The 144179-nt window shown below is 42.7% G+C and overlaps 1 protein-coding gene across 3 annotated transcripts; it reads right to left on the minus strand.

Annotated features, from left to right (window-relative positions):
• Positions 1-439: 439 nt before the first annotated feature.
• MLST8 (MTOR associated protein, LST8 homolog) lies at positions 440-115418 on the minus strand. 3 transcript variants are annotated; one of them, XM_069209727.1, is made up of 9 exons: positions 115320-115418; positions 87292-87435; positions 70129-70180; positions 68826-68988; positions 63126-63201; positions 36109-36261; positions 35377-35501; positions 6633-6796; positions 440-1169 (listed from the first exon to the last, which is right to left on the minus strand). In XM_069209727.1, exons 2-9 carry the CDS (start codon positions 87418-87420, stop codon positions 1051-1053), a joined length of 981 nt encoding a protein of 326 aa, XP_069065828.1. In that variant the 5' UTR covers positions 87421-87435; positions 115320-115418; the 3' UTR covers positions 440-1050. The 3 variants fall into 3 exon arrangements, with proteins under 3 accessions (XP_069065828.1, XP_069065826.1, XP_069065827.1); XM_069209725.1 differs by lacking the exon at positions 70129-70180 and adding an exon at positions 73531-73582; XM_069209726.1 differs by lacking the exon at positions 70129-70180 and adding an exon at positions 73531-73582 and having other exon boundaries at positions 115229-115355.
• Between the last annotated feature and the right edge of the window lie 28761 nt (positions 115419-144179).

Here is a 144179-nt window from a genome sequence, read left to right on the forward strand (position 1 = left end):
GACCTTCTCATCAGTGATGCTACTACACTCAACTCTCCTGCACGTGAGTCTGCCTTTACACTGTTCCTGCTAATCCTTTTAAGCTTTTTTCTGCTTGTAGTCTCTCTTCATACTGACAGTTGTGTCTTTGTTCCTTGAATCGTCTCCCAACTCTTTTGTCCATCATTTTTACCTGCCTGGCACACAAATTACTTCCAAACTGTCTTGTTGGAGGTTCACCTCCCAACTTACGGGTATCTTCAGCAGTCTGAGTACATTGTGTATGCATATACATATTTTCCTGACCTTTCAACTTCTTTCCAAGACCTGTTCCTCTGTACTGTTCCAATCGTTTTGAACACTTCTGCTCATCTGTAATCAATCAGGCATGTTATGTTTTCTCTGCTCCTTATAAAAGCACGAAAAAGAGGTGAACCGGAGCCTACTGCAATCAAAACAATGATATACATTCTGATGTTTATTATGTTGAACAAGATGTACAAAGAAACAATGTTCTAGCCAATGTGGTCGGAAATTATTTCTGCTACAAGCTATAGTCACAATCCTCAAAGACACACCAGCCTCTATCACAGTGTGTCAATACCCAGCTTTGAGTTCCACCCAGTACTCCTGAATGTCCAATGTAAATGTGTACTGCTAATCACAAATCAGAATCCAATATATCCAGAAGTTGTAGGGAAGTAGAAGTTCACAGAAAATGCTCATCTTCAGAGAATTTGAAAAAGCCACGTTGTATAGCACAAGATGAAGCTAAACCATTGGAACATGTGCCTTTTGGTGTACAGAGAATACATTGCTGTATATGGCAGATGTGTTACTTGCATTCCGTTCTGTGGAGGTTCACGTCATTGAGTAGAATAGGATATAACATTACATTTGCGGTCTCTTTCTGAGGAAAGTCTTTTTCCCTTCTAAAATACATTATATTCATTTACTGCAGTTTCCAATTATGCACAGTCTAACCAACTGCAGGGCACCAGGAAATACTGCATGACATGACCTGTCAAGATACAGGAGCACCTTCGTTCTTCTGGCTCTGGTGGGGAGGGATCAGCCAAGCACACTGTCATTAAATGCCAAGCAGGCAATGGCCTTCTGATGCCCACTATATTCCCTCTTGATTTCCCCAGTCTCAACACACCATAGCCTAGCCAAGTTGTCAGAAGAGGCTGCAAAAGAGATAGAGAGAAAGATAAAGACATGTAGTCCAAGATTTATCATAGTGCAACATTGCTGTACATGCAAGACATATGAAGAAACACTACAAATCATATGAGGATCGTGGTGGTTCTCCGTGGATGTGAATGCTTGTGCTCTAGACTGAAGCATCTCAGCATGAATGTCCTCACCACATGCAAACTACTTTTCACTGGATCCTCTTACTGGTCTGTCTCTGTAAATTGAGCAGACATTGACGAAGACCTAAATGCAGATGTTCATTTGTAATCCCCGTACATGAAATAAATATCATTTTGCATTAGCATCATATCAGCGCAATCACAGGGCACGTGTAGATTCTGCAGTTTCCTGGTTAACCAATTTTGTTTTGCTCTAGCTGAAAGGAAGCCTTGCCTCGATTTGCTTTTTGTGTTCAATTGGGCGCATAATACTTTTTTATTTTTTCTGTTTCCTTAACAAGATACTTTCACATGTTCATATGCTGCAAATAGGTGCATACATTTCCCATCATTTCTTTCTTACAACTATTGATAAATAACCAAACAAAACCTTGGCATGTCCAATAGTTTTCCAGGGCCTTACTCTTTTCCATTTAGCAGTAATGGCCATAGGTCATGCAATACCACTTACTCTGGCTGTAATGCTGAACCCATGACCCAAATGAAACATATGTCATTAATCATAGGTGCATGCATACGAAATGGAACAGTTACCATCAACTTTACTGATATGCCTTGATTAGTTACTACTTGTGGATATTCTGCCACTTCATTTTGAGACCAGGTATCAATTCCTTAGACAGATGTTTAACCAATGTTGGGCACATTTGGTTCACTAAATGGATGTTCCACCATACCAGATTAGCCTTGAATATGTAAATCACTCCATTTCCCATCCAGTAGCCAGAAGAACAGTACAACTAACTAATGGCCTGAGGAATCAAAGGGAGAAAGGACTAGGCTATCAGGCTGACAACAAACGTAGTTTTCCCCTACTGCTCGCTATTGCTGTCTCCTATTCCCAATGTCTGGACGATTCGAACATCACAGCCAGGACTTAAGCAAACAAGTCCCAGGCCACATCTTGCCCACAAGAGAAGCCTATTCGAAATGAGGTTGTCAGTAAATAATGATTGCAAAAAGAATAAGGCCTAGTCACATAGTTGTGTATCACATTTCAGCAATAGGCATATCTGGAAAAACCTAGGTTCTGATGGGAATGCAGCTAAAAGCTCAATAATGCTCCTCAAAAATGTAATCACACACACAACTGAATTTTTCCACCTATGTTTAGAGCCCTGAAAGGACGGACACTGGACGAAATCGAAGAACTTTGACGTTTACCAAATAATTGTATAGAGACCACTGAACTGTGAAAGTCTCAAAGTATCCTGCCAAAAATGTAAGATATAAATTCTCATACCATAGTAGAAGCAAAATTCTAGTTCACGTTTTAGTCAGGGCTCTTGTGATTGGCTCTTCCTGTGTCAACTTAAAACCAAACACATATTACAGCAATAAACCCTTTAGTTATGCCAGACCGGGCATAAGGAACAGGGGTGTGGAATTTATTAAAATATCTACTTGTCCAGGGGACAGGTTGCTTCTCAAATCTACTTGTCCTGTAAAAAGATCTACTTGTCCCTTTGGTGCCATGTAGTGTGGCGACAAATTATGGCAGCAATTAATAGCCTCTCTGATTATGCCAGGGCTACTACCATAGTAGGGCTTGAATACTTGGAGTTTCAATCCCTACTGTAGAAATTTCCTTATTTTGCCACCTTTCTGCAGATCTGCATACTGGGGCTGGAGGAAGCAGTAAGCAATAGTTCCAGGGCTGGAATGCCTTTGAGTCTGCAAACCTACTAACCTGCATGTTTTAAAGAGTTTTACCAGCTTCTCTCTAATATTTTCCCATAATAAGAAAGGTTGGACATTTACTCCTGACAATGGCAGAATTAGAACTTCTTCCAGGGTTGGGAAGAAAGTGGCTGGAGGGAAAATGAACTTGCAAATGCTCAATAGATTTTCACATGAGCAAATCTACACATCGTATTTACCCACGCTAAAATACAGTTCACAAATATTTTATAGGGGTACGACATATACCATGGGTGCACTTTTGTGACTTTCTTTAAGAATTTGGGGCCACAAGTAGGTAGGTTCAGATTTGTGACCTGCAAATTGCGAGTCGCAAATCCGAATGTAGGATGGTGTCCTTGACACCATCTGTGATTCGCAAGGGCTTCGCAAATGCCCACATCATGAATAATCATGAGGTGGGTCGCAATTTGCGACCCCCTCACGAATGGTGGCCTGCTGGAGACAGCAGACCACCATGTCTGTGACTGCTTTTCAATAAAGCAGTTTTTTTTGTAATGCAGCCCGTTTTCCTTAAAGGAAAACGAGATGCATAACAAAAACGAAAAATGAAACGTTTTCGTTTCATTTTTTCAGAGCAGGCAGTGGTCCACAGGACACTGCTTGCTCTGAATTTTTTTTTACAGTGACATTCACAATGGGAAAGGGGTTCCATGGGGATCCCTTCCCTTTTGCGAAAGTGTTAGCACCCATTTGAAATGGGTGCAAACTGCGATTGGTTTGCGCCCGCGTTCGGGGTCACAAAACAATCCTACATTGCACTGCGAGTTGCAATTAGGAAGGGAACACCTCTTACTAATTGCGAGTCGCAAACCCGTTTTGTGATTCGGTAACCAGGTTACTGAATCGCAAAACTGGGTTTGTGCATCGCAATGTGCTTTTTGCACGTCGCAAACAGCGAAAGTCGCTGTTTGCGACATGCAAAAAGCTACCTACATGTGGGTCTTGGTCCCTAATTAGGTCTGGTGTTAGCAAAGACATTTTGTTTTTATTAAACTTCTATTTCTCTCTCTTTTGGCTGGCTTTACTGTGAGTGATCGCATTCTGCTCTTCCACAAGGAGCATATTGCCACACAAAGTAGTTTTGTTCAGTGTCAGGAACTACAGTGGCAATCAGTGACGTAACGAAACTGGAGGGTGCCCCTTTGCAAAGAACATGGAGGAGCACCCTCTCCAGACTCACTCAGGGCAGGTGCTGTGCTGACGGGGCCCCCTGGAGGGCAGCTGCGGGGCCTTTGTTATGCCGCTGGTGGCAACGTGTGCTTTAAGAGTTCAAAAACTTTTTGGGGGGGTTTTGCCAATGTTTGTTACAATGTTGAGGGCCTGGTAGCTGCCACAACAATAAAGTGTTACAAAAGCCATGTCAAAACAAGACACGCATTGATAAAACTAAAAGACTTATAAAAATATGTCAGATCAGTTGGCTTTGTCAGTGTTTGTTTATGTTCATGCTTCCCATAATAGTGTTGAAAATGGTTACACTGATTTTCCATTAGAAATATTTTTGGGAAATACTAGCATGCATCAACACATTTTACTAAATGACACTTCATTTGCATATAATCAGAGAGCATTCTGGGAGCATTATACTTAGCCTCTTAGCCTAAACTTTTCAAACGTGTGTACACGTTTTATTTTTTTGTACTGGAACCAACGTCAGTAGTGAAGTGTGACCTTAAAACATTTATTTACAGCACGCACCCTAATAATGAAGGCTTTCAAATAATGAACCATAAATACAAGTTCGAACAGCATTATCCTTTGGAAACACATTATCTCAACTGCAGAGAGTTCAACTCTCTGTAAACAGGCAGCCAAAGGGTGAAAAGAGAGAATCACATCCCTAATCCACAAGTGGCTTCTTCACAAAGTGAACTATGTGTGAATTAAACAGCTCAGACTTTAAGGATAACAAACATATCAGCATTTCCCGGCTATCCTTCCAGTAAAGAAATCCATGACTGCCTTGAAGCAATGCTAGATCCAAAAAGTGAAGTCTTATTAGGAAGACCACTGCGCCTCTTGAACTTATGCTTGAACCAAAGTCTAACTTCATCATACATTAGGGCAGGCTCTAAGAACATGAAAAAAAATATATATCCCAGTGCTATGAAAACAATTTATTATCCTAACAACAAAAGGAGTTATGTTCCACCTGAAGCCAAAAGAGCATGTTCTGGTTCCTTTGAGCATTACCCAAATAGCCACCTACTGTAATTTTCAATGCTGAGGTTCAAGCTCTCACATAGCCAACGCAACTGGTCCAATATTCTCTATAAACACCTCTTACCAAAACGTCCCTCCCCTGTTGCTGAATTCGTCAGATGCCTAGTTATCCTTGCACAAACGTACTTCAGCGTAGTATAGTGATGACACTGCCAGTCCATCCTCAAATGCTGAAATACTGCATGCTACGTAGCCTGTCCACACTACCTACAATTTAAAATTGTGCTTCAGGCCAAGCATGTATACATGCACCTGGGCAAAGGACACCCATGAAGTTTGAGGGAAATTTAAAATGCCTTTCACACAAAAACACTATGAGAACCCAAATGCATTCTTGCAGGGAGACAGCACGTTTTCCATGTCCGGCAGTGTGCACTCGGTCAAACCCTGACTAAGCACCAAGAAAGGAATGCATCCCACACCTAAGGTAAAACCAAATATGTGCTAGTGAAGAGGCAGAGTGAGGCCAATATTTTCTCCCTCTATGACTGTAAGGAAACACTTTCTTGATTATAAAAGATTCTCAACATATTGATTGCTTTTGGACAATGGTAAGAACCAAAGGTCACGTGAAAAAGCCATTTAGAAAGAAAGTTCTGTTATTTAAAGTGGACTCAGAAGCAACCAGTTGTGGCTTCAGAGACCAATACTATGGTACCTGGGGTTGGCGCAACGACTGCATTCTGAGGAATGGATATTTGTACCCTACAATACTATTGCATCATCTGGCAGTTTCATTACAACAGTACAGAACTGGCCATTTATCTTTAAATTGAGAACATTAATTGCAATATGAATAAAGTTAAATATTTCAGTGTTAAAGCATACTAGAGTCCTAGAAGCCCAGATTATCTGCCACTTTATTACTAGTCTGAGAAGCAGTGTTGGTTTTATAATTCTAGCCGGGGTTAATGTTTGCATTAGAAAATAATGTTAGGGTACCTTCCAGGAGCCTTGGGTTGTGGCTAATCACTGAGGATCAGAAATTGCTGAAAGGAGGTTAGGTGACAAATAAAGGGCAATTTCCACACCGCCATAACTGAATATTGTAGAGTTGTATTCGCAAACATTAATTTTGATTACAAATGCCCTCCCTCCCCCCGGCCTTTTCCAAATACACTTTAACGAATCCCACAATCATGATACTTGGCAAGGGTGTTTCCTGAAAAAAAAAGTAGTTTCCCCATAGAAGAAATCACTGTGCAATCTTGAAAAATCCAGCATTTTCTGCTACACAATTCCAACAAAAATTGGTGAAATCCCCCCTAAAGAAACAAAAGCCTTCTTGGTCATATTTCTGCATTTTCATCTTTTGGTCAACATACTCTGAATATAGGGGACTCTTACCAGTGACAATATACTGGGAATCTCCTGAGAAGGCGCAGTCCCACATCCAGCCCCGTGATGTCTCTCCAGGATTGTTACTTTTGATGCTCAGCTCTGTCATAAGCGAGAAGTTAGATGTCCTCCAGATTTTACAGGTCTGGTCCGCGGAGCATGTTGCCAGGAGCCTGCAAAATAAACAACCCAATAGCCAGATGCAACAGAACTGGACACAAAGTTAAACAGATGAGCCAATAACTAGTCTTCAAAATTATTTCTCAAAAGGCCATGTTTCTGTGTTTATGGGAAAACCACGGTTCCCATGATTTATACCTGGCCAACAATAGTTGACTATGGTTTAAACTTAGCTCTGATTGCCTGTTTAACTGAAGTACAGGACGCAGAGACCCCGAAAAGGCAAACTGGCCGATCCCAAACCAATAATTATCTGTAAAAATAAGAATATGGCAGTTACTTACCTATGGCCCTAGTTTTTCAGTGTAGTGACGGAATTCTTTATATTCGTAATCTTTAAATGGATCTTCTCTAATGTCATGGAGACACAGATCGCCAAGCAGCATGGAATGTTTCTAAAGTTTAAGATTACTAAAAAATACGAAGAGCAGAGCCAAGTGGTCCACTGAATAAGAGCACATGTTGGAGAGCTCTGCTCTTCCCTTTGGCAAAACCCTCATCAGGCAGTTACATGAGGTGAGTTGTGCTAAGGCAGCCGGGGTCAGTGAGACGGCAGACACTGCCAGAATAAATAGAGGCTCAAAAACACAGGCATAGTGAAGGAGGTGACACCCAAGCACTCTGAAGAGCAAGGCAGACAGTTCTGCATGGCAGAGGCTGTCAGTGGCAGAGTAGTTGGTCAGAAGGTTGAAATCAAACCCAGGCATCCTTTGGGTGGGGTGGGGCTAACCTTGCAGGATTTTCCAGGCCGGAGTGGCTGCAGTACAGGCTTAAACACTTCTAGGCAGCTGAGTGACAGGTTCCAAAGGTGCAGATGAGGTTCATAATGATATCGGAGCACTCTAAAGGAGTCAAACAGGATGACTTCTAGCCTGATGCATGAAGGGAGGAAGAAAATTAAGAAGCGATGAATGCTGAACCCCTGAGAATCATGGTATCTCTCCTTTGACTCATCGCACACCTTGTATTATTACGATGATATCCTTAATCCCTTTCTACAGACTCTTCCCTCCTCAATCTCTCCTTTTACTCATCCCAAACCTCGTCTTACTACTATGATTTCTCAAATAACACTTTTTAGAGTCTTCCCTCTTCTATTCCATACTTTATTCAATTTAACTAACATACTCACATGTCCACTGCTCAAATTAACTCATATTTCCATATAGTAATCTGCCACTAATCCATTTGGGTTCCGAAGTAGTGTGCTAGTCGCCGAAAAGTGCTGCTACACCTCGAGTTAGGAGATCTCCTGGAGACTAATGAAACATCTGGAGTGGTGGATACCTGTGGAATTCCATCTGGGACGTGTGGAGACTAAAGTTCCAGGAGTAAAGGAGATGAGGGTTTACGAGTAACCGCCATCTTATCTGACCTGCCTGGGGTGGAATAGTTTAAAAACATATGACTTTGCAATGTACGCCTTTACCACACATGCATTCACCACCCCTTTTTTTAATTTACTCCTAACCTTCCTTTTCCACTAACCCCCACCTTATAACCTTGAAATTAACCTTCCTATCCTTTACCACTACCCACCCCATAACCCTAACATTACGCTTATTACACCCCTAGATCCCAAAAGTACCCTTGCCATCCTTTACTACTACCTTCCCCTAAACCCTAAATGTCTCTGTTTTAGACTTAAATTGAGTGCATTTCTTCTTCCTTGTGTGGATCAAATAGAGTCGAACCCAAAATCAGAAGACTCATATTTTTTTGGTGTGCAGCTGTCTTCCAAATCAATGCAGTGGTAAACACCATAGATCTGCAGCTCTCCAAGAAATCTTCCCATTCTTCTGTACTAACCACTGGCTGGAGCCAACAAGAGCCTTGCTGACTTCTCCACTGAACTCCAGCAATATTGTTTTTTCTACAAAGAAGCTCCATGCTAGGAGGCTGAAAAGAGTATAAACAAGCAGCCAAATTAGGTCTGAAAATGCAGGCTGATGAGCACATAAAAAAGCTTCACCGGCTCCCACTGGATGCAAAGACTGTCTTAAGTCCTCAGCATGATCTACAAATCCTACTATGGTAACAGATCTGCCCAACTACAAACCCTAGTGTTATACTTTTCTCCTAACCATCTCATTACGTAATGAACCTTTAAACAACTGAAACAAAGATGATGTTCTAGGTGTCCAGGACTCTGGGCTGTGGAAAGTGCCAAATCCACCACTCAATGCTGACGGAAATTGCATCTGTTACAAACAAAAAGCCTACAGACTGACGTTTATTGGATCACCTACAACTGAAATCTCATTTGCAGGAAGTGACTGAAGAATGTCATACATGGCCTCTCCTTTACCAAATTGGACCAACTTCTACAATCAAAAAAGGGGCAAAGTAGAAATGCTGCAGAAAGAATATCTCACCTTCCAATCATATGTTAAAATAAACAAGACAACACCTTCTATCAGTCTCCAATTTCCCCTAGAACTGGCCTGTAGAGTCACTTTGTTTTTCAAACGGACACGGACTCACCATAGTCTCTGGAGGAATGCTTCATCATGGAGTCCTAAATACTATGTGTATCTGGATGGGCTCAACCTTGAAAAACAAGAGGGCTTTTTCTGTGTGGGATGGGATTTAAAGGTTAGAAATGCCTAGTGTGTACCCAGATTGTTGTCCTGTGTTAAGAGGTCTCCTGGCAGGAATAAAAGCAAAATGTGATGTATATGGAGATATTTAGTGGTAAGTTCAACAGCAGCAAAAACTGCTGGCTTTTGATCATGCAATAGCTGGTAAGACAACTGTTATAAATAAAATTGTCAAAATTAATACACACATACATCAATAAATAAACCATCTTGGCCAAGAAGATTTAATTAACACAATGCTGCAGAATAATCATGATCACCCAGGTGCACGTAGTCGACACATGCACAAATTACTTAGTTGGGTGGAGCTGACCCTAGTTAATACCGTCCTGGAAATTCTGGTATCTGACTCTTTGAGGTGGTCTTCTGAGAACTTCTGATCAGATCCAAGACGGTTACGTCTTAACATCCAAGAGGTGGGACAGCACTGGCTGCTTTAGAAGTAGTCCTAACTGCATACTTTTTCCAACTGCAATGAACTGCTTTCTATTGAAAAGATAAGGATGTTTAGTCTAACAGCAGACACTAAAATGGAACCAGGGCACGGCTTACCCCTCAAGAAGACAAGATCGTGCTCAAAAAGTCTAAACTTTTTGAGAAGTCTCAGAGTAGCCACCTTAATTGCAGCTAGAATCAGGAATGTTTCTATTGCTGATTTAAGGAAACCCAGTAAAGCGTGCAGGAGAAATATTAATAGGACCAGTGGGTACAATGTTTTAAAGATGACCAAAGTTGAGGCTTAAAGATTATCCAAGGGAATGTTACGTTTCATAATCGCTCTAGCCAGTACATCATTAATTTTCTTTTGCCCACAAGAGAAATTCCAGACAGCGAACGTAGAGGAGAAGAGAGCGGACAGGAAGTTGCATTTCTATCAGATGAGCCTGTGTATGGCTTGTACATCCTCTGTGGAAATGGTGACTTCAAAAGGATACATTTGTTTTTCCTTTAAGAGTCTGTTTTCCAGAGGAATAAATCCCCTTCACACGTGGTTGTGGAGATCTGACATTTAATAAGAATCTCAGTGGTGTAAATCCATTTGGTTACACCTTGGTTAAGGAGCGGAGTCCAACTGCAGAATGAAATGACATGGGCTATGCTCCAGCAAAATTATTAGCCAAGCTGCAGATTCTGTACTGTTAGGTCACCATTTCTAGGGAAGATATTCCTTCTGCTCCAGAACATTTCACTTGTAGAGTGTAAACTCTGCTAAAAGCATCAACTAGACCTTATATCCACAGTGTCAATTAAATTATTAGCACAACTGTAGAGGTTGTTCTGCCATGGTTTAACTCTAATACAGGGATTATTCTGCTATAAAAACACAGGTGCCTGATCACAGTGTAAGATCTCGTAAAGTGACATGTCCATCAGCCCATTCTGTCCCACGGAGGCACCAGTTCTATTAAAGAATAACCCCCTAATTTACCAGGGGGTCGCCTACAAGAAAATAGATTACCTTAACTATAGAGCTGCAGAACAAACTGGGAGCTAGCTCTAGCAGAATTATTAGCCAGCTTCAAAGAAAATACTTGATTAGATGAAATAACACTTCCTGCATCAGGATATAAGACCCTTTTCTGCCAGCTCAGCTAAAGAGATGAACTTAGCTCCTATATGTGTGACGGGGTAGTAAAGTAATGGATCCTGCCACCAAATCCCTTGTTCTGCCAAGGTTTGAGCTCTAACAAAGAGAACCTCCAAGCAGTTCTGTGACATTTCACTGAAGGAAGGTAAAAAAAAAGCATATACTCTGCTTTTGAAAAAATTCCTGTGGTGCATTTCGCATGTTTTTCCCAATCCTGCATTCTCCAAACCAAGTACAGCATATTTTTTGTTTCCAAAGTTGTTGCTCCGCTAATCTCTCCTAGGAGTCGGTGATGTGCAGCAGGCTCCTTTCACAGTAGGTGTATAAGGGCTGTGGCTTGGAAACAGAGACCTGGGGTCTCTATGGCCTGTCTTCACAGTGCTAGCTGCCTCTTTCTCTGGTCCCTTGCGTTAGAGAGCCTGCTCTACTAAATATTCTTGCTGTAGGTCTCTCCTGGCAGTCCATGGCCGCAATTAAATACAATGGTCATAGAGGCTTCAAGAAGAACCCCGACGCAAGTGAGTTTTGCTAGATTACCTTATGCCTTAGCAAGGCTACTAGCGTCAATATTATGGTGAGCGAAGTTGCAGATCACGCTGTGCCGGCCTCAGAGCCATGTCTTGCACAAGAACAGCCCCACAACAAAGAGCTCTACCCTGGAGACGGTGCCAGCAATCGAATCCCAGAGGCAACAAGTCACAGATCTGCATTCTCCAGGTAACTTTCTGCTCCAGCACAGATGGAATGCAAACCCCAGAGACTTCCAACACACAGATCAGAACACACTGCCCTTGGGGAAACCAGTGAGAAGACCTTTTGTTCTAATTTAGTTCCGGGATGCGGACTGAAAAGGAAACACTTCACAACAGAACAAAAAACAAGAGATAGCTAATAAGCTGCTATAAAGACAAAAACAAAGAGAATAGTGCAGAACTATGCTTTTTGGTCTTTGGCCCTGAATGTGGCATAAAACTCCTGTAGGCAGAAACACACAGTCTTCAGCTCTCCCTCAAAGGCAGAGAGCACATGTCGAGTTCCAGGGAGCTCATTATCTACCACCAAGGACACTGGGAAATACACAGACAGTCTAGCTTTACGGGCACAGGGGATTTTGCCCTTGCAGAACAGGCATGTGATGATGTGCACTTTTATTCCACAAAATATAGTGATATAAAACACATACTTCCACAGAGAATGCAAAATGTGAAAATATTTCATGGGGCCCTGCGAAACATGGCTTTCATAATAATGAGAGCCCCAAACCACTCTGCCGAGCTTTACTTCTGTTACAGGCAGCACAGGACGCCCAAATTACGTGGCATGATCACCTAAATTATGCAGCAAAAAATGCAAATTATGCAGCACAGTCTCTCGTAATATTGGCTGATCAATTTGAGAAGAAAACTTTTTTTTCAAAATCTGTACATCAGATGGAAAGTGCGGCAAACCATAAATATGCAGTAAAGGCAGCAGCCACAGAATTTCATAATTTCACTGTTCCTGACCACTCTTCATTGTTTTATCAACAATCTACGCATGAAAAGTGAACAAAACCTACGCATGTAAAATTACAGATGGGGAACAGTGAATGAAGATGTTTCTAATGAGTGTTTTTGTCACATCAAATAGACAACAATAGCGAACCTCGAGTTGTCTGTGATGTCACTCAGAGCCTAAGGTTAATAAAGTCTCCATTATTCACTGCTAAATATCTAGAATGTTTTGCTCTGTGTGGCTCCTACTTTAAACAGCTAAGTAGGGGTAAGGAAAACGTTGATTCATACACAACATGGCCTAACCTGTTTCAGCCCCCTCCCACGTGCTACATCTGGTGTCATATCACCCACCATCCTCTTCTGGACATCACATGCCACCCCCTCCACAAACAAGCCCTTTACTGTACCCAAGTGTCTCGCAAGTAAGGCGCATGCACTCGCAGACCGACCCTAAAAAATAATACTTGTCATCCTATCTACACCACCCTCAGCACTACTCCCAAGTGTTAAAAATGCATACTCAGTGTGCTGCCAAACACACTCTGAAGTTACCAAACCTTCTCCACCAAATTCTTCACCCACACCATCTTCTCTTCAATCCTCCCCTCTTCTGTGCAAGTATTGAATATGTCTCCTGCTACTGGCCACTCTTTGTGCGTTCCCTCCCACTCCCCACCGCGCCAGCGCTGCACTGACACACTGGATGTCCTTAATGAAGTAGCAACAACTGAAAACAGCGCCTGCTTCCACTGCTGGTGTGTCACAGCAGTAAATAAACAGATCCAGAATCGGGTAGTAACACTCGAGGCTCTCAATGAGAGCCACACTTAGCTATTTTCAATCCGTGACCATTATTGCTCTTCGTAGAAATCAGTTTCAATAGCATCTCCTTCTTACAGAGACAATTACTTGTTAACAGTCTTATCCTAAAACTCTACATTCTTAATTACAAAAATCAATTGTTGATTTCTTGACACTGCAAACCAAAAATCCCAGTATTTCACTTGTTTTCAATAAACATTTCACTGGTTGAAACGTATTTTTCAAGTTAACTACCTTAAAATAAACAGGTGATATAAAACCACATAATGGGTAACCTGTAACATGGCGCTATATTGATAATTCAGGGTTCAGTTGACATTTACAAACCTCTAAGCTTTATATCGTCACCGGAACCTCTCAATGACAATACTGGATATAGAGATTATATATACATATCTATATGTCCATCTATAATCCACTGGCGGTCACCAGTAGGTAGTTATAGTTAGGACCTGGTTTCCATAGGGAAAACGTTTTTCATTTTGTCAATAACTTTGGTGCTGTTTGACAAATCTTCACAAAATGAGTTCAACAGTCAGTTCAGCTGCTGTCTTGAAAGTTTTGGGGATATTTGTCTAGAAAAAGCGGGGTGGTCTCAAAATATGTTTTCCCCATGCAAATTCCAATAGGGATTTTAAACAGGACTACAGCCTGAACTGTTGGATGGAATTACGCCAAATATGGCAGAAAGCAATCTTCTGGTCAATAAAGTGTGCTTTTTGTGCTTTGATGTAAATGCATTCAGTAGTTTTAGTAGTATTAGAATGAAAAAAAAATATAGACATAACTTGCACCCTTACCATGTACTGCTAATTACCCCACTTATTACATCGCTCGTAACATCTTCTATGACATAACTGAAACTATGACTGCATTATCTGGAGTAAAATTGATTATGAGAAATCTGTGCAAGGCAAGGACATGAGTTATAGTTTACCTTGCGGCATAGTTATAGTTACTTGAGCTAACCAAAGCTATAAGTGCTGAATTTCTATGGTTTTGTGTCAAACTAGCGCTCAAGGAGACAGGACCCAGCACCCGGTTGGGTGGAGCATAAAGCCAGCACATGCACAAACAAATGAAGAAGTAAAAAGGAGTTCACTCATGAAACCGTGAAGACAATGTAGAAATTTACTTCAACATCTGAGTGAGCATCTTTTTACTTCTTTATTTGTTTGCTTTTATATATATCCGGTCCAATGTACTTACAAGTACTTGTCTTATAAGTACATTGGACCAGAGTGCCCATCATTTTCTGGGGAGCTGTGTGCAATGTTAATCTAGACGGAGCTTAAAGATTTTAGCGGGACGTCTTGCCCGGATGTGCACCGCCACCGGGTTTTTATATATATATATGTGTGTATATATATATATATATATATATATATCCTAAGTTCAACTGGCACCACTATGATGGCAGTGCAAGTAATGCTTAGGTCAGTTACATATGGTGAATATAAGTGTTTCTTAACATTCGTTTTTTAGTATTAATAGACCGCCACATAACTTCACTCTAATCTTTGTTTTTTCAGTGAATGTCGAAGGTTTTGGAAAAGTAAGTTAAAATCTTACTATCTTACACGCACACATACTGTGTAATATGGACCTATACTGCTAAGGATGGGTTCAAATGGCTTTTGCAAACCACAAGGCCAAAGATTAAGTGGTTTATAACCCAAGACGGCAATATAGGAACATTTTAGACATTACTCGCCATGTATATTTTGTTACATGATTTTAGTACTTCTTCAAAATATTTAAAACAGTTCAATGCCATTAAACTGATATACATTGTTTGCATTCAACTGCATGTGTGTCTGTCAATGTTTTGATAAATGTGTGTTTTTGTGGAGGCTGAAGCTCTAATACTTAAAATGTGTTTCATGCAATAATGTGTATTATTAGGCAGTATGACATTACAGAAGCCCTAAACATGCAATGTAAATATATACGAGTAAATACACACACATATATATATATATATATATATATATATATATATATGTTCAATGGCATGTGTAAATGCAGATACATATGCTGTGAATATCTCACCATCTAGTGTTGGGCTCGGAGTGTTACAAGTTGTTTTTCTTCGAAGAAGTCTTTTTTTGAGTCACAGGATCGAGTGACTCCTCCTCTCAGTAATAGTGCGCATGGGCATCGACTCCTTTGTTAGATTGTTTTCTTTCCACTGTCGGGTTTGGATGTGTTCCCTCTTGCTCCGGAACTTTCAATTGGGAAAATCTATATTCTCTCAAACTTTTCTCATACCGTTGCTATTGTTCAGGACGCTGTTTCTTCTGCACTCAATCCAGTAGTACCGTCGGGATCAAGGAAACTTCCTTTCGGCGCTTGCGCCCTCCTTGGGCCTGTTCGGGCCTACTGCGTTATACCCTGATGGATCGGACTCCATTCCGATTCTGTCCGCGGTCCCACGCAAAATATCCTTATACCAACCAGCACTTGGTCTGTAATCTCTGTCTTTTACCGGAACATCAAGAGGAAAGCTGTGAGGCATGTCTGTCTTTCCGATCGAAGAGAACATTACGCGATCGAAGGGCACAAAGACTAGAGATGGCGTCCAAGCACACGGAGTCCACCACCGTCACCCTTGAAGACGAGCAGGCACAAATGGCAGTTTTGATCCCAGACCCCAAATCCGAGCAGGGTCCAGACGATGACAGCCAACCAATGGCTGCAGCGCAGTACGTGAGTACACCTGCTCCAACACCAGCTTTTAAAAGATCAGGCAAGGCCTTGGGTGCATCACTGCTGTCAAGCCACGGTTCCACCTGGAAAAAATTAATCGTCAACCGACCCTTGGGTTCTGCGCCGAAAAAGACCAAAACCCTCCATCAACAGGTTACTACACCTGTTTCGGTGTCGGGGTCGAGCCGAAAATTACAAGCCTCAACCTCCAAACCAAGCCAATGCCCAACATCATCGGATCCGAAAAGAGCACGCTCTGCTTCGGAGCCGAAACCTCGCCCAACAGCTTCAGACCCAAAACATCTTGGTCCGACTTCGGAGCCGAAACATCATCCTATTTAGAGGAGACAGGGCTTTTGGCTCAGATGAGGCAGGTGCCCAAAACATTCACTGAACATTCCTCTAAGGCCACAAAACATACCTCTGAACATCAAATGGAGGAATTGGACATTCAATCTATTTAAGAGGTTATGGACAGCAAGCAGAGAAGAATCCAAATCAAGAAAGAGACTGGAAAAAGTATTACTTCTCCGCCTCCACAGACTAAAAGAAAGTCAGCATTTAAAGAGATTATTGATACTGCCCTACCACCCGCAAAAATTTACAAGAAGAAGGAAAACCCAAAACCTCTTTGACTTTCTCCATCACATTCACCGCAACTTTCTTTTTCACCATAACCTCTCACTCCACCACCACCACCTTCACCATCACACTCTCACACTTCTTCACAAGAAGAATAAAGCAGTGATTCCAGTTACACTGTAGACCCATGGGACATGCATGATTCGGATCCTATACCATCTAATGATCCAGATCTCTACCCTACTAGACCATCCCCACAAGGTGATAGTACAGCTTATAACCAAGTAATATCCAGGGCAGCTGCATACCATGGAGTACGAATGCATGCCGGACCTTTAGAAGAGGATTTCCTTTTTAATACACTATCCGCAACTCATAAGCAATACCAGCGTTTACCAATGCTTCCTGGTATGCTTAAGCATGCAGAAGAAATATTTAAAGAACCAGTTAAAGCTAGGGTTCTAACACTGAGGACTGACAAAAAATATAGGCCTGCACCAATAGACCCAATTTACATCACAAAACAATTACCACCAGATTCTATTGTGGTCAGTGCAGCCAGGAAGTGTGCCAATAGTCAGTCTTCTGGGGATACCCCACCACCTGACAAAGAAAGCAGAAAATTTGATGCTGCGGGGGAAAAGGGTGGCAACACAAGCAGCCAACCAATGGCGTATTGCCAATTCCCAGGCCCTATTAGCAAGATATGACAGGGCACATTGGGATGAGATGCAAGAATTCGTGCAAACCCTACCCAAGGAGCACCAAAAGCGGGCTCAGCAAATTGTGGAAGAGGGTCAGGCCATAACAAATAATCAGATTAGGTCTGCTCTAGATGCAGCTGACACTGCAGCTAGAGGAATTAATACCAGCATCACAATTAGACGACATGCATGGTTGAGGTCCTCAGGTTTCAAACCGGAGTTACAACAGGCGGTCCTTAATATGCTGTTTAACAAACAGCAACGTTTTGGAGCACAGGTGGACACAACCATAGAGAAACTCAAAAAAGACTCTGACGCTGCAAAAGCTATGGGAGCCCTTTATACCATACCATTTTGGGGATTCTTTCAGAAACCACAATTTATGGGAGGTTTTAAAACCCAGACTACAGAGGCTTCTACCTCCCATCCAAAGCAAGGACAGTAGTACTACCCGAGGGGGTCATTTAGAGGCTCTTAAAGAGGACATAATTTCAGGGCCAGAGGAAAAATTGCAGCCTCAGAGTACTTCCACACCCACTAAGCACTGACTTCCCAAATATCCCACAATCCCATATGTCTCCTCTGGGAGTAAGACTGCAACAATTCCATCCTCACTGGCAAAACATCACCACAGATCAATGGGTACTCTCAATTATCCGCAATGGTTACTGCCTTGAGCTCAACTCCACTCCACCAAGTATTCCACCTCGTTCTCACAGACTCTCTCCAGAACACAATATTCTACAAAAACAAGAGGTACAATCTCTATTACTCAAGGAGGCAATAGAAATAGTTCCCATCTCACAGCAAGGAACAGGAGTATACTCCCTATACTTCTTTATACCAAAGAAGGATGGTACTCTCAGACCCATTCTTGATCTCAGACCTCTAAATCTATATATCACTTTCACATGGTCACTCTACAGGATGTCATTCCCCTACTACAAAAGCAAGATTACATGACAGCGCTAAATCTATAAGACGCTTACTTCCACATTCCCATACATCCAGCTCACCTAAAGTATTCAAGGTTCGTAATTTCAGGCAAGCACTACCAATTCAAGGTACTACCCTTTGGAATAACAACAGCACCAAGAGTGCTCATAAAATGTCTAGCTGTAGTAGCAGCAGCGTACCTCAGGAGACACCAGATACATGTCTTCACTTATCTAGACGATTGGTTAATAAAATCCAGAAATGCCAACAACACAAACAATACACAATAGATACCCTACACATGAGGGTTCACAATCAATTACCAGAAATCTCATCTTCAGCCGGCACAAATCCAACCTTATCTAGGTGCTATTCTGAATACTCAATCAGCATTAGCCTACCCAAATACACAACAGATACAAGCCTTCCACTACCTCATATCACAAATCCAGGTCAATCAAACATACACAGTAAGATTTGTCATGAAACTATTAGGAATGATGGCATCATGCACAGCAATAGTACCAAATGCACGACTAAACATGAGACCATTGCAACAGTGTCTCTACTGCAAGAGCTCTCCACACAGAACAAAGGACTTTAGGAAAACTAAACAAATTTTTGTTGCTTTCCAACAACCTCATAAAGGTAATCCCATTTCAAAACAAGGATTAGCTAGATGGATTGTAAAATGCATTCAAGCATGCTACCTCAAAGCAAAAAGCAGCTATTAATATCTCAAAAAGCACATTCCCCAAGGAAAAACTGTGCCTCCTTGGCATTCTTAAGAAATATACCAATACCAGATATATGCAAAGCAGCCACATGGTCCACACCACATACATTCAGCAAGCATTACTGTGTGGATGTGTTATATAGGCAACAAGCCAATGTTGGACAAGCTGTGCTAAAAAAAGTATTTCAAACAACTTCAACTCCTACAGGCTAACCACTGCTTACTTGAGAGGAGCACTGTTTTTTGTCTATGCACAGCATGTGTATCTGCAGCTACACATGCTATCAAATGGAAAATGTCACTTACCCAGTGTACATCTGTTTGTGCTATGTAGTGCTGCAGATTCACATGCGCCCTCCCTCCTCCCCGGGAGCCTGTAGTCGTTGCAGTACTTATTTGCACATATGTATATACATTTGCATGGACATCTTATTTACTTTTTATATATCTATAGTTGTACATACACAATTCTTCACTCCTTACTTCACCCTCCTTCGGGAAAACAATCAAACAAAGGAGTCAATGCCCATGTGTACTATCACTGAGAGGAGGAGTCACTCGATCCTGTGACTCGAAAAAAGACTTCTTCGAAGAAAAACAACTTGTAACACTCCGAGCGGGAGAAAAAAAAAGGGGGGTCCCAAAACAGGTCTTCCTCATTCATTTTTCCATGGGGATTATTAACAGTGCAAAAACTACTGGACGGAATTACACCAAATTTAGGCAGGATGGTAGTAGGTCCTGGTCCAGAAAGAGTGCTCTTTTGTTCTGGTGTAATTCAGTTTGATAGTTTTTGCGAAATTGAGGAGAAAACAAAGCAAAGGATTCGCGACCTCTAATAATCTCAAGCTGAAATCTGATTGGCTGATAACACTTTTTACAACAGAAGCAATTGAACTGTTGTCAGCCATCTTGGTACTCTGCTTCAAACGAGTCCCAAAATACAAGTGGAAAAAAAAAAAGGGGGCCAGGGTCTGATACCCTGACCCCTTACCTCTGGTAGCGCTAAAAAGCATTCTTTTTTTATTTTATGAGCGGAGACGCGGTGGATCCACGAATCTGCTCGTAATTTTTTTTTTTTTAAAAGATGAAGCACGGGCTCCTATGCTTCATTCGTGTAATGTCCCCGGGCGGGCCAAGTCCCGGGGCCTTTTAAAAAAAAATTTAAAAAATTAGGGGATCTCCTCCTGGCCCCCTCCTACTGCCCCAGGGACCACCACTCCCCCGCCGGGCCCTTTTTTTTTTTTTTGGGATGCAGGGAGGCCTGTGGCGGGGGACCACCACCTCTGCGGGACGATCTTGTAATTAATGCGGTGGGGGGGCCCTGGCCCCCCACTGCCCTGGGGACCACCACCTCCCCAGGGCAAATGTTTAAAAAATAAAATAAAAGGGGTCCCTATGGGACTCCAGTACCCTGAGGACGACCACCCCCCAGGTCCGGCTCCTGCAATGTCCCGGGGTGCCCACCTCCAGGACATAGCTGTTTGCTGTGGCTTGGCTGCAGCCAAGCCAAGCCACAGCAAACACTTTGGGTTTTGACAGCAGGACCTTTAAAGCAGGTCCCACTGTCAAAATCCGAAGTTTCATCTCTGTGCTTTGCACGGATGCAGAAGACAGAGATGAAACGCTGCAGCAAACAGGGAGCTGCTGTCAAAGCAGTGCCATGTAGCCCGTAAGGGCTTTGTTTTTTAAGATTTTTTTTAATAAAATGTAGGGACCACAGGGGGGAGCACATGAGGGCTCCCTCACTATCCCACGTAGCCCGTAAAGGGCTTTATTATTTATGTTTTTAAATAAATAAATAAAAAATTAAAAAATAGGGACCGCGTGAGGGCCCTTGAGGACTCCCCACAAGTTCCCTATTTTTTTTTATATATAGATTTTTAATACAAAGCCCAGAAAGGGCAAAAAAAAAAAAAACCTGAAAAAGAGCTATGGGGGTTCGAGTCCAGCTGGACTCATTTCTCTATATTTTTTTTTATTGTACTTTTTTAAATATATTAAATATTTTTGTTTGTTAAATCTAACAAAAATATCTCATTCTAAGTTTATGAGATATTAAAGTAAAAAAAAAAAAACACTTTCTCTCTCTTTAACTTTCTTTCTCTTTCAGTCTCTCTTTCAATCAATTGCGCCCACTCACACACCTAATTAGACACTTACGCACCCACTCACAGACCCACTCAGACACTCATTCACCCACTCACAGACCCACTGACACCCTCATGCAGCCACTCACAAACCTGCGCACAAACTGACGCACCAACTAAAACACTGATGTTTGCACTTTCACACCCAGACAATCTTACAGCCACTCTCACCCCTACATACAGCCTCTCACACCTATTCTCACACCCAGAGAGGCTGCGGCTAACTCCTGCCGCGCACGCACAACTGGCGCCCCAGTAATGCACTGCTAATTACCTCGCATGTTACATTACTCATGACATGGTCAGTGACATGACTGATTACATCTCATATGACATCACTGATGACATCATCCACACAGTCATACATCCACTCATAAGCTGACAAAAACACTTGTATACCCACACACAAACATACCTACTCACATACTTATTCAGAGATGCATAAAATAAGTGATATACATTCAAACAGCCACTGACACAACCACTCACTCATCCATACACTACTGAGGTGTTCATAGACTCATACACTTACTTACACACCCACTCACACACCAACTCATACTCAAACAGCCCGTTAATAGATCACTATTCTAGTGACACATCCAGTTAATCAGCTGTAGAAACACTGACACACCCACACACTCACCCATACAGTCACTGGCTCATTATTACAGTAACTTACACACGCAATCAACTATACAACTATTCACACACCAACTCACTCACATGAACAGGCACTTACATACCCACTCAGTCACCCATACAGACATTCACAGTCACTCACTGACCAACACAAGTCCTAACACATCCACTCACTATCCTATATAAAAACTGACTCACCCACTCAATTTAAGATTCAGATACTCATACACTCACTGACTCTCGTATACAGTCACTGGCACAGCCACTCAGTTATACTTAAAGCCATACAGTAAGTGACTCACCAAGTCACTCACCAATACAGTGACACCCATTCTCTTACCCAGACAACCACTCTGACACCCACTCACTCACACATGCAGCCACCCACAGACCCACTCACTAAATGAAATGCAGCTTCTCACAGAGTCACTTACTCACCTATACAGCAATGTACACATCCATTCAGTCTCCCATACAGCAAATGATTCAACCACTCATTCACTCAGACACACACATCAATACAACCACTTACACTCACTGGATGATGTCATCAGTAAAGTCAGTGACTACATCATGAGTGATGTAATATGTGAGGTCATATGCAGTGGATTACTGGAGCGCCAGTTATAGTTATAGCTCAGGTAACTATAACTGCTGAATTTCTACGGTTTTGTACGAGTAAATTCAGAATCTAACTATAACATCCCAGTAACCTTTGTTTTTTTCAGTGAATGAATGAATATATATATATATATATGTATGGAAAATGTCACTTACCCAGTGTACATCTGTTCGTGGCATGAGTCGCTGCAGATTCACATGCTGTGCACAGTCCGCCGTCTGGTGTTGGGCTCGGAGTGTTACAAGTTGTTTTTCTTCGAAGAAGTCTTTAAGTCACGAGACCGAGGGACTCCTCCCACTTCGATTCCATTGCGCATGGGCGTCGACTCCATCTTAGATTGTTTTGCCCGCAGAGGGTGAGGTAGGAGTTGTGTAGTAATAGTGCCCATGCAATGGAATGAATACGTATGTACATAATAAAGGTTAAAGTAATATATTTACAAATGTACAAATGTTGAAGATCTACTTCTAAACGGCTACAGGCTACCGGGGAGGCGGGTGGGCGCATGTGAATCTGCAGCGACTCATGCCACGAACAGATGTACACTGGGTAAGTGACATTTTCCGTTCGATGGCATATGCAGCTGCAGATACACATGCTGTGCACCGACTAGTAAGCAGTTATCTCCCCAAAAGCGGTGGTTCAGCCTGTAGGAGTTGAAGTAGTTTGAAATAATGTTCTTAGTACAGCCTGACCTACTGTGGCTTGTTGTGCAGTTAACACATCTACACAGTAGTGCTTGGTAAATGTATGAGGCGTAGACCATGTTGCTGCCTTACATATTTCGTTCACTGGAATATTTCCTAGAAAGGCCATGGTAGCCCCTTTCTTTCTGGTTGAGTGTGCCTTTGGTGTAATAGGCAGCTCTCTCTTTGCTTTAAGATAGCAGGTTTGAATACACTTAACTATCCACCTAGCAATGCCTTGTTTTGAAATTGGATTTCCTGTATGAGGTTTTTGAAAGGCAATAAATAGTTGTTTTGTTTTTCTAATTAGTTTTGTTCTGTCAATGTAGTACATTAGTGCTCTTTTGATGTCTAATGTATGTAGTGCTCTTTCAGCTACAGAATCTGGTTGTGGGAAGAACACTGGTAATTCCACTGTTTGATTTAAGTGGAACGGTGAGATAACCTTTGGTAAAAATGTAGGATTTGTTCTTTGAACTACTTTATTTTATGTATCTGAATAAATGGTTCTTGTATGGTAAATGCTTGAATCTCGCTCACTCTTCTTAAAGATGTGATGGCAATCAAAAATGCAACTTTCCACGTTAAGTATTGCATTTCACAAGAAGGCATGGGCTCGAAAGGTGGACCCATGAGTCTTGTTAAGACAATGTTGAGGTTCCATGAAGGAACAGGTGGTGTTCTTGGTGGTATGATTCTCTTTAAGCCTTCCATAAACGCTTTAATGACTGGTATTCTAAATAGTGAAGTTGAATGAGTAATTTGTAGGTAAGCTGATATTGCGGTGAGATGTATTTTTATGGAAGAGAAAGCTAGATTTGATTTTTGCAAATGTAGTAAATATCCTACTATATCCTTTGGAGATGCGTGTAATGGCTGAATTTGATTATTGTGGCAGTAATACACGAATCTTTTCCACTTGTTTGCGTAGCAGTGTCTAGTGGTAGGTTTTCTAGCTTGTTTTATGACCTCCATACATTCTTGTGTGAGGTGCAAGTGTCCGAATTCTAGGATTTCAGGAGCCAAATTGCTAGATTCAAAGATGCTGGATTTGGATGTCTGATCTGTTGTTTGTGTTGTGTTAACAGATCTGGTTTGTTGGGTAGTTTGATATGAGGTACTACTGACAGGTCTAGTAGTGTCGTGTACCAAGGTTGCCTCGCCCATGTTGGTGCTATTAGTATGAGTTTGAGTTTGTTTTGACTCAACCTGTTTACTACATATGGAATGAGAGGGAGAGGGGGAAAAGCGTATGCAAAGATCCCTGACCAGTTCATCCATAGAGCATTGCCTTGGGATTGATCTTGTGGGTACCTGGATGCGAAGTTTTGGCAGTTTGAGTTTTCCTTTGTTGCAAATAGATCTATTTGAGGCGTTCCCCAAATTTGAAAGTAATTGTTTAGTATTTGGGGGTGAATTTCCCATTCGTGGGTTTGTTGGTGCTCTCGAGAGAGATTGTCTGCCAACTGGTTCTGAATCCCTGGAATAAATTGTGCTATTAGGCGAATGTGGTTGTGAATCGCCCAATGCCATATTTTCTGTGTTAGGAGGCACAACTGTGTTGAGTGTGTCCCTCCTTGTTTGTTTAGATAATACATTGTTGTCATGTTGTCTGTTTTGACAAGAATGTATTTTTGTGTTATTATGGGTTGAAATGCTTTCAGCGCTAGAAATACTGCTAACATTTCCAAGTGATTTATGTGAAACTGTCTCTGATGTATGTCCCATTGTCCTTGGATGCTGTGTTGATTGAGGTGTGCTCCCCACCCTGTCATGGAAGCATCTGTTGTTATGACGTATTGTGGCACTGGGTCTTGGAAAGGCCGCCCTCGGTTTAAATTTGTACTGTTCCACCATAGAAGCGAGATGTATGTTTGGCGGTCTATCAACACCAGATCTAGAAGTTGACCCTGTGCTTGTGACCATTGTGATGCTAGGCACTGTTGTAAGGGTCGCATGTGCAATCTTGCGTTTGGGACAATGGCTATGCATGAAGACATCATGCCTAGTAGTTTCATTACCATTCTGACTTGTATCTTTTGTGTTGGATACATGGCCTGTATTACTTTGTGAAATGTTTGAACCCGTTGTTGACTTGGAGTGGCAATCCCTTTTGTTGTGTTGATTGTCGCTCCTAAGTATTGCTGCGTTTGACACAGCAAAAGGTGTGACTTCGCGTAGTTGATGGAGAAACCTAGCCTGTGAAGGGTTTGTATGACATATTTTGTGTGCTGTGAACACTGTTTTAGCGTGTTGGTTTTGATTAACCAGTCGTCTAAGTACGGGAACACATGTATTTGCTGCCTTCTGATATGTGCAGCTACTACTGCCAGGCATTTTGTAAAAACTCTTGGCGCAGTTGTTATTCCGAATGGCAACACTTTGAATTGGTAATGTATTCCTTGGAATACGAACCTTAGGTATTTCCTGTGTGAAGGATGTATTGGTATATGGAAATACGCATCTTTTAGATCTAATGTTGTCATGTAGTCTTGCTGTTTGAGCAGTGGGATTACGTCTTGTAATGTGACCATGTGAAAGTGGTCTGATTTTATGTAGGTATTTAGTGTTCTGAGATCTAGTATTGGTCTCAGAGTTTTGTCCTTTTTGGGTATTAGAAAGTACAGTGAGTAAACTCCTGTGTTTTTTTGTTGAATTGGTACTAATTCTATTGCGTCCTTTTGTAGCAATGCTTGAACTTCTAGTCCTAGAAGATCTATATGTTGTTTTGACATATTGTGTGTTTTCGGTGGGACGTTTGGAGGGAATTGGCGAAATTCTATGCAATAACCATGCTGGATAATTGCTAAGACCCAAGTGTCTGTTGTTATTTCCTCCCAAAATTTGTAAAATTGGCTTAGTCTTCCCCCCACAGGTGTTATGTGATGGGGTTGTGTGACTTGTGAGTCACTGCTTATTTTGAGGGGTTTTGAGGCCTTGGAATTTTCCTCTATTTTTTTGGGAATTGGCCTCCTCTAAATTGCCCCCGAAAACCTCCCCTCTGATATTGACCCTGGTAGGTAGGCCTTGTTTGTGAGGTTGTGGTTTCTGTGGGTTGACCTCGAAACCCTCCCCTAAAAGGTGTTTTCCGAAATGTGCCTCTGCTCTGCGGGGAGTAGAGTGTGCCCATGGCTTTGGCTGTATCGGTGTCCTTTTTGAGTTTTTCGATGGCAGTGTCTACCTCCGGCCCAAACAATTGCTGTTCATTAAACAGCATATTGAGCACAGCCTGCTGGATTTCCGGTTTGAACCCAGAAGTGCGCAGCCATGCGTGCCTTCGTATTGTGACTGCGGTGTTTATTGTCCTTGCAGCTGTATCTGCTGCATCCATGGAAGACCATATCTGATTATTTGAGATACTTTGTCCCTCTTCCACCACCTGTTGCGCTCTTTTTTGGAACTCCTTGGGTAAGTGTTCGATGAAATGTTGCATTTCATCCCAATGAGCCCTGTCGTATCTTGCCAAAAGTGCTTGTGAATTGGCAATACGCCACTGATTTGCTGCTTGTGCTGCAACTCTTTTGCCCGCAGCATCAAATTTGCGGCTCTCCTTGTCTGGAGGTGGTGCGTCGCCTGAGGTATGAGAGTTGGCTCTCTTACGAGCTGCCCCCACAACTACTGAGTCTGGTGTTAGTTGTGTTGTAATATATATTGGATCTGTGGGCGGTGGCTTATATTTTTTCTCCACCCTCGGAGTTATGGCTCTGCCTTTAACTGGATCCTGAAAAATTTGTTTTGAATGTCTTAGCATTCCTGGGAGCATGGGAAGGCATTGATACTGGCTATGGGTGGAGGATAGGGTGTTAAAGAGAAAGTCATCCTCAATTGGTTCTGAATGCAAGGAGACATTGTGAAACTCGGCTGCCCTTGCGACCACCTGTGTATAGGATGTACTGTCCTCAGGTGGTGACGGTTTTGTAGGATAAGAGTCTGGGCTATTGTCAGACACCGGAGCATCGTAGAGGTCCCATGCATTGTGGTATGAGCTGGTGAATGCATCAGTGGTGGAGTTGTTGCTGGTGATGCATGTATTGATGGTGGTGGAGACGGTGGTGGGGTTGTTTTCCTTGCCACCTTTGCCTGTGGTTCCTTGTCCTTTTGTTGAAAGGCAAGTTTCCTCTTTATTTTGATTGGGGGAAGAGTGGTTATCTTCCCTGTGTCCTCATGAATATGAAGCCTTCTTTGTGTGTAGTCAGGCTCTACAGCTTGAAGCTCCTCTCCAAATCTATGTAATTGGGAGGTTAATCCTTGTTCCTCTGTATAGGAACTACTTTTCGGCTCCGAGGCTGGCTGTTTCGGAACCGAAACCTTTTCGGAAGTCTTTTTAGGCTCAGAAGAAACCTTCTTTGTTTTCGGCGTGGTGTCTCGGTGCCGAAATTCTTCGGTGCCGCTGTCTCTGTGCCGAAGTTTCTCGGAGCCGCTGTCTCGGCTCCGAGGTTGCTGTGTGGCGGTATCTCGACCGGAGTCGGATGAGTTCGACACCAGCATGCCCTTTTTCGGTGCCTTGGATGGGTCACCTATTTTTCGGGTTAAGCCATGGCCTGTTGGCGGTGGCGTCCCCTGGGCTTTTGTAGACTTCTCGTGAGTCTTGATTTTCGACGTCTTACTCACGGTTTTGGTTGTTTCTTCGGCATCGAGTTCTTCCGAATCCGACTCGCGGACGGAGAAAGCTTCTTCTTCCTCCACGAAACGATCTTGACCTGTCGGCATGGACGCCATTTGTAGTCTCCTGGCTCTTCGGTCTCTCAGCGTCTTCCTCGACCGAAACGCTCGACAGGCTTCACAAGTATCCTCCTTGTGCTCGGGGGACAAGCACAAGTTACAGACCAGATGGTGATCCGTATACGGATACTTGTGATGGCATTTTGGGCAGAAACGGAATGGGGTCCGTTCCATGAGCCTTGAAGTCGCACGTGGCCGGGCCGACCAGGCCCCGACGGGGGATCGAAAAAACCCCGAAGGGCCACCGGAGCTCTTCAAAATTCGGTGTTGATTTGTTCTAACTAACCCGATACCGAACGCAAACAATACCGACGTTTTTTTCCGAGATTCTAACTAACTTTCCGACCCGAAACACGGTGCGAAAAGGAACACGTCCGAACCCGATGGCGGAAAAAAAACAATCTAAGATGGAGTCGACGCCCATGCGCAATGGAATCGAAGTGGGAGGAGTCCCTCGGTCTCGTGACTCGAAAAGACTTCTTCGAAGAAAAACAACTTGTAACACTCCGAGCCCAACACCAGACGGCGGACTGTGCACAGCATGTGTATCTGCAGCTACACATGCCAAACATATATATATATATATATGGAAAATGTCACTTACCCAGTGTACATCTGTTCGTGGCATGAGATGCTGCAGATTCACATGCTGTGCATATCCCGCCATCTAGTGTTGGGCTTGGAGTGTTACAAGTTGTTTTTCTTCCAAGAAGTCTTTTCGAGTCACGAGATCGAGGGACTCCTCCCCTTTCGGCTCCATTGCGCATGGGCGTCGAGTCCATCTTAGATTGTTTTCCCCGCAGAGGGTGAGGTAGGAGTTGTGTATATAGTAATAGTGCCCATGCAATGGAAAAAGTATGTATGTACATAATGTGATTAAAAGTGCTATATTTACAAGTTTACAAATGTACAAGTTTATTTTTATAAAATTATAATGGCTACAGGCTCCCGGGGAGGTGGGAAGGCGCATGTGAATCTGCAGCGTCTCATGCCACGAACAGATTTACACTGGGTAAGTGACATTTTCCGTTCGATGGCATGTGTAGCTGCAGATACACATGCTGTGCATAGACTAGTAAGCAGTTACCTCCCCAAAAGCGGTGGTTTAGCCTGTAGGAGTTGAAGTTGTTTGAAATAATGTTCTTAATACTGCTTGTCCTACTGTGGCTTGTTGTGTTGTTAACACATCCACGCAGTAATGTTTAGTAAATGTATGAGACGTAGACCATGTGGCTGCCTTACAGATTTCTGTCATTGGTATGTTTCCTAGAAATGCCACGGTGGCACCTTTCTTTCTACTGGAGTGTGCCTTTGGTGTAATAGGCAGTTCTCTTTTTGCTTTCATATAACAGGTTTGAATACATTTAACTATCCATCTGGCAATGCCTTGTTTGGATATTGGATTCCCTGTATGAGGTTTTTGGAAAGCTACAAACAATTGTTTTGTTTTACGAATTTGTTTGATTCTATCAATGTAGTACATTAGTGCTCTTTTTATGTCTAATGTATGTAATGCTCTCTCAGCTACAGAATCTGGTTCTGGGAAGAACACTGGGAGTTCCACTGTTTGATTTAAGTGGAACGGTGATATGACTTTTGGCAAGAATTTTGGATTTGTGCGTAGAACTACTTTATGTTTGTGTATTTGTATAAAGGGTTCTTGTATGGTAAAGGCTTGTATTTCACTTACTCTTCTGAGAGATGTGATAGCTATTAGGAAGGCTACTTTCCATGTTAAGTACTGTATCTCACAAGAGTGCATGGGTTCAAATGGTGGACCCATGATTCGTGTTAATACGATATTGAGGTTACACGAAGGAACTGGTGGTGTTCTTGGTGGAATAATCCTTTTCAGACCCTCCATAAATAGAATGTGTAATTTGCAGATAAGCCGAAATTGCTGTGAGATGTATTTTAATGGATGAAAAAGCTAACTTGGACTTTTGTAAGTGTAGTAGGTAGCTTACAATGTTTTTTGCAGATGCGTGTAATGGTTGGATTTGATTATTATGGCAGTAATAAACAAATCTTTTCCACTTATTTGCGTAGCAATGTCTTGTAGTAGGTTTTCTAGCCTGTTTGATGACCTCCATGCATTCTTGTGTAAGGTCTAGATGTCTGAATTCTAAGATTTCAGGAGCCAAATTGCTAGATTGAGCGATGCTGGATTCGGGTGTCTGATCTGTTGTTTGTGTTGAGTTAACAGATCTGGTCTGTTTGGCAGTTTGATATGAGGCACTACTGACAGGTCTAGTAGTGTTGTGTACCAAGGTTGTTGTGCCCAAGTTGGTGCTATTAGTATTAGTTTGAGTTTGTTTTGACTCAATTTGTTTACCAAATACAGAAGGAGTGGGAGAGGGGGAAAAGCGTATGCAAATATCCCTGACCAACTCATCCATAACGCATTGCCTTGGGAGTGAGGCTGTGGGTACCTGGATGCAAAGTTTTGGCATTTTGCGTTTTCTTTTGTTGCAAATAGGTCTATTTGCGGTGTTCCCCATCTTTGGAAGTAAGTTTGTAGTATCTGGGGATGAATTTCCCATTCGTGGAACTGTTGGTGATCCCGACTGAGATTGTCGGCTAACTGGTTTTGAATTCCTGGTATGTATTGCGCTATTAGGCGAATGTGGTTGTGAATCGCCCAATGCCAAATCTTTTGTGCTAAGAGTCACAATTTTGTCGAGTGTGTCCCTCCCTGTTTGTTCAGATAATACATTGTTGTCATGTTGTCTGTTTTGACAAGAATGTGTTTGTGGGCTATTAGTGGTTGAAATGCTTTCAACGCTAGAAACACTGCTAGTAGTTCTAACTGATTTATATGAAGTTGTTTCTGTTGAGTGTCCCATTGTCCCTGGATGCTGTGTTGGTTGAGGTGTGCTCCCCACCCTACCATGGAAGCATCTGTTGTGATCACGTATTGAGGCACTGGGTCTTGGAAAGGCCGCCCTTGGTTTAAATTCATAGTATTCCACCATTGAAGCGAGGTGTATGTTTGGCGGTCTATCAACACTAGATCCTGAAGTTGACCCTGTGCTTGTGACCATTGTGTTGCTAGGCACTGTTGTAAGGGCTGCATGTGTAATCTTGCGTTTGGGACAATGGCTATGCATGAGGACATCATGCCTAGTAGTTTCATCACTAATTTATCACCTGTATTACATTTTGGAATGCTTGTACCCTTTGTGGACTTGGAGTGGCAATCCCTTTTTTTGTGTTGATTGTTGCTCCCAAGTACTGTTGTATTTGACACAGCTGTAAGTGTGAGTTTTGGTAGTTCAGTGAGAACCCTAGTTTGTGAAGGGTTTCTATAACGTATTTTGTATGTTGAGAACACCGTTCTTGCGTATTGGTTTTGATTAACCAATTGTCCAGATACGGGAATACCTGTATGTGCTGTCTTCTGATATGGGCTGCCACTACGGCAAGGCATTTTGTAAAGACTCTTGGCGCTGTTGTTATCCCGAATGGCAACACTTTGAATTGGTAATGTACCCCTTGTATTACAAACCTTAAGTATTTTCTGTGGGAAGGATGTATGGGTATATGGAAATACGCATCCTTGAGGTCTAATGTCGTCATGTAGTCTTGTTGTTTGAGCAAGGGGATTACGTCCTGAAGTGTCACCATGTGAAAGTGATCTGATTTGATGTAAAGATTTAGTGTTCTGAGATCTAAGATGGGTCTTAGAGTTTTGTCCTTTTTGGGTATGAGAAAGTACAGGGAGTAAACACCTGTTCCTTTCTGATGATTGGGTACTAGTTCTATTGCATCTTTTTTGCAACAACGCTTGGACCTCTAGCTGTAATAGATCCATGTGTTGTTTGGACATGTTGTGTGTTCTTGGAGGCACATTTGGTGGAAATTGTAGGAATTCTATGCAATAACCATGTTGGATAATGGCTAGGACCCACGTGTCTGTTGTTATTTCCTCCCAGTTTTGGTAAAAATCTGTTAGTCTCCCCCCACTGGTGTTATGTGTTGGGGATTTGTGACACTGAAGTCACTGTTTAATTTGAGGGGACTTTGGAACTTTCCTCTAGTTTTAGGGAACTGTCCACCTCTGTATTGTCCCCGAAAACCTCCTCTCTGATACTGGCTCTGGTATGTGGGTCTGGTTTGTGAGGTTGAGGGTTCTGTGATTTGGCCCCGAAACCCCCCTCTAAATTGTGTTTTCCGAAATGTGCCTCTGCTCTGTGGGGAGTAGAGCGCACCCATGGCCTTGGCCGTATCTGTGACCTTTTTTAGCTTCTCGATAGCAGTGTCCACTTCCGGCCCAAACAACTGCTGTCCGTTAAAAGGCATATTAAGCACCGCCTGTTGAATTTCGGGCTTGAATCCTGAGGTGCATAGCCATGCGTGTCTCCGTATAGTGACCGCTGTATTTACAGTTCTTGCAGCTGTGTCTGCTGCATCCATTGCCGACCGTATCTGGTTATTAGAGATACTTTGGCCCTCTTCCACCACTTGTTGTGCACACTTTTGGAACTGTTTGGGTAGATGTTCTATGAAGTGTTGCATTTCGGCCCAATGAGCTCTATCATATCTCGATAGCAAAGCCTGTGAATTGGCAATGCACCATTGATTGACTGCTTGTGCTGCAACTCTTTTCCCTGCTGCGTCGAACTTGCGACTTTCCTTGTCGGGTGGTGGTGCATCTCCAGAGGTGTGTGAATTCGCCCTTTTGCGAGCTGCGCCTCCTACCACTGAGTCAGGTGTCAATTGCTGCGTGATGTACATAGGGTCTGTTGGGGGAGGCTTGTACTTTTTCTCCATCCTAGGAGTGATGGCCCTGCCTTTCACAGGCTCTTGAAATACTTGTTTTGCGTGTTTCAACATTCCTGGTAACATGGGAAGACTCTGGTACTGACTATGTGTTGACGACAGAGTATTAAACAAAAAGTCATCTTCAATCGGTTCAGCGTGCAGGGTGACATTGTGAAAAGCAGCTGCTCTGGACACCACCTGTGTGTAAGCAGTACTGTCTTCAGGTGGTGATGGTCTTGCTGGATAACAGTCGGGACTATTGTCTGATACAGGCGCATCATAAAGATCCCATGCATCTGGGTCATTTTGGCTCATCCCTGTGTGCGTTGGAGACTGCATCATAGGTGGGGTAGCCATTGGTGATGGTTGTGGTGAGCGTTGTGGTGATGGTGGCTGAGTTACTTGTTTTGCCACCTTTGCCTGTGGTTGTTTATCTTTATCTTGGAAAGCAAGTTTCCTTTTCATTCTGATAGGAGGGAGAGTTCTTATTTTAACTGTCTCCTTTTGAATGTGGAGCCTTCTCTGTGTGTAATCTGGCTCCCCTGCTTCTAGCTCTTGTCCGAATTTGTGTCCTTGCATTTGTGAGGACAGGCCTTGTTCCTCAGTGTAGGAACTTGATTTCGGCTCCGAAGCCGGATGTTTCGGTATCGAAACCTTTTCAACCGTCTTTTTCGGCTCCGAAGCCACTTTTTTTTGTTTCGGTGTTCCGATATCTCGGTGCCGACTCATCTCGGTGCCGGTATCTCGATGTCGAGATTGCTCTGAACCAGTGTCTCGGTGCCGAGTCTGTTCTGTGCCGGTATCTCGACCGGAGTCGGATGACTTCGACACATGTGTGCCCTTTTTCGGTGCCGATGGACGGTCACCTAATTTTCGGGTTAAGCCATGGCCTGTTGGCGGTGGCGTCCCCTGGGCTTTCATGCTTTTTCCGTGAGTTTTGGCCAGGGCTGTTTTACTCACGGTTTTCGGCGTCTGTTTGGTTTCGGCCTCGTCCGAGTCAGCAATGGAGAAGGTTTCTTCTTCCTCCAAGTCTTGGTGTCCTGACGGCACCGACGCCATTTGAAGCCTTCTTGCTCTCCGGTCCTTCAGCGTTTTCCTCGACCGAAACGCTCGACAGGCCTCGCAGGTATCCTCTTTGTGTTCGGGAGACAAACAGAAATTACAGACCAAATGCAGATCTGTGTAAGGATACTTGTTGTGGCATTCGGGGCAGAAGCGGAATGGGGTCCGTTCCATTAGCCTTGAAGATGCACGTGGTCGGGCCGACCAGGCCCCGCCGGGGAATCGATACCCCGAAGGGCCACCGGAGCTTTTCAAAATTCGGTGTCGATCTGCGTTAATTAACCCGATACCGAACGCAAACAATACCGTCGAATTTTCCGAGATTTAACTAACTTTCCGAACCGAAACACGGAGCGAAGAGGAACACGTCCGAACCCGATGGCGGAAAGAAAACAATCTAAGATGGAGTCGACGCCCATGCGCAATGGAGCCGAAAGGGGAGGAGTCCATCGATCTCGTGACTCGAAAAGACTTCTTCGAAGAAAAACAACTTGTAACACTCCGAGCCCAACACTAGATGGCGGGATATGCACAGCATGTGCATCTGCAGCTACACATGCCATCGAACATATATATATATATATATATATATATATATATATATATATTACTTTCTTTTTTTGGAGAATGCCCCCCAAATCCCTGATTTTTTTAAACAATTTACTCCTAACCTTTTACCACTGCCCACCCCGAAACCATAAAATGACACTTACTTCCCCTTTAGCACTGCCGACCCCTAAACCATAAAAATGACCCTTCCGTCCCTTTACTACTGTCAACCCCTAAATCCTTAAGTTACCCTTTACCACTAACCGCACCTAAACCCTTCAACCCGTAAATCCTAAAATTACCCTTTGCAACTTACAGCACCTAAACTCTTTTTTAAAATAAAGTAATAATTATGCTTTAAAAAAATACTTACCTGCAAGGTAGAGGTTGCATGCTAAAAGGTATTGTGTAGTAAAGGCAATCTCTATTATTATAAATCAATTTTTAATGCAAAGTCCTGGTAAGGAAATTAAAATCATGCATTCTAAGATGTGCTTTATTTTTATAATACATTAACTAGGTCTAGGAAGACAAAGAAAGTAAGTGTAATGTGAGACCTTAACTTTTTTTCTGAAAGGGTTCTGCGTATACTTTCACACATTGGGGAGGATTTATTGGTAGATGCTTGAATCAAGGATGGGTCTGCAAGGGTGAGTTTGTCAAGGATGATTGTCTACGGTCATCACTGTCATTGTAAAAGTGTTTTTTCCAACTCAAACTAAAAGACGAAAACCTATGTTAACGGTACTTTTAACTTAATTTGTTTAGGGAAAATACGTATGCTGCAAACGAATTCAGCACTGAGAATTTTCGGAACTAATTCACCATTAGACCTCTCTTTTGCGAAATATGAGCTTTGAAACTGCAAGCAAATTTTCAATAGGACAGTTTACACATTATATTATCAATAAATATGTATATGCACACGCACACACACACACACACACACACACACCCGTCGTAACTGTCTTGGGGTGCGGTATATAAATACCACATAATATTTTTTTGTTTCAGAGCAAAAGAAAAAATATGTTTTGTATTTTATACCACCAGACCCCTTCAATGGCAATATCATTCCATATTGCATGGTTACCTTATTATTCTTTATGTATTCTTTCTCAATATTTTTCTATACACATACATACATACACACACATTTATATAATGTGTACAGAATACATACACCTTTAACACTGTACTCACGTAGAGTCTGGACTGAACCTGCACTGCAAAGCGTAACGCTTATGGGCTGGAATTTTGGTCTTCGGGATGAGTTGCGTGACTTCCTCTCCAATGCCTCCAGTTAAGTTCCACACATAGCAATTTCCCTTGAAAACATAAATAAGAGATAAGAAGGATAATCCAACAAATGAATTTCCAGAACCAATCTATGAACCTTTATCTGCTAAATGGAACAGAAATATAATGGCCAATCCAGAACGAGGTGAATAAGTATGAAGGGGAAAGGAGGAAAAAACAGTCAATCGGTGTTCGGTGAGTGTATCAATAGGGAGAGCATTTTGGCATAAGGAAAAAGTCTGTCCATAGAAGGGGCAGCATTAGGGGAACAAAGCTTAGATCAAGGGGTGCGACCAGAGGAAAGATGTCGCATGGAATGACTATTACTGAGAAGGGAACAGATTGAGGGAGATGTTCCTAGCATGTACACCAGCATTAAGAAGTGATTACTTGGACTGGAGGAGTATAATCATGTAGATCACAATGTACTCAGCAGGAAGTGGTAGAAATAGAGCTGGAAGAATGAAAAAGATATGCCAATGGAGTGGCCACACCACTAAGGAGAAAGGTTCTTGTTAAATGATGTTTCCGTGATCCAAAATCATGTCTTACCATCAGCATGAAAGATCTTGGCAGTCAGAATTAGGTGGTAGGTACAAAGGGTGAAGACAGAGGCTTGTGTCTATTGCTACTCACCGAGCTATTGACAGCTGCCATATAACTGGCATCGGGGTCAATATGAACAGAGTTGATGGACACCTCGGGCTCTGGAATCAGTTGCTCATTGTGATCGGTTTTCAGGTCCCAAATATGTATGGCTCCACTCTGATCACCCACAATCAGCTCCGCCTAGAAGACAGACAGAGGCAAGGCTCGTCAAAATGGAGCACAAACGCAGCTCCTTATCCTACTAAATAACAAACCCATCTCTGAAGAAAAAGGCATTATCAGAGCGGGAAAACCACCGACTTTGCCATCATTGGGCAAAGTTCTCATATGATCAGCAATGGATAGAAACTTAAGAGTGTCTGTTTTCATAGACTGTATCCTCTCCCAACTGATCTCTTTAACAAGATTTTCAGACTGGTGAAATTCAGAGAAATGGACAACACTCTAGGAAGCACAATCTGCTACAGGAAAAAGTAAGATTCATTGTTTCCAGGTCAAACCATCAGTTATTGGAGACAATCACACCAATTACGCCCAATATTTGAACATGTCGTACAGCTCCTACTGACTATCCTGCCACGTTTTCCAGAGACGTGGGTTTTAGGCTTCAAACAGTTCCATCTGCAATACGACACTGGCCCCTCTTCCACACCTCAGCCTGAGAGTAACAAGTGGATTGCAAAGGCTAAGCTTTTTCAAGGTGTGAGACTGAGACTGAGGCAGTTTTACAACATGCTAATTTTTTTAAGCAGAAGAATCTACAGGTTGGCTCCTTATTTCAATAATATGGAAGAGACATACTGGGCTGGTTTGCCTTTAAGAAAAAGTGGATTGAAGGTTTTGTTGGAGCCTTAATAAAATGCTTAACAAATACTAGTCCAATATTCTAGCATTGTAACAGATACAATATACTGGACAATCACTTTATCATTTCTAATTTATTGATAATGAACAGTAATATTTGAATATGATTTGAATTTGTTCACCTAAACGGTTTCAAACAATACTGACCATGCTATATCTAATGTTTTCTTAAAGGTGTTGGGTTTAGAAGAAAACTATATTCCATTTTTAGGTCTCACCTGACACCACCATTGTCTCCAGATCATATGTGCCTGATAGAAACGCTTTCAGAACTAAATACTGAAAGATGGGCGTAGACTTTGCCCACCAGGTGGTTCCTTTGAGTACAGCATTTCATTGGTGCGGGGAGGTGTGCTTCCACTGGGACAGAGTAATTGTATTGCACTTTTTGGCTTCTGGGAAAGCTTACGCTTAATACAGACAAACTAAGTTGGTTATGGTGGAAAATCATGCATGAAGGCTACAGCATATGCCTGGGTATGTTCATTATGAAAACTTACAATAAAGGTTGTAGGCCTGATATCTATTGTGAAAAGCATATGTTAAAATCAATAAGCATTTAAATATGGATTACTCTGTTAACATAGTAGGCAAAGGTTTTGAAATGTTGTCACAAAGTTAGTATGCCTAACTAGTTATTGTGTAAGGCAAGTGTTAACGGCAATACGATTTTAAAGGTGGGTTGATATTACACTGTGTTAAAGCCTGTAGACGGTTTTTTCATAACACAGAATTTCACAGATTACCACTGTGGGCAAGATTTTAGTGTTGTTGATCCACTCAATCACCCCTTGGGGATAGAAGATTTCCACTAATAGTGATCAGGCCCTATAAGATGGGAATTTATATTGTTCTGACGGCTATGATATTGTCCATAGTTGTAACTTTATTATGGTACACCTGATGCTTGTCTTGTGCTGAAGCGATTGCTCAATACAGTCAGTGTGAGTTGGTTCTGGTGAAAAGCTTGTACTAAAGGTTATGGGCTTGACTGGGTCATTGAGAAAAGTTATTTGTGATGTTTAATATGAAAAGTCATAAAAAAGGCCGGATTTAATTATTGTGAAATACATGTCAAAGCCAATATGTCTTTAAGGGTGGATTGTTTTTTCACTGTGTTAAAGTCTACAGCTATGAATTTTGTTACATTAAATCACACAGATTACCTTTATAAGCAAAGATTTTGGTGCTGATTAACCACTTTGAAAACCAGTAGGAGTAAAATATTTGCTCTGTGCTAATTCTTGCGACAATTCCATCTCTTCCAAGTGCCTGACAGGCTAGGCTGCTTGCCAGGATCTTGTTATTTGAAAATAAAATCACTAAATATATAATATATGCAAACACACTGTGCGCTTTGCACGAGCGTGTACACACACACACACACAAACACAAGTGTCCTTTGCAGCTGCTTGTCATCACGACTGCTATTCATGAGAGCACACAGCATGGGACAGTGTTTCCGCAAATTACTCTTGCCCTGTAGATAGCGGCTGATCACATGTGCACATCCATCTGAGAATGATTATGCTCCAGTGTCGGGGCTGGTATGCAAGGAGTTTGTTTTCAATTTTCTTTTTCTATTGGACAACTTTTATTTATTTTCTTTTTTTCATTTTCTAGAGCACACTACAGCTCTCCAGTTAGTGCTTGCATGTTGCTTGCTTGGCACCAATTTAATTTGAAGTGCACCACATCCTACCTATCCCACTGTAGCTAAACAAGGCTACTGTTTTTGCAGTGGTATTTTCCATGGTGCATCATTGTTTTATCATTCAAAGATGGCCAACACGTTAGTTGTAAACATGGCAGCAATGCGTGAACTTTCAAACAACAATCCAGTGTGTACAATACCACTGTAAGGCAGCCACCCTCTGCTATAACCAATTGTATTTGTTATTGCAAGTACATGCCCACCACGTTTATGCAGCAGAATCTTTACCTTTTCTACTTTTATTCTTTTTATTTATTTTGCACTTTATATTGCCTGAGTTTTATTCTGATTGTGAAAGTGGGTGAAAGTGAAGGTGAGTCATTGGAAGGATGAATCAATGCAGGAGTGCAAAGTAAAGAGACCACATGACCTCTTGAGTGTCTAAACAAATCAATAACAGAAATTGCCCTTAATCCTGATATATTGCCATCCTCAATGCTTGTTTCTACATTCTATCCACCAGTAAATTGAAATGGCGTGGCACACAGAAAAATGTACATACAAATAGAGCAGCAGACCTTTTAGTCGTGGCCACAGAAAATTCAAACCAATACCTGCATTTATTTATGTGGCATGTTTATTATGTGAAACTAGCCAAATGCAGCAAAAGCACTGTACAGGGCCAAAGACAAGCATGGAGTCAATAACTGATTTGTGGATTGTTAGTGCATTGTACTGTATTCTTCTTTAAAGACATGCATCTTCAACTTTTTCTGAAACTGGAGCAGCGTTGGGGCAGTCCTGAGGGATGAGGGTGTGATGTTGAAGGTTCTTGGTGCATGATTAAAATGGCGTGCTTCCTTGTGTTCTTTTGCACTTCTTAGGCTGCAGTCTGTGACGTGGCTTTGGGAATGCTGAGAACCACCAGAAAGGGTGAGCTCATCAATGAGCTAGGCAGAGGTGCAGGTTTGGGTAGATTTGTAATTGATGTTACGTGAGAAACAGAAGGAGAGAGAGGCGGGGGAGAGAGAGTTAAAGTACTGTCCGAAATGAATATATGCCCAAAACATGGCTGGAAAAAAAGTGATAAAATTCACAAATTGGAACATTAGGCTAAGCGGGCATGTTTTGAAGATTAACAGCAAAGCAAGACATTTGAAGGCATGTTAAACCTTTTGTCTACTATCAAATTGCAATAGAACTTATTTTTTACAATTATCTGACATTGTTGTACTTTGTGTTTAATTTCTTTTTTTTTCTTTTTTTTACTGTTCTATTTTTATGACATGTACATTGCATTGCAGATTGACTGTACTCCATGATAAATGTGATTTTTAGTTTCTATTTTGTAGACCGGGGAGAGATGACTTTAAAAAAAAATGTTTTCTATTAACTAAAGCTATAAAAAAAAAAATAAGACTTAACACAAGCCCAATTTTTGTGCATACGAAAATAAGAGCTAGAGGGAAAGCGGGAGATATGTAGGCATGGATGGAGGAGTTTAAGGGATGCGTGACCTACATATTTTGTGCAGGAATGTGACTTGTAATTCTCTCTCATCTGTGGTGCAACTGCTCTCTGGTTAAATTTAGGACGTTACATTTCAGCACTCTCAGGCATGCGACTCTGGAAACCTGCCTCACCAGAGGCAAGGCAGCACTAACAATGAAGGGCTCAAAACATACCGGTGTCTGCAGGACAGATGAAGGGTGAAGACAAACTAATCCGAGATGAAACAAAGAGCTCCTGTGTGAAGAAGAGAAGCATTACTTTCACTCTTCTGAAGCGAACTGAAGACTTGGGCTAATCAGTAATGAATTTCCAGTACAGATAAAGTCAACTTAGGAATGAGGCTGAGGACTCTCCAGTGTGCTTCAATAGAAAGCATGCACTTCAGACACTGGATCACACGCATCTACGCACTGTGTCAAGAATAGCTAGATAGCCTGATGCTATGGAATGAAGTTTAATTCCCTGTGGTATGAATGTCCTCTGAAGAGGAAATTCGACCTAAACTCAGAGGCTACAGTGACTAGCCCCGCCAAGTTTCCCTGGTCCATAAGTGACGTGCTACTCCAGTCCAGGTTTTTTCCTTTGAATTCTGTGACTTGCAGTTTAGTTTATTCTATTACAAAATAGGACTACAAGCCCCTGAATTCAGAGGTAAAAACCTGGACTGGAGCAGCACATCACGCACGGATCTGGGTAACTTGACAGCTATGAGTGACAGACAAAAAGGGGGATACTTAATGAGTGACCGACGGCCAGAGACACCAAGTGAAGAAAAATGAGGATCTCAGAGCTACTGCCCCCGAGGGACACAGAGAAAGAGTGGACGTTTGATGAACACAGACTCAGTGAGAACAATTGAGAGCGTGAGGACCAGGCACAAGATGGACACAGCAGACATAGTGAGTGTTCAAAGGTGATCTCGTCAGATATCAAGTGAGAAAATGATGGTGCAAAGGCCATAGCACCAGATGGGCAGAGAGATACAGTGAATGTTTAAGGGTGGCCTCAATATACAGACATGGAACACAAGGTGAAGGTGCCAGAGACACAATACTACAGACACAGGTATACAGTGAGCATTCGAGGGTGATCTCTTCAGGCAAAAAGAGAGAAGAAAATGAGTATGTAAGGGCCACAGCACAGAGGACGCAGGGACACTGGGATGCTAAGGGCAACATTATCAGATATACAGAGACAGCAAGCTGATGGACACCGTGAATATTCAAGGATAACATCATCAGACATACAGTAAGAACAACTGAGGGTCCAAGGGCCACAGCATCAAAAGTACACAGAGGGGGAGTTGTGGTGAGGGCCCAAGGGCCAGAAACATGCAGTGAGAACAATTAAGGATCCAAGAGCCACAGCACCAGACACACAGAAAGGCGCTGTCTGGGTCAACATCTTCAGAGATGAAGCGGGGAAAACAAGCTGACGGTGCAAGGTAGAAGCAAGTATAAAGAGAGAGAGAGAACGTATGAATGTTCAAAGCCCATCGAGCACAACTGCTCGTTCTTCTCACAATGTTTCTCATGGAGAGAGAGGCACTGAAAACTGAAGGAGCTGCATCTATCTACCGCAGCAGGGAGCCACATGCAGTTTGCATTTTTCTTGGCCTATGAAAGCCGACATTAGCTATTTGTGTAATTTACGCCTGCTTGCAAAATGTGAGGTTAAAAGTGGGTAATCCATGGGGGATACCATAAAGTTGTTTGTGTAGTCTGTTTGAGGATTTTTCAAACAAACATTGTTGAAATTGTAAGAGGGGAAAAAAGAAAAAATTGTGTCAACGTTTTCACCTGTATTTTTTGCACAGAAGACATTTGCCAGAGTCTGCAATCAAGCTGTGGCTACAACATTTTTTCACTGTGTACCACCTATGTATCACTTGGTAATGAGAAATCTTCTGAACAGCTACTGGGGATGAACACAAGCCAGTTAAATTTCAATTCACCTAAGATTTTGAGTTTGAAATTTGAAGTGGTATACATGTCCCCTATCCCAGATTACCCATAATGCCAGTGATTGAGGACTTTTTTAAAAATTGTGTGTAGAAGGCATTGACTTACAATAGAAAGTCCAAAATTTCGAAGAAATTCAAGAGACAATAGCAAATGTCCAGCAATCCTGCTTTCTCAAACTACTCAATAAAAACAGCCCTCCACAAACGTGGGTGGTGATATCAAGCGACACAGAAAAGGTCCAAGAACATGAATGGGAAAGCTTGGAATTCGGTTCATTATTGAGCTGTAGGTAGCTGCAGGACTTGTGCTAGGGTTGAGCACAATGAGAATCCTGCCAACTCTAGATTTCTGAAAACTAAACATGTGGGGGGGGGGGTGCTTCACAGTGTGACTTGCATAGATACCACCAATCGGTGAGCCCTGCAAATTAACACACATGAAGATGGGCATTTGAAGTTCCTATAGTGTAAATGTGGCCTTCACATGCTCAAGGTATTGGCCTATTCCTGTCCCGAGTAATAGGCTGACACACACTTGTCTGGTTTGCTAAGGACATCTTGGGGACTTTCAGAAAGTTGACCTAGGAGTGCATTAGTTTGTTGATTGCCATTGGCCTTGTGGTGTATAATTCACACTTTCTGGCTTTTCATTTGCTGACTTTATTTGCTTTAGGCTCCCATTGGTCTGTTTGTCCATCCCCTTGCCTGAACCGTGTTTTCTTTATTCTCTCACTAACTTGCTTACCATTAACAGGACTTTAAACTTGTTCTTATCTTGTCACATTTTCTGGGCATTCAAAGACCGAGGTCAAATTTCAGCTATCTCTCAAGGGTGCTTCTTTATTTTCCTTTCTCTGACTTTAAGGTGAGAGGATTTATTTGACCATCTAGCTGGATAGTGGGGGTAGGATATAATTTTTCCTAGCACACAACAAGGTTTAAATTAACTGTGTAAGCATTTCAGAATATATCAGAATTATGAACGAACAAATGAAGCACATTTTGTGTTATTTCTGAAGTGTGTTGGAAAGAAATACTTTAATGTGACCAAAACGAATAATTAAACTAGGGTGATGCAATTTCCACAGATTTTCGCCTGTGCACTGTTTTGTTTTATTAGTAAAACCTATGTCTCTGCAAATGTAATGGTCATTTCAATTGAAAACGCGTTGCCTGCAATGGCAGTGTGCTACCACACCATGAATGCTCCACTCTACACCTCTCCACGGCACTGCACACTACTCTGCACCATTCCACTTTACACCACACCACTGCACCATATGCCACTTCACGCTATGACTTTCTACTCTATCCTGTACTACTCTACTCTCTGCCATTGCACTCTTCACAACTCTACACCACTCTTTGCCACTGCACTCCACACCACTCCACTCCACTCCACTCCACTCCACTCCACTCCACACCAATCTACGCTGCACAACTCCACTCTACGCCACTGTACTCTATACCACTTTGCAACACTGCACTCTACACCAAGTGGAGTCGAAGGGCTCGTCATCAGAAGTGAGATGCGAGGTGCCTATATAGGTGTCACCCTTGCATGCTGACATCAGTTTTTCATGATTATTTCTGAGACAAAATCACAGCCTCACACTAGCTGACTGAATGTTTGACCAGTGTGCAGAATCTAACAAGATGCAAGGGTGAAGACACCATTTCGTAGAATGGGAGAGTCGGTGAGGGATATGCGGTTAGATAGGTTCTAACAGAAAAGGTGTTACCAAAGGTGAGTAACTTGCTCTTCTGATAGATATTTCTAAGTGCAGATTCCTCACCTTATAATAGATAACACAAGCAATACCTTTCCAAAGGTGGGTATGTTAACTGGGTCAAATAGGAAATTCAGGAGGACCGAACAGCCAAAATGACCATCTTGAGCGACCTGACTGTCCAAGCAGTAATACTTCTTTAACATGAGAAGGGGAGTCCGCAGCTTGGCAGACATCCAGTATAGGTACCCCACACACTACTTTGGTAATAGTAGCCTTGTTGGAATATACCTGCAAGCCTTTCAGAGGCTGCTAATGCATAGCAGATCTTGATGCAGAGTACAAGCCATTGAGAGACGGTCCGTTTCTGCCTTTTTGCTCCAGTGAACATAGTGAGGAGCTGATCATCCACCTGGTGCTCTTTGGGGGGTCGATATAGAAAGAAGGAGCTTTCTCTGGGTCCAGGTTTTGGAGTCTCTCCTTCTTGGAAGGATGGGGTAGAGCAAAAAAAATGTTGGCAGGGTAATGTTATGCCTGACATGAAAGCGAGTGACCACCGTCAACAGAAAAGAGGCATGTGTCCAAAGCACCAGTATGTCTGAGTAAAAGCTAGTGTACAGATTATGAACTGAAAGCGCTTGAAGCTCACTGACCCTCCTGGCAGATGTAATGGCCACCAAAAAGGTTGTCTTGAGAATTAGAAGTCTGAGCGGGCAACTATGCAAGGGCTCGAATGGTGAACCCATGAGAACGTTAGGACCAAATTAAGGTCTCATTGGGAAATGCTTGTGGCCTACAATGAATCGCAGACAACAACTAGAGGCCTGCAGAATCGAGATGTAAAAAAAAGCATTCTGTAAGTCCAGTGCTACCATCCAGTCTCACAAGTCCAAAGCAGACAAGACTAGCGCCAAGGTGAGCATTTTCAATGCCTTTCTGAGGAAAGGAAAAGGGCAGAGATCTAGTATGGGCAGAGGCCCCTGTCCTTTTTTGTACCACGAAGTAATGGGAATAGCAGCCCACCAACTACTTCTGATGCTGGCATCCTCTCAATGGCTCCTTTGGCCAACATAGCCTGCACTTCCTCATAGAGCAAAAAGAGATGGTCCTCCATCAGCTGATCTGGGGATCATGGCAAAGGCAGATGGATTTCCATGAAGTAAAGCAAAGTAACCACGCTGGACAATTTGAAGCACCCACTTGCCTCATGGTACTGCTTATCATTGGGGCAGATGTTGATTGGTTCTGCCACCAACACCATGGTTGTGCCATATGGAAGGCATGCTAAAGGGCCCAAAAGGCTGCAACAGTCAGAGGGATGGGGACAGAGATAGGACAACTTGCTGGCTTTGGTTCCCACGTCCTCTGTGGGATCTGCATCCATGACCACAAAAAGGCTAGGAGACCTGGTGTCCTTGAGGCTATGACTGATCTTGCAGGCGTAGACGAGTACAACTACTGTAATCACAGAAAGTACAAAAGGAAGAGTACGGATGACAATACCAAATTGAAACCCAAAGTCCTGGCAAAGGCCCAACTCTTCTTAAAGTGTTCAAAGACTGAATGAGCATGATCACCGACAAGGCGAGATCCGTTGACTGACACTTCCATTAGAACTGACTGGACTCCCCTTGGGAAGTCAGTTGATCGGAGCCAGGCACGGTAGTGTTGTGCCGCCATGGAGGTGAAAGCTTGTCGAGCAAATCAGTGGTGTCCAACCCACACCGAACAGAGAACTTTGCTACATCCATGCCATCAATAATGGAGTGGTTCAATATGGCTTGGGCCTTTTCCGAGACCATGGGCAACAACCGTGTCCCACAAGGTGTTGGAGTACTGGCCTCAAAGGGCATGTGGTATTCACCAAATACTGAAATGTTTCATATTGGGGAACCGAGGTCCCAAATAACCCAAAGAGTACCGCATTTCCATACCGAGTGACTGACGGATGCAGTGGGCGAGCACGGCCGCGCCAGGGCTGTTACTCCATTCAGAGCGCCTAATGCCTTTATCCCTCCAAATATAAATCACTGAGTAATATTTTGCTGATTGCTATCGACATTGGATATACAACTCTGTTTCCTTATTTGTTTCTGCTACTAATGACATTACCTATGATTTTTTTTTTTACTATTTGGTCCTGATGAAGACTCCATTAGAATGTGACGATTAGGGATTGAAACATCGATGTACATGTGTTGGTTTTAAGGAACTTTTTGCTGCAAGCGGAACTCATTGGGTTATTTGGAACCTGGGTTCCCTAATATGGAAAATGTATTTCAGCATTTTGAAGTCAACTTTATGTTTGGTTTAATAAACACTGCGTGTAGGAAGTACCATCTTGCCTGGCATGTTACCCCCATTTTCACTGTATGTATGTATTTATGTATGTTTTAGCCCTCTGTCACTGAGATCCTGCTAGGCAGGACCCCAGTGCTCATAGTATGTGCCCTCTATGTGTTCCCTGTGTGGTGCCTAACTGTATCACTGAGGCTCTGCTAACCAGAACCTCAGTGTTTATGCTCTTTCTGCTTTCTAAGTTTGTCAGAGCAGGCTAGTGACTACATTTATCAATTCTCATTGGCACACTGGTACACCCATATAATTCCCTTGTATATGGTACTGAGGTACCCAGGTTATTGGGGTTCCAGGAGATCCCTATGGGCTGCAGCATTTCCTTTGCCACCCATAGGAAGCTCCGACAATTCTTACACAGGCTTGCCTCTGCAGCCTGAGTGAAATAACGTCCACGTTATTTCACAGCCATTTTTCACTGCACATAAGTAACTTATAAGTAGTCACCTATATGTCTAACCTTCACTTAGTGAAGGTTGGGTGCCAAGTTACTTAGTGTGTGGGCACCCTGGCACTAGCCAAGGTGACCCCACATCGTTCAGGGCAAATTCCCCGAACTTTGTGAGTGCGGGGACACCATTACACGTGTGCACTATACATAGGTCACTACCTATGTATAGCGTCACAATGGTAACTCCGATCATGGCCATGTAACATGTCCAAGATCATGGAATTGTCACCCCAATACCAATCTGGTATTGGGGTGACAATTCCATGATCCCCTGGGTCTCTAGCACAGAACCCGGGTACTGCCAAACTGCCTTTCCGGGGTTTCTACTGCAGCTGCTGCTAATGCCAACCCCTCAGACAGGATTCTGCCCTCCTGGGGTCCAGGCAGCCCTGGCCCAGGAAGGCAGAACAAAGGATTTCCTCTGAGAGAGGGTGTTACACCCTCTCCCTTTGGAAATAGGTGTGAAGGGCTGGGGAGGAGTAGCCTCCCCCAGCCTCTGGAAATGCTTTGATGGGCACAGATGGTGCCCATCTCTCCATAAGCCAGTCTACACCGGTTCAGGGATCCCCCAGCCCTGCTCTGGCGCGAAACTGGACAAAGGAAAGGGGAGTGACCACTCCCATGAGGAGTACCTCCCAGGGGAGGTGCCCAGAGCTCCTCCAGTGTGTCCCAGACCTCTGCCATCTTGGAAACAGAGGTGTTGGGGGCACACTGGACTGCTCTGAGTGGCCAGTGCCAGCAGGTGACGTCAGAGACCCCCTATGATAGGCTCTTACCTTTCTTGGTAGCCAATCCTCCTTTCTTGGTAGCCAAACCTCCTTTTTCTGGCTATTTAGGTTCTCTCCTCTGGGGAATTCTTCAGATAACGAATGCAAGAGCTCACCAGAGTTCCTCTGCACCTCCCTCTTCGACTTCTGCCTAGGATCGACCGCTGACTGCTCCAGGACGCCTGCAAAACCGCAACAAAGTAGCAAGACGACTACCAGCAACATTGTAGCGCCTCATCCTGCCGGCTTTCTCGACTGTTTCCTGGTGGTGCATACTCTGGGGTCATCTGCCTTCACCCTGCACTGGAAGCCAAGAAGAAATCTCCTGTGGGTCGACGGAATCTTCCCCCTGCTAACGCTGGCACCAAAAGACTGCATCACCGGTTCTCTGGGTCCCCTCTCATCCTGACGAGCGTGGTCCCTGGAACACAGGAACTCTATCCAAGTGACTCCCACAGTCCAGTGATCCTCAGTCCAAGTTTGGTGGAGGTAAGTCCTTGCCTCCCCACGCTAGACTGCAAACCTGTGTACTGCGTGATTTGCAGCTGCTCCGGCTCCTGTGCACTCTTCAAGGATTTCCTTCGTGCACAGCTTAGCCTGGGTCCCCAGCACTCCGTCCTGCAGTGCTCAACCCGCTGAGTCGGCCTCCGACGTCGTGGGACCCTCCTTTGTGGCTCTGAGCCAGCTCCGGTTCACAAATCTTCTAAGTGCCTGCTCTGGTACTTCTGCGGGTGCTGCCTGCTTCTGTGGGGCTCTCTGAGTTGCTGAGCGCCCCCTCTGTCTCCTCCTCCAAGGGGCGACATCCTGGTCCTTCCTGGTCCCCAGCAGCACCCAAAAACCTCTACTGCGACCCTTGCAGCTAGCAAGGCTTGTTTGCAGTATTTCTGCGTGGGAACACTTCTGCAACCTTCAGCACGACGAGGGACATCTTCCATCCAAAGGAGAAGCTCCTAGTCCTCTTCGTTGTTGCAGAATTCCAAGCTTCTTCAATCCGGAGGCAGCTTCCTTGCACCTTCATCCGGGGTTTCCTGGACTCCTGTCCCCTCTGGACACTATCGCGACTCTTGGACTTGGTCCCCTTGCCTTGCAGGTCCTCAGGTCCAGGAATCCATCTTCAGTGCTTTGCTGGTGTTTGTTGTTCTTGCAGAATCCCCCTATCACGACTATTGTGTCCTTTTGGGGTAGTAGGTGTACTTTACTCCTATTTTCAGGATCTTGGGGTGGGGTATCTTGGACACCCCGACTGTTTTCTTACAGTCCCAGCGACCCTCTACAAGCTCCCATAGATCTGGGGTCCATTCGTGATTCGCATTCCACTTTTGGAGTATATGGTTTGTGTTGCCCCTAGACCTATGTTCACGTATTGCATCCTATTGTAATTCTACACTGTTTGCATTACTTTTCTTACTATTACTTACCTGTTTTGGGTTTGTGTACATATAACTTGTGTATATTACTTACGTTCTTACGGAGGGTACCCACTGAGATACTTTTGGCATATTTTCATAAAAATAAAGTACCTTTATTTTTAGTAACTCTGTGTATTGTGTTTTCTTATGATATTGTGCTATATGATATAAGTGGTATAGTAGGAGCTCTGCATGTCTCCTAGTTCAGCCTAAGCTGCTTTGCCATAGCTACCTTCTATCAGCCTAAGCTGCTAGAAACACTTGTATTCTACTAATAAGGGATAACTGGACCTGGCACAGGGTGTAAGTACCACAAGGTACCCACTATAAGCCAGGCCAGCCTCCTACACTGCGCACTACTGCTCACCATTTTGCACTATTCACTAAACACTGCGCCATTCACAAGGAGCACCTACTATACTTTTGTCAAAACGTGTCTGTGCAAATTTTGTTGGTTAAATATATTCGTTGTCTGCATAAGAGGTATATACCCTAATAGTACACAGACTTGTACGTTCAAAAAACATGGGTACTTACTAAACAAATTGCAGTTTGAAAATGGTGCTTTTTGTTTCCATTTAAGCGTACATTATTAATTTTTACCTAGGAAGTAAAGGCAGTTTACTTTTCCCGAGGGAAACCATATTTCTACCCGGGTTTCTAAGGATACTGGGTAGCCCTATTTTTTGTTTACTGAAGTCCATTAACAAAAGGCTATGAACATGCCCCAGCACAGCAGGCAGAATTAGCAGTCACAATAAAAGAGGTTACAGCTGTATGGCAGTGACCCAGCCAGCACTCTTGAAGTTAAGCAAATGGACCATAGCCCCAGGGAGGAGTTCAACTAAAAGAGCCCTTCAGCATTTGACATAGATGGAGTTAGAAAGGATTAGATGGGAAAACCATTCACCAGTATGATTCCTGTCTCTGCATTATGGCTAAATCATGGGCTACACATAGCAGTGATATGATCAGTTCAAAACAATCACACTCATGTTAATACCACAGACCTAGAATGTCACCAAGGGCTGGTGTAGAAAAAAAAAACGTGGGTGAAAGAGTTCAGAAATACCTGAATGTGAAAGAAGAGTTGTCTGTGAATTATGATTTATTCTGGAAAGGCACGAAACTAGTACCTCAGAAGGGTAGGATGTCTAAGTTTTCAACTCCATTTAGGGTTGTTAAGTTAGTCTGAAACTCAGTGAGGTTAAATGATAACCGTATCTGGAATCTGAGTAGAATTGCTGTTGTCCGTTCTGGTTCATTAAGACACTCAAGTTCTGAGGAAATGAACTCAAGTGACGGACATGAACTGAGAAGGAGTAAACATGCTGTGGTTCGTCCCAAATTCATGGACGACTATGTGTAAAAGGCAAATGGTATGTACATTTGCTCTCATTGTGTTTATTTTATTTGACTTGTAGTTAACATTTTTATCATAAGACTTTTATGTACTGTATTTGTGTTTTATTTTATTTTATTTGTATTTAACATTTATAGCAGAAAATGTTTACGTACTTAATTGGAATGATTTCTTTCACTGCAAAATGTGTTTATACCTTATTTGTTTTCTTAGTATATGCTGTATATATTGGGGTGGAAGATGGGCTGTATCTTGGTAGTGACCAAGTTAATTGCAGAATGTATGACTTAAGGGATTCTAAGAATGGGGCAGGCATTAGAATGTTAAAAGCCTTAGAATGTCCTGTGCTCAGTTAACTGCTGGCTGTTATGGTGGATGGGGCGTTTCCTGTATGTTGGAATACTTCATTAAAACCACTCCATCCTACATTTACTGGGGTGGGGTCTAACTTCTTCATAGCTGCCATTATTGAAATTGGATACGAAACTGTGGTAAAAAGTAAAAAGAAGAGAAACAAGCATTTGCAATGCAACGGGTTTCGTGTTTAATCGTTAGAGCTGTTAGCGTTGTAAACTCCTAACCCGACTTTTCACTAGTAATGAAACCTATTGGCAAAAGTGCATTTATGTACTAACCGGAAAAAGTGCAATTAACTGTGAAACAGGGTCGATATTATGTAAAGCCCTCGACTTCTGCCAAGCAAGATCGCGCTGGGAAAAGAGAGAAAAAGTAGTCCACGAGCCGGACAGAAAACAGCGAGCCTCGCACGTTTTCTGTACTTGGCCGATGCGCTCGAGGAGGGCTATCCACCGGAAAAGGCATGACATATGCGTGCCTTCCACTAATGAAATCAAGCAGATTCTAACAGGCAAGCCTACATGCCAATGACAAACACTGACATGACGTGGACAGGGCTCCGAGCCATTTTTAATTACAAAACCATTACGTTCTCGGCCATGAGCTGGGAGGGAGCGCTAGCGGTCCCTCCATGGGCTCCCCTCCTACCCCCCAAGGCAGGGATGGAAGGGGAAGCCCTTCCACCACCCTAATGACGTCAGCAACATCATTACAGGGTGCCGGTCGCGCTGGATCGGGCAGCAGGAATGCCCACTCGATGCCAGGGATTTTCTTTTTTGTTGTTGTACTTTGTTGTTTGTGTGTCGGGGAGCGGCCCCTTGGGCAAGGGTCGCTCCCCTTTGGGGGGCATATGTTTTATGGCCTTTTCTGCCCCCTTGGGGGCAGATCGGCCTATTATTTTTAGGCTGATCTGCCCCCAAGGGGGTCAGAAACCACTGGAACACCAGGGAAGTTTTTTTATTTATTTCTGTGGGTGGGGGGCATAGAACTGTTGGCCATTTGTTTGGGGGGTGGCCCCTTGGGCAAGGGTCGCTTCACGTGGGGACATACTACTAAAGGTATTTTCTGCCCCCCTTGTGGCAGATAGGCCTATTTTTTAGTAGACCCATCTGCCCCTATCGGGGGCAGAATCCACTTAGGCACCAATTTCAAAATGCTTGACGGTGGGGTGTTTGTCAACTGGCGAATTATTTGCATTTGTGATAACTGTTTTTTCTCCTTTTTGTTCTAGTTCAAAGCTTTTGCTTTCTTTGCTGTGGCTCCTTGCGGTTTTGGCAGTGGTTGACCTGCGGTTTGCATAGTTGCATGTTTTAGGTAAGTAAAAACAATTTACTCCAAAGGAGTATTGTTGCCATGCATGAATGACATGTTTGTAGGTGGTGTACTAAATGCAGAATTGTGTGTGAAATTGTCCTTAGATTTGTGCACAATGATATTTGTGTTGTCTTATTTCTAATTTGATTTTCTTTCTTTCTTTTTAGTGGGATATCATTGGTGATTGCTGTGTCTGTGCAGAGTAGTTGCTGATGAGTCAAGCCTTTCAGGCAAGTGAGTGGTATAGTTTTTGACTTCATAACTCTTAGTGATAAAGCAAAACTTTATTACTTATCTTACACAGAGCTGGTTGTTGGTGGTGCATTTGCCCAGTTACTTTTCGTAGGAAGGATCATGGCTAGCCACAGGTTGTTGGTATGCTTTTTGAGTCATTGTCTGATCATGATTATGAGACTGACTCTGCATCTGAGGCAGAGGAGGAAGTGAGAAATTCTGGCAGTGAAGTTTCTGTCGGAGAGGAATCTTCTGATGAGGAAGCCACTCTCAGTGCAGATGAAGGGCCTGTTTTAGAGGAGGACACCCATTGCCATTACTGCAGCAACCTGGGGCTGAAAGGTTTCCGATTAGAAGACTGAACTCTGGGTTGCCCCAAACATGGAGCAGCCAGAGTTGCCTGCCTTTACTGGTCTCCCGGGGTGTAGAGTCAATACAGAGAACTTTTTGCCTTTCAATTTCTTTGAGTTATTTATGGATGATGTGTTTTTGGAAGAGATTGTTGAATAGACTAATTTGTATGCGGAGCAGTATTTGAGGGGCAATGCTGCTAGACTTAGGCTACACTCAAGAGCTACCCAGTGGATTCCCACAAATTTGGAGGAGATGAAAAGGTTTTTGGGTTTGACTCTTTTGATGGGGTTGATAAGGAAGCCGTCACTGGCTTCTTATTGTTCTACTAGTCCCTTGATGGCAACGGCTATGTTTCCTGCAACCATAAGTCGTAATCGGTATTTGCTTCTTCTTAGGATACTGCATTTTGTTGACAATGCTTTAGCCTTGCCACAAGATCACCCTGATTCTGACCCTCTTTTTAAGATTAGGCCGGTCCTTGATCATTTTGTGGATCGGTTTTCAGAGGTCTATGTTCCAGGCAAAGAAATAGCTGTGAACAAATCTTTGGTCCTCTTCAAGGGTCGTTTGGTTTTTAGGCAGTACATTCCTAGCAAGAGGGCACAATATGGAATTCAATTGTATATGATGTCTGAAAGTAGTACAGGATATGTGTATAGTTTCCGTGTCTGCACTGGTAGGGATTCCAGTACTGACCCTCCTGGTTGTCCTCCCACTTTTGGAATTACTGAGAAAATTGTGTGGGAACTTGGTGGACGACTGTTCAACAAAGGTCACCATTTGTATGTAGATAACTTCTACACTGGGCTGCAGTTGTTCAAGGAAGTGTTTAGAGTGGACACTGTTGCTTGTGGCACAATTCGGTGTAACTGGAAAGGCTATTAAAGGGAACTTGTCAGTAAAAAAAACTTGAGAGGGGACAGTGCAGCGTCTTGCGGAATGAGGAGCTGCTAGCTTTGAAATTTTCAGACAGGAGGGATATCTACATGATAAGTACCATCCATGATGAGAGTACTTCCCCCATGACTGTTTGGGGCCAAGTTGCTGAAGTGCGCAAACCTTTGTGCATTTTAGATTATAATAAGCACATGGGAGGTGTAGGTAGAGTTGATCATAAGTTGGAACCTTATACTGCTATTCGTAAGTCTTACGTTTGGTATAAGAAGTTAGCAATTCACCTCTTCCACTTGGCAACTTTTAATGCTTTTATTGTGTTTAAGAATAGGTCTCCAGAGTCATTTATGACATTCGTGAAATTTCAGGAGTCAGTGATAGAGAGCCTTATTGTGGTGGGACAGGCAAGAGTTCCCAGAGAAGCAGTGGTGGAGGATGTGGCCTGATTGAAAGATCGCCACTCTGCTGAGCACATTCCTCCCACGCCCAAAAAGGACTTTCCAGCTAAGAAATGTAGAGTCTGTGCTCCAAGAGGTATCTGGAGGGAGACTCTAATGTACTGCCCAGATTGTCCTTCAAAGCCTGGGCTATGTGTGGGTGGTTGTTTCAGGAATTACCACACCCAGAAGAATTACTGGGAACTACCATGAGTGTAAACTACCTGTTTTATATTTTCATGTGTTCAGTTTCATAGTTGGCATTTCTGTCATGTACTTAGAGTTTTTGTGTTTGTAGTTTTGTAAATATTTCTAATTAGTTAGTGGTTTCTTTGTTTTTAAAACAACAAAAAAAATTGATGCCATTGTGTGTGGAGTGGCGCTTGGCTGGCGGTGTAAATATTGACATGCTGTTGGCTACTGCAACACACTGCCAGCCAAACGCCAGTCCACACACTCCCATCAGCTGGTGTGATTGCTGTATCAGGCATGTGGGCGTATGTAAGTGATGGGCCCTTGAGTGGCGCTGTCTGTCGATGCAAGTGTTGTAATGTGCTGGACCCGTGGCTGGCTGCGTGAATGGTCTTGTGCATGACATGTATGAAAGGTGTGTGAATGGACTGTAAAGTGGTTGGTGCCTTGTCGTGGCTTTACAGTTCACGAGCTGTGAGTCATTGGTTCAGATTTTTGGCCTTTCAGTTATTAACAGTGCATTTCATGTTTGCGAAATCTCTTGTTAATAAAATTTGATCCACTGAACCATCACTCACCCTTGTGCCAAATCCAACCAGTATGTGTGGTAAAAATGTCAAAACCTGCTCTGCTGTAATCAGGCGTCGCAGCACACCTGTGACACGCTAGGTGTCTCGGGTGGAACCCCGATGATGAAGCATGCCACTAACTTGGTTAGTGTGTGAGGGGTCTATTTAACATAACCTAAGTGCATTTCTTTTCACAATTTTAGTGTTTGGAACATCACCTAAGTACATGGACACATCTATTGCAAAGCTATCTGTGGTTGGGGTAGGAGGGGGCACCTATGTTTTTAATCCCAGGTGCGGCTTTCATCTAGGGAAACCTACCAAACCCAGACATGTTATAAAAATAGACACCACAAGGAGTCAAAGGAGGTGTGGCTTGCCTGGATCCCCCAACATTTTCTTACCCAGACTCCTCTGCAAACCTCAAAATTTGATTTAAAAAAGCATATTTTCCTCACTTTTCTTTGTAGGATCACCGCTGCCGCACAAATTTCCTACCACCCAGCGTTCCCCTCAATCTCCCAAGTAAAATTATACCTCACTTGTGTGGGTCCCCAAAGCAGAGTCAGCCTAAAAGATGTATAAAAGAAAAATATGCGCTTATCAAGTCGCTGTGCTATCCCCTCAATTTCTACAGGTTTTTGGCATTTTTCTGTTGCAGGCACCTGGGCCCCCCACACAAGTGAGGTATCATTTTTATCGGGAGACTTGGGGGAACACTGGGTGAAACGAAATTTGTGGCTCCTCTCAGATTCCAGAACTTTCTGTCACAGAAATGAGAGGAAAAAGTGTTTTTTTTGGCCAAATGTTGAGGTTTGCAAAGGATTCTGGGTAACAGAACCAGGTCAGAGCCCCACAAGTCACCCCATCTTGGATTCCCCTAGGTGTCTTGCTTTCAGAAATGCACAGGTTTGGTAGGTTTCCCTAGGTGACGGCTGAGCTCGAGGCCAAAATCTACAGCTAGGCACTTTGCAAAGAACATGTCAGATTTCAATGTAAAAATGTGATGCGTCCATTTTGTATTTCCTGTCGCGAGCAGTAGGCCTACCCACGCAAGTGAGGTACCATTTTTATCAGGAGACTTGGGGGAACACAGAATGGCAAAACAAGTGTTATTGCCCCTTGTCTTTCTCTACATTTTTTCCTTCCAAATGTAAGACAGTGTGTTAAAAAAGACGACAGTTTGAGAAATGCCCTGTAATTCACATGCTTGTATGGGCACCCCGGAATTAAGACATGTGCAAATAATCGCTGCTTCTCAACACCTTATCTTGTGCCCATTTTGGAAATAGAAAGGTTTTCTTGATACCTATTTTTCACTTTTTATATTTCAGCAAATGAATTGCTGTATACCCGGTATAGAATGAAAACCCATTGCAAGGTGCAGCTCATTTAATGGCTCTGGGTACCTAGAGTCCAGCAGACGTAATGTTACATTGCTTTCAAAAATCTGACATCGCAGGAAAAAGGTACAAAGTAAAACGTGGAGAAAAATGGGTGTTTTTTTCACCTCAATTTCAATATTCTTTTATTTCAGCTGTTACTTTCTGTAGGAAACACTTGTAGGATCTACCCAAATGACCCCTTGCAGAATTAAGAATGTCTACTTTTCAGAAATATTTAGCTTTCTGTGATCCAGCATTGGTTTCTCACCCATTTCTGTCACTAACTGGAAGGAGGATGAAAGCACAAACAATAGTAAAAATGGGGTATGTCCCAGTAAAATGTCAAAATTGTGTTGAATTTTTTTTTTCTAATTCAAGTCTGCCTGTTCCTGAAAGCTGAGAAGATGGTGATTTTACCACCGCAAACCCTTTGTTGATGCCATTTTCAGGGGAAAAAACTACAAGCCTTCTTCTGCAGCCCTTTTTCCCATTTTTTTTTTAAACTAAACTTTCACTGTATTTTGGCTAATTTCTTGGTCTCCTTCAGGGCAACCCACAAAGTCTGGGTACCTCTAGAATCCCTAGGATGTTGGGAAAAAGAAGACGCAAATTTGGCATGGGTAGCTTATGTGGAGAAAAAGTTGAGGGCCTAAGCACAAACTGCACCAAATAGCCAAAAAAGGCTCAGTACAGGAGGGGAAAAGGCCTGGCAGCGAAGGGGTTAATTTGTATCCCGCACAGTGATTTTCAATCACAACTGAAGGTACTCCCTGGACCGCCCCAGGAGCAGAGAAGAGTCTACACAAAAGGCAAATGTTACTAACAATCAGCTTAGCCCAGTTGGCAGTATGTTAGGGCAGCAGACAGCCTGGAAGCCCTCCCTATAATTAGTTCCTTGCCCACTCAACTCAGACTACAGATTACTACTCGACTCAAAAACTGCACCTGCTGTCTCCAGTTGAAGTTTACATGGTATTGTTCTAAAAAGGATCATTCAACAGAATCTACCACCAGGTTTGAAGGACACTGGTTAAACTGTAATTTTTTTATTTATTTTTTTTGTACGCAGAAGGCACCTTGGGAAAAAATACCTCTAAAATTACTGGGAAACACCCTAATATATATGAAACTTTGTTTTCAAACTCACTGTCGCTTGCGACAAGTTATGGATGTGGCTTATCGTACCTCAAAGGATTTCACTGAAGCATCATGTGTCATTCAAGTGCCCTCTCCTGGTAAATAATACAATATGCATCCACGAGTAGAAATGTGCAGAATCATATCATACTGAAATGAACATATTTATTGCACCCGATTTTAACGATATGCCAGGCAACTTTATGGACAAAAGCATAAAAAACAGGCATTGGCAAAGCTACGGATGAAAGTTAGGGGACAATGCACAATGATGCGGCCAGCGCTAGCCGTGTCATAACGTTTACTTTGGTAGGAAGGGAGAGCAGGTGGGGGAGGGGCAAGAAACATGCGAGAGCGGAAAAGGGGCATGGGGCAAGCACAAACAAGCATTGGCAAAGCCAATAGGTCGCGCCTATGCAACACTGTCAATATATCTGTAAATTCTTTAACTCTAATTTCTCAAAAAACTACTCAACAGATTTACACCAATACACCACTGCTATTGTCCATAACATGACACTGCTGTAGCATTCCACATTGATTGTAAACGTGAGAGACCTGCTGGAACTTTAAATCAAATTATTAGTAGCAACACTACTGCAAGACGGACAACCAGTACTGTGTTTAGTTTTGTTATTGCAAGCATATTCCTGCCCTATTGAGACAGGATCTCGTTTTCTTTTTTACATTCATTTTTTTTTTTTAAGTTATCTTGCATATGTGGTTGATTTTGTCTGTTTTATTGTGGCTGTGTCAGAAGGTGAATGCAGGAATGAGGCAGTGGTTGGATGAATTGATGCATGAATGCAAAAATGAGCAACAGAGTGAAAGTATGAAGATTTAATGACCGCCTACACCCACCAATGACACAGAAGCCAGACCTTTTGGCACTGAATGAATGAAGATTTCTAAAGCACACTGTCACTCAGAAAGGGGTATCCTGATGCTTAACTAAGCATTCCATGGCCTGAATGAAACAATTAAATGAGGGTACGGCAGAGTGCATCTGGGGCTTGGAAAAGTCACGTCTTCAGAGACTTTTTAAAAACTGCTTCCGGATTTATAAGTCGCAGGTGAATCGGCAGTTGGTTTCATGCTTTGGTGCCTAACACCGTAAAGGATTTTCCACCTCTCGCTTTCAGTCTGAAGGAGGGGGGCTTCAGCAAGTTGGCATTTGAGGATCTCAGTGTCCTAAGGATTTTGTGGTGGCTGAATCTGTCCCTGAGATATTTCAGGTATGTGGCCTTGAAGGCTCTAAAGACTAACAGCAATATCTTAAACAAGATTCTTTCATGTATGGGTAGCCCATGGAGTCTTTTTAATGAGGCAGATGCAGAGCTCTGTTTAGCGAGTTGTAATATATAATGTATAGCCTGGATCTTCTCCACGTAGAAGGTTGAAATATGGTCAGAGAGGGCCTGGGAATGGGGAATCTCTCTTGAGTCTTAAGCTGCTGGAACATTTTTGATATATTGAACATAGTTTTGGGGTCTTGGTTGACCTCTTAGATTTTTGTAGTAAAATACCGTTTTTTTTTTTGTTTTAATCAGTTTATGGTAAGTTTTCTGGGCCTCCCTAAAATGAGAGAGATCGTCCATGCTATAAGATAGGTGCCTTTTACGTCCATAGTGTTTACATCAGCGCTTCTGTTGAATTAGTGCCGGAGAGAGCCAGGGCCGGGAGGGTTTTGAATGTCTATTACAAGAACAAATAGGAGGTGCAAGGTTTAATACTATATCGGTGATCCATACAATCCAAGAATTAATGTCTTCCAGCAGACTCTCTTTCAGAATCAGTACCTTGGTAGACAGGTGAGTAATCAGTATGGAATTCTATTTCCCTATTTCCGACGACTGACCGCTGGGGTTCTAGTTTTCGAGGGGGAGGGTTTTGAAACACAGTAGTTATACTGAACAGGTCTAGGTAGTGGTCCGTCCAGGACTGGGTAATAAGTGTGCCAGGTGTCAGGCTAGAATGGTTGGTACAAATCCCATCAAGGGTGTAGCTTCGTAAATGAGTATAAGCGTGCACCAATAGCGATAGGCATAACATTTTTCAGATATCCCTGAAAGAGTTGACCTCAGAGTTATCTAGATCAAGGTTGAGGCTGAAGTCTTCTTGCATGTTAAAATTAGCATATTAAAATTAGCATAACAAACTACCAACGAGGTAAGAGCCTCCCCTAACGTGGACAAAAAGCACCAGGGCCTGGAGGGCGATAGGGAAGACAACCAGCAAATGATTCCGAAGCGCTAATTTTAAAGCAGAAACCAAGGCTTTCTGCTCCCTTTGAGAGTGTGCATATCAAATGAGCTCCAGTGAAAGCTATCGCGGAATATAATGGCAACCTCTCCTGACCCTCTTTTCTATGTCTGGACACAAATGTGTAGAGAGGCGGTACTTTTGTGGCTATATTCGGGTTACACCATGGTTTTAACCAGGTTTTTGCGATGAACAAGAAATCTAATTTCTCTACCCTGATATAATCAGTTATATCCTGTGGGGCCTACTGAGAGAACGTGCATTAATAAGTCATCCGACTAGACAAGTTTTAGTTGACATTGCTTCAAGTAAGGGCACTGGGACCAGCTCTGCAAAGTGGCCAATCTAGTTCCTACAGGAAAATTCATGATACCGGGCCAATAAGGTAAGCTAAGTCCCATCTATGACAGTTGCCAGGAGACTGTCTCCTGAGGTTATAGATGAAATATGAGGAGAGGGGTTTAGGAGCATATACTACGGACGCAGACAGGCTTGCCTTTGGCACGGCTGCAGAGCGCCCGCTACGCGCTTGCACTGCGGCCAGCATTTGTGGGTTAGGAGCTCTAACTCAGTCCACCCCTGGACTTCTGATTGGTTCTCCCACATTCAACCAGAGAGCGGTGTGACGAGTCAAGGAAATGCAGAGTTCACAGTGGCACGATGAATCTTTAGGCAAGATACGGCTCAAATCCTAATTAAAATCAAGTGCAAGTCCTATTTTTTTTTAAAAGAAACAGGCGGAGTGCAACGAGCGACACTGCTGCTATTGTGAGTGCGCTCGCACTGCAGGCAGCATTTGTGGGTTTGGAGCTCTAACTCCACCCCATGACTTCTGATTGGTTCTCCACTGCCCAATTTGAGCGTAGTGTGACGTGTTTCAAGGAAATGCAGAGGTCACAGTTGCACCATGAAACGTTAGGCAAGATATAGCTCAAACCCTAAATAAAATCCTAATTAAAATCAAGTGCCAAACCTTGTTTCTTTTAGTTAAGAAGTTCATTATAAGGGCATGTGATTTCTTGCTCACTCTCTCAAGTACTGCTTCCACACTGAACTCAAAGGCCCTGCACCCTCTGTGCCACTCCCTCAGCACCTATCCATATCTCACCCACTGCTTTATTTGTTTCAGTGCCCATCCCCAAAAGCACTCTATTGCTCCCTCTTTGTGGCAAAATAGTATTAGCAAAAATGATTGGCTAAGGTGAATGATTGGGTAATGCCACAGAAAGGTAAAACCTACTGAATTTGCCAGTGCTTAAAAAAAAAAATCAAATACCTTAACACAAAGCTCCTCCTTTAGAATCTGACTGTGGTGCTAAAACAGGCACACATATTATGGTGTACATGCTTTATGTAGCTGCTTCAAATTAGTGCTTGGATTGCAAACTGGGAAAAATGAAGAAATAATCCCAGCAAAATGGACACAGATGTATATTGGGCATGTTATTTCCCATTTTCGTGCTATGTATTAAACATTCCCAAAACCATGAACAACTCAGCAACACAAGTTATTTTCAATGTAGAGTACAACTGCCATTGTATTTATACAGCATGATGTTGCCGCCACTGTGGCCTCTTAGCCCTACGGCATGGTCTACAACAGGTGATCAGTGAACATTTGCAGTGTTGGTCGATGTGGGATCTTCACAAACATCGCACATCTCTCTGCATATAGGCCACACGTGCCATTCTTGTGTCCCAGTGGTGCTGATACAGCATATTGCGATGAGTATGGCCAGGATGTTGTGCAGAGGAGCAGTTAAGCAGACTACTGGGTAGAGCAAGGGAGATAATGTTGGAAGCTGACAGTGCCCAGCTGCAAGAAAGCAGAGGTTGGAACTGAATGTATGTGTAGGTGATGTGCATAAGAGCCAGTGATGTACCCCAACTGTTCCAGAGCAAAAAAAGATGCTGAAACTTGGACGAGAGGGAGTTATGGAAGGATGCACAATTCCTCGAAGAAATTAGACAAAGTTTGTGCTTTTGAATTTGAAACTTTGTGAAAACTTGATTTTAGACTAAGACAGAGAACAACTGATGAAGAGGTCCAGAATTAGGTAGTTTGGTTATTGAAGGCTGATGCAGAGATGCTGCATCTGAGCTGAACGGCGGAACTGGTTACATAATGACACCCACAAAAATTAGAGAGTAGTTGTGCGTGTTCCAGTAGGGTTAGTGGAATCATGGTCACAGATGAATATTCCGGTCTGGGTGCAACACGGGAAATGGGAGATGATGTGATGTAACAGCAAGAGCTGCCAACTTTGGAAATGGGAAACCATGTTCGAGTTTTGGCGTCAGCTCAACATCCTGTGATTCTGGGCAAATCATGCAATATCCCTGTGCCAAAAAAAACAACAAAAATGAATGTGCCTTGTGTAATCTAACTGGCACCCATGTAAAGCGCTCAGATTCCTTTGGGTCGAGCATGAGATATTAGGAACTGAAAAAGAAACCACAGAAGCCAGTAAGAGGCAGACTACATGGTGCAAAGTAAGGACAAAACGCTGTAGGGAAGTTCTCCTATCCAGATGGATATGTCAGAGCAGAAGGACAGGAGGATACAGTACTTTTGTAATTCTTCCAGATAAAAGTTCCAGTCGTTGGATGCAGAATGTCATGTCTATTAGTCCAGGTCTGTTGAAGCTTCTGGTTTGCATCCATAGTAGATTTCCAAAGAGGACTTCGTTTGATGAGGTAGATCACATACCATGGTATATGATAGACATCAAGAGTGCCTTAGGGAGTGACTCTGCCAATCAGTAGCAGAATATTTGAGATGTGCTCTGTCTGTGATGCACGGGCAACACTCACAATCCAGGCAACACTCGCATAATCCAGGCATCTCACAACAGTGGTAAATGCAGTGTGTATTGTTACAGCAGGTCTATGTAACTCTGTGTAAAGCACAGTGGCCATGAATACTTTTGATGCATGCTTAAATGGAATTCCAAAAGCAGGAGGAAAAATCTCACAGGCAAGATTTGCTGAGGGTTGGGACTTCATTTCGGAGCTAACTATTTGAGCAAAGTTAAAAAGATATATTTCCCCATAGGCGTTTGATGAATTCCACCAGGAATCAACATTTCATTAATGCTATGAAAATTGATGATAATCTGGACTAAGGGTAAATTTACATATGACCTTGCCAGATACAACCATATGTCAAATATGTTAAACAATTATAGGCATTGCTTGGGGACTGACAGTGTGAGGTACCTGCCAATAATATAAAAGCTGACAACTGGCCCATGTCATGAGTGTGACTTTTAGCCTGCCCTGGTTGTCCTGCCAACAGTACTAAAAACGCTGAAAATTGCAGATTCACTTCTCTGATCATAAGGCTGGCCATCCAAGATTCATGCATGACCATAAGAGCTCCAAGATCGCAGGGTATTCAGCAAGAGGATACAACCCATAAGTAGTAGAGGAAGTTTTGTGAAAATAGTGCCCCCCCTCTAGCGAGTAACTGAGCCTAAATACCCCCCCCCCCCCCCCAAAACGACCAAGCGTGTACTTCTACGATATATGAGAGTTGCAATCACGAAAACATGAAAAATGCACTGCATAGCCACTTTCATCCAAATAACCATCCAGCATTGGCATTCGTGGCCAATGTTCACACAAGACACTGAATTACGAAACACAGTCAAGCAGAAAAGAGGGAACAATGCAAGTCCATCTGTTATCATGCACAAAGTCTATTAATCCACAGAACGAGCAGAAGTTTCAAAACAAGAGATTCAAAGTGGACAGTCAAAATTCTGGTCTCCCTGACACAGACACCAGGGACGCATGCATTAAGTTTGATGTGGATTGCATGCAAATGCCTGAACCTTACCTGGTTGGGGTGCAAGCAGACGCAGTTGATAGGAGCGTTGACTTGGAATATTCGCTGGCACTGAAGGTTGCGAGATCTAAAACAAAAAAATCACGCAGGTGTTAGTAATGCTAGGTAATTTAAAACATTTTATCATTTAGATTTTCTCTAAAGTGGACACAAACCATGGCCGGACCATGGACTAAATGTGTAGGAAATATAAGGAATAAAACCATGTGAGCTAAAGGAAATGTCAAACTGGTTCTAGGAGAAAAGTGATCAACGAGTAGAAGTTACAGACACAACATAAGCACCAAGATTGAATGGCTGGATCTCAACAATCCAATAAATGTACTATTATAGCCTTAGAACCCGTCGTAGCGGGCTCTACCGGCTATTAAAGGCCCGCTCCCCGCGTTAAATGCCCGAGCCGAAGGCGAGGCCATTTAACAAGGGAGAGGGACTTTAATAGCCGGTAGAGACCGCTACGGCGGGTTCTAAGGCTATTAGAACATTCTGCCACACAGGGCAGAATGTTCTATTAAAAAAAAAAAAATGTTCACGGAGCCCGAGGGGATTTAAATCCCCTCGGGCTCCGTGAGGCTTTGTTCACAGCTGTTGCTGTGAACAAAGCGAACATTGGAATGTTGGCCCTGCGGGCTTTTACAGGCCTGTAAAAGCCTGCAGCACTCCATTGTTTTCAAAGGAGCCCCCAGCATTCCAATGTTCTAATAATAATTAGGACCGTCTCAGCAGAGATTGCACAGCCAACAGAAGTGTTTAACTACTGTTGCTTTATTGCATTCCATGTTCTGTTAACGTGTGGAACCAAAAGGGGGGAAGCCTGTTTAGTTATGTTTGGCCATTAACCTTTACTAAACAAATGCTGGCTGTCCTTAATACACACCTTTCCACTTGGATAGAAATCATGATTGCAGGGTAGACAATACTCTGAAGTACAAAGCTACCTCCCTGACAAGCAGCTGGCGCTTTCTGTAGTAAGACTGCAAAAACATATAAAACGTTCAACAAGTTTAATTTTCTTACTATTGCTTGAGGCTTTTTTTCTTTTTTAAGCAAAGAAGGCATAAAGAAAAATGTTTTTTAAATGTTTGCAGATCTTCCAAAATACGAGACAATACATCCTTTCCTTGCAACAAGAAGAATCTAAGTATCAGCACTTACTTGACAGAAGAAATGGGCACTGGTTAGGCTGTACCCATAACTGGGTCTACGCCTGAGCTGCCTAGTCTAAGGGTTCGGCAATCATCCACACTTTATAAGTTACAAGTTCATCAACACATAAGTCGTTTGCCTAATCATTCTACCACCTCTACTGGGCACTTGACAGGCTAATGGACGCTACATGAAGAACAAACGCTTACCCAATGAACCAGCCAGTTCTAGGGTTAATAGTCAAGTTTATTCTCAGTGAGTTCAAATGAAAGTCCCCATGTGGAATGTCACAACCCATATACAATTCACAGAAAAGAAGGGTAAATAGACCTGCTCTGCTTTCCCCAGGCTTAAATCATATTCACGAACCATAATTTGTCTCCACTGCAGAAAACGTAATCAATACTTCTGAATAGAAGTGTTCAAATCAGAAATGAGATTTCCATTTCTAATGTGTACGACACTAAAAATGTACCATTAACCGTGTTACTTGTTTTAAGTAAACAAAATCTGCTTACACTCTTCAGCATTCTAAATGTAACTCGGCATTCAAAAGACCATGTTCAACATCTTAACATCCTTTTAAATAAAAACAAATGCTTTCGTTTGTAACCTTCTTTTGCCTGTGGAAGTGCACACTCTGGTAAAGAAAGCAACTGGCAGAGGAAGAATCACAATTTTTTTTAAGCTTACGTTGTTTTGAAATGAATGTATATATTTTTTTTTAAACCAAAAAAGCATTAACAGACACTTCACAATTAATGAGACAGAATGATCAGCCCAGCAGTTCCAGGGAAATCTTGAGATGCATTCTTTATCCTCATTCAGGGGACAGGTTTATGTATACCTAACTGTGTATTTTTCCGGAACAGAAGTGACAGACGGGTGTCTTGTTTTCTGATTTCAATACTTTTAAAACAAACTCCCTTTTCAAAGGCCAATGCAATAAACGTTTCCTAAACAGACAGATTTAAATGGCATTTCGTTTTTCACGTTGTGCTTCGAGCACATTTACATGGTGACATGGTGCAGATGTTGGGATTCTTCTGCTTTTCAGACCCCGGTCAGGTCAACATTGCAGATCGGGGGAAACCTTAGAAAAGTTCCTTTCTTGAATAAATCAGAATCAACTATTTTCAATGCAGCTCCGTTGCCTGCTCCCTGTCCTCACTGCAAATGAATAGCACACCCAGCACCAACTGAATGGCACCAACTCAGGCTCTGGCAAACTTCTCTGGCTAACTGAACACGAAGCCCCCTCTACCTTCAGACTGCCAGGGTGTTCCACTCCACCCACCCACCCACACTCAAAGCTATACTGAACCAATAATCTTTTGCACCTGATGAGACAGCTTTGGGTTATCAGTAATTTCAGCCACCTTTACCCGTAATTCACTTACAACAGGCCCAGACTTTACTTTGTAAACATTGGGTAACATGTGCATTTGAGGCCATTCTCTGTCCTTGGGTCCCGTTGGAGTAGTTTCTCCATCTCGTAGCCTCAGACTGTTTATTTAAAAGCCCTTGATGGCACACAAGCACCACAACCACCATGTGGCCCAGGTATGTGTTAAAAGCTTTAACAATTCAAGGACTTAAACCATATACTTAAAATCATTAATGGCCATCCCCATTTTCTGTCTGGTCTGTGGATGAATTGGCCCAATGTTGTATCTCAAGGTGCACCAATGATACAGCAATGCACGGGAATCAAAATTGACTGTAGTCTCTTAATACAAAGAAAACTACCTCTTATGGCCCAGTTTAGGCTTCTGGCATAAAGCACAACTTCCATCCTACTGCTAAACGTAGAAGTTTGTCCTTGAAATATTTTCAAGTCACTAACATTTTCTTTCATTCATAGAGAGAGAGCCTACTAATAAATCCAATATGTACCCAACTCTCCCCATGCTTTATGAATAACTCAAGGGATTTGAAACAGACACCTACTCTCACAAATACAGTATGATATGAGAAAGCATGAAAACAAAGCTTATGACGCATGGTCTATGATTCTCTTGTCCAGTTTAATATTCTTGAAGATGACGGCATTGCCAAGATAATGCCAAATAGGCCTTGACATGTAGCAGAGGAATTCTCTTCAGATCTGAAACTGCTGAATTAAATTTGATGATACATGAATCCTGCAAGAAGTACTCACTATGAAAATCAGAAGCTGAAATTACTCGTAATTGATTTAGTGTAAAATGCCAAATCGAGTTTGGCATGTAGTCACATAAAATGCTGTTTTTCAATTTAGAGGGGTATAGGAAAGTATTTACCTGCAGATGGGGTAGAGGTAAGATTACGTCACCACTGCATTATTTATAAGTGTATCTTGACATCCAAATTGTCACACTATTGTGGGCCTACAGAGATATAGAGGGTCATTATGAACATGGCGGTTCAGAACGCCATGCCGGCAGGAGCGTAAAATACCGCCACCGGCATGGTGGTCTGAACCGCCATATAATGAACAAGGGAGGCAGCCTGACGATGGCGGATTTCATTATCTGACAGGGCAGCACTGAAAGCAGCGCTGCCCTCTGGATAATGAACACTTTGTTCCCCAGCCTTCCCTGGCGGGTTCCCCAGCACTTGGCATGGGCAGTGCAGTGCCCCGTCGTGCAGGTCACTGCCCGATTTACGGGCAGTGATCTGTGCGACAGGTGGTGCTGCACCCGTCGCACAGCGGCATTGCCGGCGGCTTCATGTGGAGCAGTCAGCAATGTCCCGGCCCTGCATATTGCTGGGCCGGCGGGCTGAAACACTGTTTACACCCGCCGGCCCAGCAGAATGTCCTTTATACAGCCGGCGGGTCTCAAGGGGGCTGGCGGTCTATGGAAAGACCGCCAGCATCAACACAGTGGGGTTTCCCTCCGTGTTCATAATGACCCCCATAATGACTGCAAAAAACGCTATTGTGTGGTAAAGAAAGAGCAGAAGTTATCTTACTGCAGAAAATGCATCAATGATCTAACAAAGTTGTCAACATTCGCTTGCAGCAGTAGGGCCGTTATAAGTCCAGAAACTCTTTGGTACCTATTTAATTGTAGAAACGAGTTAATGTTATTAACAACTGTTCTTTCTCGATATATAAAAAGTCTACAGAACTTAAGTGTCCATTGTGGAGGGTGAGGGGGGGGTTCTCCCCCCTTTCAGTTGCAATACCAAGATAACAAATTGTAAAATAATGAGAATGTTTTATTTAAAAGGAACAATTCTAAAGACACCTGAACCAAGTGAGCACAAATAACTGTTCTATTCATTTATTTAAGAAGCAAACTAAGAGTAAGAACCATACTGCTGGATACAATTCACAATGCCAGAAGCTAAGCACATTTTATCAGTGTTTGCATTGCTAGTTCAATTACTATTAGTACAGTCCATTAGGACAACACCCCAGCAATTATGGGCAATACTCTCCTTTTATGCTTTCCACGGGTACCTAATTTTATATCGTCTTCCATTCATGTCTGGAATGTTCTCCTTCATTTTGTGTTACTTTATTCACACTGAATTACTGAACTGATGGCTGTTATGGTTGAATTAGAAAATTATAGGGTTCAGTTTTCGTACCTTCGAATAAATCAAGTTTTATAAGTGTAACAGGTGACACTTTTACAGCTTGGTTGCCCAAAAGCAGCTTGCATAGGTATGTGGAATACAAAAAAGTAACCTGGATAGAAAGAAATATATAATATAATATCAAAACTGTCATATATACACTAACACAACTTTCTATACCACAAGTAAAAAGTCAACTCACAGCAAAATATGATGTTATAAAACAGAGAATCCTTTACTCTTTCCCAGGCTCCAATGTAACTCTATTTAAAAAGAATCCGGCGACTCCAGAAACAACCCAAATAGCAACCAACACAGATGTATTTTCTAACCCGAACCTAACAGCTTTGATGCATAATTTACCAGGCCTTTAATTTGCCAGAAAATGATAATCTAATACAACAGCTGACAAATTAGCTACCCCATCTCTCTGAAGCATATAAGCATAATGTGTGTTTTGAAGCCCTTCGCCATTGCCATGCTTCTATGGGGCCTGTATAGCACATAAACACACTAAATTACACCTTCTAAATTTACCTGGCGTATGACTTTTAAACTTAGATTGTGAGCTCCTTGCTCAGAATGTTTAATTGAACTTATTTATCAGCCCCACCTTAACTATGTTCTTAGTTTAAAATACTTAAAAATACCTAAGTCTTGCTTTCGGCTGATCACAATTGACATGCATTTATTTATATTAAATTTGCAAAAAAAAATCAAAACAGTGTTTAAAACGAACACAGTCTTGTGGAAAATATTACATTTAAAGGCTGACTTTTCAAGGGTTAATGCTTGAATTAACCCGGATCCAAGAACACAATGTAAATCATCCTCAGAACAAAATAACCAAATACTGATTACGTGACGCAAAGACATTCACCTAACCACTAAAGTCCACTTGTGTGTGTGGGGGCAGATTTAACAATAAGGACTGGTGCAGGGGGAATGAGGAAGGTGGAAATGGAACAGAACCATCACCTGAGGTCCCATATCCTGGCCATGCAGTCCTCCCCTCCCGTGTACATCCAACGGCCATCCTCGTGAAATCCGACTGAGGTGATGTTCTTGCTCACACCATCATAGTTGATCACTGGGTTGGGGTTGTTGGAGTTTAGGTCGTACATGCGGATGTGCTGATAGCCTTCAGGGAACAAGTGGAGGCAATTAATAAACTAATCTGAGAAAAGGTACAGTGCAATAGGTGAACACAAAGTACACAAGAATGTGGGAAATGGAGGCCTTCCACAGGAGAAAGTGCCCACTTTACTGATTTTAGAATTAAATAATATTTATTAGTTCTCAAATTCACCAAACATTAAATACAGCACATCGTCAAAGGAAGAGACATAGGATACATACACCACATTTTCAAAATTGGTCAAGTGAGCAGGTCCTTTCAGATACCTTATGCATAAGAATCCAAACCAAAACGTTCATCTGTAATTTCATTTCTTGGACTCAATCAATTAAGAATTACAGAGATCAATGCTCATCCTGGTGGGAAAGAAGAGATGGTGTTCCAAATCTTGACAATGAAGGGGTCAATACTCAGACATGCAGCTGTCGGAATTGGCATATAAGGAGAACAGGATCCTGGAGATTAGCTTGACAGACACTTCTGGTTTGAGGGTGGGGTTCCTTTGCTCTTCCTCCCAGTAATCAGTGGAGTTCCACAGCCTACTTATTGTATGCTTTGTACTGCATATGTCTCAGAGTGCTTTTTGTGCTTCTTTTGTTTAGGATATCAGAGGAGTGGTTAGGAGGCAATCTCTGGTGCAGTGAGCACCATTTGGAGCTAGTGTCTTCGTTCAGTGTCATTTGCCTTCTCCAATTTTTCTTGGTTTCCTAACCTACATATTATTACTATTATTATTGAGTACCTGGGTTGGAATAGGTATACAATTGGGATTGTTGGCTATACTCCTCCTGGGGATTACCATACCCTTAAAGCCAGACAATCTGTATGAAGCAACAGCGTGTGCTAATTTGTTTTCAATCATGTGAATGGAGCAGACTGAATTTCACCATTGCGGGAAATACACAGCTTATATACTTTATGATATCATCAAACTAAGATACGTCTCAATGATCTGAGTATATAAAAACATTAGAAAATGTGTGCTGCTGAAGAATAACTATATGAAACCAACTTTCGTTGAGTGGGAATCATGTAGTGAGATTTAACTTTGGAATGCCTAAACCCGCAAGACTGGGGTTCTCCCACATAACAGTGTCGTAGGAGTTACAGATCTGCATCAGTCACCAAACATCAGTAACTTACCTGCAGCCGCAATCATGCTGCGATCAGGTGTAATCTCCAGGGAATTCACTTGCTGAGCAGAGTAGTTAAGAATAGCACATGGGAAGATGGGCTTCTGTTTTTTATAGTCCTAAATTGTTAAAACGTATAGTGTACTACATACAGATTGCAGTGTGGCCCAGAAGTATGCTGAGGCCTAGAAATAATATAATATTTAGTAAATTACATTTTTGAAAAAAAGAAAATTCAAACCATTTTCATATTACTAACTGACCAGATTTAAGCAAAGAAATGTCGTGATCACCAATCCATACTTTGAGCTTCTGAACAAGAGGTAGACTTCTAGAACTCAAAACATCTACCACAATGTGATTCGCAAATATTGAAGCAGGTGATAAAAAAAGTTTCAATGGTGAAATAATTTACCCTAAAGTGTTCTAATTTCCAAAAGAAAATTAATGAAACATCTCCAGTGGACACACACCTATGCCAGTCACATATAAATTCATGTACAGGAATACCTATCACAGCATCATGCACGGCTAGGCTTAATCCTCCCTCCTGGACTCATGTACCTAGTCTCAGAAGAGGCTTCAGAATCCAAAGCAGCTGCCCCTTCTTGCAACAGTCAAGAGTATGGCCACAGAACCGTCTCAGTGAACGTAAGGCCGTAATTCTATGGCAAAGTTCATCTTTTCTTAGCTTCTCAAAACTCTGAAGCAGGAAATCACAGTAAATCTACATTTCCCAAGATCACAAAGGTAAATATGTTTTTTTCACTGTAAACATTTAACTTCTGACCAGGCTCCAAATCTTTCTTTGCTGCTCTGGCTCATACAAGTTGCTTTCTTGCATTGGTCCCTTCACGGACTTGCTGAAATGAGATTGTTTTAAAAAAAAAATCCTTGTGAGAACTGTAAAATGTTAAAATCATTCAGAAACTGTGCACAAAGAGGATGTATTCTGTTATGCGTTCTGTACCAAACATGCTTCCCGATTGGTGGGAACTCCTACAGCCTTCGTCATCAGGTTCTTTGAATGTCGACCTTCTCCTCTTCAGATACCCCCTTTAAATTCTCCATACTCCCCTCAAACCTCTAATGGGTCTTGAGCTGGTCTGTTTTTCCTCCTTGCAAGTTCTTGGAGCACAGGGACATTTGGGTGGCAGCTCTTTGACTAATTTGTCTCTTCCTGGCAGGCTGCGTGATTCATAAAAGCACATATCGGCATGTCTAAAGTAGTTAACGTATAAATTATCAGCCACGCATCTGGAACTAGCGGAGAGCTGTTGCTGAGCTGTATTCAAGAAAAGTCATACCATCTCACAGTTTGAGGCTGCATGATAAGGTTAGAGCTTTCTGATATTTCAGTCTACTAAGCAATTGATCTTCCATTGGTATCTCTATATCACTCTTGGCATGAACCCCAGGGAAGAAAGAGTGTTTTCCAGGAGTGTCAATGACCCCAGAGATTAGCAACAAGTATGAGCTTAACTCTGGCAATAGCCACATGTCCAAATAAATTATACTGGGAAGCCTTCAATCTAGCAACCCTGAGTATGAGAATCAATCTCCCTTCATTTCAAAGGCTCCAAGGCCCAACTTTTCAAGGACTTAGGGTGTGTGGTTGATAAAACCAGGTGCAAAACCAAGTGTATGTTGATGGGACTATTACGCTGGAGCCTCTATCACGCTCTTTGACCCCGCGGGGTGTTAACACCAAGCACAATATCACTGAACTTGTGGCTTTCCACTTGGGGTGCTAGTTCTGCTCAACTGTGCCCAATAAATTGTGGTAGAGGACATCCAAGGATCAGACCAAGGGAGATGCAAAATGTCTTATAAGACATAACTCTATGCAACAAGACAACTGCTGGGGCATGGTTAAGGTGCCAACCTTTCTGTTTCGAAGCACAGACAGATGTTTAAGAATTTGAGAGACCTTTGGTCAAGATCTTTCAGCGGATAACAGATGCTTATGTTTCAGGGGTTTTGGTGCAAGCCATAGTACTGTAGGATGGCCACACAGAATTATATGCCTCATTGGAAACTTAACTGTGCAATCTTGGCCTAGAGGAACTAAATTCTTCTTCTTAAGAACAACTTTAAAGTGGGAGCATGGCATTTTCAAAGGCTGCAGCCACTGGACTCTTATTTAGGTGTCCATGGTAAAATAGTTAGCAACAATGTTTTTCAAACAAGATTGTTAGTGGAGGTCACCGAGAAACAAATCAGTCAGGCTACCATATTTTCTATTTCACACAGAGATTAAAAGGAAGCAGGTGGACCTTTTAACGGTGGCTCCCTCAACACAAGCTCAAACCTTCTTACTGACTTAAGCATCTGATTAGAACGGCACATACTCCGACAGGTGGTCAAGGACCCAACACAGATCTCTACTTGGTGGGAGATTCTGGGCTGAACCATTTCTACATAACAGTGACACACCAACATAAGGTATTGCATTTAGTGCCACGGTTCACTGTAGACTTATACATCACCCTGATTAAAACATCTGTGTTTCGCAGCAAGACAGCAGTACAATAAACAGAAGCTGGAGGAACACTCTATAGTTACACCTATACAGCCTCAACAACAATGGTGAATGTTACATATGTATTTTTTTAATGGTAATAACATGTCAAATAGAAGAGATGGTGTTCCAAATCTTGACAATGAAGGGGTCAATACTCAGACATGCAGCTGTCGGAATTGGCATATAAGGAGAACAGGATCCTGGAGATTAGCTTGACAGACACTTCTGGTTTGAGGGTGGGGTTCCTTTGCTCTTCCTCCCAGTAATCAGTGGAGTTCCACAGCCTACTTATTGTATGCTTTGTACTGCATATGTCTCAGAGTGCTTTTTGTGCTTCTTTTGTTTAGGATATCAGAGGAGTGGTTAGGAGGCGATCTCTGGTGCAGTGAGCACCATTTGGAGCTAGTGTCTTCGTTCAGTGTCATTTGCCTTCTCCAATTTTTCTTGGTTTCCTAACCTACATATTATTACTATTATTATTGAGTACCTGGGTTGGAATAGGTATACAATTGGGATTGTTGGCTATACTCCTCCTGGGGATTACCATACCCTTAAAGCCAGACAATCTGTATGAAGCAACAGCGTGTGCTAATTTGTTTTCAATCATGTGAATGGAGCAGACTGAATTTCACCATTGCGGGAAATACACAGCTTATATACTTTATGATATCATCAAACTAAGATACGTCTCAATGATCTGAGTATATAAAAACATTAGAAAATGTGTGCTGCTGAAGAATAACTATATGAAACCAACTTTCGTTGAGTGGGAATCATGTAGTGAGATTTAACTTTGGAATGCCTAAACCCGCAAGACTGGGGTTCTCCCACATAACAGTGTCGTAGGAGTTACAGATCTGCATCAGTCACCAAACATCAGTAACTTACCTGCAGCCGCAATCATGCTGCGATCAGGTGTAATCTCCAGGGAATTCACTTGCTGAGCAGAGTAGTTAAGAATAGCACATGGGAAGATGGGCTTCTGTTTTTTATAGTCCTAAATTGTTAAAACGTATAGTGTACTACATACAGATTGCAGTGTGGCCCAGAAGTATGCTGAGGCCTAGAAATAATATAATATTTAGTAAATTACATTTTTGAAAAAAAGAAAATTCAAACCATTTTCATATTACTAACTGACCAGATTTAAGCAAAGAAATGTCGTGATCACCAATCCATACTTTGAGCTTCTGAACAAGAGGTAGACTTCTAGAACTCAAAACATCTACCACAATGTGATTCGCAAATATTGAAGCAGGTGATAAAAAAAGTTTCAATGGTGAAATAATTTACCCTAAAGTGTTCTAATTTCCAAAAGAAAATTAATGAAACATCTCCAGTGGACACACACCTATGCCAGTCACATTTAAATTCATGTACAGGAATACCTATCACAGCATCATGCACGGCTAGGCTTAATCCTCCCTCCTGGACTCATGTACCTAGTCTCAGAAGAGGCTTCAGAATCCAAAGCAGCTGCCCCTTCTTGCAACAGTCAAGAGTATGGCCACAGAACCGTCTCAGTGAACGTAAGGCCGTAATTCTATGGCAAAGTTCATCTTTTCTTAGCTTCTCAAAACTCTGAAGCAGGAAATCACAGTAAATCTACATTTCCCAAGATCACAAAGGTAAATATGTTTTTTTCACTGTAAACATTTAACTTCTGACCAGGCTCCAAATCTTTCTTTGCTGCTCTGGCTCATACAAGTTGCTTTCTTGCATTGGTCCCTTCACGGACTTGCTGAAATGAGATTGTTTTAAAAAAAAAATCCTTGTGAGAACTGTAAAATGTTAAAATCATTCAGAAACTGTGCACAAAGAGGATGTATTCTGTTATGCGTTCTGTACCAAACATGCTTCCCGATTGGTGGGAACTCCTACAGCCTTCGTCATCAGGTTCTTTGAATGTCGACCTTCTCCTCTTCAGATACCCCCTTTAAATTCTCCATACTCCCCTCAAACCTCTAATGGGTCTTGAGCTGGTCTGTTTTTCCTCCTTGCAAGTTCTTGGAGCACAGGGACATTTGGGTGGCAGCTCTTTGACTAATTTGTCTCTCCCTGGCAGGCTGCGTGATTCATAAAAGCACATATCGGCATGTCTAAAGTAGTTAACGTATAAATTATCAGCCACGCATCTGGAACTAGCGGAGAGCTGTTGCTGAGCTGTATTCAAGAAAAGTCATACCATCTCACAGTTTGAGGCTGCATGATAAGGTTAGAGCTTTCTGATATTTCAGTCTACTAAGCAATTGATCTTCCATTGGTATCTCTATATCACTCTTGGCATGAACCCCAGGGAAGAAAGAGTGTTTTCCAGGAGTGTCAATGACCCCAGAGATTAGCAACAAGTATGAGCTTAACTCTGGCAATAGCCACATGTCCAAATAAATTATACTGGGAAGCCTTCAATCTAGCAACCCTGAGTATGAGAATCAATCTCCCTTCATTTCAAAGGCTCCAAGGCCCAACTTTTCAAGGACTTAGGGTGTGTGGTTGATAAAACCAGGTGCAAAACCAAGTGTATGTTGATGGGACTATTACGCTGGAGCCTCTATCACGCTCTTTGACCCCGCGGGGTGTTAACACCAAGCACAATATCACTGAACTTGTGGCTTTCCACTTGGGGTGCTAGTTCTGCTCAACTGTGCCCAATAAATTGTGGTAGAGGACATCCAAGGATCAGACCAAGGGAGATGCAAAATGTCTTATAAGACATAACTCTATGCAACAAGACAACTGCTGGGGCATGGTTAAGGTGCCAACCTTTCTGTTTCGAAGCACAGACAGATGTTTAAGAATTTGAGAGACCTTTGGTCAAGATCTTTCAGCGGATAACAGATGCTTATGTTTCAGGGGTTTTGGTGCAAGCCATAGTACTGTAGGATGGCCACACAGAATTATATGCCTCATTGGAAACTTAACTGTGCAATCTTGGCCTAGAGGAACTAAATTCTTCTTCTTAAGAACAACTTTAAAGTGGGAGCATGGCATTTTCAAAGGCTGCAGCCACTGGACTCTTATTTAGGTGTCCGTGGTAAAATAGTTAGCAACAATGTTTTTCAAACAAGATTGTTAGTGGAGGTCACCGAGAAACAAATCAGTCAGGCTACCATATTTTCTATTTCACACAGAGATTAAAAGGAAGCAGGTGGACCTTTTAACGGTGGCTCCCTCAACACAAGCTCAAACCTTCTTACTGACTTAAGCATCTGATTAGAACGGCACATACTCCGACAGGTGGTCAAGGACCCAACACAGATCTCTACTTGGTGGGAGATTCTGGGCTGAACCATTTCTACATAACAGTGACACACCAACATAAGGTATTGCATTTAGTGCCACGGTTCACTCTCGACTTATACATCACCCTGATTAAAACATCTGTGTTTCGCAGCAAGACAGCAGTACAATAAACAGAAGCTGGAGGAACACTCTATAGTTACACCTATACAGCCTCAACAACAATGGTGAATGTTACATATGTATTTTTTTAATGGTAATAACATGTCAAATACATGATACATTTAAGGATAAGGCCGGAGCACAAAAATGGAATAGGAGAATCCGTGGCCAAGTACAAGAGTGATATGCTACAAAATGTGGTACAGGATGAACTGATTACGCCAGAATGTTTTGTAGCATTCAAGAACGATTTTGTAGATAGTTAAAACTTTATGCATTACCATATCCTATCAGAGGTATAAAATATTCAGTCACAAGAATTAATTACTGAATTACGGTAACATTGACATGTATGATTTCTTAAGTCTGATTTTGCGCACAAATTTAAAAAGATCAATGTGTATATGTGAAAAATCTCAGTAGTTTGTAGGCCAAAAGCTCAACAGTTTATTTCTTCAATGATCAAATTTCAGTTACGTTTTCAATAGTGATGTCAGATATAGTTGCCACATCCTTGTTGCTCGGGATGGCCTCTGAATAGTCTGGTCTCGTAACTGTTTGTAAGAGCTGCGTTTTGATATTGATATGGAGTTTGTGATTCATTTCTGAGACTTCGATCCTGCATTTGGCCATCCTTTAATCCTCTTTTTGCTTCTGCGGATAGGTTCATGCCCAGTTATTTTTTTGTATGGTTTGTTTCCTATCCTGTACCTCGTGTTTAAAAAAACCACAAGCAGAAGTTGAGAATAGTGGAATATTAATCTGTACTGGAGTCAGATCTTTGTTAGTGTCACGTGTGATATTAGAAAGGTCTGAAGGAAGGGATGATGGACCCTCTAAGGCAGTGTTCTTTAGGACTGCGGGCTGTTCCATATTGTCACTTTTTTTAAGCCTATGTGAAAATATGGCCATTCTTATAGTCATTCTCTTCTCCAGTCAATTTACAATTTTTTTTGTACCATTAATATACAATTGATGTCTAACCAATAATTGTGCTACCACTTTTTTCAGTGGCCCAAGGTAAATTTTGATTTCTTGATCTATTCTGCTGATATCTAGTAACATTTTACTATGCCTTCTTCCAGCATGCCTGATTAGGATGTCCACAAATACTAATCAAAAAGGATAAGGTGCCTGCATCTAACAGGACAGCGAGTTGTGCCCCTATAAAGTTCTTGACCCTGCTGAGAAGAAACCTTGAGATGTTCTAAAGGGACTCTCACCCACTGATTTTTCGTGGCAGGCTTAGCCGAGTCCCTCACCCAGAATGGTTGTACAGCTGGGGGGTTCAATCTGGGCCAGGGAGCTCTTGATATTGTAGGGATCAGGTCTTCATAGATATACAATTATCTTGGTTATAACCAAAGTCTACGAATTTATTGTGGGTTACCCTGATAAGATTAAAAGCATAAAGGTACTAACTTTTACCTTGATGGGTGGTGGGAGCTAGTTATGGCCTCTGCATCACTTGTCTACATGTTATGGCCATAGGATTGGTCCATGCAGTTCTGCTGCCCTTCATTATGACCGAAAAAATCCCTAACAATAGATCCAATCGCAATTCACTTCTTCTAATAGTTACATGCACAACATGCACGCTTACATACTTCCCTTTTAGGAGACTTGTTAGTCATTTGTAAGGCAGGGTTAGAGAATAACATAAGTGCATACTTTCACATAAAACCAAATCATACCAGTGAAGCACATATTGTGACAGCACTGCACATGTGCATACTTGAATGTGCATAAAAAGTGACAATACAAAATAAGAGACTAAACTAAGGGGCTTCTGCTCAGCATGGGTAAAAGTTTGTGCCATGGTGTTGAGAAGAATGGTGCAGAAAAGAGTGGAGAGGTGTAAAGTGACGTGGAGCAGAGGAACAAAGTTACTTATAGTAGAGTGACGTAGAGTAGAGTGGAGTGATGTAGAGTGGAGTGACGCAGAGTGAAGTGATGCATTGTCGCGTAGAGTGGAGTGACATAGAGCAGCGTAGAGTGGAATGACGTAGAATAGCATAGAGCAACAAAGAGTAGCACAGAATGACAGTAGCCTAAGGTGGTGTGACGGTAGCACAGGGTGGAGCGACAGAGTAGTGTAGGATAGAGTAGAGTGCAATGGTATAGAGCGGACTGCATTGCCAAGGGTGGAGAGTGGTAGAGTGGCAGAGTAGAGTGACATAAAATGTCATAAATTAGAGTGGTGCAGAGTAAAATGGCGAACATGGGAGTTGAGTGGAGTGGCATAGAGAAGGCTGGTGAAAAGTAGATTATGTAGAGTGGAGTGTCTTGTCGCAGGTTGGCCTGGAGTGGAGCAGAGTGGAATGGAGAGCTGTAGATTAGTACAGAGTAGAGGACAGGGTTGTGTCAGATTGGAGTGGCATAAAGCAGAGTAGGGTAGAGTGGAGTGCTGCAGAGTAACAGTAGAGTGGCGTGGGTCAGAAGGCATGGAGTACAGTAGAGTGGCAGAGTAAAGTGGAGTGGCACAGAGTGGAGTGACGCAGGAGTGGAGGGGTATGAAGAGTAGTGTAGTGGAGTAGAGAGGAGCAGAGTGGCGTACAGAGGAGTGGAGTGGCGTATAGAGGAAGGGACTGGCATACAGAGGAGGGGACTGGCATACAGAGGAGGGGACTATTATAAAGTGGAGTGACAGAGTAGAACAACAGAGTGACGGATTGGTGCAGAGTAGAGTCACTAGAGAGGTGTACAGTGGTGCAGAGTAGCATAGAGAACAGTGGGAGTGGCATGGAGAAGATTGGCAAAGAGTGAATAGAGTGTCGTTGAGTGGTGTAGAGTAGAGTGAGAGTGGCGTACACTGTAATTGAGTGGAGTGGCATAGAGAAGACTGAAAAGAGCAGAGAACTATAGTGAAGTGTGTTGCAGAATGGCATGGAGTGGGGTAGAGTGGCATGGAGAGCTGCAGAGTAGTACAGAATAGAGTGGGGCAAAGGAGAGTGTTGATGCATAGACTAGAGTGGCATAAAGTGGAGTAGATTTGAGTCGCGTAGAGTGGTGTGGAGTGCTGTAGAGTAACAGCAGAGCGGTGTGGAGTAGAGTGGCGCAGGGAGGTGGAGAGTGGCATACAGAGGAGGAGAGTGGAGCAGAGTGGGGGAGTGGCATAATGTAAAGTGGTGGAGAGAAGAGTAGCTTTACGGGTTATAGTGATGCAGAAGGGCATAGAGGAGAGTGGGAGGGGAAGAGAGTAGGTTGGTGAAAAAGTATCCAAGATTGGCCTGGGGGTAGAGTAGAGTGGTGCAGAGTAGCACAGAGTGGAGTGGTGTGGAGTTGTGTGAAGTGGCATAGAGTAGAGTGGCATAGAGTGGAGCAGCGTGGAGTAGCACAGAGTGGAGAGGCATGGATTATAGTGGAGTGATGTAGAGTGACGTAGAATAGAGTGACAGTGGCCTAGAGTGGTGCAGAGTAGCGTAGGAGAGTGCGGTGGCATAGAATGGAGTTGACTGGGGTAGCACAGAGTGGCATGGAATGTCAGCAGAGTGTCATAGCTTAGAGTGCAGTGGCACAGAGTAGTATAAATGTCGGTTTAAGAAACTAAAGCATTGATAGAGGCTGCAGATAGGGGAAAGCAACATAAATAAGAAGCCATATGCCAGTGTTAAAAGTAGGAAAGAACATTGCACATCCAGGAATAATAAAGATACAACTTACAAAAAAAGTGTGTTTCCAAAAAAGACGAGAGAGGACAAAGAGGAACACCTACTTGGTGAATGCTCGAGGGAGGAGCTGGCACAAAAAAGGAAGCAAAGCCTAAGAGAGCTAGGCAACTGTAAGATTGCAAACAAAAGTGACAACGAAAACAACGAATGGTATGCTACGGGCAGGTGGTAAACCTACTGAATAGTAAACAATATGCCTCACAGTGAATTGGCTCCATAGGCAAGACAAAAAGGAATCAAACGTGACAATGGTTGTGGAAAAATTATGCAATGAGATAGGAGACTGATTTATGTGCGAGTGTTTTTTTTAATGCATTTATGGCCTTAATTGGTATTGATATTATCTAAAACAACACTAATTCCATCACAGGAAGCAACATAATTAATTTTCATTTGTGAAGTTCGTATAAAGAAAGGGGTAGTAATGGAATAAAAGAATAGTCTGTGTGTGTGTGTGTGTAATAACAGTATACGACAAAGGGAATATTTTGGGAAAAAAAGTCTGGGATATCATACTAGAGTACAGTCACAATATTAGCAGTGCTAGGTGATAAAAAGAATTCTGTGTGAGAGAAGGTCTTGTACTTTCAAAGTGGTGCACATGATACTGATCAAGCCAGTGACATCTGTTATCTGTTTATTTATCCATCGTTGTTATCCTTCCAAAAGGATTTTAGACATGTTTTTCAGAGAGCAAGACGTTTGTTAATCAGCACCAACGATAAATCCTGGTTTTTAATTTTAGTAGTATTCGGCATCTGATGTTAATTTCGAGGTCGCAGATCTGTGCCCTTGTGATAGATCTCAATCTTTCAACTTGAGATACGTCCTAAATAGTGAGTCACTGTTGTTGTAACATGCTACCTCATTCATGTTTTGGGGTGATAGATGCAGGGTAGCGTTTTGTTTGCAATTTACGACTCAGTGTTTCAACTTGTATGTTATAATCTGAGAACGGACTTCAATACCAGTGTAATCACAAGAATTGGACTGAAGGTACATTTTCGCTTAACGGGCGGGGTGGAAACTATCACATTTTAACAAGTTGTTCCTGTCTGTCGGTCTCATTTTCACACCCATGTCGGTAGCAACCAAACCACCATCTGAAAAGATGTTAACATCTGGACAGGCTTTACTTTGGTTGCTCACTGCAAGTGTTAGATTAAAAAAAAAGACTTTCTAGTGTTGATCCATTTGAGAAAAACGCTTGCTCCCTCATGTGTACCATTCTATATGACAAAATCCCTGCTGTATCTGTTCCAAATACCTATATTGTCATTAAAGAGACTGTCAAAATTAAACATATCATTCACCTCAAACCTTCGTTAGTTTCTAGTATAGTTCAGTTAAATGTAGCATTCACGGGAGTAACCTTCCTTGTTTTGCAATACTATATGTTATGGAAAGTGTGGCTATTCTTTGTTTCAATCATCTCAATCTTCTTCGTAAATGCCTGTTCAAATGTAGAGATTTCAACTGGCATTGTTGAAGGGGGAGGTGTAAACTGGAGTTTTTCATTAATCCTGGTTTAAATCTCAGATTTGTCAGAAGATTCGACTTTGGTGAAAGAGACTTTTAGCCTAACTTTACGAAAGAATTCAGCCAACTCAGATCGCAGTCTGAAGATTCCAAGATAGGGCACGGATTCGAAGCCTAGTCCCTTACGGAGTACTCCCAATCGTGTATTGGTCAAAGTTCTGCCAGTTTAGGAACAGCTAGATACACTGCCTGTCCCTGGTCCTAGGTTCGATGAGTTGCTCGTCTCTGGGTCCTGATTCTATATCATGCTCCCTGTGTGCATGTTTTGGAGGTTTTCGTCGCACTGCCCTAAATATTGTCTTTTGTCTCACTATTGTCCCTGTCCTAAAAAAGGCATTTTGTTCATGCATGTATCATTCACTAAACAATACTCAAAAATAAATCCGGTTAGAAGATGACCCCCATCCAAATGCATCCATAACCTCTAAAGTTTGCTTCTCAGTAGCGTTACATGACTGTACAGAGGCATCTTCCTGTGATCGCAAAAAATGTGCTTGATTTGTGCTTTCCCAATTTTGATGTATCCTGAAATATTTGTATAGTTCATTTACACTCTTCTAAATTGTGTTGTGTGCACAGCCAAAATTACATCCTACAGCCTTCCCTTCCACACTATTGGTACCCAGCAAGATTGTCAAACATATTATCTTCCTTTGCAGTCAAAGAAAAGTAAACACCACGCTCTCGTTAAAAAGAGGAAATAGAAATTCTTCGAAAGACAGACTGATATTACACTTCAGTCTTTAAACACACAGCATATGTGACAAGATAAAAAGAAAATCTAAAGGCTCCTTTATTGCTTCATCGACTTCTGAACGGCAGCATGATTATTATGGCGTACTTCAGCAACCCCCAGTCCTCTACTTCCAGCGCCTGACATGAATGTGAAAATGAGAACGAGGATTCTTTAAGTTATGCGATTGGTAAAGAGCACTGACACATAGATGCCATAGTTTTCAGAGTGCTTATGTGTGACAGTTCCATGCTTTCAGTGTACTTATGAGTGCTATTCAACAACTAAATATGTAACTTAAAGTGACACTTTTCCCCGAGGAAAATGAAGTACATGGAAGAGACAAATATCAGAAATTATACTCTTTTCAGCAAAGAGAGGCTCTAAAAACTGCTGCAAAACACTTAAAATGGAAAGCAAGTAACCTACTACCCATTTCTAAGATGTTCCAACTATAAAACAATTAGGTCACCGTGAAATTAAATAATGAACATCAAAGACCAAAGTAGTTATAGAATCCTTTACACTATAAGCTGTCATGTCTTTGACTGCACCCTCACACTCTGATACACATTGACCCACTGCACTTCAGGGCTCTTTTGGACTCTCAGCTGTGTCATTAATAGTCCTCCCCACTGCAGTGGCAGGCTAAGCCAGAGTGTCTTGGGCTGGGTTTCTGGGCTGCAGGCAGTGAAGTATTTCAGGTGGCTACCCTCTGTAATGCTCAGACAGGCCTGGCTGGCTTGCCTGGTTGGGTCTCTGCTGTCACTTCTGTACTTGTTGTGTCCTCCATGCCCAGGCTGCTGGTACTCTGCTGACCACAATGCATGTCGCACTTGGAGCTTTGTGCACTGACCGTCTTCAAATCCAGTCTCTGTGGCAGTCACATCCAGGTCAAGAGAGCTCAGTCCAGTGGAGGCTCCGCCATGTGGGCGGAGGAGTGTTGTTTCCCCGCCTGCAGCGGCAGCCGCAAGACTTTTTAAAAGAAAACGATAATAACCTATGTTTTTTATCGTTTTCTTTAAAGGGGCAGCACCACGGGGGTGACGTGCATTATGGGGGAGTGCCCAGCACTCCCCCTTCACAGCACAAGTGTGTTTGGCCATCTGTCTCGGGCCAGCCAAACACACATGCGCTGTAGGCTCTCTACAGCCCAGCAACACAATTGCTGGGTTGGAGAGAGCCTGCACAGGATCCCAGTCTGCCTGGGAGCGCCCTGGCTGGGTGCTCCAAGCCAATCCTGACACTGCTCCAACGACTAGTGCAGGGCAGGCTGTGAGCCTGTGCCTGCAGAGGCAGAGGAGCGTCGAGGGACAAGGAGCAGCAGAGGAGGCGAGTTGTTTTCATATAAAATTTACCGTTCATTCCCTCTCTCCTCCGCACCTCCCCGCCCCACTCTGTCCCTTCCGCGGCCTGCTACTGGCTCAGTCCAGTGCAGTAGCACGCCACACGGCTTACCTGGAACCCCATCATGACCGGGAAAAACCTCACCCCCTCTGCCCACACACACAGAGCGCAGGCAATTGTTTATCCAGCACAACTAAGGCAATAGGGTGACCCTCACCCCAGGCAGCGGTTTGTCTGCCAATTAATGAAAGGATTTGAAAAACATCCTGCAGCAGTGCTGCTGTGCCCAGTAAGGTCGCAATTCTTCCCTGTGATCACGTGGGCTGATAAGGCGCTATTCTAGCGGTGCCAGGTGCCACACGGAAAAACAAAGCCTCCACCTGTCCAGAGTGCCTGCCTCTTAGTCTCATCCTCCAATCACCTGCGTGGTCACAGTGCGGTTTAGGCACCTGGCCAAAAAAAAGGCAAGATGGATCCACTTGGGGCACTCTCTCTTTTCTCTCCAGAACTATTATTGTATTATTTTGCCTGGGGCTGACAGAAGACAGTCACGTTGTTGCTGAGCATCTGTGGGCTGACGATGGGCCACAAAGCGCCCAGAGTGCATTCATTTAAGTTTCATTACGTTTTTATGGTCTGAGCATACCGTGACACACACATGCTCTCCATAGCACACTTGCTGCCAGCGAGTTCACTGCTCATAGTGTAGCATGGTTATACAGCAGTTCACGAACCCCCTCCCCCCGGGTGGTTTGGGAGAGTGCTATAATGCAGGACTAATGCATTTTAATGCTGTGATGTGGATATCAGCACTAAAATGGGTTCCTCTATCCCCTTGTGCGTGGTACTAGGCAAGGCTGTATTGGCAGAGATAGGTAGAATCAGCCATGAAGAAAATTAGGAGACAAGAAACATCTTCAAAGAAACACAGCACGTTTACTGCTTCATGAATTAGTGCGCAAGGTTAAAAACTGAAAGATCATGCACTCTCAAGGAGCAACTCCCCAAAATTGTTTTGAAAAAGACTTCCCAAAAAGTGAGCAGTTGTGGAAGAATACAAGGAGTCAGTGACAAACAGGATATTCTTCACAGAAGGGACAAAGACAAGCTGGACTGCCTAAAACAAATAAACAAATAAAGCCAGCAAATAGAAAGCAAGCAAGTGTGAATTACAAACGCAAATCTATTACTAAGCAATGGGTGGAATGTATTCATAGGGAAGCTTTCAGCATGTCCCCAATATGCCGTTGCAACCTAAGATGAACCCCAAAGCTTGGGACCGATCATTGAAGCTAAATGCATCATCATCTCAGATCTCTTGACAGAGGCCTCAATCATGACAGGGAACTACCCTAATTCCTTATAGACTAACACAACTGAGTTACTCACTGTTGTGGTCCACAATATCTCATAACTTCACATATTTTTTAACCACACAAACTGTTATATTTTACAAATGAATTTAGAACCACATCCAAAGTGCTTGTAGTGAAAAGATTGGAGGAGGGAATTTAAATGTAATCTGATGTACACTTTTTACATCGTTTCTGAATGGAATGTGCAGCTTTTACCTTTTGTTGACCCCCTCAGTGCCACATACCTCCATACACCTTTGTTGTGTCATTTCTACAATTCAAAATAATTTTGGCATCATGGAAGTATCAGCTGGAAAGAATACACTAGGGGATGGTGCTAAATTGCATTCTAAAGGCACAATGTATTTACATCCGATGAATTGTATTATATCATCTAGTACTACACTGCGATTGCCATTAAAATACTGTTATCTATCCAATTGCTGTAATACTCATCATTTATATTTTTTGCTCACAGCTACCTAAATGCAATGTACTGTATCTATACTTTGATAATTCTCAAGATGTAAAATGTGTTGACATCAGGATTTCGTTTTCCTGGTCCACAAATTACTGTTATTTTCTCCATCCGTTCCTTTGAGACTAACCATCAGAACGCTAAATTCTTATATGATGGAATTTCTCATTCACAGCTACTTCCTTTGTTACTTACTAGTTATTGCATACTACTTACCTGGTGTTATCCACTTTGTTCTGCTGTTAACACCTGCTTTGTGATCTCACCAACCCTTCGAGCTTCTCCATAGCAACAATCTTCTTTATTATGTTGTTACTATGTCACATGCTCTTTATGATTCCTAGCGCTCTTATATGACTCTCACCAACACAATTATTATCTGAAAATCTATTACCATAGGCACATTACTTCTCTTAATTTTCTTAGAATTTTGCTTTCTTAATCAAAACAGTAGGCCACATCATATTTTTCGGACAGCCTTTTTTCTTCTTTCATTCCTTCAAAATGGACCACCTTCCCTATATTCAGAGCTGTGTCATGTTTATGAAACAGTTATAGATCGCACATATCCGTTTAGTCACTTATTTAGCCCTCATCAATTTCTTTAAATCTGTTTCTTCATTAGTTGCGCTTTCACTAGGCACATTTCAACATGGCACCAGCCACATAAAGTCTACTTTAGTCTGTCATTTATTTTTTGTCCATACACGCAAGCTGATGGACAGCTACAGAGACCAAACTTTAGTCTGTCATCTGTTTCTCACACTAAGGTGCTATTTCAGAATTCTCACTATAACTACCAAAATCATTCATTGTTTTCCACCTTAGCACATGCTATCCTTCTTATACTTCATCTCTTTACTCCATCACACTTTTATAATTTGGGTACTTTATGACCACACATGCATACATTTTTCACTACTTTTTTTAGACTCCATTTTTGACATTGTGTGTCATCAATACCAGCTATGAATTACTGCTTCATTTTGTACTGCCACAATCATAGCAGCTGGAGGCTCATTTTGCTTTTATAATAATAGTTGTGATGTCACACTTATTTGCATATGCCCAGATCAGCATCTCAGTACATAATGACTTTTTTCTCTGTTGACACATACATTATATTTGGCAAAAAGCACGTATACATAGTATGTATCAATTGTATATGGATTATCTTGACAACTATTGCTATTTTGCTTTCTCCCCGTAGAATAATTCCTAACTGTTCACCTGTTAGCCTATCATAACCCAATTAGATGCAACTGCATCCTTAACAAACATTGTCCTACCTGTTTACAACAACTTATGATTAGTACTAATGGCTTTCCTTGTGGGTATCATTTCCTAAATTTTTGTTCTCTCTCTCCCCACTTTAAAGTTCTATTTCTACCCTCATTTTAAGTTTTAACCATCTATTCAATTTTTCTTGACTAGTACACAACGCTCTGGTGTAATCAACTTATTTTGTGTAACTTTTTGGAGCACCTCACTCCTATACTTGACCATGGATTCTCCTCCTTCGCTCTGGCCTTAAATGTAGGATATATTTGACATGCTATAATCATTAACAAAAGACGTATGTAAATTTTACCAATTTTGCTAACTTGCGTCTTTGACAAAGCACATGTTGGCTGTTTCAGATGTAGTAGATGCCTAAGACTTTATGCTGACTTAAGGGAAGGTAAAATGATTAAACCCACAAGAAAAACCCTTTCTTGTTTAACTGGATATCTACAATAGAACTGTGCTACATTACTATGGATTGTGCTCCTATGTGCTTGTTATATAAATACTTTTTACTAGTGCACTTTTTATATTTGTAATTGAAATACATCTAAAAATTGACATTTTTAACATAACTTTTATAAGTCTACATTTTAGACCACTAAATTTTTCACTTTGTTTAAACAACTTTCAAACTTACTGACTAGGAATAATAATATCACCAGTTTTTTAATACACTTTAAACCATTAGTAAAGCAGCAGTCAACATTGTACAAATACCACAGAAACATTAAGTCTTAAATCTCATGTATCTACATAAACAAACTGTTCCTAGGTGTAATTGAGCACAAGAACTAGTTCAACAAAGAAATGGTCCTCATGGTTGCAGAGAAAGGATACAGAGTCCTGGTGCTGCACAGTGCGGGTGCATATCCCACTGTGAGCTTGCCAGAAGCGCACTGTGTGATCATACCCAGCTGTTGCCAAGATCACTGGATCACTGCCCACTGTCCCCTGGCTTGAGTTCATGATTCTAACCAGCACCTGAAGGAACAAAAATAAGTAGAGATACAACTATTAGACACAAGACGGAGTGACAAAGTGGGTCAGCATCAAATGAAAATGGATGACATAGCTGGGAAACAAACTGCCGCCTAAGTCAAATGTTCAGTACCTTGGATGTTAATAGAGCTTTCTTGATTTATACTGACAGGACTTAGCATTACAGAAAGACCAATCACTTGTTTGTGATGTCTGGTCAATTTGTGAGGGGTAGGACGGCCACGAAAATGACTTTGGAGACAGTCAAGATCAACCTGCTTCTGGCAGGACAAGAGGGTCCTGGAAAATCTTATACTCAAGGAAGATCAACAAGGAGGAAGGCTACATTGTAGGCTGAGTTGCAAGCTGCATCTATAGTGTGATCTGCACAGCCGCAAAATGGTCATCAGAGTACACTTTTGTTAGACATTAACTACTGAATCACGTGCAAACTAATTTGGGTATAGGGGTTTTCAAATCTGCATTATCATAACTCATTCAGCTCTATTGTTGGATGTATTCCTTTATGTGTGTTAAATTTGGGTTTTGCATATTTAACATTCCGCAGTCTGTTTATTCTTTAAATATTCAAAGATTGTAGCTTTGGTATACCTCATTAGTAATGAATGGAACCAGGAATGGTCTGGTGACTTACCGGTAATCTTCTTTACCCTAAGTCCATTTGGTCCTTCTCAGACTTATTACACCCCACCCACTTGGCCTCTTTTCAAAACTTTGGCTGTACTTTGATAGATACAGGAAGAGCCTGGAATTGCCAGAAACTTTATGATATCCAGTATGGGTATGCTCCTACTTTGTGCCTGTCTCAAGGTGGCAGGCACATCATTAGTAAGGTCTGTGATGAAGATGGGATTAATTAAGGGTAAGGAAGATTACCAGTAAGTAACGAGGCCATTAGTACTATCAGATCAGAGTTATCTTACCACTATCCTGCAGTTGAGCCTACTGGGCACACAAGATATTTTTCAGCAGGCTCCTTAACTTCTTAAAATATTTCCATTTCCAACGCGGACTACTGTGATTTTTTTGGGTGGAGGGTGGGGGGGGGTTACTGGGACTAGGACCTGCCAGCAGACAGGGGTCCGGTCCTGAACAGTGGACTCCACTTCCAGCTACATGGATGGCCAGGAAGTGGAAAAGGGAGAACAGGAACTGGCAGTCTTGAGACAGGTGGGGATAAGGAAGGGTGACCAGAGCAAAGGTCTGGTTATGTGTAGCAATGTGTAATTAGTAAGGGAGACTAGAGCATGCTTACAAACACCTGGATTAGACTGTTGGCCCATTGAGACAACATGATATAAAATTAGCTTAATCTGACATCAGAAAAGCATACAAAAGAGAAGAGATGACAACGAAAGTGAAAGAAAAGTGAAGGTGCAAGAAAGTATAAACTAAGATAAAATGTTGTCCAGAAACAGAGACTACCCCAGAGAAGGTGGTGCATAAAGTGATCACACATACACACACCCACACACACACTCACACCTATATACATATACGAAAAAGGAAAGTGTGTTGGGGAATATATCCAATGTGGAGTCAAACCGCAGTCCAGTATGAAAATGGCACAAGCAATAGGGTAGTTAAGAAGGAAGATGAAGAAACAAGATAAAGCAGGTCCACTGCTAATAAAACTTTGGTGACTAGTAGGGTCCGTGCCTTTGCAAAAAGAATTAAAAGAACCTCGGGCAGTGAAGTGTGCAGACAAGCAAATGAAAATAGTTCATACTAGCACACAAGCAAATTATAGGGCTGAGTGATGCCCGGTCATTAATGAACAGCCTCACAGTAATAGAACATGAGAAAAACATCTTGCAAAAATGAAACCAAGCAGACCGAACTAAAAAATACTGGTTGTCTGCATCCCAACCAAAGAGGAAGGAGGTGAAAGGAGGCTGAGTCCGTCAAACAGCCATCCAAGATGCATGCTGCAAGCAGCACTCAAGAAGAAACATTCTCATATGGAAGGCCACCTGGAGACTATAGAACTGACAGAATAATGCATTGTAGAACGCTGCCATAGTGGAACAACCAGAAATACAAATCAGTTGGCATCATATACAGACTTGAACACACCACCTGCTAACGTTGTAACCCAATTAACCCAACAGCCCCAGAATCTTCAACGATCAGATGCTCTTCTAACAAACTAGCAGGAAGACAATCAGAAGTTCCCTCCTCTTTGGGATGGGGTGGTCATATCATCTGTATCAAGTGCAGATAGGGGTGGGGCGGAGAGATGTGGTGTTGTGACACTACGCCCCTCAGCAGACAGACATCCTGGACGTCAGACTCCAGGGCCTGTGATCATGGGTGAATAGAAAGGAGAGGACAAGAAAAATGAAGTCTTGTGACAGGCAAAGACGAGGAAGAGTGACCAGAGGCAAGCGCTGGTCGAGTCTAGATGTGTGTAATTAGGCAGAATAAAACCTCCTTACAAACACATGGTAGTCAGATTGTCCATTTAGTCACTGCCCAGCAATTGTAAGAGGATGCAGTAACTACTGGGAACAGCACACTGGTGAGACGACTCCTATGCAGCTTTGATTCAGTGTGCTGTCCTGCAGCCTGGGTTATCCAAGAGTTAAACTATGCACACAAGTCACAAACTGGTACATGAGCAGCAAATTTACTTTAAGTGTGTTTCTGTAGATAATCCTTCAACTTTTGCAAAGGGCATTCCACTATGCGGGAACACATTGCAATGTCTTTAGTAACTTTTGATTAAAATACTTTTTTGGGGCGCCTCAGCTGTGCATGTAAACGAAGACAGCCTCTAAAGGTGCCAAATAAACAAAGTCTTGCTTCCAGGTCACCTAAATTTGCAGATTGTAAGATGCCAGGGCCCCACCTCATAACTCTCTGGGAGACTGGTTGACAGCTTCTGCTGCATAGTCGCTCTGGCAACTTGTGCAATTGGCTGACCCACTGTATACTGCTCTCAGTCAAAGAACTCTGGTGAGAGGACAAAGGGGAGCTCGGAGCCTCAAGATCTTGCTAGATGTGGCACTGACAATACGGCTAATTTCAGTCCTAGGTGCAGCAGTGAATGCTCCTTAAAGCCTGCTCTTTGTATGCTGCTCAGAGGGCCAACAGCCGTTTCATACATGGTTGCTGCAAAGGCCCTAGTGGAGATCGAGACAGCCCATCTGCGATGTCCTGGGGATCCACTGCTCGATGCTGTCCAGACAGGAAAGAGAATACCTATGAAGTCCTGCACTCACTACACAGCCCAGTCAGAGGACCGAGGGCCTAAGTTGGCACAACAAGGACGTTGTAAGAGCAGAGACGGACATAAACTGTAACAAGCTGGGCTAAGATGCTGTAATATCTGTATGAGAACCACAGCCACCTCTCCTCTGGGTCAGTAGCACACTCTAGCTACCTTGAATACAAAATTAATAAAACCTAGCCACAGGTTGCAGAACCACATTTCCAGCTTCAAGCAGTGTTTGCACAGAAAAGCTTTTTGTGTGATGAGCATTAAAATGAATTAGACCACTCTGCAATACGTGGCTCTTGGGAGGGTTGTGACAGATGGAGATGTAAAAAAAATGCAGAACTTACCAGGGTTGGGGAGTGGGGGTTGCCAAATGTTTGTCATATTTCCTGACCAACCTTCATAAAGCTATTATTGCCAATACGTTGCCTTCAACTCCTAAACTGGGCTTAACTATTACATTAGCGTGCCAGGATGAGTGACATAAGGACCTCTTTACTTACTCACTAAATATTATATAATACACATATATGTTTGCTATATTTGTATAGCACAAACCTAGCCGAGAAGGCAGTGAAGCACTGTACAGGGTCATAGGCAAAAAATAAGTCATTAAGTGATTGTAGAGGTAGCTGGGTTCTGAGAATGGAAGTGAACATTACTTCTTTTTGATGTAATGTTCCTCAAAGAATAGTGTCTGCTGCTCTTTCCTAAACAGAAGCTGGGTTGGGAAGGCCCGGATGAACAGAAGGTGTTGTTCCAGATCAGATGTCTTCAAACTGTGGGGGCGCCCCTTGGAGGTGTGTAGCTGCATTCTAAAGGGACACCAATAACTCTGCAACAACTTGCAAATTTAGGTGGCCTGGAAGCAAGACTTTGTTTATTTGGCACTTTTACAGGTTGTCTTCGTTTACATGTACAGCTGAAGCGCCGAAAAAAAGTATTCGAATCAAAAGTTACTAAAAATATTGCAGTGTGTTCCCGCACAGTAGAATGCCCTTTGCAAAAGTTGACTGATCATCTTTCAGTTGCTTATTGCTGTATTTGGTTGTAAAACTGACACTAATGAGGTGAAGTCTTTGCCCAGACAGTGTCACCAAGAATTAAAAATTGACAAAACAATGAAGTAAGATCACAGAATATTCTGCATTATGCCAGATGCTTTGCCTTTTCTTGACACTTAATTTGGCCCAACCCTGCTGCATATTTTCAGTGGTCCTGGTAATAAGTAATCAGCCTATACGTGGGAACATTTTTATAAGGACGTACTCCAGAACTCAGCTGGTAACACCCTCATGTTACCTCTCAAGCAGAACAAATCGCTGTCACCTTGGACACCCAAATGACCATCAGTTAAAGCCTATACTGGCTCTCAAGCAGTCCTCATATTTAGTGATGAATTAATTTCAAACATTTACATTTCTTTCAGATAGCAGGCACCATGGTGAAAAGGCCTGTTTCTTATTTTGTTTTCTGTATCTCTCTTGGCTTTACGGCTGTGGCGTCCAGCCACCTTTCACTTTCAGGTAGAGACATCTCAAGATCAGCCTTAACCTTTAACGTATGGTTGTTTTTGTAAAAGAATAAGTCCCGGGAGTAATAAGGAGGAGGCCAGCATGGCTGCGTACAGATGTGGAGCCCTGATCCTCTGGTCCCCTGTTGCCTCAGAGTAATTACCCAGGAGAAAGAGGCAAGGAGCCATATCAATGGAGTGTCAGAGATATGCAGGCTTATTTGTTGTTTACAAATGAACAGACACAGCTTACTCAGAGATGCCTGTGGGGAAGGGCGAGTGGGGTGATAGATTGTGCTCTTATATTTTTAAAGGCCATCACTATCATTACAGCATTAGGTGCTGTGGCTCCGCGGCAAAGGGTGTTAGTGGTCGCTGCAACCCAATTATGGTTGTCCTACAACAAAAGAGAGCAGCAGGGGCCCCATTCGCTAGTAGTAGGGTTCATGTCACGTTTGCTGTCAATGGAAAAGAACTCAAACAACAAGGGGAGGGCAAGATGTGCTTTGTGATAGTCCAGTGAATTGGACAAAGCAAACAGCCTCCTTCACAAAGCTGTAGGTACAATTGGTACTACAGGTGCAGGGACACCATGGCCCTGCAGTACCAGGGGCCAACTAAAACTATTATGGCTCTTTTACTATCCTTTCATGCTTGCAGTGGGGCCCATTACACACTTGTTTTGGGTTGCTTAGCAATGGGCCAGAAGGGGAAAACCGAAGCACAGGAGGCACCTTAGTTGGGCCTCACTGAGATGGAAGGGAGGGGAATGGGGGCAGGCTGGGAGCCATGTTTTTAACAAATGGCAGAGGATGCAGCCCACTTCGAAATGCAGTAGCTATTATTAGTGAATCAGGTGAAGCAGCACTCGGGTCCAAGGGGCACACGGTATCACAGTTATGACTGTTTTCCTTTAATAAAAGGTTATGAGGGCTAATTTTCATTGCTACCATTAGGCCAAAGGGCACCTCTGCTGCAAAAGGAGAGGAAACATGTGGGCGATTTTCTTCTTAAAATGGAGGAGATGTGGCCTAATAGTGAGAGTTGCTGACTTTGGAACTGGAGAACCAGGTTCAGGTCCCAGCATTGGCTCAACATGCTGTGATTCTGGGCAAATCATTTAATCTACCTGTGCCTAAAAAAATACATCAATCTGATCTTGTGTAATGTAACTGGTGCTCATATAAAGTGCTCCAATGTGCTTTGGCTGAATGTGCAATATATATACATATATATATATATTCACTGAAAAAAACTAAGGTTACAGGGACGTTATAGTTAGGTTCATGTTTTACCCACACAAAACCACAGATATTCAGCAGTTAGAGTTATACTTATGTTAAGAAACTATAACTCATGGCCTAAAGTTATTTTCTGGCCTGAGTTATAGTTTCTTCTAATAAGCAGATCTATAACTGCTGAATTTCTATGCTTTTGTGTGGGTAAAACGTGAACCTAGTCCTTTGTTTCCGTTGGTAACTGCTTTACGTTTGTCCCTGATACACGGATAATTGCACTTTTGCCGATAACTTTGAGCTAACTTCTTTTTCCTTTTGTCTCTCTCTTTGCGCTTGCGGCTGCACTTTGAACCTTATGTCAACAACTGTTTTTCTTTTTATTTTCAGTTTGTGTGGAAAGGAAAGTCCAGTTAGGAATTTACAACGGTCATAGCTCTACCTCGAGCAAACGCAAGACCCATTGCCTTGCTAGTGCTTGTCATTAGCTGCAGCATTGCTTTTTACATTATACGTTCTCTCTTCTTCCCAGTTTTATTTATTTAGCTATCTAAACATTCGACATAGAATAAATAATTTAGAATAAACATCACGCTAGCGTCTTCCTGCTTTGCGCCCTACCTCCACCAAGCAAGAAGAATAATATTTCTTACTTACCGGTGATGAAACTGGTTACTTTTTCTGTACCATAGCAAAAGTGTCACTCTGGGTAGCAGTTTCCATTTCACACACTTGAGTTCCCTCCGTTGGTCAAGGGATGTAATTTGGTGGTGATCTGGTGATTCGCCTTACGACCGAAACATGATGATACGGGCCCTGTGGCAGCTCTCATGCTGAATTTAAAGAGTGACTGTGGTCTGATCCTACGAAAGCTACATTCACCAAGCTAATTTGAAGTGATAGGCCTCTGAGCCAGAAGCTCCTTGCAGCCTTGTAGCTGGAGCAAGACTGTGGCATTTAAAGAGCCACTTCTAAAGTGTGGGTTGCGACTAACATGACTTTGGTAAACGTGCCCCATTTTCCATTGCAGAGCTAAATGTGATTAGCTTTCATGAAGGTATTGGTGTGTTTTGGTGAACAAAAAAGAGCTGTTGGAAAGAACCCTCAGCCAGGAGGCACATGTCACTTCACTGTCCAAGAAGGAGAGGGCACGGAGAAGACATGACAAGCAGAGCTGTCAGCTACTTCACCCTTTGGAAACAGCATGAATGCGATCGTTCAGAAGTCTGAACGGGTGTTCTGTGAGGATCATCTTTGCTTCCTCGAGTTTTCCAAGAGGATTAAAGGGCTGCAGGCGTCACAGAGCTCGAGAATAAGGGCAAGTGTATTTGGAACACACTTGCTCAGGTGCTCACTCACGGGGAGGGCAGTAAGTACTCCGAAAGGAAGACATTAGGGAGAGCACTGCTGCGTTGGGGTCGACATTAGCAGTGACTTTCCCGGTAGCGTTTCTAGCTTCATTAGGGAGAAGACCAGTGCTTTAAATGGGCCGGTAATCTCCGGTACTGAGTACCGGCACTTTTTTATTTTGAGAGGGAGAGTACCGGCATATCTCAAGAAAAAGGTAATACTTTTAATTGGAGAGTACCGGCACTTCTCAGAAACAAGCAGGCACTCTGATAGAGAGTACCTGCACTTCTATTTTTCCATTTAAAGCACTGGAGAAGACTGAACACATGATATCCCGCACTACTTAGTAAACTTGCAAATCCTCAAGTCTGAACAAGGATGTCTCGTTCAGCCAGCCATCTTCTGCTGAGTTCACCCCTCATCCCAGAGAGGACAGATCTTTTCAGGGGCTTGGCCACTTATGTATGTAGCAGATTTAATGTAATTTGGCCTCCTGCTTGTGCAGAGTGTCATACACAGAAATAGCTTGGGAAGGCTTCTAGTACTTGCTTGTATATGCCAGAAGATATGTTGTGTTGAAATGGAGAGGCAGCCAGTTGGATTCTTCTCCAGCATCAATTCTTGAGTTTGAATTAGGTTTGGGACCAGCTCCAGATAGTGCGCTGTCATCCCCCTGACGTATGTAGCAGCGCCCACATACACTCAGCGTGTTCCACACGAGGAGCAACAGAAGGCCCGTATGTCCTTTTCTGCTTGTTCAGCTGCATATGTCTCACTACAGACAACCTACAACTAGGGATCAAATGGAAAACGTCTGGAACCAACAAAGAAAACAAAAATACAGAGTGCAGTGTCAAAGTTACAAGTTGCTTCAGGATCCGCAGCGATTTTAAAGTGTTTTGACAATCTCAATATCAACTGCAATGATCTGTAGATCAATGTGTGATCTGTAGGAATGCCAGACATGTCTTTCTATGTTTATAACTACACATATTATATTTTTAAGTAACACTCTATATAAACTGATTTTATTTTTACTACTTAATGAGACGTGATTTTTTTGCTGTATCGCTGGTGGTACCTCCCTCCATTAGTGTTGAAATGTTGTAGTAAGTATATCTGTAACCACTGAAAGAAAACAACATCAAAAACGGTCTCCAACTGAAGTTGTCAAAGTGGGATTCTTTCAACTTTCCTATAGACTCATATGTTACTAATAGCAGTGAGTGGTCTGATAAATATTGTGTCCAGTAAACCTCCTCTAGAATCTTTTAACTGTGCTGGCTATGCATTAAACATCAATGCAAGCTGCTATGCGTTCCCGCTGCAGGTGTAAAGCATGAGTATATTTTAGCAGTTGTGCGTGGGAAGTGCCATATAGCAATTAAACCCCTACCCACCACCATTTCTCTAAGGCTGATAGTCATAACTGGCTTAGTATTCTATCTAAGAGGGTGCCGATCCATAACCCTGGCAAGAATACAATTAAAATCCCCCGCCCAGATAACCATGATATGCATATACAAATTGTGGATCCAAGCATGTTCCTAAAGAAGTCCTCATCATCTGTATTTGGAGCATATAAATTGAAAAAACACATGATGTGGGCATCTAAAGCACCCATTATTACAAGGTATCTGCCCTCCGGAATATAATGGCACCCTTTAGCTTAAAGGGGATTCAGGCCGCTATCCATAAAAGGATCTCTCTGACACAGCTAGAATAGGACATATCATTTAACTGGCTTCTCCATTTTTTTTTTTTTTAAGTTTTTATAATATCACCAAATATGAATCACTTGCAGCATAGTGATTCCCACCGCATAGCACTTCAAATGGGTATTCGCTCTATGTCACTTTATATGTTTATTCAATCCCCGGACCTTCCAGGAGATTTTCTTATGCCTGTCACTTAACACTAAGTAAAATTACCTAATAGCGTTCAATCACAGATGTCCAGGGTGGCAACAGTGATGCAGGTAAGATATCTAATTCAATGTATGTTTGCAGTCGAAGAAGAAAAACAACTATAACATTCAAACTCTTCAACATGCCCTTTCCACACCAAAGCACTGTGCGCATACATCAGTTGACCATTACAATAGTCACACTAAGCAGATGAAACCGCCAAACACCCTAACAGGCCAGTCTGAGAGCCCTTCGTTACACTGCAGAGGACCTCACTTGGGCCCCTAGTGCTGGTCCCAAATCAAGAGTAGGCACCCAAATTTCAAGATACAACTCTTGCAGCTGTTCTCTGCCCTTGCTAATAGTAAGGATACCCATCCTCATTAATATATCAAGGCTTCTCTCTGTTCTTGTGAATTGGGTAGGGGAGCTCAAACCTAACAAGCTCATTAACTATCAACAGATAACCACCTACAGGACCTGGTCACCAAGGGACCATTAACAATCCTAATCCATCTTTGAGCCCTACCACCAGCATTCACATGGACCTTGTTTGTAAAATCCTTGCTTTCTTTGTGCAAGGAATGTCCCTGCCCCCCAGTCCCACAATATAACCAAAAAGGGCCATATTTACATAAAAAAGTCAAAGTACAGTTGCCCTCATTCAAATCCTCATTTGCTTGTGTGGAAGGATCACGTCTATTAAGAAGTTCCCCTTGTCCACATGCTCAGAGGTTACTTCTAACAGTGTTCAATTCCCCTGTACCTTAATGCCTCCCATTACAGTCAACTGAGATGTCCATGGTCACACAGACCCAATTGGCTTCCCAGATCCAGGTCTATTAGTTTGCTTTTCTCCAGTCATCCAGGTAGCTGCCATTTCAATCCAGTCTTACTCCTCTGTTGGAGAGGAGAAAAGGTAGGCTTTTTTCGTATTGAACCCTAAGCTTTGCAGGGAATATCAGACTTTATTTCAAGTTCATGTCCTGGAGTTTTCTTTTAACCGGGAGAAAGTCCCTATGTATGTCTTGCAAATTTTTGGTGTACTCTATAAAGGTAAGCATTAGCCTTCACTCATATTGAGGTTACCCTTCACTTTCACATGTTGCAGAATAACATCCCAATCACAGTGGTTGAAAAGTCTAGCAATAACTGCCTGTAGAGGTGTATCCCAGAGCAGAGTGGCCACAAAAACTCTATGGGCAAGTTCAGCTGTGGAAAATCTAGAGAGGCATTTAGGCTTGAGCATATTGGTTATCCATTTTTCAAGGGAGGGTTCTGCCGAGGGTTCCTCATTTTTTTCTGGAAATCTCAGAAACCTCAGATTGTTGCACCTAGAACAGCCCTCTACATCTTCAATGCTCTTCTTCATTTTGCCCACTGAGTTGTTAGAAAAGCCACTGCCGCTCTCAAATTCTTGACCTCCTCTTGTAGTAGAAGAACTTGTTCCTCAGTCTCCATTACCCTCGCTGTTATCTTACACAAGTCCACACAAAGTAAGTTCACCTTGATGGTCACAGTATTGATCTTTCCCTACAGTACCACCGTTGACCTCTTTATGGCTACCAGTATATCCAATGAAGAAGCTCTGTACGTGACTCCGTGGCTTCTCATGCTGGGGAATTTCAAGTCTGTTGCTCAGGCTCTTCAAGCATAGCGTAGTTGACCATTTTATTGATCTGCATGGGTTTCATTGTGTTATCTTTCCCCATATTGCCATTAACCTTCAGGCAGCAGCTGCCCAGTGATGCCCCCCTTCCGCGTAGAATGATGGAATATTTCTTGGTGAGTATGGCAGAGGAGGTAATCTCACAGATCTGCATATTTAAAAAAACAAAGACTATTCTCAGTGAAAGAAAAGGCAAATGTTTGCTAAAACGCTATCCCTCACAAACCCTTTTCCAGTGATTACATGAAGGGCAATGACGCCCAGAACAACTTCAGCACCTTTGTATAGCGCTCTGCTGTAGATATGAAATATATGAATGTGTGCTGTCTTGCTCACTCACTCTCAGAATCCAGAAGCAAAATGGTCTCTTCGTGCTTGAAACTGAACGTTCCTAGATTCATGTAGTGACAAAAGGGCAATTCTGTAACACCAGACAAACCAAGGATGAGGGGATGTATACAGGGAAAATAGAACCACAAGGGTTTTGAACTGTAGTGCGCAAATAGATTTACCAGAACAAGCCATCAATGTATAATATTGTTACTGTACAAATCATTCTTGTAAATACAAAAGATGTGACAGTAAAAATAATATATATCTCCATCAAAGAAAGGACGCGGCACTCCGTGAACCTTTGATTTTCACTTTGTTTTATTATTGACAATCACCCTACCAACGCGTTCGACCATCACAGTCTTTCTCACGGTAACAGAGCAACATATGGATGAAACACTAAGAACATTCATAACGTTATTACTAGATGAAAAATATGATGTGGGAAGGATCAAAATTTGTAGAAACAGCAATAATGCGCCAGGTACTAGACCCAGCGAACTACAACAGAGATCCTTTTAGCACAGAGGTGCCAAACAATACCGTGTTGTTCATATGCAGTTTTCACAGGGAGAAGCAAATTTGTATTGGCGTGATTTTGAAGATTCAACATAATGAACTACATGTCCTATAATGCATCCTAATGGGCAGCACAGGGAAAATATATAAAGAGATTAGAGAAAGGACTCACCTACCTTGAGAAAGACAGAGAAGGTCAAAGAACATTGGTGGAGCGACTGTTAACAATAAAACAAAGTGAAAATCAGAGGTTCACGGCATTTGGTGTCCTTTCTCTGAAGATGGAATATTCCTGAGCGATGGGTCGAGCCCCTGGTGCTAGCACCAGCTGAGTGAGCGGGCCATTACTGCAGGACCTCACTGGGAGAGGAGGTTTTGAATTTCTGGCAGCGCCCGACACAGCACGAACAACCGGAGGATTCGCAAAAGGGGTCGAGTGCCTGAGGACAAAATCAGAGGATACAAACTGCATGGGAGTCTCCCCAAGGTGAGTGAGCCATGGGGATGGAAGTGTCGAATGTACATGATAGTGTCAAAGTGTCCTGTGTCTTTTAAAGACTGAAAACTATTGGTACTCTTTACTTAGTGTAACGGAGACAATGCAGGCAGTGAACCTTCAACATAAACTGTCAGTGCGTAACTAACAAAATCACAGTGAACCTGCTCTTGAAAAACACACACAAATAATTAAGAATAAACAGATTTAACTACTCAGCCATGAAAGCACGCAGGTCGAAAAAGGAAAATTAAAGATGCAACGTTTCAAGCGTGCAGCAAAAGTAATGAGACTGGTGCAAACAATGGAGCCAAAAAACATAACTGATATACCTTTGAGACTAACAACTGGAAATAATGTATAATAAAGAAGACAACAAGAGTTGGGAGATACTTACACTGGATAAATACATTGAAGTGAATTGAGTCCCAAGGTGATTAAGGATCTTCAGATGCCAACACACCCAGATGCACAAACGAATTATTGGAAGAACGGGGCCAAAACAATATGCAGTATTCAGTCAATATGATGCAGATACTAATTAAACATGCTAAAATTGTTTTGGATGAAGTGCAGAGAATCATGAGTGAAATGCAGGAGAGAATACTGTTAAACCCTGATAAAAAGGTGACAAATAGATTTAGAAAAGAAATGGAAATGTGTTTAGAAAAAAATATGAAGAGGAAATTCAGGAACGCAAAAAGAGGAAATTTATACGAGGTGAAATGGATTACCAAGAAGGCAGGATTTTAACATTTACCGAAATATTTAAAACCCTTAAGCGAGACTACAGTAAAACAAAGAAGACTGGGCCAGCTCATGAAGGGTGATATCACCAGTGAATTAGATATCGAGCTAAGTGGGGCAGTGGGACAAGTACATCGCATCCTCAAGACAAGGTGACTTTTTTTTTAAAGAGGAAATTAGACTGTTATACTTGGAACAAATGAGGTTAAGGGAGAGGGGGCGAGGAAGGGGCTGAGGCTGAGGCAAGGAAAGATGAAACTCACCAAAAGAACCTGAAAGGCAAGAAGGACCGAATAGAAAAAAGACAATATCCACTTCGCAATTTTAAAAAGAAAATACAGATATAAAATCCAATGTAATTGTTAGTTTGTCCACCCATACACTAACGGAAGCAGAACAGAGAGTACTTAATAAAGGACTCTGTTTTGCTTAGAACAGTGGTTCCCAACCTGTGGTCCAGGGACCCCTGGGGGTCCGTGAAACCTCCTCAAGGGGCCTGCGATTGCTTAGAAAATTACATAATAGTAACAGATTAGGTCCCTAACTTTCAGTAATGGCTCAGTGGGGGGGTCCCCAGATTCCAATTATGATTCAGTGTGGGTCCCCGGGTGCCAGTAAGGATAAAGTGGGGGTCCACAGAAGTCAAAAGGATTTGGAACCACTGCCTTAGAACACAATTTTGATTTCACAGATACTAGGATTGATATCTACAAATATATACGCAAATTAAAGCTTGTACAAATATATGCCTCCAAACCCCCAAAGGTGGAAGATTAAAAACAAGTGAAGGAACCTATGTCAAATCTGACAAGTGAACAAATTCAAGATATAAAAAATATTTTTGATCTTATGCATTAACTGAGTGGTGAAGACATGACAGAAACTGAGATATGCAAGAACTAGACATCAAAACTGATAGACACCAATATAGCAACCTAAAAAGCAAATCAAAATATTGTCTCTCCCTATCCCCGGGAAATAAAAATTTACATTTTCTCAGAGACAGTGGTGGCAGACCTGGAAGATAATGGAAAGAAGAAGGCATCCAGAAAAAATAGAAAACATGACCAAAAAAAACAAAAGAACATGAAGCACAAACATTTGATGGAAAATGATCAAATCATCATCAAACCAGCAGACAAGTGGTACAATATTGTCCTCCTAAACAACACAGCCTATATAAGAGAGGCATATAGACAACTACATGATAAAACTAGAAACTAAATACAAATCCCATTAATAAAATGACAATTAGATTACAAGCAAAACTGAAGCCGTGGCATGATATGACTCATAAATGACGACAAATACAATTTTCTATTCAACGAACATCCCACTATGCCAACAATTTACTTTCTGACCAATATACAAAAGACTCTTCAAGATCCCCCTGGGGGGCCCATAGTATCCCTGCGTGACTCCCTATTTGAGAAAGTATCAATATATGTGGATTCCTACTTAGCACCAATAGTACACACATTGAGTTCTTATATCAAGAACACAGGCGATTTCCTGCACATCACAGCTGATTCCACTTGGGATGAAAAATAGATGCTGGTAACTATAGATGTAGTATCACTTTACACGTCAATAAAACATGAAGTGGGTCTCAAAGTGTGTGCCTATTTCTTAAAACAACAAAAGGTGTAGGAATTTCAACAAACTCAAATGCTAACGATGATCAACATGTGCCTAAGAAACAAAATATTTCTATTCAATCATGAAATAGTTCATCAACAATGCGAGAATGTCATGGGCATCTCTATCTCTCCAAACTTTGCAAACCTGACAATGGGGTGGTGGGAGAAAGAATATGCATAGGGACAGAATAATCAGCAGGCACTAGACAAAATAGTACTGTGGGTGAGGTACATCAATGATTTATACCTGATTTGGAACGCTGAAATCAGTGAATTCATGCACTTCTTTAAAAACCTCAACAACAACAATTTGGGCCTACAATTCCCATGTCAAGTATACAGTTTCTTGATGTAAAAGTATATGTAGGTGATGGACCGATACACACTTTTTTGTACAGAAAAGAAACATCCACAAACAGCATATTGCATGGAAAAAGCTTTCATCCCAAACTCCTTACCAAAAGTATTATATATGGGGACATGATAAGGATGAGAAGAAACAGCTCCAAAGACACAGAAGCAGAGGAGAGAATTGAGGAAACAATCCAGAGACTAAGGATGAGAGGTTATAAACAAAGAGACCTATCAGATAGCATACATAGAGTGAGATTGAAATCATGTAAAGCCAGGTCTTAACTACCTTTCTAAAAGAAAAATGTTCAGACGTCACAGTCAAGGACTTGGGGGGGGGGAGGGGTTATTCCAAAGTTTGGCTTCTGCTACTGAAACAGCTCTGTCTTCCCCCTCTCTTGTTACAAAATCTATGCAAGGAGAACAAAATGCGATCACTCGAACAGAGATTTCTGCCTGGAGTATAACGATGGAACATATTCTTGATTCCAACAGGACTATGATGGTAAAGTGCCTTGTGCACAATGCAGATGGCCTTGATCCTGATGGGTTTCCTGACAGGGAGCCAATGCAACTCACCCAACCCAGCAGCAGCTGACTGTCACTTTGGAATATCCAGCACAGCTCTGACCAGTGCATTCCGTACTCTCTGCAAGTTTACTACGGTGCCTACAAATCTTTCACAAACATGGACATCTAATAGCAAAAGAGCCTGACACTTGTGCACAGCTGGGCGATGGACCACAAGTGAAATACAGAAAGGCACAGTCACTAAAAGACTTACTGGTTAAAAGTCATTTCATAAATCAAAGACCACAAAATTGGTTGGAGTCACAAAAAAGTGGATTCATAAAATGCAATAGCTGCAAAGCATGTGTAATAGGTAACAACCAAAAGAAGATTGTTGATTAAAAACAAAATACAAAAACAATCAGAAACAAGATAACGTGCAATTCAAGGCAAGTGGTTTACATTATCAAGTGTGCTTGCGGCCTTATGTAAAAAGCACAACCTGCATGTTGGAATAGAGAATATTGGAACATATAAAAGATGTGACACATTGCAATGCAACAAATTCCTCTGCCAAGTATGTGGTCCAATGTCAGGATAATAACTGGAAGACCACGAGGTACTATAGGATAGAGGTTCACACAGTGTAGCGTCCTTTCTTTGATGGTGGAACATTTCTGGGCGATCAATTGAGCCCGACACTAGCACCGACTGAGTGAGTGTGCCATTACTGGGGACCGCACTGGGGGAGAAGAGAGAGGGGGGGGGAGGGGAGAGAGAAAGAAAGAGAGAGAGAGAGAGAATATGTATATATATATATAATAATCAAAAGCAACAACCTCAACTATTGATTTAGAAAATATATAAATTTCTACCAAATAGTAAAAGCAAACAATTAGCTCGATGGATTGAGGTCCAAACAAGGCCTTACACCTTGCTTGGTCAAGCCCATTTTTTCACCGTTTCTGTGTAGGCAAAAACACTAGCCATAATAATTCTCCATCTCACCGAAAGTGAACTATGATTTGATGTTCCTCTAAGCAGTGTTATTTTCACAGAGAATGAGGGATGAACTCTGATCAGATGAGGTCAGACCCTGACAGACATCTCACAGAAGGAGTTTGTAAACGAGTATTTCGGAATAACCAAGGGATGTGCAAATCAGCTTCACATATACAGCTCAACTAATGCTGCTGCATGATGGTCGATTGTATGGACTCTATTAAGGAGCACCTAGAACCCATCCATGAGGAATCTGAAACTCTCCTCTCTAGGTACCGCTTATAAATATGTAACACAATCTGTAATGGCTAGAGATGGTGCTAGTCATATGCTTAGACATCTTCAAATAGCACTTTTTGTGCATTAACGATTCGGCTCACTAGACCGAGCCCATTAGCCATAAAAGAATCAGTAGTACCAAAACCGAGCATGTGAATCCGAATACGAAAGGCGTTTAGGTTCATCAAGCGCACACCCGACTTAACCTTAGAGTCAGCTGGTCAGCGAAAAAAGACGCACATCCACAAAAGGGCCAGCTGACCCTAAGTATCCTTTGAGCTACCTCAGAATAAACAGAAGATACTGCCAAAAGGTGCCCTACACAGAACCTTGTACTGTAAAAAAGAGGCATCAGCACAAGGACCACAATAACTGGGGCTAGCACTGAAAAAGGAAATGGAGACGCAGCCACATAGAATCTTGCTCACCAGATCTAGCCCTGGAGTTAGAGCATAAATCATAACGGTTCTTATGCACCATTCCACATCACTGTTCAACTGACAAAGCTTTTCAGCAGAAATAGTCTAAGATTATTGAATTCAACCTGCTACAGGAGTAAGCACTTCAGTTCCAATCTGCTCTACCCACACACGGTCAGACGTCTCTTACGCTGACACCCACCACCCCTTTCTTACCTGTTAAACCTCTCACCAAGATCCGATTTAATGCGCTACACCCAACAAAATAAAAGTTGCCCCCAAGCAAGACAGGCATTTCTGTTACTATAAAAATGGAAAATGCTACATTGCCCTACAAGTCCTGTCATCATCCCTAATGAAATTAAAAAATAAGCTAACTACTCTGAGATGGCCACATCTTTTCTATGCTAAAAAAAAAAAGAGACCCATTGACCCAAAATATGCAGAGGAAGAGCCACTGGTAGCCTGCGCAAAAGATCAAACACAGAAGCAAGAAATGTTATCAACATACATCTAACTAATGCATCCGCTTTCTGAACACTGCGTCCACAAAAAATACATTACAATTGTACTGTTGGCCCAAGGTACAATTTCAGAATACGAGGCCTTCCGCTCCTTCTCTCCAGAAACATCCAACCCATTTCCCAAGTTCAGCTGCTTCTCCTTGTTGTTTCCAGGACTGGGGCTTATAGACCACGACAGCATACCGCAGAAGGGATGTGGCAGAGATCAGTGGTATTAGAACACATTGAAATGTTGGGAGTTCCAGTGAGACAACGGAGAAGCAGAGGGGTAACAATGGCTGTAGAGAACGTCTGCCCTAACATTACAATACTTGTCTTCTGTTGCTCCGTGTTCAATTTACAATAGTCCAACCTCAGTAGGGCGACTGTTCCAACAGTATTACAGCCCTTCTATCTCAGACTATACCAGAAGTAAACAACCCTCTCCCTTATTCAAGCATGGACAACTTGTTCGAGAAGTATTATTCAAACATCTACCAACAAATCAGGTAGTGGTGTATCCCAGTGGTTCCCAACCTGTGGTCCGGAGACCGCTGGGGGTCCGTGAAGCTTCCTCAGGGGGTCCGTGACTGCTTTGAAAATGTGATGATATTAACATTATAGGTCCCTAGCTTTCAGTAATGACTCAGTGGGGGTTCCTAAATTCCAATAATGATTCAGCAGGGGTCCCCAGTTTCCAGTAATGATAAAGTGGGGGTCCACAGAAGCCAAAAGGTTGGAAACCCCTTGTGTATCCTATTTATAAAATAATTATAATCGTTTTCCTTCAAGCCGCATAATTCAATAAACCTTCAACTGTGGCTAGGGTCTATGACTATAGAAGAAGGCCTTTAAAGACCTGTATAGTCCCCAGCAGCTAACTATAATACTATATAAAAGAATGCTTAAACAAGAAATGCAGGGATAATAATTAATACCGCACACTAGGAACTAGTATAGATTCGATCAGATGCAACAGTAACTTTCTCTCATGCAGCCCGTGCACAAACACCACCAACAATGCCTTGAACGCTAAGACATTCAGAGGACCGAAAGTGAAACTTTATTCGAAACTGCCCGGCATACAAAGACATTCAGGAGAAGAAAAGAAGTGATAAGAAAGCTCCGAAGGGCTGCAGTTCCCACGGAAACTCACAAGTCTGAATCGCATAAAGGGACAACTGAGCCTTTATACTTCCTTCTTTGAAAGAAGAGTCCTACAAATTTACGGTAATAGTCATCATATACTTGAAATGTATAGCATTTTGGCCAAGGTGCTTTATCAAATGCCGGATGACAATAATAAAACAGTCATGAGATATAAAACACTAAGTTACTGGAAAATATTAGGATTACAATGAAGGTAAATGTCCCTGAAAGGCAATAGATACAGGCAATTTTAGGCTAGATTAGAACTAGAGATGGTAACATCAACACAAACAGTCTACGCTTTTCAATATTTGGAACCATTTAGAGAGACAATGAAAATAAGATCTAATTTAAGAAGAGTAAAAACCAACTGAATCTAAGAAGCTGACTGTAGGACTGAGATAGAACTTAAACATAAACTAGAGCTGACCCAGACGGTCAACTGAAAGTGATTTTCCTTAATACAATTGTAAGCACTAAACTGAAGATAATACTCAACATGAGGGCACAAGGGAAATAGGAAGGGGAGTAAATAAAATAAGCAGACACATGAAGAGGAAAACTACGTAAATAATGAAAATAACCTGTAGCTGTGAAAGAGGAGAAGACAGAAAAAAAAGAAAATAGTTAAATAGAGAAAAAGTAGGATCAAGCTTTTAGCAGCGGAAGATTTAAGGTAAGGAAGAATAAAGCAAAACGTACTCAATTTGTGCTAGCAAGTTCAAGCGTTCACAGACATGTGAGATTAAAAGGACTAGGATGAATCCAAGGTTAATAATAATATAAGGAACATGTGTGAAAAAACTAAAGAACAGAAACTGGGGGACAGCAGAATAATTAAATTAGTAAAGAAGAGGTAGAAAAGAGAAGCAAATCTAACAGAGCCGGATGCACCACAATAAATCAAGATAATAACTAGACTACTATTGAGCAGAATAGGTGTGATTTTAGAGATTACAAGGTCCCAAACAAGGAGTTCAAAAATCCAAAGAGAAGGATTTGAAGGAAATACACAATAGTTGACCAAAATGAAAGCCAATCATTATTATTAAAGAAGAATAAGGAGATAAAACAGATGATTAGTGACTGAGGCCCTAATTCGGAGTTTGGCGGAGGGGATTACTCTGTGACGGATATCACACTGGCCGTATTACAAGTTCTATTATATACTATGGAACTTTTAAAATGGCGGTAGAGATATCCGTGACAGAGTAATCCCCTCCACCAAACACGTAATCAGGCCCTGAAAGTAAAAATATTTCAGTAGGGTGTGTCTTTATGAAGCCAGGAAGCATGCAGTGGGATGGAATGGAATTAAGAGCCAAATAAAACGTTTCAAGCATGGACAACTTGTTGTAGAACTAATATTCAAAACATCCACCAACAAATCAGGTAGTGGCGTATTCTATTTAAATAAATAATTATAATAATTTTCCTTTCAGCCGCATAATTCAATAAACCTTTCATCATCCACAACCCTACATCTAAATGCACCCTAAGAGCCACTATAACATTCACTGACATGATTAGGAAAACCACAAGGGAGCAAGAGTCACTAGCCCTCTCTCACTGCCCTGCATACAACGAGAACTACAACAGCAGATGTAATTTTGCCCTACATAATCTTGCAAATTATTAGAATGAGAGACGAAGTCTAGCAACAACACTGCATACAAACAACCATAACCTGGGAGAGACAGGGAACTTCCGACTACACTGCTCTGCATAAAATGACATCCAGGAGAGAGTAAAAGGCACATTTTAATAGGTTGTCCCCACAGCAAGATATTAAGCAAGACATTAGAACATGTACTCTGCCCTGCATACAAAGACTTAAGGAATAATATTGCCCACAAATAATTTGATGTAAAAATGGTCACAACAATGACACAAACATGTTTAACAAATATGAAAATGTGTCATTATAAAATAAAAAAACAGCACCTATCACCATCTGAGAGTTGATCATCAAATAAAGTCTTATCCTAATTGGACTTTAATAGCGGAGCAACAAAAAGAACTGTCGATGTGTGTGCCTGTAGCCAATATATTCCGAGCCTGCCATACTGGTAGAAGTTCTGGAACTACCCAATTTTACTACTCTGTAACTCAGATAGTCACAGCACTTCAGGGCGACAGGTGGTTTGAATGACTAGACATATTAAGAAGTCCATTTGAGAACACAAAATATAAAGGTGTATTCTAAGTCTTGCTTAGTACATATCCGAGTGGTCTCAGTTACTTTATACAGGCTAAAAATGTAAATTAAATGAAGTAAACTAACAAATAAACAAAAGTCCTGAAACTTTATTTCCCTCAGGTAACATTCCATAACAATATCAAGTTTTACTAGAAGGTACTTTCAATAAGTGGCCATGATTTAAGGCACTCATGGTCTCCAATGAGACTGTGTGAAATTCAATTAGAAACCATAATTCACCACATCCCATTTTAAAGATTAACATTTTTGGTCCTTCCTGTTATGAACGTTAATAATACACTACACACGTAATTCACTGTTTATAAAATCTAAAACTTTTAAGAAACCATATTGTTCACCTAATACTTGTAAAATATTTTACTTTCAGTCCTCAAGTATTTTAAATCATAATAACCAGGAAGAACTTCGTGCTTTCAAGGACAAAAACATTTTGAGCTTCAACTGCTGGTGAATCATTTTTAAAATGGTATTTTCAAATAGCTAAGCACACTGTCGATATTTTGCTGCCAGTTGTTCAAAATCCTTTAAAACTCTGGTGGTAGACAGCGCATCTAAATATAACAATCCAAGTAAATTTGTAATTGTATTTATATAGCGCTTACTACCACTGACCAGGTGTTGAAATGCTTTTCAGTGAGTAGCACGCTACCCCAGAGCTAAAAAAAAAAAAAAAATCTGTGGTGGATTAGCATAAGAAATAGGAGTTGATTTGTTCTCATTTAATTAGATAGAAAGTCGTTTTGAAAGTGTACCACCGTAGCTACTATGAAAGCATTTTCTTTTGAATAACTTGCCAAGAAACTGCAGACCAAGCAGAGTGTGTGTGACATGGCGTTAATGATATCTGCGGTCTACATGTATCCTTTACCTTTGAGAGAAAAATACTGTCTTTTCTCCAATTCTATAGGTGGTGTATATATATATTAAAGACAACTTTTGCAGCCCTGGCTTAGTCCACCAACCCTCTGTTTTCAGTGACTTGGATCGAACTAATTTGTTGCACAAATGTCTCCACAGTTGAGGTGATTTATACGAAGTTTAAATATGTACCCTAAAACTACTCACTGGACGTATTTAAAAAAAACACCAAAAAAGGTGCAACCCAGCCTTTCTTTTTTGAGCTGGCTACATTATTTTTAAAAAAAGAGGGGATTCTTAAACTTAATGGGAGTACAGATAACGATGAACAAATCTTTCAAACTGGGCCATAATTATTTGTATACAGAGGAAGATATTTAAATGTATTATTAGGATATTCATTGTATTTCTTCTACCCATAGCAAAAGGCATGCAAAACGTATGACACCATTGAGACATTGAATAAAAAAGCAATAAAAAGCGTGCATCCCAGTTTGGGCCTATTAATAACTCCAAAGCCTACATAAAACCTGCGCTGCATCAAGCACGCATCAATCTCTTTCAATGTTATTTCCTAGCCTTTTTTTGCTTGGTGTTTTAGAAACCTTTGAAGATCACAGTCACGGAAAAGCCAAAGCAAAACTGCACAATTTATGATAAGCATGCTGTCTGTCCCACTAAACTAGAGGAGGCATTGGAAACGGGGCGAGATCCACAGGTAAACAAAAGTGAAAACATTCACTTTTATAAGAATCACCAACTTCAGAGAGAGGGCAGCGTGACAAGTTAGTAATGACAAAGACAGCACTTCAGGAACGAACACCTATATGAAAGAATGTACAAACTGGACAGCATAAAAAATTTCTCTTGCACTAGGTAATTGGTATCAATTACTGTAGAAACCGAAATCTCTGAGTCGTTGTGGCACAAGGATTCATTCAACATGCCTTTTTGATAACCACACAGCAGCAGCCAGTGCCCAACGCAGGAGCACACTAATCAGTGACAGCGTTACCTCCGTCAGCCAACTGGCTGACCCCGCCACAGCTGAGCCGCGATGGCACCACTGGATCGGCCGACTTCCCAACTATTTTCGCGCCACAAAGGAGACAGATGGCGCTGGGCAGAGGTCTCTCATGCTTCACATGGGCGGCAACAAACTTTACAAACTTTTCAAGACCCTCCCAACACAGGGGGAATCGACAATTTCAATGCCGCAGTGCAGCATTGAACCAATACTTTGATCCCCAGCTAAACCCGGACTACGAAAGGTTTAAAACTACACCAGGCGGAACAAACGGACACAGAATCGGTAGACATGTTCTACACCAGGTTGCGCAAGCTAGCAAGCACCTGCGTGAGCCTCAATCAACATAATAAAATCCATGCACAGTTTATCCAGGGGTGCAGATCAAACATGCTACGCAAGCTTATTCTACGACAACCTAGCATCACTCTCAACGAGCTCCTGATCTTGGCTTGCTCACACTAACTGTCCGCCAGCCGGGTGGACGCCATGGCTGCTGCGAGAGGTCAGTCCTCAACGGTGCACAGCTCCGCATGACCAGCCGTGGTGAAAGAGGAACAGGCTGATACCCTGCAGATACGCCAACCTCCCCAGCGATAGCCGCGCCCTCAAAAACTAGGGGAGAAAGAGTACGGCAACTGTGGACTGGAGCACCAGACACCAGGGAGCTGTCCAGCAAGAGGGAAAACATGTGCCAAATGGAGGAAAATTAACCACTTTGCCAAGGTGTGTCGAGGGGGGAGGCCCAAGCTGAGGGCGGCACAAGATAGAGCAGCCGCTGTGCAGCAGCGAGCTCCTGTGGACCACGCTGGTGCGGACGCTGGTGGGGCGAACACGGGAAATGAGCGCCATGAGGAGGAAGAAATCTTCGTCATCTTGTTTGCCGGCTGGAAGAAACAGAAGCAGCACCCAACACCCCATGTACAAGGTGGACAATAATGGGGCGTTGGCGACCGTCTTGATTGACACTGGAGCATCAGTCAATGTCATGGACATCGGCCTGTATTGACAGTTGTCGCCCAAACCAGAACTGGTACCCTGTCACACCAAGATCTAAACCGATGATGAGTGTGAGCCGTTGCAGCTTCAAGGGGTCATTGAGGTGACTGTTTCCTCTAAAGGTCATGCAACCAAAGCCAAGTTTCACATGGTAGAAGGGAATCAAGGGACTCCTCTTGGGTGCCACACCGCCAAAGATCTGGAGCTTGTCTTCTATGCTCACCATGTCCACGACGCACATGCTGACGCGCTCCTGGATGAATTCCCACAGCTGTTCACTGGGCTGGAAAAGCTGAAGGAAAGCAATTCAAACTGAACACAGACCCGACCGTACAGCCCACGGCACTGCGTCACTGCAGGGCTCCATTCCATCTGAAGCCTGTGGTGGAGAGGAGCTGCGAGCCCTGGAGGAACTGGGCAAGATTGAGAAGGTCACTGGGCCTACCCCATGGGTATCGCCACTAGTGATTGCTCCTAAAGCGCAGCAGCCAGGCGGTATCCATTTATGTGTGGACATGCGCTTACCCGACTGTGCCATCAAGCTAGAGAGATACATTACGCCCACGATGGATGACATCATTGCCGACCCCAATGGTGCGCAATGGTTTTCCAAGTTGGATCTAAACTCTGGCTACCATCATCTTGAACTGACACCCGAGAGCAGGAATATCACAACGTTCTCCACGCATGTGGGGCTGCGATGATACCAAAGGCTCAATTTTGGAATCTCATTAGCCGCTGAGGTTTTCCAGAATGCCATCAGAGACCTTATCTGGGGTCGTAGGGGTGCTTAGTCTCAGTGGCAACATCCTCATCTAATCTGAAACCCTGGAGGATCACCACCGTCGTCTACAGGTTACACTCCAGCGTCTCTCTGACCCAGCCCTCACCTTCCACTGAAAGAAATGCGCCTTCTACAAGAACTCTGTTTTTTTTATTTTTTAGTACATCTTCTCACGCGAATGGTTGCAAGTAGACCCTAAGAAGCAGCGGCCATCCGCAATGCACCCATACCCCGACAGAAGTGTGGAGTTTTCTTGGTATGGCGACATACTGCGGAAGATTCATTCCACAACTAGCCACTATGTCCGAGCCTCTGCAACAACTCACAAAGGCAGACACCAAATGGGCCTGCAGTGAGGAAGCAAGCAAGGCATTCCATGGCATCAAAGAGATGTTGCTAGACAAGGTGACAATGGCATATTTCCACCCACGAAAGAGGACGGAGGTGGTGGTTGATATCTGCCCCATTGGGTTGGGTGCCGTCCTGCTGCATGAGAAACAAGACCAATAGCGGGTGCCCGTAGCGTACACCAGCAGGGCGTTGTCTTCAATCGAGTCTCACTATGCTCAAATTGAGAGGGACACGTTGGCCATCCGGTGAGCTTGTCAGTACTTCCACCTGTATCTGTACAGACATGAATTTCCAGTGGTCACTGATCACAAGCCCCTGTTTGCTGGATCGGCTCTAGCTCCACCAAGAATTGAGCGATAGACGGTTTTACTCCAGCCCTATAGGTTTCAGGTCATCTACCGACCTGGGGTGCACAATCCAGCTGGCTACCGCTCACGGCATCCACTGGAACCGCCTCCATGTGAGTCCTAGGTCGATGAGATGGAGAGGATGGAATGCTTCGTGAAGATGGTGGTGCAGACAGAGCGCCCGTTGGCCATGACAGTGTCTGAGCTAGCGGAAGCATCAAGCCAAAATCCTGTCAAATCAAGCGAAGGATGCTTTGTCCCGACGAGCTTGGAAGCATTTTCTCGAGGGTATCCGGTCCTGAGATCCTGATAAACGTCTGGCCATGCATGCAATATGGAGAGTGCTGGACGAACTGTTAGTAGGGGTGAGGGTATTCTTGTGCGAGGCCGAAGGATAATGATTTCCAGATGCCTGTGGGTCAAACTAGCTTACCAAGGGCACCAAGAAGAGGCCAAGACTAAAGCTCGTCTACAGAGCAAAGTGTGGTTTCCGGGGATGGACACCTTTGTTGATGACCGCATGCAGGGATGTCACTCAAGCACCATAACAGCCATTGACCAACCAACTGCACCAGTAATCACCAAAGCGCCCTGCACCAGGCCGTGGGTGAAACTCAGCATGGACTTTGGGAGTTTACTGGACGGCTGTTCGACTATGGTCATAATTGACTTTTGCACCTGTTACCCAGTTGTTGAAGTGGTCATGTTTACGGAGTTCGAAAACGTCCGACCACTGCTAGAAAAGACTTCTGCTCTGCTGGGCCTCCCGGACAAGATTCGAACTGACAATGGTCCCCCCTTTCATGGCCAAGAGTTTCGGGACTATTTGAACCATATAGCCATACATCACCAAATAATCACTCCCTACGGGCCTCAGGCCAACAGCGACGTCGAGAGATTAATGAGGACACTCAACAGAGCTTTGCGGATTGCGTTGACCAAGGGGAAGATGTGGCATGGTCCATGTATAAGTTCCTATGGGCCTACCGTCAAATGCCTCACAGCACAACAGGAGGCGCCCCAGCGGCTCTAATGTTCCGACAGCTCACACAGGACTGCATCCCGGCAGACGCTCTGACAGCCGAAGGAGCTGAACAGCGTTGCCGTGCAAGAGAGAAGGAGGAAGACCAACCAAAGTGCCAGTAACAGGAGAAGAACATGGCACTCTGATATCCAAGTAGGTGACCCCACAGTGGTCAGGGACAGGTGTCCTGGATGGAAATTCTGGACCCCTTATCAGCCGAACTGGTTGACAGTCACCCACGTGAATGGAACAATGGTGACTGCCCGACGAGATCAACTAGTCACCCGAAATGTATCATGGTTCAAGTGAGTGGAATCATCAGGTGGGGATACCGCTGGCAGTGATGACAATGAGGAGGATATGAGAGCTGGCAACGTTTTCAAGAGTGGCGAGTCCTATGCCTTCCAAGGATCGAGCCCAGTCCCCACGCCGCCGATTGGTGGGTCCAGTCCCAGTGACTGTAAGGGTCAAAATGGAAGATACCACCTCCAACCCAACCCTGCTCCTAGACTGCAAGACTTTGTGTGCTAATCCACGAGGCTGATCAGCCCGTGTTGGAGTAACCTTTAACTCTACTTTGAGATTGTCGCTGTGTACTTTTTCTCTGATTTTATTTCCCTTTTTTTCCTTTCCTTTTTCTTTCACACCATGGTGTCATGTGTCCTGTGTTGCCATTCTATGCTGAACAGGTTTTTAGTCCTTCAATAAAAAGTGTGAGGAATGTAGAGAACCACCCGGGCTCTCCTTTACTTTGTGCGAGTTGGGTGCATGAGGGTTGGGTGTTTTGGAATGTTACAAATAAAAGGGTCACGCGGCTATCGAGCTGCATGCACTTACACCCTCACCCTTAGTGAAGTGCTTTCTTTGCCGTGCCACAGATCCGCGCTTTGCGTAGCCAACATAACAGATACCATTATTTCCCTAAAACTGAATTAAGGAAGCCTGAAAAACAAACTAGTACAGTGTATTTCTGGTGGGGTGGTGAGGGGCTGGGGCTAATGCTATTGCAAATGCAGGACAATGAAGTTCAGACTAAATTAATCGGACAAAGAAAACAGCTGGGAAGATTTGGCCTTTGCTTCAAGGAGAGGAACAGAGAGAATAGAACATATTATTGTCAGTTCGTGGCCAGCTCGCCCTGTCCTTTTATTTTATTTTAATTGCAGGCTGGAATTCATTACAGCAGAAGCAAAGCTACAACAGTTAAACTGCATCGAAGGACCTTTTCCGGTAACCCGGTAAATTTCACAGCTGTTACTTAAATGGTGCAGCTCTGCTCCGCCCACTTCCACATGAAACACATCCTCAGGGCCACTGCGCACCAAAATATTTATACTCTGAGGCAAGTTCTGCCACCACTTCCCCTCTCCAAGCCGGAGCCTCAACTGCGCCGCGTGCGCCGAGTACCCTCACCCTCCGCACTGCGGGCCGCCCTCGGGCTCAGATAGGCTCCGGTTCCTACGGCTGCCGTAACGCCGCTCTCGGTTCAGCTCACGCCTATTTGCCTGTCGCAATGAAACGCAAAATGACGGATTTACGACAGTGTCGTCATAACAACGGGGCACGAGAGCGTCACTGAACACAGAGGAAGGACTACACCCTATCGCCCGAGCAGGCGAATAGTCTGAGCACTTTACAAGGATAGGACAGCCTCAAAGTTCGTAGTGCACTTCTGTTCTGTTTTTGCAGTCCAGCCCATTGTTCGAGCTGTTACTGTATACTCTTTAACACTAAAATAATAAAATGTAGTGCTTAATTTTCCCTAGCTGCCACGTTTACAGATTGCCTGTAAGTAACATTTCGAAGCAGTGGTGGCTGGTGACTGAAAGCAGTGGTGGAGCACAAATACAAGACGGAATTGCACCTTGTGAGAAAGCCTCACTACCCACGTATTTCCATTCACCTACTCACCCACTGCACTCATCCACATTGTCATCCACTGCCATTCACACAACTCTTATACACAGACACCCACATTTTCTCAGCCACTCTGTCAAGCCCTGCAAACACATTCAAACAAACACACATTGCCTCACCCATCTAGTATCCAGCAGTTTCAGTGATAAAAGGTACACGTTTATTTGAGCTGCAGATTACATGTTTAATATGACATATCATGTCATTAGTCTGCAGAAGAAATAAAACAATAACTAGCCATGATAAATTACTGGAACCATTACTGCCTTTGAGAGACAAAATCACCTACAGAGGCAGTGAAAGGAGAGGAGAGCTGAGAGAACAGATTATTTTCTTATTGTCTGTAAAAAAGATAGAGCTCCAACTTACTTGTATGCAGGGTTGTTTTGGCATATTTATGACTTGAGGTCTTCAGGTCACACTCCTGTCTCCCAGAGAGCCCTAGATGGAGTTATTTATTGTATTTATTCAATTTCCCTGCCACAGACTGGGGATTTTCTTTGCACAATGCCACATTTTTTTTTAAATGTGACCTCTGGTACGTAGACCCTTCTGATCACACCCCACCATTGGAGTAAATAGGAAAGGGTCGAGAATAATATCGGAGTGACATGAAGTTTTCAGAAACCCGGGCTGAAAAAAAACCGCTCCAGGCTATTTACAATCAGGGCTTCTGGTGGAGGAGGAGATAAGCCAGGGACGTCACTGCGTTCTGAGAAAACGTAAGGGCTTTGAGCCCTGTCAGCCCTACTGTGCAGCTTTCAGCCACATACTGACGCAGGCGCAGTGGGGCTTTTCAAAGTGCACAACTTTCAGTCTGAAAATGTTGTGCAGAAAATGTTTTACTTTCATCATGTAATTAAATGTATGCTTCCCTAGAGAGGCCAGAAAAGGCTAGGGGCGCAGCCCCTTAGCCCTTGAACACCAGCCGCCACTGTTTCCAAGATTTCAAGGTACTTATATATAGTTAGGAGTGATATTCTCCTGCCAAAACTGACAGTGACCTTTTCTCCGCCTAAAAACAAGGAACGAAGTAATGAGATTTGCAAAATATTACTAAACCATGGTGTGGTGGCGCACTGGCAGTTACAGGCACCACATATTATATTGCAATGGCCACTAAATTTGCAAAAAACTGTTTTAATGAGAAACCTATGTGGAGTGCAAACGATAATGTATGAAAATTTGGTTTCACTGAATGTTTCATTTGTGCTTGTTTTGATCCTTCTAAAATGTGTGTTTCTACTACATTTCAATTAGTTAAAAAAATGTGCTTCACTTGTGCTTTTCTAATTGCTGGTATATTTTGACAAAATTGTACCCTTCATTTATATTTATTTAGATTTTGTTGTGTGTTAGGGAAAAAAGGCATTTTATAGCCTTTACTTTCCCGCTCAACGTACCAAATAATATCATTGCATAGTTCGCTTAAGAAAATCCTCTAACTTTGCAGTTTGAGGAAGAAAAATAAACACCAAACCGTCTCTTAAGATAATAAGCAGCAGTTTGTCATAAGACATAGCCTTATATGTGACCTATTTGTTTGAACGTGCAGCAAGCGTGGCTAGATATATAAAAAATGTAAAGGCATCTTTATTCTTCTACACCTGCTAATCTAAGGTGCTGCACCACTACCCTCATCCCTACCTCCAACGCCTATGTACTTGCAACCAATCACCTATGAAGAAACAATACCAAAGTGGTAGAAATGCTGCAGCTGCCACAGGCCTCGCTAGACAAGAGCTGTACTAAATCACAGCGATCATCATGCTGCTGCTGGGGACGCGCTAGGAGGCAGTCTCTCGCACCTCATGCCGGGGGCTTCTGTTCTTTAAGTTCTGTCCACTGCTACGAAGGAGTCCTCTGACAGATCTGAGTCACAGACAAAAAACAGCAAACTGGATTCAGTTTCATAGCCGGGCCTACAAATATGCCTCACTAGTTCCCCTGCATGCAGCAGAGAGCCGACTCTTGTGGGTTTAGTGGCGCAGGCAGCTTTATTTCACCCCGGGTTTTTATCGATGTTTGGTTCTTTTTTGCCCATATATAGAATAGAGGCCAGGCACAGGAATACAGCAGAGTCTCAGCTTCACTCTGATCCATGTGAGGACATAGACAGCGCTGTCCAGATCTGTTAACAATGCTTTCGTCTGTGCCCCCGCGCTGAGACCACCAACCGCTGGTCCATTCAGAGACTAAGAAGGCGGTCTGTACTTGATTGAAGCGCAGGATTGTGAGTACTTCTCAGTACCCGTTTTAACAACACAGATGTGCCAGAGTATGATGTGTATTTTATTTCTGTGCTACTAGAGGCAGGCTCTTGTTGGCAGCACCAGTGCTGGCACTGCCTGATAAACCCATTTTAGCCACTGTCTGCTTAAATGCAGCTTTGTTAAGAGCACCTTGCACGGTGGGCCCAGAGGCACTATAATGCATGACTAATGCATTTTAGTGCAGTGATGCGGACACCAGCAGTAAACTGCGTTAGTCTAACCCCTGATGCATTGTACTTGGCAGGGCTGATGGGGCCCAATGTTTTCCACAGATGCTTTCATGCCGCCGGGCTGCAGGAAACCTAATCTGCCTAGTTTTGATTCCACTTCCTGCCACTCCTTTCTACAATGTCTCTAATTTCTCCTTTTGTCATTGTTTCCCTAACTTTATCTTCCTCTTCCTTCTGCCCTTTTCGCTATAGATCTAATTCTGAAGATGGAAAATAAGCACTGTCCCGAAAATTTATCACAGGTGCTTACCACCCACACGAAATAACGACTGTCTATACATCGTTGTTCCAAAAGGGCGATGAACATGTTTTGAGGAATGCATACCTATCGCCATTAGGAACAACAGGAGGGAGACACAAAAAATGGAAGAGTTTTTTTTTTTTTTTACATTAGCTTGTTTTGGAGTAAATTATGTTCTAAGCAGGACAAAGCGGACAATTGTTGTGTACAAACAGTGGCGTAACAAAACATTAGGGCCCCTCCTGCTAGGCGGTGAAGGGCACCTCTTTAAAACCCACATTCTAGCCTCCCCCTCGGCCTCCCACCTTCACAGGGAGTCACAGAGCCATAAAAATGCTCTCTCATCTGCTTCTCTTCTCCCTCCAATTCTCCCTCTCTTTATCTGCATCATGCACTTGCTTCCTCCCCATCTCTCTTGTTTCTCTTTCAACTGTCATGTTTATAACATGCCTGGCTTCATCAACCCATCCAGCTTGGTCACCTCTCTCCCTTGCCCCCCATCTTGCTGCAACTCTTAGCTGTCTCTGACCACTATCTGTCTCTTTTGCACCTTTCTTTCACAGGTCCCCCCTTATATATCGTTCAGCTGTCCTCACCTGTCTCCAGTGCTTACTTTGTGCTTGTTTCCGGTGTGGGTCACCAGCACTTATTTTTGAGGACCGGTGCTTATTTTTCTGTCTCAAGCATTTTCTGCCAGCGAAAGACACACATGGGACAGACGGAGGAAGAGAAAAATGAAAAGGTGTCAGAAAGGGGAAAACCAGGAAGCTGCAAGAGGGAGCTGAAGGGGCAGGGAGCGGCGGTAAATGGATTAAAGAGGCCCGAGAGGGCTTCAGGATTACGGTGCCTCAGTATTCTTTGCTCGCACATTTAATTGCAGTAGCCGCGTGTTTCAGAGGAGAGCTTTGGGCACCGTCACTCGCTAAGCTGTCTCTTTATCACCTCACTCTCCTTCGCACAACCCTCTCTCTATTTCTACCACCCCTCCCTCACCTGTCACTCTGCAATTCCAGTTTCCTCTCTTCTCTCCGCCACATTGCGTGGTCGACTTTCCCCTCTCGACTGAGCTGTATTTCTTCTTTCTGCTCAACAGTCAGTGGCATCCATTGACCTGGGGACACCATTTGGCTTGGGGGCCCTTAGCAGCCAGCAACAATTCAATATATTGTAACTTTGTTGCTCGTGCTTCACGAGGAAGACAAAATGAAAGGATGCCAGGCAGGCAGCAACTGCTCTGATTTGTTCTGTGTACATTCTGCAAAACGTTAGTAGCTACAAAGTGATATAGAAAAAAAGAGGACTATACAAGACCTACCATAGACATGCAGCACCCCAGGAAGCCACATTGACATCATTGCCATTGGAGAGCTGTGCAGAAATGTGCCAAATCCCCAAAATTGCTGGAGTGTGTCATGCAAAACTCACCTCATTACAAGAGCCTATTGCACAACAGTGTGGCAAAACTACAGCACTAGCGAAGGAAGAACCACACCAAAGCCTTCCAAATCTAGAGAAGAAAAGCAGAAATGGAGCAATGGTGATTACCAGATCCAAAGCACTACTGTAAGAAGGTGGTGATCCCCTAAGTGAAGCCAACAGAATTACGTTGGGCATATTGCTCTTGCAAACCAACAGCATTGCCCTGAGAATACTGAATCATCAAAAGCAAAAGCTCATTAGCGTAGAGTGTGCCTGTTGTGTGTTTACACCTTTTTATGCATTAGTGCCTCCCATATTACGTACCTGTCCCCATTCATCATTGCCTATGGAAACGCCTCACACTGGATTACGTGTTGCAATTGCTGTTTGCTTTTACTGCATTTGCACAACATGTTCACATATTTATATGTTATGATACTGTGACTTTAGTTTGTATAGCCTCGTACTGTGTAGGGCTTCACCTCATGTTTAATGGTCTCTCCTACAAGGATAATTATAAGTACGAATACCCGTGAGATTCTTTTTACATTGCATCAGAAATCGCAAGGACACATTGACATGCAAGCTCCGAGAAACACATGTCGGATTCCAGGGAGCTCAGTACTGCACCGTGAAGGACACTGGAAGATAAGATGATGAGTCCTCACAGACAGAGTCTGGCATTGAGGGTACAGGGGATTTTGCCCTCACAGAAGGGGCATATGATTATGAGATTATGTGAGTCAAATTTTATCAGGTCAAGCTATTTTTAGGCCCTCCTGACCTGTTCTGGTGAGCTGACAAAGAACAGGTGTTCTGTTTACCCAGAAAGTGAATGAGCAATAAAGATGCCTTTAAATCTTATTACCTTCTCACATTTACTCTGCTAGAGGCAGAGCACAAATGGCAACGTTTGTCTTCTTACAATATGCTGCTTATTTTATCCTGGAGGTTGATGTTTACTTTTCTTTCTCTGACTGCACAGTTCAAGGATTTTGTGAACTGTCTGATAATTGTGCTGTTCTAACACACATTTAAATAGCGTATAAAGGAACTGTACAACATTTTCAAAATATTTAACTGTAGTTATGAAAGCACATTTTTTGTAAAAGTGTGACATAAAAGGATTTAAATAGGATGAAAACAAATAAGAACGCTTTACTTGGTGATGTACAAATGATAAATATTTTTGCTGTAGCCCAATTCCACAGATTCTTGTCTATACGGTATGAAGTTATATCAGTGAAACTGAAAGTTACTGGGAAAGTTTGTGGCCATTTCAATGGAAAATTACCTGTTTGTAAATGAGAGTGCTCTATCACATCATTATTTAGTGATATACTTATTACAAGTGAGAACATGAACAGAGAAACATTCCTGCCCCCACCCTCATGGCAATGCTATTAGTGACCTACGAGGCAAGTCATGTTTAATGTGTACCCTATATTAGGTATGATTCTTATTATGCATGGAGCAAAGGTTTAGTTTATTCAATCAAACATGTTTTTTTTGTACAGCAGAAATGCTGAACGTATATATTTGAAGGTTTTTGTTCATATATGATAATGAAAAAAGCAACTCTGCAAAATAAAATGTTTGCCTAGGTTCACACAATTTAGACCACTTTTTGGGTCAAGTACATTACAGTAAGGGTGAGTAGATTATTCAAGTTACTAGATCTTCAGGTCTAGTAATGTTTTTATGATTGTTTTGAGGTTTGAGGTTTGGGTACTTTTATTGCACAAAATACAGTGGTATAAAAACCCATACTTCACAGGGAACATGGAAATATTTCATGGGTCCTGTGAGATATGGCTTTCATTATGATAATGAGAGCCCCAAACCATTCTACAGAGCTTTAACTATTGTTATAAACACTAGGATTATGCAGCATAGGACACCCAAAATATGTGGCATGATTATCTAAACTATGCAGCAATAAAATACCAATTATACATCACATTTTCTGGTAATATTGTTTTGATCGATATGATTACAAACATTTTTTTGTCAAAGTCTACAAATTACATAGAAAGAGCAGCAATTTCATAACTATACAGTAAAAGCAGCAGCCACAGAATCACCTAATTCTACTGCCACTGACCATTCACTCTTCATTGTTTTATCCACAATCTTTTCATGAAAGGTAAGAACAACATGAGCATATCAAATTACAGATGGGTAATAGTGAATAAAGGAGATGTTTTAAATGAGGGGTTCTGAGTCACATCAAATAGACAACAAGAGCACATTTAGAGCTGTCTGTGATGTCTTTCTGAACCTGAGGTACAAAGGTCCTCATTATTCACCGCTAGCTTCAAGAATTTTATTTTCTCTAAGGGTCCTGCTTTAACCAACTGAGCAGGGGTAGGGAAGAAGTGGGAAGCCATTCACAACGTGGCCTAACCTGTCTCAGCCCTTCCCACATTACAGCTGGTGTCCTGCCACCCACCCTCTGAATTTACCAAATGTTCCCCAACCAATTTTTAAATAAATAACTGGTGTCATGCCGTCCACCCATTCCATCATCTTTTCATTCCACCTCTCTTTTGTGCAAGAACTGCATATCAAGCCTCCTGCTACTTAACCACCCTCTATGACTTCCCTCCACCACACCCCTAAACCACTGCTCTCTCCTCTCCATCAGAGCAGAGAGTCAGAGTTGCACCCCATTATTTCATTATCATAGCAGTGAAAAAAACAGATTTAAAATCTGGTATTCACATTAGTGGATTTCAATCTCAGCCATTTATACCTAATTTCAATCCATGCCCATTGTAGCTGCATTTCGAAGACAATAGTTTCAAGAGTCTCTCTCTCCTACAGACACTAACATGAAGTATTTGTTGCTTTTGTGGTAGAGCAAACAAGCGAACATACCAGTATTTCCCTTACTGTTAGTTAACTACTTCAAAATAAACAAGTTAAATAAAAACCTGAAAGAGGGTAACTTCTAACGTGCTGCCACATTGATATGTCAGGGATCTGGTGACATTCACAAAACATTCACCATTGTGGTTTATGTCGACACCGGAAACCTTCAAAGGAAGTACTGGACCATATTACATCGTTAATCATTATTTATTTTGGGGGTGGGGTGGGTCTGTGAGTGGGTGCTTGAGGGTCTTAGTAGGTCTGAGAGTAGGTACATGAGTCTCTGAGTGCATCTGTGAGTGAGTGCATACATTTCTGAGTGCATGAGTCTGTGAGTGAGTGAGTCTCTGAGTGGATGTGTGAGTCTCTGAGTGGGTCTGTGAGTGGGTGCATGAATGTCTGAGTGGGTCTGTGAGTGGGTGAATGAGTAAGTATCTGAGTGCGTCTGTGAGTGTGTGTGTGTGAGTGTCTGTGTGGGTATGTCAGTTTCTGTGTGAATGATTCGGCCACAAAGCAAACTCACCTGCCCTTATATCCAACAAGACTTTCAAGAAACCTCAAACATGTCATGCAACAACTGTAAAATGAAAGAGAAAAGCAGTAGGAATATGGGTAACTAAGTATCCACAGTGGAAAAGGTGAAGTCCGTATTGGAAGATGGTTTGCCAAGTCGTGCTACATGTGTTGCAAAGAAAATGCAGGAACGAGGAATCCAAGATGGCCGACGAGTAGTCCAAGGGCTAAGTTGCAGTTCTAGTGTTGCATTCAGTTTTGGTTGTTACGATACGCGCAAGCCGCTAAAGAGCTTCGCACTTCAACTGAGACCTGACAGGTATCCAGACGTGTGAGAAGAGCGCTTGTTATGAGGAAAATGTTTTTGAGGCAAGTTCCGCTTCGCACGTTTTCAGAAGGACAATTCAAGTTTAACCTTCGATAATAAGTAACCATTAGAAACAAGTCGAACGTTTGTTAAGATGTGAAGTTTTCTTTGAGGCGAGTTTTGTTCGCACGTTATTAAAAGGACAATTCAAGTTCAACTGTCGATAAATGTGACCTTTACAAACAAATCCTGTGAGGAAAGAATTATCGAGCAGATTAGAGAAACCTTGGTGGTTATAAGCTCTAAAAGACATTCTATGAATATTCCAATATATTCAACATTCAATCTGACCAAATTATTTTTTGACTATCAGAACAACCAGAATTCAAAAACTGAATTAACTTTTGGTAATTCGAGTAAGTTAGCAAAACCACACAGGATAAAAAGACTGAAAAAGACAACACAAATCCAGAAAACAAGGAATTCTGGTTTTCATATCAAAACATCTTTAGTTGCTTATATATATATATATATATAGCAACTCCTTAAAACAATAAAGGAAGTTAAGATAACAAACTCAAATATACATAGCTCCAGGAGTGAGAAGCAACAAGCATTATATAAACTGAGAACCATTACTAGAAACTCATTTCCTACAATTCAACATATAACATTTACAGAGCAAGAGAGAGGCACATTCCTCAGAGAACTCAGGGTAAGAAAGTAAAAAAGGAAATATAAAAGTTAATGAAATAAAACATAGTAAATGTTAAAGAAGGTATTAGGTTTAAAGTGTGTCCTTAGTAATTATATTTGTGATTGTTGCAGATGCTGTCATCCATTTAAGACCAGAAGTGAGTGGCAGACTGAGCATGTGAAGATTATCCATCTCTGAGGCAGTCTCTCTAAATCTCATTCCCCTTTCCCCCTCCAGAGTGCTCAAGATGGGAATTCAAATTTGTTGCAAGCAGTCTCGGTTGGGATTGAGGACTTACCTTCTACTCCTGAGGGAATCGAATCTAGGTATTCTGACAAAGACTCCACAGTTTTGCACGGAATATCTTCCCAAGTGGAGTTCTTTTTGCCTCCTTGGATAAATGTCCAGTACGTGTTCTACACTACAGCTGCGTAATGGAGCACAAGGAAACGTCACCAGTGACCATGAGTGCATTTTGGCAATATGATTGTTTTTGGTGCGTCTTTAACCAGAAATACATGATAACATAATTTTGTTATAGAGAGGTCAAAAAGACTACAAAAATGTAAATCTCCATCTAACCAGGGTCTTCACTGTTATCTATATGACGTAAGTGCTTCTTTATTTTGTGGGGATATTCCTCAGACTTAAGAATGCACCACAGGAATAATTGGGAAACGCACTGGGAGGCCCTTTGGTAAGCTGTACATCATCCTGGCAAAAGGCGGGAAGAACTTTGTATACTACTAAGGTGGAAGGTGCGGGGCCTAGCAGGCAGAGCTTCCAGGTGATTTGCACATTTGCATACTCATAGCAATTTAAAGGGAGAACCAAGGACTCTGCTCTCACCAGGAGAGTAAAAGAAATAACCCACTCGTCACAGTCACATATAGATTGCGCTTCAATAGATCAACAATTCCTTCACCTCCAGGAAGAATTTTAGATCGTTTTTCAATATGGAATTGATGAAAAAACACACTTAATGGGGGAGTGGGTCTGCTCGGACCCCCTCCTCATGCCGATTTCAGGCCCAGGGATCCCATCTCTCAGGGCCAAGCCAAAAACAAATGGGGGAGGAGGGCCCGCTGGCCCCCCCGCCAACAAAGGCCGATTTTGGCCCCTGGTACCTTATTCGCCGTGGCCTGGCCATGTCTCCTGGGTGCCCTTTGGCACCCAGTGTGCAGGATCGTGACAGTGGGGGGAGCCTCAAGACCCAGACAGTCCCAGCCGGCACGCTGCCTTCTGCGGGAAGCTGGCATTGCTATTGCACACAGGGAGCTGCTGGAAATTCAGCTCCCTGTGTGCAGGAGCAATAGTTTAATTTCTTTCCCTGCCCACATGTCTGTGTGGGGGGAGAGGCGAAAGGTCCACTTCCAGTAGGAGAGAGGGCTTTGACAGCTCCTGCCCACTGGAGCTAGAGTGTTTTTCCTTTTGCTTGGTGGGAGCTGTCAAAGCCACATGCCCCCACACCTTCTATTTACATGGGCCGCCCCAGGGAGGTGGTGGTCCCCGGGGCTAAGAACATCTTGGGAGGGGGCCACCGAACCCCCTTCTTTTAAAAAAAAAAGGAAAGAGCAAGGGGTGCGGAGGGGTCGGTGCAGCCCCAGTAAGCATTTAATTTGCAGCCTAGGGGAGGTGGCGGTCCTTGGGGCTCCGGGAGGCCAGACGGATCACCATGCATTATTTTACTGTTATATGCTCCAAGGTGGCGGCGGTCCCCAGGGCGTGGAGGGTGCTGTGCTGGCCCCCCCTGCATAATTAATAACCAGTGTCCCATGGAGGTGGTAGTCCCTGGGGCTGCGGGGGGCTGTGCAGCCCCTCTCCACATTTTCTTAACATGCTTTGCCCAGCAGAGGTGGCAGTCCCTGGGGCTGCCATAAAGCCAAGAATGGGGGCTCAGTGCTCCCACCCTCCTTTTCTATTTTTTAACCCCCAGTGCCCCAGGCCCTGGCCCACCTGGGGACAAACAAAAGGAAGAGCGCAGAGATTGAGAGTTTAAAATACAGATATCCGGAAAATCTGCAGATCTAGCCGCAGATTTTTTTTAAAAAAAATGCTTTTAAGTCCTGTCTGGGTCCCTTGGGGACCCCGGCACCAAGGCCAGTGGCTCAGGGTGTCCCTACTGTGGCCTTGTTTCTTTTTTAAAATCTTCTTACGTCTTTGATGAGTTCTACAGACATACTAGACACATTCTCAGCACTGGCACTCGGGTGCTGAGGATGTGTATAGCACGTTGTAGCACCTGCCCGTTGGGGAAGCACTGGCGTTTCCACTGGAGGCCCACCTCTGCCAACATGCTTCTGCAGCCACCCCCCCAAACCCTCCCCCGGTGATCTGATGTCAGTAAACGCACAGGGCACCAGCATCATCGACAGGTGCCAGGGATGTGCTGGAAGCCATTTACTTCCAGCGTGAACAGGGAAGAGGATGTGTTTTGGTAAGTCCTCGCGCCCGGGGGTGAGGGGTATGGAAGACAGAGAGACAACAGGGGGAAGGAAAGAGTTTTTCCTTTCCCCCTGTGTCTTTCTTTAGTGCATTCCTGCTGCGGGATCATGGGTGAGACCATGATCGAGCAGGAGGAATGCCCCACGAGATAACAGGGATATGTTGAAGCAGGAGGAACAGTCCCTTGGGTATAGGTTATTCCCTCAAGGACGGGGGCACTAATTTTGGCAATTTTTTGGGAAAACCACTAGACACCAGAGATAGCAAGAGTGTAGGTTTGAAGTCATGGAGGTAATTATATGAATAGGTCTTCAGTTTCATGCAAAATTCAAGAAATGAGAAGGAGGCTCTGATGGGGTGAGGGAGGTCATTTTATGTGCCGAGTGTGATGTAGGAGAATGAGCAACCTCCAGTTTTGCTTTTGTAGATGCGTGGAATGTGTGCAAGTGAGAGTGAGGCAGAGCGTGGGTGTCTGGTGGTTTGGTGAAACTGAATGCAGATGTTCAGGTAATATGGTTGTATGTTGTATAGGGCTTTATATGTGTGCGTGAGAAGTTTGAATTTTCTGTGCTTGTGTGTGGGGAGCAAATGAAACTTCCTGAAGTGCAGTGTGATTTAGGTGCATCATGGGATGTCAAGTATAAGTCTGGCAGCTGTGTTCTGGATGGTCTGGAGTCTGTGTAGGAGTTGTTTGGATATTCTGGGGTAGAGAGTATTGCCTTAGCTCACGCTGCTGCGTGTTGGTCCGTCTGGTGTTCTGAGACAAACATTTGAAGATTTTTTTGCAGGGCGCAAAGGATGTGGAAGCTGGACATGCACACTGTGTTGACTTGAGCCGTCATGTTGAGTTTGTCCTCTAGAATGATCCCTAGATTTCTTGTGTGGTATGCGGGTGATCATTCTAGCTCCGATGGCCACCAGTTGGAATCTCATGGAGAGGTCTTGTTTCTGAAGACCAGTACTTCTGTCTTGTGAAAGGGGAGCTGCAGGCAGGTGGTTTACAACCAGTCTGCTACCATGGTCCTGCAGTTGGTGAAGTTGGTTCTGGCAGTGGTTGTTTATTCATCGGGAAGGGAATGAGTTAGGTGTCACTGGCGTAGGAGATGATGGTAATTTATTGTGATCGAATGATGTTGGTGAGTGGTGTTGTGTCATGCAGAAGGTTGGGGATGAGGCAGGATCCCTGTGGGGCACCACAAATCACCTTCTTGGTCTCTGATGTGAACGCTGGCAGCTTGACCCTTTGGGTTCTTCCCGTGAGGAAGGAACAGATCCATTTGAGAGAGGATCCTTGTATGCCAATCTCCAGGAGTCTTCTGATGAGGATGTTATTGGAGACAGTGTTGAAGGCCGCAGAGAGGTAGCGCAAGATGACGGCCGCTGTTTTTCCTCAGTCCAGGATGATTCAAATGTCATCAGTGCAAGTGATGAGTGCTGTTTCGGTTCTGTGGTTCTTTCTCAATCCTGAGTGAGTGTTGTCTAGAAAATGGTGATGGTCGACGTGGGTTGTGAGTTGCTGGTTGATGGACTTTTCAATCACTTTGGCTGGATAGGAAAGCAGGGAGACAGGTCTGAAGTTGCTCAGCTGATTCATGTCCGCTGTGGGCTTCTTGAAGAGAGCGTTGAATACAAATTTCCATTCAAACAGGAAAGTGGCGGGCATGATGGAGGGGTTGATGATGTGGCTCAGGATGGTGATGATTGGTGACGTTCCCAGGTTGTAGATGTGTGTAGGGGCATGGGTCAGTTGGGGTCCCAGAGTGGATGGTCCGCATGATTGCTCCTGTATCCTTTCTGGTGTGGGTTGTACATTCAGTCAGGTGGCCATCTTAGTTGGTGGTGAATAGGTTAGCAACAAGTTCTCTGGGGTTGGGTTGAAATGGGAAGTTACTGGAGATGTTTGCGATTTTGCTGTGGAAGAAGTTGGATGGGTTGCTGCAAAGTTGTTGTGAAGCAGCGATGCGGTGGCTGAGGGCGAGGTGAAAAGCTTAATGATCGAGAAGATCTCCATGCAACTGTTGGAGCTTCCTTTGATGAGGTCCACTAGTGCTTTTTTCTTGATGTCTCCTATTTCCTGGTGCTAGCGTCTGAGTGCAGCCTTGTTGGTTGTTCTGCCAGTTGTGTCGTGGTTGGCTCACCATTTCCTTTCTTTCTGGTTACAGTGTTGTTTGGTGTCTCAGAGGTTTTCTGCCCCCTGGGGCAGATAGGTAATTTTTTAGGCCAGTCTGCACCCAAGGGGGTCATAAAACCACTAGACACCAGGGATTTGGATTGGTGCAAGTCAGGGAGTGACCCCTTGGGCAAGAGTTGTCATGACGGGGCCACTCACCTGAAATGCAGGATGTCTGCAGGGGCAATAGTATGCCCTTCGACCTCCTGGAACACCTCTCGACACTTCCTCGTGGACACAGAAACCCCAGCAGGTGTCCCACAAGGAAAAGGGGAGTGGAAGAGAAAGAGACAAAACACTGCCACGTCTTGCTGGTCCAGCCAGGCACCCTGTATGTTTGGGGGGTAGGTCGTTGTTGACAGAGTGATTGTAGAGTTAGTGCACTCAACTTCCTTGAAACTGAATCTCTCTTTCTGATATGGGCACGGGAGCGGTAGAAGAACACTGGGATGCTCCAGCACTTTTCTTGGATAATAATAACTGTTGGCACAATTACAAACACTGCATTACCAAAAACCCAAACTGAGTATCATAACAATAAGTACTGCGACATTAGGGCTGGCTTCACAAAGATTCACTGTTGCACACTACAATTAGAACTGTGTTTGCACTTATCAAGCACAGGAAAGACAAACAAGGGCATTATTTATATCACGTATAACTTTCCTGCATGCATAGGGTTAAACTAAAAGGAACAAAAACAATCCAAGAAATACAAATGTCCACTCTGGGTTTAAACAGTTAGGGTGGCACAGTTTGGTTCGGTTTCACTGTGTGTGTGAAAAACCCTTCAAAAGCAAATTCCTCAAACCTGAAACACAGGCATGAATGACACAATTTAAATCCAAGAGTTTTGTTATTAGAGAAAGAAAAGTCACGTAAATGCTTTTTTAAAATTGCACTGTCACTTTTTGTAGTACTTGAGCCCAAGCAGATTTCCTGAAGCACACTTAGGCAAGTAACTAAATAATAATGTAGAATGTTCAGAAATGCATTTGTCTCTTCAAGATAAGCACTCTGCTAAAATACGAGGTCTGAAATACACCAGCTGTTCTAGGAAAGCGCGGCGCTCAAAGAACAAACTCCCTGGAGAATACTAGTCACTTAGCTGCAGTCTTTTCCGGAGTGCTGGAGGAATGCCTGCCGTCAGCTGGTACAGGAACGAAGAAAAGAATTGCCTCAAAAGTCCTGAATACGAGGATGACAGCAGGGGCTGGACTGCCAAATCAGATGCTGAAATCAGGAAGCAAAACAAAGCCAAGCAGGGAGGCATGCTTCACTCTGCTATTTGGAGCCAATCAGGAAAGCAGTTGAGTTTCCACATGAGGATGAGTCACCACATCCAATTAGAAGCACATGTCTACACCACTCCCAATTAGAAGATAACGCAGGAGGCACCTTGGGGATTCCTGACAGTCCTCCCCATCAAGGACCCTCTCAAAGGGCAGAGCTTGGTAGGGTACAGGAGATAGAATTTTTTAGTAAGACGTGGAGCATGAACCGTGGACGCGGGTTCCCAGGAATTGTCCTCAGGCCCATAGCCTTTCCAAGCCAATAAATAGTGTAGAACACCACGGACGCGCCTGGAGTCAAGAATTTTGGGCCACTTCAAATTCCCATTGCCCGTGTACTTTTACCGGGGGAGGTGATAGGGCATTGAGGGTATCAGGGGAATAGGGACGGAGTAACGACACATGAAACACGGGGTGTACCTTGAAATCATCTGGCAATGTCAGTTCTACTACCACAGGATTGATGATTTTGGCAATAGGAAAGGGGCCTAGAAATCGGGGTTTAATTTTCTGGATCCTGCAAGATGGAGATTTTTTGATGAGAGCCACACCTGATCTCCTATCTGATAAGAGGGAGCAGGTCTCCTTCTTTTGTCTGCTTGTTTTTTTACTTGAGCTTGATAGAGTTTTAAATGGTGTTGTACTTGTTTTTGAATCTCCTGCAACTCTTTAAGGTGTTTCTGTACTGATGGGACTCTTGTGGATGTTTGGGACCCAGTTATAGGTAGCATTCTTGGGTGCAGACTAAACAAACAGTAAAATGGGGATACTCCTGTAGCCATGTGGACACTGTTATTATATACAAATTCAACAAGAGGTAAAGCCTTATCTCACTCAGTAGACCATGTGTCAATGTAACATCTCAGGATTTGCTCCAGCGATTGGTTGGCACGTTCCGTCTGCCCATCCGTTTGTGGATGATATGCAGAGGACAAGCGGACGACCATACCGACAGAGGAACAGAAGCTATGCCAAAACCGTGATATAAATTGGGAGTCACGATCAAAAACAATTGTGGTGGGCAACCCATGAAGCCGTACAATGTGTTGGACAAACAAATCAGAGCTTGGAAGCCATAGGGAGGCATTTTAATGGAACAAAATGATCCATTTTAGTTAGGTAATCTACAACCACCCATATGACAGTGTGTCCATTGGAAGCTGGGAGATCAGAAATAAAATCCATACTTATGGTATGCCACGGGGCCACCGGAATTGGCATGGGAAGTAACAATCCTGTGGCTGGAGTATGTGGTGTTTTAGCCCGAACACAGGTGGAACAAGTCTGTACATAGCTTCTGACATTCTGCACAAGTGTGGGCTACTAAAACCATCTTTGACAGAGATCTAACATCTTTTTCTCACCCGGGTGACCTGCGAGGACAGAATCATGGCCCCAAGGTAACTCTGTATCCCGTAATTCTTTGGTAGGGACATACAACTGATCAGCATGGTATAGTAAACCCTCTTTTTCATTAACATCAGTTGAAAAGGGAACCTTATGTTGGGCTACCTGTATTTTCTCAAGGAACTCTTGGGAAGTGCACACAGCCAAGATTTTTTCTGGGGGTATAATGCTTCTGACCTGTTCTAGTGCAACATCAGAGGAGAAATCCATCCTAGACAACGTGTCTGCCTTTTGTTGTGTAGTACCGGGCCTATCAGTGATTACGAAGTCAAACTCGTTAAATTATAGAAGCCAGCGTAATTGACGAGGTGTCAGGGCCTTGGTCGCTTGAAAAAACGGTAAATTATGGTGATCTGTGTAAATAGTTACTGTGTGTCTAGCTCCTAGTAGGTGGTGACGCCATTCCTGGAAGGCAAGCTTGATGGCCAGAAGTTCCCGCTCCGCCACCGTGTAATTTTGCTCTGCGGGTAGCAATTTCTTTGAGAAGTAAGCTATTGGATGGAAATGCCCAGCCTCAGGATCTCGTTGGGACAAGACACCACCCACTGCCATTTGGGAAGCGTCTGCTTCCACGAAAAATGGCTAAGCCAGGTCGGGATGATGGAGAATGGGTGCTTCAGTGAATGTGTTTTTAAGATGTTGGAAGGCTTTCTCAGCTTCTGCATCCCAGAAGAACTTAACCCCCTTTCGTAGGAGACAAGTTATGGGAGATACCACAGTAGAAAAGTGTGGTATAAATCTCCGATAAAAGTTTGCGAAGCCCAAAAACTGTTGCACTTCCTTGATGGTTCTTGGGGCTATGCAATCCAGGATGGCCTGTACCTTGGACCTACCCATGGAAATTCCATTGGGAGTGATCACATATCCCAGGAATTCTACAGTTGTAGCGTGAAAAACACATTTTTCCAGCTTGGTGAAGAGATGATGCTCACAAAGCTGTTGTAAAATCACTCTCACATGCCCTATATGTTCCTCAGTGGAAGACGAATAGATCAAAATGTCGTCTATGTATACCACTACACAGATATCCAGAAACTCCTGCAGCACTTCATTGATGAAAAATTGAAACGCTGCAGGAGCTTTACCCAACCCAAAGGGCATCACTGTGTACTCGAATAGTCCAAATTTAGTTCAGAACGCCGTCTTCCACTCATCCCCCTTCATCATTCAGATCAAGTGGTAGGCGCCCCGGAGGTCAAGTTTAGTATAAATGGTCGATTGAAGTACCTGATCGAAAAGTACCGGGATCAACGGAAGTGGATACCGATATTTTATGGTCACTTTGTTCACTGCGCGATAATCTAAACAGTCACGCAGCTTGCGATTCTTCTTGGGCACGAAGAACAAAGACAACGATACTGGTGACGTTAAATGACGAATGATACCCTTAGCCAATAGATCATCCAGGTAGTCTCGCAGGCATCGATTCCCAGGCTCAGAAAGAGCATACACCCTACTACATGGTAGCGTTGCCCCTGGAATCAAGTCCTTACGACAATCGTATGACCTATGCGGCGGCAGCTGGGTGGCCTTCTGTTCACTAAAGACATTATGGAAGTCTTTATACGGTGCAGGAATGGCCAGTGTGTCGTCCGGCTTGATAGCCGTATTATGTGTGGACCCACAATGCAAGGGTGTCACTAGTAATAGTTTGTCTTGATAACAGGAGTGCCAGCAATGTTTAGAGTCTAATGTCACTGTCCTTGCTACCTAGTCAATTTTGGGATTGTGTAACTGAAGCCAGGGTATCCCCAAAATGGCTCCAAATACTGGGGTATCTAGGAGGTCAAACTGAATTCGTTCTGTATGGTTGTTTGCACAAAGCATGGACAAGGGTGTTGTTGGATAAACGATAAGCCCAGAGGACAATTCTGAGCCATCCACGGCTCTGACTGGTTCAGGGACGTCTTTTCTGACAGTCGTAATATTTAGGGTTTTAGCCAAACCCAAGTCTAAAAAGTTTCCGGTAGCCCCAGATTCAAGCATTATGGGAATGACCTTACGAACCTGAGGGGACAACACTAACGTCACAATAAGAGTTAGATGTTGAGGTACTGGACTGGTGGTATTAGCCAGAAGATGTGAGACCATATTGAAAGAAGCACTCGATAAAATGGTCTCAGAAGTTATCAAGCCAGTTAGTTTTCCACCTGGTCAGGAAGAGAGAATTCAGGCCCTGTTACCGCTCCAATGGCTTTCTTTGGAGCAGTAGGCTTGTTAGGACATTCCCGAGCAAAATGTCAAGCCTTACCGCAGTATAAACATAGTTTCAATTTTTTCCTGCGTTCTTTCTCTTCCTTAGATAGTGGGCCCAACACACTGCCAATTTGTATGGGCTTAGGTGTATCATGAGTGAGAATGGTGGACTCCTTTTTCTCAGTTTTGAGCACCACTTAGAGTGTGTCACCCCGGAATTTTTCTCCCTTACGTTCACTCAAGCGGTGATCCAATCGTACCACCAGGTTGATGAACTCGGAACACTCCGTAGGAGGTTCCACAATTTGGGCTAGACCAGCCTTGAGATTGTCCCGAAGGCCACGATAGAAGAGGGAGGTCCTCTTCTCCTCAGGCCACTCAGTCTCTGCCACCAACCGATTGAAAGAGGTGATATAGGACAGTAGATCCTTGTTTCCCTGGCGCAAATTCAGCAACTCATTGTCACTGGCTTGCACGAAGAGGTGCTTGGCAAACAGTTTCCGCAAGGCTTCCTTGAACCGGTTGAAATCATATAGTATAGGGTCTTTGCGCTCTACCAGCGGAATAGACCAATTAACTGCATTGCCTCCCAAATAAGAGATAATAAAAGCTACCTTTGCAGCATCATTGAGGAATGCAGCTGCTCAACACAAAACTGTAGCTGACACTGTTAAGAAAAATTTTGAACTTGGCACTATCTCCAAAAAACCTTTCTGGAGGAGCTAAGGGCACAGGGGTTGGTGTTGTGACCATTACCTGCATGGGTTGTGTGGTGGAAGTCGTTGGGCCTGAATTGGGTATAGGAACATGATTAGAAGGGTCAAACCGAGGGGCCTGTAGTACTGGAGATCTTTGTTTTAGTTTGACCCCTCCCCAGAGGTTGTCTTGTGGTTTATACCGCTGTAGTTCAGTGTGCAACTCCAGGTTCTCTTGCTTTAAGGAAAGAACTTCCTTCTGTGATCCCGCTAGGACCCGAGTTAAATCTAATAAAGATGGAGCATCCTGATCAGCTGGTAAAGCCTGTGCTAAACTTTTGAAAGTACCCATTGAGGAATCCATCGCCCACGCAGCCCTGTATGTTGTGGCTTGGCTTTATGTCGTGACGCGGCCACTCACCTGAAAAGCAGAATGTCTGCAGGGGCGATGGAATGCCCCTGACCTCCTAGAACACCTCTCGGCACTTCCTGGTGGACACAGGAACCCCGGCAGGTGTCCCAAAAGGAAAGGGGGAGTGGAAGAGAAAGAGACAAAACACTGCCACGTCTTGCCGGTCCAGCCAGGCACCTTGTATCTTCGGGGGCAGGTCGTTGTTGACAGAGTGGTAGTAGAGCTAGCGCACTCAACTTCCTTGAAACTGAATCTCTCTTTCTGATATGGGCACGGGAGCGGCAGAAAAACACGGGATGCTCCAGCACTTTTCTTGGATAATAATAACTGTTGGCACAATTACTAACACTGCATTACCAAAAACCCAAAGTGAGTACCATAACAATAAGTACTGCGACACTAGGACTGGCTTCACAAAGATTCACTGTTGCACACTACAATTAGAACTGTGGTTGCACTTATCATGCACAAGAAAGACAAACAAGGGCATTATTTATATCACATGTAAATTTTCTGCATGCATAGGGTTAAACTAAAAGGAACAAAAACAATCCATGAAATACAAATGTCCACTCTGGGTTTAAACAGTTAGGGTGGCACATTTTGGTTTGGTTTCACTGTGTGTGTGAAAAACCCTTTAAAAGCAAATTCCTCAAACCTGAAACACAGGCATCAATGACACAATTTAAATCCAAGAGTTATACTATTAGAGAATGAAAAGTCACGTAAAAGCTCTTTTACAATTGCACTGTCACTCTTTGTAGTACTTGATCTCAAGCAGATTTCCTGACACACACTTAGGCAAGTAACTAAATAATAATGTAGAATGTTCAGAAATGCATTTGTCTCTTCAAGATAAGCACTCTGCTAAAATACGAGGTCTGAAATACACCAGCTGTTCTAGGAAAGCGCGGCGCTCAAAGAACAAACTCCCTGGAGAATACTAGTCACTTAGCTGCAGTCTTTTCCGGAGTGCTGGAGGAATGCCTGGTGTCAGCTGGTACAGGACCGAAGAAAAGAATTGCCTCAAAAGTCCTGAATACGAAGATGACAGCAGGGGCTGGACTGCCAAATCAGATGCTGAGATCAGGAAGCAAAAGAAAGCCAAGCAGGGAGGCATGCTTCCCCTCTGCTATTTATAGCCAATCAGGAAAGCAGTTGAGTATCCACATGTGGGTGAGTCACCACACCCAATTAAAAGCACATGTCTACACAACACCCAATTAGAAGCACATGTCTACACATTAGCAAACACTCATTGGTAAAACAAGCATTGATAAAACCAATTGTGTAACACAGCACATTATGTTTACTTAGAAACATGAAGGTTTAACCAAGAACAGAGATATGATTTAACCCTAATCCCTGGGGACGCTGACAGATAACGCAGGAGGCACCTTGGGGATTCCTGACAAGGGTTACTCCCCAAATATATTCATGCATGGTTTAGCCATTTTCTACCACTCCTTGGGGGCAGAAAGGCAATTGTTTTGGCCAATCTGCCCCCAAGGTGCGAGGAAAACCACTAGACACCAAGGATTTGGTTTGGTGTTTTTTGGAGAGTGGCCCCTTGGGCAAGAGTTGCATCCCAAATATGTATTGGGAACTAAAATTGTATATGTTGGGGGAGTGGTCCGTTGACTGGCGATATGTGTGAACTAGCATTTGGATGGAGGTGTGTGTAAACTAGTGTTGAGTGTGAACTGACATTTGGCTGGCAGTGTGTGTTAACAGGCGTTTGGCTGGTGGCATATGTGGAATGGTGACTGGCCAGTTGTGTGTGTAGCTGGCAGTGTATGTGGCTGGCATTTGGCCGTTGGTGTGTGTGAAATGGTGTTTGGCTGGAGGCTGGGGTAAGGGTCACTCCACTCTGGGGTACCATTTTTTTTAATTTTCTTTGTGCCCCTGTTGGAGGCAGGTCAGATGTTTGTACTGCTGGTCTGCCCATGGGGGCAGACCTCATTGTATTTCAGAATGTTAACTGTTTTATTTCTTGTCTTAATTTATATTTGTGAATGTAATGTTTTATTTCTTCTTTTTATTATAGGAAAAATCTTTTGGCGACTGTGTTTGTGACACCTGCTTGCGGTTTCACCATTGGTAGATCTGCAGTTCATGTGGTTGTAGTCTAGTAAGAAAACATTTTTGTAATGTTGACTTCAAGTGAGTGTCATTGTCCCACTTGAATTTGTTTTATCCATTGTAATATTTGTAGCATATTTAGCTTATGTGTTATTGTGTTTCAAATTCACATTTGAATTTGTGCAAGATCTGTATTGTGTTGTCTTGTGTAATTCTTTTTTTGTTTTTTTTTCCATTCTAGTGGGATATCTTTGGTGCTTGCTGTGTCTGGGTAGGGTGGGTGCAGATGACCCCCAGTCTAGCTCTCTGTGGCAAGTGAGAGGTATTCTTTTGGAGTATTAAGTTAATTGTGTGGTTTGTTTGGTTTTTCCAGATCAGTATTTGTCAAAAACAATATTTACTGTTTGATACAGCCACGGTGTTTTGAGTTCCAGTTTGACACAGTGTTGCCTATTGTTGTCTTGTTTGTTGTGTTAGTTTTGTTAGTAAGCATTATGTATTCCTGCAGGCAGACCACGCAGCAGGCTGTTGGTTTGCTTTTTGAATCGCATGTGAAAATGGATCTGAGACTGACTCTGCATCTGAGGCAGAGGACAAAGTTAAAGATTCAGGCAGTGAATTTTCTGCCAGAGATGAATCATCTGATGATGAATCCACAGCAAGAAAGTTCGTCATGTTATTGAGGTGGAAATGTGGTGTCAAAGTGCCACGGGATATGCATATAATTTCAGGGTGCACAATGGTAGGGAATCTTCAGCTGACCCTCCTCCCCCGGTTGCCCTTCCACTTTTAGAATTACTGAAAAAATAGTGTTGGAGCTTGCCACAGGACCTTTAAATAAAGGGCACCATTTATATGTAGACAATTTCTACACAGGTGTGCAACTATTTAAGGAATTGTTCAAAGTGGGCACTGTAGCATGTGGCACAATCCACTCTAACCGTAAGGGTTACACATTGAGCTTGTGTGTAAAAACTTGATAGAGACAGAGTAATGCTCTGCAAAGTAATGAACCTCTTGCTGTGAAATTTTCAGACAGAAGTCATGCCCGCATGCTCACAACTATTTAAGATTAAAGGACTTCAGCTTAGACTGTTTGGAGTCAGGTAGCACAAGTGTGTAAAACGGTGTGCATTTTAGAGTAAAATAAGCACACTGGAGGTGTAGATAGAGTAGATCAAAAGTTGGAGCCTCATAATGCTGCTTGGAAGTCTTCTATCTGGTACCAGAAGTTGTTTGTTCATTTGTTTCATTTGGCATCCTTCAAACCATATGTTGTTTTCAAGGATTGTTCTCCAGATTCCAAGATGACATTTGTACAATTTCAGCAGTCTGTAAAAGGCAGCCTTGTTGCAGTCGAGCAGGCAAGTGTTCCTAAAATAAATGCGGTGGTCGATCTGGCTAGATTGAAAGATCGCCACTTTCCTGAATTAACTCCTCCAACACCAAAAAAGGACTTTCCTTGTCAGAGATGTAGAGTCTATGTCCGAAGAGGAGTACAAAAGGAGAATCTACTGCCCCGAGTGTCCTTCTGTGTTTGGCTACATGTTTTAAATTGTACCATACACAAATCAAGTATTGGGAGCAATCAGGAGATGGAACTGACTGTGGTCTGCACTGCTATATATTGTCTGTTTAGATAAATGGTTGGCAGTAGTTTGATGTGCTTAGTTACACTTTTGTGCAAGCAGTCAAAGTTGGTATTTTATCTTCTACCAATAGATTAGTTTGTTTTAATTGGAAAAAATGTGGTGTTTTTAGTTGGATGTTTTATTTATTTCTGTCTGTGCTTTGTGTGTGTGATTTGTTTATAGTGGGAGTGTTTTAGAAATGAAAGTGGTGTGGAGCTTCATGGTGATGTCTGAATGGCATTTGGCTGGTGGTGTGTGAGGTGGGGGCTGGCTGACAGTATGACTTGCTGCTGGTCACTACAAAAACACTGCCTGCCAAACGCCAATACACACACACACACACGCAGGCAGCCAAATGCCAGTCCACATACTCTGCCACCAACCATGTGGTGTGATTGCTATGTCTGTCCTGTGGGTGTATGAAAGTGACGGGCCATTGAATGTTGCTATGAGTGTTGTAATGTGTTGGGCTCGTGGCTGGCGTTGTGAATGGTTTTGTTTGTGTGACACATGAAAAGGGTGTGGATAGCCTGTAAAGCAGTTGGTGCCTTGTTGTGGCTTTAGAGCTCACAAGTTGTGAGTCATTGGTTCACTATTCTGAACCTTCAATTATCTTATTAACAGTGTTTTCATTTGTTTGAAATTTGTTGTTAATAAAATTTACATTTTGAACTTTTCACTCTCCATTATGTCAAACCCAACTAGTATGTGTGTGTACTCAAGTATAAGATGGCTATGCAGTAATATTTGTCTTTTCTGACTTTCACTGCAATGGTGTACATTGTCTGTAGGAAAAACCTACCAACCCCATATATTTATATTTGTGTAGAATAAACACAACAGGACTCTAGGGTGGTGTGTCTCACGTGCATCGGACAAGGGTTTCTTACCCAGAACCCTTTGCAAACCTCAAACATTTGCTATAATAACATATGCAAATCTCAAATGTTTGCTATAAACACATATTTTCTTAATATGTCTGAGACTGAAAGTATTGCACACTCAGTTGAGCCACACATTTCCTACCAACTAGCATTCCTGCATGTCTCACAATAAAATAGTACCTCATCTGTGTGGGTGGGCATAGCGCCCACGACAGGAAGGGGGTCCAAGACACAATGTAGCAGCATCAACAAAAAGGGGTAGCTGCAGGTTTTGGGCCAAGCCTCGGCAGCCACCCAGAATCACCTACTAAAGCAGACATTTCTGAAATCTAGACACTTATGGGAGTCTAGGGCTGTGTGACGTGTGGATCCTACAAGTTGTTTTACGCACAATGCTCTGTAAACGTTGCCTATAATGCACATGTTCCTTGTATTCCTCTAGCATAGATGTCTGGTATCAGCAGGAATCCACTAAATTCCTATCACCCAGTGTTTCCCCACTTCTTCTTATAAAAATGCTGCCCTACTTGTGTGGATGGGCCTAGTGCCCACGACAGGAGCAGTTACAACCAAGGCCAATAGGGATCCCCACAAGGGTACTCTCATTGACCTTGGTTTGAACGGTGCCAGTCGTGGGCACTAGACCTATCTGACTGATAGGAATGATGGGTGGTAGGAAATATGTAGCGCCCCCAGATTCCAGAAGTTTTCCTCACAGAAATGTGAGGAAAATGTGTTTTTTAGTCAACGTTTAAGGTCTGCAAGGGCTTCTGGGTCAGAAAAGCTGGTGTAACCCATGTAAGTTACCCCACCCTGGATTCCTCCAGGTGTCTGGTTTTAAAAAATAAACTGGTTTGCTAGCTTTCTCTATGTGTCGGTTAAGCTGGGCCCAGCATCCTGAGCTAGGCACATTGCAAAAAAAAGGTCAGTTTCAGTGGAAAAATGAGGTGTCCATTTTGTGTTTTGCCACCTTTCCTGTCACAGCTACCAGCCCTACCCACACAAGTGAGGTACTGTTTTTATTGGGAGACTTGCGAGAATGGTAGGAAATGTGGTGCTCCCTGCAGATTCTAGAACTTTCCTTCACAAAAATGTGAGGAAAATGTGTTTTTAGTAAAAGCTTACGGTTTGCAAGGGTAAGAAAACCTGTTGATAATCACACAAGACTCCACACGCTGGATTCCTCCGGGGGTCTGCTTTTACAAAATGTGCAGGTTTGCTAGGTTTCCCTAGGTGCCGGCTGAGCTAGGGCCCGAAATCAACAGTTACCCACATTGCAAAAAAAGTCCGTTTTCAGTGCAAAAATGTGATGTATCCATGTTGTGTTTTAGGTCCTTTCCTAACACAGCACTAGGCCTACCCACACACATGTGGTACCATTACTTTTGGAAGACTTAGAAGAACATATAATAGAAGAACATGTATATATTACCAATTGTATTTCTCTGCATGTGTGTAAGAAAGAAGACAATTTGAGAAATGCCCTCTAAGTCACATGCTAGTAAGGGTACCCACAAATTCAGTTATAAGTAAATACTACTGCCCCTGAACTCCATATCTAGTGCCCATTTCAGAAATGCAAAGGTTTTATTGATACCTATTTTTTACTCTTTATATTTTGCCATATGAATTGCTCTATACCCGGTTCACAATGAAAACCCATTGTAAGATGTAGCTTAGTTATTGGCTCTGGTTACCTCGGCTTCTTGGATAACCCAGAAAACCTATTTATCACTGCAACCAGAAGGGTCTAGCAGACAAAATGGTGTATAGCTTTTGTAAATCAGCCATCGTGATAAGAAGTTATACATGAAAACGTTATCACAAGTGGATATTTTTTTCCTACTCATTTCATTTTTATTTCAACAGTTAGTTTCTTTGGGAAAATCTTGAGAGATATACACAAATTACCCCTTGCTGAATTCAAAATGTTGTCTATTTTTCAGAAATCTAGATGTCTCCGGGATCACCCATGGGTTTCTTAGCAGTTTCCACCACAGACTGAAAGCAGGTTGGAAGCACATAAATTAGGAGAAATAGGCTACCTCTTTGAAAAATGCCAAAACTGTGGTAAAAATAGGATTTTTATTCAGCTCTTCCTATTATTCCCCAAAAAACACAATTTAGGTATTTTATTGCTATTTTCTAAGTCCTCTCCAGGGGAATCCATAAATCCTGGGTTCCTTTGGAATCACCAGGAAGTTGGAAAAAAAGGATGCAAATTTGGCATAGATATTTTTTGTGGAATAATGGTTTGGATGCCTAAGCGCAAACTACCCTAAATACCCCAAAACGGCTTACCATTCTGGGAGGGTGGGTAGACTTAGCAACCAAGGGGTTAAATTCACCAGGTGGCTGGTCTTTTACTATGCTTTACTTACTGCCTTTTTCATCCCACTTGGGTTTGCTTCTTTTACGATTGGTGTTCCCCTGTACCTCAATGCACTCCATTTGCCTGGGGGCGTCCCCCCATAACAGTCAACTGAGATCATGTCCATGATCACACAGACCCAATTTGCTTGCCAGACCCAGGCCTATTAGTTTGCTTTTTTCCAGTTGTCCAAACAGCTGTATATCTGGGGACTGTTTGGTCTCATTCAGGTGTTGTGGACATAAGATACAATAGGATTTGTACACAACTTTATTAAAATAATTTATGAATTCCAAACTGTAACTTCTAAGCATTGTAGCTTTGAAAAAGTCTTCCCAAGATGAAATATTTGTTGGCTGCAAGATGTGTATGGACATTTGGTTTGTCTATCAAGATTATCCATAGTACCGGAAGTGTGGAAATTAGAGGGAGAAAAGGAACACATGGACTGGTACTTTATATTAATATCAGAAATGGACAGTAGTTATTGATTAAAGTGTGTGCTAGTGTCATAGAGTGCTTGCTTGCTTTGCTTGTAGCTCTCATCGGATTACAATCAATTGTACACCGTATTAGTAGCAAAGTGTAAAAATACTGTAGGGAGTACCTCCGAGAATTTATTTTATATAGGACTTTCATAATGGTATTGATTTATAGAACCCCTACTCTATTTTTCTGACAGGATGTGCAATTATTCTTTACAACTGCCACCAAATTTGGTACATTTCATGTGTTCAGATTTTTTCAGGCCCTGGATGAGGCGAAGTGTGTAGGATGAACTTAAAGGGTGCTAGCGAGGAGTCTGTGAGGAAATGGGGCCTGGGATTACCACCATCCACAATACTTCATTATCTATGCAAATTATTATTCTCATTTTGGTAGCAACATTTAAACTGGTTTAGAGTAGATGTAAAAATATGTTTCATGTCAAACAATGCATCTACAGCGTATGACATTTGAGAATTTTAAAGCAAATGACATTAGGTTTTTCTGGTCTCAAACACAATTCATTTAGACTTAGAAAGAGGAAGTGAAGTTGCTAAGGAAAATTATGTTTTATTTCTATGTTATGTTTCAATAAAGCACCAATCAAGATGCAAATCCTGCATGGAAATATAAATCAAGACCATAACCTTTCAGACTTAAAGATTGTAAGGGTATTGTCTTGACTTATACTGTGTGCTCCATTGTGCCTGGACAAAGCTGTACGTTTCTGATGAGCTCTAACTAGAACAGAACACGTGGGTCAGGGGTTGCTTTTATTCATTCCAGGTTGGCTTGGATGGTATTTTACCAGTGCATAGCTCTCACTTTTCTGTTTCTTTCTTACCTTTTTAATTTTCTCTCCTTTTTTCTTTCCCTCTTTTTTATTCGCCCCGTTTTCTATCATCCTAGCTTGCTCTTTCCTTCTTTCTTAAGTTTTTATTTTTCTTGATCTGTTTTCTTCTCTTCTTGATTTTACTTTTGCCTTGCTCTTTCTTTTACTCTCTTCTTTCATTTTGTTTCTCCTTTCTTCATTTTTTGTCTGCTTCTTTCTTTCTTATTCTCCTTTTCTTCTCTCCTGTGTTTTCTTTACTCCTCTCCCTATTTCTTTGATGATTTACCCTTTTTTACTATCCTTTCCTTCTTCCTTTTTTCCTTCTGTCTTTCTTTTTTGCTTCCGTCCATCTTTTCTTTCTTTGGCTCACTTTATCTACCTTTTGGTCTCTTTCTATTTCTCTTTATCATTTCCTCTCTGTCTCTATATCTCTGTTTCCCCATTTTCCCTGGTTGCTTTCCTCCCTTTTTCCCTTTCCCTTTCTTCCTTTCACTTTTTCTTTCTTTTTATTTTTCATACCTCCCACCTTTTCTCTCTTTTTATTTTTCCTATCCTCCGTACTCTTTATTCCTCTTTTCTTCTTTCAATTGTTCCTGCCTTTCTCTATTTTGTTTCTGCATGTATGTATTTCTTTCGCTTCTTTCAGGATGCTTACGTTTTTAAAGCAATCTATTCATGCATTAATTTGTGTATCATGAATAAGTGATAGTTGTACCGTTGGTGTGTTAGAGAGAGAGAGAGAGGCGGAGGTGAACTGCAGATATATGTTTATTTGTATCTTTGCTAACAGTCATAATTAAGGATGCAATGTTCAAAAGAGCATTCTGTTTTGCTGGTTTGTGGACATCAACCACTGGACTTGGGGTAATTAGCCAGATTCAGGAAGAAATATGGACTCT

The sequence above is a fragment of the Pleurodeles waltl genome, chromosome 10, assembly GCF_031143425.1.
Source record: "Pleurodeles waltl isolate 20211129_DDA chromosome 10, aPleWal1.hap1.20221129, whole genome shotgun sequence".
Lineage (NCBI taxonomy): Eukaryota > Metazoa > Chordata > Amphibia > Caudata > Salamandridae > Pleurodeles > Pleurodeles waltl.

What these genes read in the sequence shown, in the direction of transcription:
- MLST8 (XM_069209727.1), bottom strand. Translation starts at nt 87,420, where the DNA reads ATGAACTCAAGCCAGGGGACAGTGGGCAGTGATCCAGTGATCTTGGCA. An exon ending in TCTGCTTGCACCCCAACCAG is followed by an intron (nt 36,262 to 63,125) that starts GTAAGGTTCAGG and finishes TCTGTCTTCTAG; the next exon opens with GCGGAGCTGATTGTGGGTGA. An exon ending in AGGTTCAGTCCAGACTCTAC is followed by an intron (nt 6,797 to 35,376) that starts GTGAGTACAGTG and finishes TTTATTTTGCAG; the next exon opens with GCTCCTGGCAACATGCTCCG.